The 144,179-nt window shown below is 31.7% G+C and overlaps 5 protein-coding genes and 1 long non-coding RNA gene across 10 annotated transcripts; 3 read left to right on the forward strand and 3 right to left on the reverse strand.

The window, feature by feature from the left end:
• Window positions 1-35,227: 35,227 nt before the first annotated feature.
• On the reverse strand, window positions 35,228-57,019 carry LOC132721935 (bone morphogenetic protein 2-like). The gene is made up of 2 exons (XM_060706319.1): window positions 55,889-57,019; window positions 35,228-36,697 (listed from the first exon to the last, which is right to left on the reverse strand). Exons 1-2 carry the CDS (start codon window positions 56,244-56,246, stop codon window positions 35,826-35,828), a joined length of 1,230 nt encoding a protein of 409 aa, XP_060562302.1. The 5' UTR covers window positions 56,247-57,019; the 3' UTR covers window positions 35,228-35,825.
• An 11,986-nt stretch (window positions 57,020-69,005) lies between these two features.
• Window positions 69,006-70,760, forward strand: LOC132721932 (uncharacterized). The gene is made up of 3 exons (XR_009624545.1): window positions 69,006-69,086; window positions 69,434-69,523; window positions 70,456-70,760. It is a non-coding gene; the product is annotated as an uncharacterized LOC132721932 (long non-coding RNA).
• Window positions 70,761-74,272: 3,512 nt separating this feature from the next.
• Window positions 74,273-108,456, forward strand: LOC132721936 (stromal membrane-associated protein 1-like). 4 transcript variants are annotated; one of them, XM_060706320.1, is made up of 13 exons: window positions 74,273-74,473; window positions 75,820-75,953; window positions 76,183-76,268; window positions 76,717-76,807; window positions 81,584-81,649; window positions 83,645-83,804; window positions 87,374-87,418; window positions 90,462-90,571; window positions 92,248-92,386; window positions 92,706-92,816; window positions 97,159-97,268; window positions 98,647-98,838; window positions 103,324-108,456. In XM_060706320.1, exons 1-13 carry the CDS (start codon window positions 74,356-74,358, stop codon window positions 103,429-103,431), a joined length of 1,470 nt encoding a protein of 489 aa, XP_060562303.1. In that variant the 5' UTR covers window positions 74,273-74,355; the 3' UTR covers window positions 103,432-108,456. The 4 variants fall into 4 exon arrangements, with proteins under 4 accessions (XP_060562303.1, XP_060562305.1, XP_060562306.1 ...); XM_060706322.1 differs by lacking the exon at window positions 92,706-92,816 and adding an exon at window positions 94,700-94,741; XM_060706323.1 differs by lacking the exon at window positions 92,706-92,816.
• Window positions 108,457-111,467: 3,011 nt separating this feature from the next.
• LOC132721937 (MRG/MORF4L-binding protein-like) lies at window positions 111,468-116,121 on the reverse strand. Of its 2 annotated transcripts, none has more exons than XM_060706325.1 (4): window positions 115,963-116,121; window positions 114,377-114,495; window positions 113,128-113,338; window positions 111,468-111,885 (listed from the first exon to the last, which is right to left on the reverse strand). In XM_060706325.1, exons 1-4 carry the CDS (start codon window positions 116,039-116,041, stop codon window positions 111,725-111,727), a joined length of 570 nt encoding a protein of 189 aa, XP_060562308.1. In that variant the 5' UTR covers window positions 116,042-116,121; the 3' UTR covers window positions 111,468-111,724. The 2 variants fall into 2 exon arrangements, with proteins under 2 accessions (XP_060562308.1, XP_060562307.1); XM_060706324.1 differs by having other exon boundaries at window positions 113,116-113,338.
• Window positions 116,122-126,158: 10,037 nt separating this feature from the next.
• On the forward strand, window positions 126,159-135,702 carry LOC132721933 (single-stranded DNA-binding protein 3-like; the record flags this gene model as incomplete). Its single annotated transcript, XM_060706316.1, is given in 2 exon segments — window positions 126,159-126,577; window positions 135,630-135,702. Coding segments are annotated over 2 exon segments (129 nt in total), but the record flags the coding sequence as incomplete, so codon positions are not given.
• Window positions 135,703-137,743: 2,041 nt separating this feature from the next.
• Window positions 137,744-142,172, reverse strand: LOC132721939 (zinc finger protein 862-like). Its single transcript, XM_060706326.1, has 7 exons — window positions 141,318-142,172; window positions 139,827-140,734; window positions 139,326-139,577; window positions 138,819-139,004; window positions 138,487-138,636; window positions 138,137-138,347; window positions 137,744-137,963 (listed from the first exon to the last, which is right to left on the reverse strand). Exons 1-4 carry the CDS (start codon window positions 141,538-141,540, stop codon window positions 138,840-138,842), a joined length of 1,548 nt encoding a protein of 515 aa, XP_060562309.1. The 5' UTR covers window positions 141,541-142,172; the 3' UTR covers window positions 137,744-137,963; window positions 138,137-138,347; window positions 138,487-138,636; window positions 138,819-138,839.
• Window positions 142,173-144,179: the final 2,007 nt, after the last annotated feature.

The raw sequence follows: 144,179 nt of genomic DNA on the forward strand, positions 1-144,179 counted from the left end.
ATCAATTTGGTTTTCGCCATCGATGTTGTTAAAGAATAAGGAACATTGTTTGAGAAAGGGGAAAAGGAGAATATCGCCTGTCACATTTCATAAAGTTCAAGACTTGAACCATGTTTATCGTACATTGTAAACATATTTCAGATTGTTTCTTAGAAACTGTTAAAATTATTTACTTTCGTAAAATATCGGCAAAGTAAAAAATATTGTAGTTTGATAATGCCTGTTCAAAGATGTTGATGCAACCCGTCCAAGCCCGCAGCACCAGTTTAAGCAGAGTATTTAACCTAAAAACTTAGAAACATTTACAGATAAGCTTTCATGTTGTAATTTACAAAAAATGTGTCTCATTTTATTAGTGACAATAGATTAAGCTTCATGTATCAACTTCGTACTCGTTACAATTGATTGTTTTTGGTTTTCGTGATAATATAAAGTCATTAAAGTACAATTTGGAATAGATTTCCTCAAGTTAACATTTACTGTCAAGGATCGGCAGCAAAGTTTTATATCATATCAATTTGCATGCATACAATTTATAGTCTTGTTCGCTATTTTAAAACCATAACTTTCTTATATAAACACCATATGGCATTCAGTATACTATTACGGTCGCAAATAAATAGTTAAATACCTTATATAACATTATGCTATTAAGAAAATGCCCTTCGCAATTTTAAACTGTAATGTTATTTTAATATTTTATAGCATCATTTGTCATTCATTTTATTATTTTATGGTCGCAATGAAAGATAAAATACCACTTTTTATATCTTAATATACTTACATGCTTTACGTTGTACGTGTGTGTTTTATTAACAGCGTGTTTCTACGTTAGAAATGACGTATGAACGTATACTTCCTATATTCGTCTCTGTCATTTGTTTATATAACATAAGACTATCACAAAATTGCTATGAATATACTTTTTAATTTGTGTAAGAACACATTACGTAAGGCCTATTATGTCTCGAAAATGCTTTTATTTTTATTTCCCAAAAGTTGTTTAAAATTGATGTACTTTTATAGTATCCAAAAACATACTCATTGGCCAGTCTCCTTAACCATCCTGTTCATATGTTGCTTTTTTTTGGCAATAAGGACAATTATTAGTATTTAAAAGTGAATTAGTAATTTGTACGAAAGTCAATATACTACTTTGTCTACATTTTACTACTTTTATGACAAATTATTTCACATCTATCGCTACTTTTTCAGGTGACAAGCATCTAACATTCTCCAAATGTATGGTTATTATAATTTAGCTATGAAACTGCGGGATTGCAGGATTGTTGATTTAATAAACCTTATATTGCTTTCGTGACATGCGTACATTTCATATAAATTTATATCTCAGTCACATCTTATCACACAATTATTTTTTGTATATATGTATATTGGTTGTTTTCATGTAATTTTAAATCAAGTCAAAGATTTTTTATATTTCTCATGTATGAAAATAATAATTAAAGAACAATTGGTTCATATAAGACAATAAATCATTAAAGAATAGACATTTTATAGCATGATAGAGTCTTTTAATATTACAAATCATAGCAAGAAGTCAACGTGTGTTTAAGAAGACAAATTTTTATTACAACCAGAAATAACAAAGTTTAAGACTCATAAAACGTTATAACAATAAAATAAAACAATAACAGCGTTCCTTTACAGATTAAATAAATGAAAGAAAAGATCAGGACGGTTATACATTACCCCGTTCTTCAGAAAAAAATCAAGTGAGCAAAACCTTCTAAAAGTTTAGATAAATAATATTTCAACCGTTTTAAAATCGTTTAACCTGAATTGTATCGTTTATCTTGGTAATAACATTTATCGCATAATAGATAGGTCATATATGATTTGCATTTTTTAATTTATCGAATATCTATTTACATGTTAAAAGAAAGTGTTTCAAAATAATTAAATAGCTTATGTTTCCGCATTATAATATCATACGTGATGGAAAAATAGTAAACAAAATGCTTAAAGGCCCGTAATGTCGCAGAAATGATTTTATTATTCTGTCTCAAAAACTCTTTATTTTTGTTGTCCTGTTAAAGTTTCTAAAACGTCACTCATTTGCATTATACGGGACCCGTTGCTTTTTGGCAATTAGTACCATGACAGTGATTAAGATAAAATTCTACTTTGTTTAAATTTTGCTACTTATATGACAAATAATTTCACATTCAGTGCTAATTTCTTCATGTTATAGACCTTTTTACAATACGATTCTTCCATAGCAACCAATAATGCATTTCGCGCATGCGCATTCTGTGTAGGACAAAAGCGCACAGTGAATGAGACACTTTAAGGCTTTAATAGTCGTGATTCCATGTTATATCAACCAGAAAACAGTAATTTTGGGATGACTTAAAGCGGTAAGTACTTAAAACGTCAATTGATATTTATAAGATTTTAAATATAATAAATATGCATGTATAAATATGCAGGACTAATAATCCAATGGTCAAAAGGCGCATACAAAAGACGTCTGTTTAAGGTATCATTAGACGACTTTTTCATCTGTTATTAAATTTTAAACAGCAGCGTGTTAAAGATTAAATTTTATTACCCCTGTATTAATAATATTACACAATGTGTATTGTACACTTCCTTTGGATTGGCCAGGCGGTAAGTGTCAAACGTTTTAGAACCATGACATAGGTAATCACGTACAATTATGAAAATCGTAATTTAAGTAACTTTAATATATACCGATCTCATCAATTTTTATTGATTTGTGAAGTGACAATTAGTGTGACAATTAGAGGAACCGGATAAAAATGAGAAAACTTAATGAATTCATTGTTTTTAATTTTTTTTAATGATATTGTCTAACAAAATTGTTTTTCTTGAAATAACAAATGAGTTTATAAAGTAATGACAATTTATTGACTTAAAATATGACTGAAGTATAAAGCAGTTTGAGAACTCTAACCTTATATCAAAAGGGAATTGTATGTAGCTTATAGTATTCATTTATAGAGAACAGGAAATAAATATCAACTACAACAGAGGCTTTTGTATACATACAGGTGTTAGCACATTATATTTGCAATTTTATTCAAAATATTATATTTAAGGAAGTAGGAAATTCGATAATGCTTTCGAAAATGATTTCATGTCAGTTTAATTTACGAATGTAATGTAGTCGTTACTATGGAATGTTCAATAAATCACGAAAATCGTTTTCCAATGCTGTAAATACGAATTCTTAAGCAATACATCAGATTAAAATTAAACTTGGAGGACAATGTGTATCTTATTTGCAAAGTAGTTGATGACTTCGGGGTCAATTTTTAGACTGTTCGACCATAAATAAATGTGTTAATTTGTTGGTCTTTTAAACACACTTTGATCAGTCAATGACGTCGGTCAAAGAATTAGCTACACCATTAATTTGACACATGGAGTAATTACGGTAGATAAAGTGCTCATATGTAAACCCTTTAATACGATAATGAAGTGGGTATCAAATACCAGACCTTTCAAATACTCTTATATTGTTATACACTTTGTCATTGTAATTGAATATTTACATTGTTCATTCCAACAAACTACACCTACCACACCTATTTAAACAAAAACTCTATGAGAAAAAAGTCAGGTCTTAGTTTGTTTGAAAACCTTTCCCTTTTTAGCTCTCACATAAATCATGGAAGAACGTCTTTTGTAACTCTCAAATCGTATTCAGAAATGTTAGAAATGTGCTATACATAAATAAAGGTAAATTTATTTACGCTTTAAACGTAGCGTAGATTAGCCTCTTGTTTAATTTCAATATTAAAATAGATTCCGACTTTACAATAGTGCTGTTGAATGCATAACATCAGGTAATTGTGACTTAAAGATCAGACTATGGACCGTTGAAATCACATGTTTGTAAATAAACTTTGGAAACGAAACAATGATCTTCTGCCATTTCCAAAGGATAAAATTTCTTAAGTTTAAACATATTTATTTAACAGCTCGATTGCGAAACAAGTTCTTGCAACTTATATAAATCACTTTCGAGTCCGCTTCCTGGAAACACCAGTACTGTTGTCATATAAAGAAAGATGGTCGTGACCCGAGTAAGGGTCGAATACACGATCCCTGGATTGAGAGGCAGACACCATAACCACGAGGCCACCGCTCCGATAAAATTTATCCTTCACTTTAAAAAGAAAAAGTCAATATATTTAAGCTATTTGGTGATATGTCATGGAAAATTGTTTTAAGTCTTATCTTGTTTGATTAAATGTTTAATTGGGTACAATTGTTTCTTATACAGCTAAATTTAAATATCCACGAATTCTTAAAGCTCAAAAATGATAATATATAATCAAATATTTGTTTGAAGATAGCGCTATAATCTTAAGTTGTACAATTAAACATGTTACCTACAGAAATGAATTGCATTGTTCTGCATTAATGAGGATGTACTATAGATAAGTTTGCATCATATAGAGAGACAGTTTTATTTAGCTGGTTTTAAGTTGAATCTGTGTAACGTATTCTAACCTTAATTTATTGAATGCATATGCATATAAGTGCAACATTTTTAGAATAAGAAATACTATGAGATAACAAATTACAACGTAGATCTACTCATAACATATTCATTTAAAGGTTTATTCTTTTTTAAAACAGAGAAAACAAAACACGATCAATGAAATAATTTACATTCCAATAACAAAGTAAGTAGCAGATCAAAGCGAAATATATACTCTTTTGTGTAAACGCTCCATTATTTGCTTATTAAAGGAAGTACAATTCATAAATATATTCATATATCAGTAGCATAAATTTTCATAAACTTCCAAAATTATTTACAGCTTGTTATATTTTGATCAAATTATGTATTTAAAAAAGAAGGTCATTCATGATGATTAAGATATATCACTTGATTACAAAAACGTCATACTTAATTATTTGATTAAATCAGTATCTTTGAGAAAATTGAGAAAGCATGAATTGGCATTGCATAAATAATGCATATAATTACCTGTAGAAAGTAAGAAACTTCCGGGAAGAATCAAAGGACATATGACTGATTTGCCAATAATCGTCACTGACATCTATTAGAGAAAAGAGTAATGAAAGTATCCTACAAATGATTAACAATCAATTCAAAGAATTGTTTTGCTGAATAATTCTTGGTGAGTAATAAAAAAGAATTCCGATTAATCATAACTTTGTGGATGGGATACGTTCGAATGAGCTGTTTTACTTTTATGAATGAGTATATTCTTGAATCACATATATCAAAGAAACCTTACATTCTTCACTACTTAGACTATGTTTCTATGATTGAACGGTTTTTCAAGAGGTGTCTTTAATGATAAACCCAAGAAGCAGAATTTCAGAATTATTTTACTGAGTAATTGAAAACTCCATTTAGTGTACACTTGTTTTGAATTATACTGCCTTGAAAACATACATACAAGTAAATCGATTGACTACCATTATTTGTACAATGTTTAACAAAAATGAAAAAATGTTGAACTTGACAAATAATCCTGGTCTTTCAAAATTGACTCTACATGATAAAGATATTAATCTTTACTATCAAACATAATTAAAGTCAACACCTTAGCAGACTTTAACATACTTCATATAAGCTCATGTAATCTAGCAGTATTATCCGGATAGATGAATATGTTCCTTATGATTGAAAACTTTGATCCACAGCAAATAATACGTACATCATATCTAAATATAGGCCTTGGATTTTAAACCAGATAAGTTAACATGTATATTAAAAATTTAAAATGATGCTCTTATAGTGTTATTTGAATGAAAAACAAGGATTTCATTATCAATTTCGTATATCCTACCATAAAATATTTCATCAGAAAAACAAAGATTTCATTATCAATCTATGTAGATACATTTCGCATATTGTACTATAAAATTCAAAGCATTTGTTTTATCACGTGGCTAAATTTTGTTGGGAATAATTCTCTACCTGGTTAATCTTTACTCTCATTGTTTCAAATTGAGCCTCATCAACCAGTTCATACCTACTTCAGTGCCAAATGTCTTTGAAATTTGACCAACCAATTCCAAGATATGAATCCGGACGGACAGATAACGCCCTTATCATCCACTTTCGGGAAATAAAATATATTGTTGGTACTAAATCTGCATTTACATGTACCTGTGTCTCATTTTTATTAGTGACAATAGATTAAGCTTCATGTATCAACTTCGTAGTCGTTACAATTGACTGTTTTGGTTTTCGTGATAATATAAAGTCATTAAAGTACAATTTGGAATAGATTTCCTCAAGTTAACATTTACTGTCAAGGATCGGTAGCAAAGTTTTATATCATATCAATTTGCATGCATACAATTTATAGTCTTGTTCGCTATTTTAAAACCATAACTTTCTTATATAAACACCATATGGCATTCAGTATACTATTACGGTCGCAAATAAATAGTTTAATACCTTATATAACATTATGCTATTAAGAAAATGCCCTTCGCAATTTTTAACTGTAAGTTATTTTAATATTTTATAGCATCATTTGTCATTCAATTTAACATTTTGTGGTCGCATTGGCAAAGATAAAATACCACTTGTTTATCTAAATATACTAACATGTTTTACGTTGTACGTGTGTGTTTTATTAACAGCGTGTTTCTACGTTAGAAATGACGTATGTTTGACGAAACGTATACTTCTTATATTCGTCTCTGTCATCTGTTTATATTGCATAAGACTATCACAAAATTGTTATGAATATATTGTGTAATTTGTGTAAGAAAACATCTCGAAAATGCTTTTATTTTTATTTCTCAAAAGTTGTTTAATATTGATGTACTTTTATAGTATCCAAAAACATACTCATTGGCCAATTACCCTAACCATCTTGTTCATATGTTGCTTTTTTGGCAATAAGGACAATTATTAGTATTTAGTGAATTTGTAATTTGTACGAAAGTCAAAATACTACTTTGTCTACATTTTGCTACTTTTTTGACAAATTATTTCACATCTATCGCTACTTTTTCAGGTGACAAGCATCTAACATTCTCTAAATGTATGGTTATAATTATTTAGCTATGAAACTGCGGGATTGCAGGATTGTTGATTTAATAAACCTTATATTGCTTTCGTGACATGCGTACATTTCATATAAATTTATATCTCAGTCACATCTTATCACACAAATATTTTTGGTATATATGTATATTGTTTGTTCTCGTGTAATTTTTAATCAAGTCAAAGATTTTTTTATATTTCTCATGTTTGAAAATAATAATTAAAGAACAAATGGTTCATAAAAGACAATAAATTATTAAAGAATAGACATTTTATAACATGATAGAATCTTTTACCAATCATAGCAATAAATCAACGTGTGTTTAAGAAGACAAATTTTTATTACAACCAGAAATAACAAAGTTTAAGACTTCTAAAAACGTTATAACATAAAAATAAAACAGTAACAGCGTTCCTTTACAGATTAAACAAATGAAAGAACAACATAACTAGTAAAGATCAGGACGGTAATATATTACCCAGTTCTTCAGAAAAAAATCAAGTGAGCAAAACCTTCTAAAAGTTTAGATAAATAATATTTCAACCGTTTTAAATTCGTTTAACCTGATTTGTATCGTCTGTCTTGGTAATAACATCTATCAGATTTCATAAAAGGTAGGTCATATATGATTTGTATTTTTTAATTTATCGAATATCTATTTACATGTTAAAAGAAAGTGTTTCAAAATAATTAAATAATTTCCGCATTATATTATCATACGTGATGAAAAAAAAGTAAACAAAATGCTTAAAGGCCCGTAATGTCGCAGAAATTATTTTATTTTTCTGTCTCAAAAACTCTTTATTTTTTGTTGTCCTGTTAAAGTTTCTAAAACGTCACTCATTTGCATTATACGGGACCCGTTGCTTTTTGGCAATTAGTACAATGAAAGTGATTAAGATAAAATACTACTTTGTTTAAATTTTGCTACTTTTATGACAAATAAGTTCACATTCAGTGCTAATTTCTTCATGTTATAAGCATTTAATATGCTCTCAAACATTTATATAAAGGTTATAAAACTATATTTTCCCATTTTAAAGAAGGAAAACTTTATTCGTTTCTAACGCATAATGTGTCTTTAATCTGATTTTAGTATAATTAGAACATAACAATTTAACTTACAATTCATATACCAAAGTGTAAATTGGAACGATGATGTACCTGTGTTTGGCAGGTAACATTGTTTTAAAGGAGCGTACAAATATTTATGTAAATATGTGTGTCAAAACATAGATGATTTATGGCGAAAATAAACGATCTGTTTGTATTGAATTTGCTTTCAGTCAGTCGTATTTTTGCTTTTGGATAAAAGAGCGAAAAGTTGAAAATATTTGTTTTGTTGTTGTTGTTGTTATATCTGTGTTGTTTTTTCGTATTTATGCTTCAATTTTTCTCCATGCTGAAACAAAATGTGACAGACTTATGGCAGGACTACAAGTTCTGTTTCGTGGTTTTGCCTTCTTTTGCCTTCTTTGAACATGAACTTCCGACAGACGGCGGCATTTTTATGCTTTTCCGATCTGTTGGAATCTTTATTTTAACTTTAACTGTTGCGTTATATAAATACTCTTTCAAATAGATATTGCATCATCCCAATAATGTTGGTCTAACATCGTAAGAGTACTTTGCTATGTTTATGAATCAAACATACTTATTCATGGCTAAACATATTATTGTTATTGGTGATCATTAGCAATTTGATGATTAATGGCTTAGATATCATTATGATTTAAACTCTCACTCAGAATAAAACAGCAAAAATATCTGAAGGATAGACACAATGCGGTTCTACCGTTCACCAGAAATTAATAATTTACATTTTTCTTTAACAGATGCATTGTTTTTAAGCAATTCATTTATTGAAATTTACATTTGTAAAGTAGTTACTGATATTTTGTACTGATGTTGTGGAAATATCAACTTTCATTATGAACCTGAAAAAATGTTTAAGTTCATATTCATATATCAACAAAATATATATTAGAACTTTCTGTTTAGTGTAATTTGTAAACTTATTGTCATGTGGTTGTTGTTGTTGTTGTTCATCTACCCTACCCTATAATGTAGCTAAATACGACAACCTATTGGAGACATTTCAGCTTCATGTTGTTATTAATACATTTTCACAAATTAACGGTTTCATCTTCGTAATACATTTCACGAATTCACTGTTTTAACTTTAAAAATTTGCTTCTTCAACATTATAATTCCAAAATATTTTATTCATATACTATTGGCATGGTCAAAATAAGGGTATGGCACAACTAAATTTATTTACCTAAGACGAAATGTTAACATATTTATGAAGAAAAAATACATATAAATAATTGCCAAAACATATTACATCATTGCACTTAATATGACACTATAAAACTACCTGAAAATCTTAAAAGATCTTACTTATGCAAGGAACGTAAATTATTTACAATTCTATTCATTCTTACAGGCAATGTGTTTCATTGTAAAACCTATTTATAACACATAGGTGAAGTATATGTTTGATTATATATAATAAACAAGTTGATTTAGAAATCCTTCATCGAGAATAGAGTAGCATGATATGTTGTATATGATGACATAATATCATTATTGTAATAGAATTGAACTTTCAATAAAGATTTTATTTGAAATAATGACACAACTTTGTGTATCCATTTTAAAATTCAACAAACAGAGGTTTCTTATACTCCTACTGTATGACTTATAGCAACAAGCATACCATTGGGACCGAGTATTCAACTGTAAAACATGTTACTTATTTTGACGTAAGAGAATCCGGTTTTTAATAAATTTTAATAAATGAACAGTCTTTAAAAATTGTAGAAACGGTATTTGTGATAAAAATGACAAAGTGCAAGTCTACATTTATTCGAAATGTCCGATATTTGATATCATTTTAATGATCGTATAAAGGTTTTAACATTTATTGGCACTTAACATAGCGTCAAGATACATCCATTACTTTTATCGTTGTCCGGACGTTTTGATTGATCAAAAATAGACTGTCTAGAGCAAAGAGGATCATGCTTAATCTATAGAGAATTACATTCCGCAAAAAATGTGTGTGCGTGCTTGCGTGCATATATGTGTACGTGCATATGCGCGTGCGTTAATCTACTTCTTATGTTCGTCTTCTCACATCCTTCTAAATATACATGTAAATCCTTCTTTCATAGACAATTGCGGAGTTTTTAACAAATCGTTACACTTCTTAAACTTCAATTATTTTAACAAAACGCATTTTATTATCTTCAATGTGTTCCTTATTATTATGACTACTCACTTAAGTAATGACATTTGCTTATCTCCTTATGTTCGTAAATGTGAATTGAAAAGATGTTATTTTGTTATTCACGGATTTCCGCGCGTTGCGTAAATCAATTACATACCAAAGATTTTTACACCACCGCATAACATGCGCTTTCGTTCAAATTATATTTCTGTGGTCGCAACACACAGTTACCACAATATATCATTAACTGTCATTTCAGACAAATATCATGGTTGACACATAAAGTGTACCTGACTTGCTGACTTAGCGAAAATATATTTGGTCTTCTAAATCAAATCATGTACAAAAGAAAGAGGAAGTTTCTACGAAGATTTAATACAACAATCTCTTGTATTTTACGACCAATTCCTTATTACAGTCAGTTTTGTATTAAAAGAAGTAGCGATTCATATAAATTATACAGACTTTGTGCAATCCTATATACTTGCACCCTGTAACTTAATTTACATACTCATTTGAAATAAACCATTGGAGCGTAAGATGCGTGTGTGTAAGCGAATGGGGCCATTAAGAAAATTTTTGGTTAAATTTATAGGCTTACTTACGATATGTAATTAAATATCACCTACTGTTTTATACATCTGATTTACAGTAGGTATTTTCCTTACTCGTTTTTTTTCTATGAGTCTGATAATTATATATCTACATCTTGGATAAACTAAACGCCCACCTCCCATCATTTGTTGTCCCCTTTTTATAGGCTCGAAAGAATTCCGTCTGTAAGCAATTTTGTTTCGGTCTGTACCTTTTGAACCGGACCTTCTTGGCAGAAACGTTTCCTATAATGAGATGAAGTGCAACGTGAAGGTTTGACTTTCCTCGGATCAAGCTCTTACAACATGTAGTCATTTTGTATGAATTTCAAAAATTTCGCTCTGTATCAAAAGAAATAAAAACATTTTGGCAGAAACATAACTGATAATGAGACAATGTGCAGAACATAAGTTTGGGCTTCCTGGGATCAAAGTTGTCCACGCCCCGGGGATCTAAAACATATTTCTTGGCTCAATATTGGCCCCACCAGGGGTCACTTGATTAATAAAGACTTATATAGGAAAAAACATTCTAAGACTTTTTATGTAAAGCTCAATGCTTAAACATTTGGCATGTTACCTTTGTGGACCACAACATAGCTGGTACTAATCATGCCTTTTGGGTCAATATTTGCCCCAACCGGGGGTCTGTTGGTTGATATAGTCTGTATAAGAAAACACATTTCAGTCTTTTTTGTGAACCTTCAATGCCTAGTGTTTAAATATTTGTCATATGGGCCTCAACAAAACTGATACTGATTTTTAATTATGTCCCTTGGTCAATATTGCGCGCCCTTGATGAAAACTAATTTATATAAACTTATATAGAAGTCTTAATGTGTTAAACTACAATAACAAGAGCTACACTATTTAGTATTAGCATCTCCTTGTATACCTCTACAAAATGATATTAATCATGCCCATGGGGTCAATATTGCCCGCTCCGGGGTCACTTGATTTATTGACTTATATACTAAAACACATTAAATGTTATTGTGTGAAACTACAAAGCCTTGGTCTTAGATATTGGACATATAACATCTATTTGTAGACAAAAGTTATATTAATCATGACCCACAGGTCAAGATTGGGCCTGCTTTAGAGTCACTTGCTATGTAGCTATGAACACTAAGGTGAATATATGAAAAATGAGAACAAAGATCAACAAGGCACCGGCAACGTTCACAGGACGCAGCCCCCGACACAATCCAGACCAACCACAACAGAAGGGCACCAATGAGGCATCCAACCAAAACCTGGAAAGGACAAAAGGGCGTGGAAAGGGGTGGAGGGACATGTAATAAATGAAATGATAAGAACAAAAAGGGGACCATACGGGAATTAAGTATAATAATAAATCTATTGACAGAGTAGAAAGGAAGTGAAAAGGAAAGAAATAGAATGTATGTTACGAACAGATTAATTATAACACCAGGTTATGAATTTAACCAAAATACATTTAAATGCAGACTTAGTACCAACAATATATTTTATTCTCCGAAAGTGGATGGTAAGGGTGTTATCTGTCCGTTCGGATCCATATCTTGAAATCGGTTGGTCCAATTTAAAAGACATTTTGTGCTTAAGTAGGTATGAATTGGTTGATAAGGCTCAATTTGAAACAGTGAGAGTAACGATTAACTAGGTAGAGCAATATTCCCAACAATATTTACTCACGTGATGGAATAAATGGTTTGAATTTTATAGTACAATATACGAAATGTAGCTACATAGATTGAAAATGAAATCTTTGTTTTTCTGATGAAATAAATGGTTTTATTTTTATGGTAGGATATACGAAATTGATAATGAAATCCTTGTTTTTCATTCAAATAACACTACAAGAGCATCATTTTAATAAACATATTAACTTTATCTAGTTTAAAATCCAAGGCCTATATTTAGATATGATGTACGTATTATTTGCTATGGATTAAAGATTTCAATCATAAGGAATATATCCATCTATCCGGATAATACCCTAGATTACATGAGCTTATATGAAGTATTTAAAGTCCTAAGGGTTGATTTTAAATTTGTTTTAGTAAAGTTTTAAATTTTTATCATCTAGAGAAAATTTGAAAGCCAGGTTTTTTTGTCAAGTTCAACTTTTTTTCATTTTTTTAAAACAGTACAATAATGGTAGTAAATCGATTAACTTTATTAGTTTAAAGGCAAGTAAAAATTAAAAAAAGTGTACACAAATGGATTTTCAATTACTCAGTTAAATAATTTGAAATTCTCTTTTTTGGTTTTACTTTAAAGACCCTCTTAAAACCCTTCAATCAAGAAACAGGTCTAAGTATGAAAAAGAATTTTTTGAAAATATTGTTTAAGAAATATCTCATTCATAAAGTAAACAGCCCATTCGAACGTACCATCCAAAAAATTTATGATTAAATGGAATTTTTTTTTTACCCCAAACCTTATTCAGAGCAAAAACAATTCTTTGAATTGATTGTTAATCATTTGTAGGATACTTTCATTACTGTTTTCTCTAATAGATGTCAGTGACAATTATTGGCAAAGCAGTCATCGGTCCTTTGATTCTCCACAGAAGCTTTTTTTTATAGGTAATTATATACATTATTTATGTGATGCCAATCCATGCTTTCTCAATTTTCTCTAAGATACTGATTTAATCAAATTATTAAGTATGAAGTTTCTGTAATAAAGTGATATATCTTACTCATCATCAATGACCTTGTTTTTTAAATACGTAACTTTGATCAAAATATAACAAGCTTTATATATTTTTGGAAGTTTATGAAAAATTATGTTACTAAAATATGAATATATTTATGAATTGTACTTCCTTTAATAAGCAAATAATGGAGCGTTTACACATAAGAGTATATAGTTCGCTTAGATCTGCTACTTACTTTGTTATTGGAATGTAAATTATTTCATTGATCGTGTTTTGGTTTTTCTCTGTTTTAAAAAAGAATAAACCTTTAAATGAATATGTTATGAGTAGATCTACGTTGTAATTTGTTATCTCATAGTATTTTCTTATTCTAAAAATGTTGCACTTATATGCATATGCATTCAATAAATTAAGGTTAGAAATACGTTACACAGATTCAACTAAAAACCAGCTAAATAAAACTGTCACTCTATATGATGCAAACTTATCTATAGTACATCCTCATTAATGCAGAACAATGCAATTCATTTCTGTAGGTTAAATGTTTAATTGTACAACTTCAAGATTATAGCGCTATCTTTCAAACAAATATTGATTACATATTATCATTTTTGAAGCTTTAAGAATTCGTGGATATTTAAATTTAGCTGTATAAGATAAACAATTGTACCCAAATTTACCCAATTAAACATTAATCAAGCAAGATAAGACTTAAAAACATCCATGACCTATCACCAAAATAGCTTATAATAAATATATTGACTTTTTCTTTTTAAAATGAAGAATTTTTTTTTTCGGAGCGGTGGCCTCGTGGTTATGCTGTCTGCCTCTTAATCCAGGGATTGTGTATTCGACCCTTACTCGGATCACGACCATCTTTCTTTATATGACAACAGTACTGGTGTTTCCAGGAAGCGGACTCGAAAAGGATTAATATAAGTTCAAGAACTGTTAAATAATCGAGCCTTTTTCTTTTTAAAATGAAGAATAATTTTTTTCGGAGCGGTGGCCTCGTGGTTATGCTGTCTGCCTCTCAATCCAGGGATCGTGTATTCGACCCTTACTCGTGTCACGACCATCTTTCTTTATATGACAGTACTGGTGTTTCCAGGAAGAGGACTCGAAAGTGATGTTTACTAATAAGTTGCAAACTTGTTTCGAGCTTGTTAAATAAATATGTTTTACTTTTAAAAATTTTTAACCTTTGGAATGGAAAGATATCCAATGTTTCTTTTCCCAAAGTTTTTTTAAACCAAAAATGTATTTAAACGTCATATTCTGATCTTTAAGTCCAATACCTGATTTATGCATTCAACAGCACATTGAAAAAAAATCGAATTTTTTTTAATATTTGAAATTTAAAAAACAAATCTACCTAGTTTAAAGCGTAAAAATTTTTACCTTTTTTTATGATAACTTTTTAAATTCAAAATACGATTTGAAAATTTAAAAAAGAGTTTTTCCATTTTTAGGGGAAGAAAAAAAGGAAAGGTTTTCAAAAAACTAAGCCCTGATTTTTTTTCCCCCAAGAGTTTTTGTTTAAATGGGTGGGGTAGGTGAGTTGTTGAAAAAAATGTAAATTTTAAATTTCAATGACAAATTTATAACAATAAAAGAGAAATTTAAAAGGTCTGGTATTTGACCCCATTCATTTGTATTAAGGGTTTACATATGGCTTTTTTCTACGTAATTTCTCCATTTAAATTTAAAGGTGTACTAATTTCTTTGCCGACGTCATTAAAATGATCAAAGGTTTAAAAGACCAAAAATTAACACATTTATTTATGGGCGAAAAGTTAAAAATTTTACCCAAGTCATCAACTATTTGCAAAAAAGATAACCGTCCTCCCAAGTTTTAATTTTTAAACTGATGTATTGCTTTTAAATTCTTTTTTACAGCATTGGAAAAAAGTTTTTTTGATTTTTTGAACATTCCCTGTAAGGGCACATTAATTCTAAAATTTAAAAACATGAAATGAGCCGCGTCACGACAAAAACCAAAATAGTGGGGGTTTCGACAAAATTTATTCAACAGCGCCATCCGCGCATCTGATAGGGGCATGCTGTTCTATCAGTTTTCTACTTTTAAAAGATTGTAAACGAACAGAGGATCCCATCAGACGCGGATGCCAGGCTGCTGGGCCAGCTGGTCGCAAACCAATTTGTTGGTTTTGTGGAAAGGGCTCAAAAATTTGAAAGATTAAACGAATTTTTTAAAATTTTAAAATATAATAATTTTAAAAATTGCTAACCGTATGTATAAAAACTCTGTTTTTATTATTCTCTTAAATAAACTATAAGCACATACAATTCCCCCTTTGAAAAAGGTTAGAGTTTCAAACTGCTTTAACCTAAATTTACAATATGCTTTTTCGGTTTACAGATAAAATTTTAAAGATGAGGATATTTTTTGGGAAAACAGGTAGTGATTTTTATTTCCGGTTTTTAAAGTATTTTTTAAAAAATGTTTTTTTTTTGGTAAGAACAGAAAACGGTATCTAGTCATAAAATTTTTTCAACTCTGCCACGAAGATATTTTATATGTTTTTAAATTGAATTTTACAGTTTAAAAAAGGATAAAGGCAACCATTTTCCCAATTTTAAAATGTTCATTAAAAAAAAACTCCAAAAAGTATCCTTTTTTTAAAACTTTTAAAAGAAAATGACCAATTGAAAATTTTTCCTAATGGTAAAAACGTTTGAAAAAATAAAAACCCCAATTTAAAAGGGAATAGAATGATTCTCATTAACGCTGGGCCTAACGATTTTTTCCCATTTACTCAGGTTTTGCCGATTTAAAACAGCTTTGACTTAATTTTTCTTTAAAAGGGAAATAAGTAATAGACTTTTAGATTCCCCTTTAATTTTTTGCATGGGCTTGCCCCCGGGAACATTTTTCCATTATATTTACTGATGAAATTTACATGACTTTCTAAAATTAATTTTCTCCAAAGGTTTCGTTAAACGGGATAGAAAATGTACTTTTTTAGTTTTAAAAAAGGTAAAATGTAGATTCAAGTTAATTTACGTTATGTCGTTAAATTGTGATTTTATCTTTTTTGCGTGACTCGCAATAAGGATTTTTTGAAAATTTTGCCCTCTTTTTTAAAATCAAAATTTACTAAACATGAAAAAACCAAAAAAGTGTAAAAAGTAACTCTTTTAAACAAAAAATAAAAATAAAAACTATTTTAAAAATAAAAATAAAACCCAAAAAAAGGGGATTTTTTTGCTACGGGGTAAAAGGAAAACTTTGAAAACGCAGACGTTGAAAGTGACTTTTACAATCTTATTTTCGATTTTGGATTTTGGTAATACGTTTTTATACGGAAACATATGTCAGGGTAAGAATATCCACACATTTTACTCTCAGACTTATACCTCCACGTAAAATTATGAAAAATGTTTTTTACTATAATTGCTGATTTCTTTAATTTAGGTCTGGGGTTTGTTTGTTCTGTCGGAATTTACGTCATTCCGATATTGGTAAGGTCAACGGGGACTTTCCAGCTATACAGGATTTCAATGACCATAATTTTTCTTTGAGAAAGTAAAACCTAATATATTAAGAGCTGTAATTTGTTAAGAAGATAGCATTTGATCATATGTACTGACAGAAATACTACGTTATCACAGGTGAACAGTTTTTGTGACTCATTTTATATTTTTGAGTCGTATCATGGGATGGACATTTTATAACTTAGATAATGAACCAATTTGTCCCTGAATAATGGGATTACCCGCCTAACATGTAGTAAAAAGTTTTTGGGAATCAAGTTTTAAACCACTTTCTTGCTCTTTGAAAAATTTTCATCATATTAAGAAGAAAATTAAACGGCTGAAGGGTCTCAGCAAACAATCATTTTAGGGATTGGGTACAATATCATATTCTTTTTATTTGATTCTAACTTTGGCGATTTTCAAGAACTTAATTTTTGAAGGGAAATAATTTTTTCAATTCTGCTAGGTCCACAATAGCAATTCATCTCCGATTTTTTTTTTCAATTTTAAGTGTCCAATTTTATTTATATAAGATTTCATTTTCTTATCTTCTATGTTTTTTATTAATGGAGCTCCTCTAATTATTACTTCGTTATATTATTTTCAAAACATCTATACGGGTCATTAATAAAGTATTGAAAACATCTATGAAATATTAAAAGTTCATAATGTTTTCTCATATGAAGTATGCAACGATGTCGATGGAAATATTTCATTTGATAGACACATGCAATTCAAATATACATATAAACGTATGTTCCGGAATATTAACTGTTGCAATTATTTACAACAACAAATAATTTTATTTACAACCAGGTAACATAGATGCAACAACATTATCAAAAAGGTTCTAATTGTGGGCGTTTCAATTATATTTTCATGCTATATCTAATTAAACAGAATGACTATAGCTATATGGCAGTTATATAAGTAACAGGTGTGGATATGCAACTAATTAACAAGATACAATGCATATAATTAGTTTTTTTTTCTCTTGATAAATTAAGTAACTTCGTATATCAAAACAAATTGAATAAGGTAATTTTAAATCTAACATAACAAAATGCAATCATTACACCGTTGAGAAGTAAATTCTACAACTTTTACTATAACACGGTATCTCATAGTAAGTTTTCGGGATAAATTTTATTCTCGCTTGCCTAAAAAGAGGGCATTTAAAGAAATAGTGAAATTCGTCGCCAATTTCGTTCCATGAGCACATCACTCATTTTCTATATTCATATTGAACGTGGGAGTGAGTTGTACCATCGCCCCGTTTTCAACTGATAGTTTATGATTATCTGTTCCGTCATAAAGGCATTCAAGCTTTTTATCATCTAAGTCCTTTTGTAGTTTTATTGAAAAGCTCATCACGTTAACATTTTGGTGTTTCACGAAACAAGTATATGGAACAATACAGACGGTTTGATAGAGGTGATATCGCCAATCTCATATTATCATCTGCTCTAACGTGCACTGCACGAAGACATATGTTACAAATGCTTTATTCTAACTCGTTATGACGTTTTTCTTGAATGGGCATATCTATTCTTTGTTTTATGTGTAATTGTAACTTACTTCAGGACACAATTTGTAATTAATGGGAGAATAAATTTGATGCTAAGATGACCATAAATCAACAAAGGAATCATTATCTCAAATACCCAATTGTGAATCAGAAACCTTTTGTATCTATATCTTGTACTTACCATATAATCTTATGAAATGCTACATTTATTGATATGTTTTTAAATCCATATAAAAGAATTGCTCAAACTTGTTGATGATAACGAAAATTAAAAAGTAAAGTAACTTCTTTTCTTCTTCATCTAACTTTTTGAACACATTTTATATCTTTAGATTTTGGGATTTTTCTAAATTTAATCATAATTAATAATACATTTATAAATTTTCAATGTCCTGGTTAAGCGATAACAATTACCTATAAAACACATGTACAAGCTTAATCAGTAAAGTTTTAGCACCTAAAAGTACATGTACATGCTTTGTTTATTAGGTTTTAGGCACAACGACACTCTTAAAGCCATGTGCGACTCTCCATCTTAAGCGTAGAGGAATACCTCAGGTGCACAAAGCCATATGCGACTCTCCATCTTGAGCGTAGAGGAATACCTCAGGTGCACATTCGTATATATTGCATGTACAGAATGGGGATCAACGAACTTCTGTAAGCTGGCTGGATAGCTTCCACTCATAAAAGAATTCAAAGTCTGTGATGGGAATCGAACCGAAGGCTGTGAGGGGTAAGTAAATCAAAGAGATCTTAAACACCCCGCAACGGAGGCACCTTAAAAACTTGCACTAGGTAAAATATGTTTATTACAAAAAATATGCAATCCAGTTATTGCTATTTTTAACTTAAAGCTATTCAAACATTTCATTTCATCGGTCTACATGCGTTGTCATTTAAATTGTATGTCTGTAGTTACAACATGCGTACTCATAACATAAGATCTCTTCATTAATTAAATTTTGAAGTTGAGTTTGTCTTTATGGTATAATTTTAGTTTACCTATTCACGTCTGTTTTTATCAAGAACAATTTTTAATTTCATACGACTTTAAAAAGACATAAATAGTCTTCATTTAATTTTCACAAATGCATTGGTTTATTCATAATTAAATTTCAGACAGTTGTCTGGACTTCAGTGCTCTTACTATTAAAGCAATAGATTGCACAAATGCGCTTTCATCCTTTTTAAAACTTGTATATCAATTAATAATTTGAATTTTCTTGTGTGTGTGCTAATGGGGGACAATAGCGAAAAAAGACCGTTTAATATTACCTATAGCTGAAAGTGCATTATGCAGGCGCATATCATTTAGCCTGTTTTTATTTCTGTTTAATTTGAATGGATTTTCAATGTACATTTTTCAAATCGAATTATTATCGCAGATAGACATTACATCTCGATTATATTAAAAATAAATAATTGTAATTCAGACGAAAACCGCAACCAATGACTTTAAGCTAAACTAGGTCAAATTCAATATATTACACGGGATATTAAAAACGCTGCAGTCTCAGTTTGTGGATGGCTGTTGAAAACGTCAAGACTTTTCAGCATGTAACAAACATATGAAACAAAAAAAGGTTAAAGAATAAAGACACCTACCGGTAGCTTCTTGTGAATTGTCTGCACCTTGTTGCGCTTAAATACCTGAAATAAAATAAATATATTCAGGTACCATGATAGTACTAATTGAAACTTTAATAGGATACACAAAGTGCAACTCCAACTTTTGTGCCAGTATTATTTGATCATTACTAAATATTGCATGATAGTTTTTACGAACCAAAAAGGTTTTAATCAAATAATGGCTTAAATTATGATTAAATTTAACTTGGATTACTTTTCAGTCGAAACCTTTCAACAATATGTAAACAAACGATACTCTAAAACATTTGTAGACAACGTTTTGATTGGTTGCTATAAGCTGCTACATTTAGGGTTACCTTTGTGTAGACTGGTGCTATCTAGGATGTCAGTAGTTCATTTAACCAAGAATTGTTGGAGAGCTCAAACATTTTGCCACGAATTTTTATAGTCCAAATAAAATCTAGGAATGGGGCTAACATAATTGGTCTAACTTGAACATTCAGTTTTTTCACCTTTATTTGCGTTCAAAAGTAGTAATATTTGCAATTTTCAAAACATCGGGGATTTCCCCATTTTTGAAAGTTCTGTTGAAAATTGTACAAAGTGGTATATTTAATTAATATGCACATTTTTTTAAAAATTCTGGGATAAACCAAGTCAGAACTCATAGATTTAGATAACACTGATTCAAATCAAGTTATTTTTGTTGTTGTTGTTTTTTTTATTATTATTATTATCTATTTATTCATTTATTTCATCTACGTCTAAAAAAATTATTACGCCGTCTCGAATTTAGTTGTCTGTGTATTTCTATTTATTAATGTAACATATATCACAAACTTGGTTTAAGGTTTCATCGTCTGATTTGACGAAATTGTTGAAGTTATGAGCTTGTTATGTACGTATTTTGAAATTTGACACGTTACTATTCATGTCGGTTCTTCCAATCATTGATTTAAATCCACCTAGCTGGTCATTACATGTTTTTATCAATACTGATTAAATGTTTTATTTTCCATTTTCAAAATAAAGATTTATTACATAGAGCTTGTTAAAACAAATTTTGGTTGAAAAATTATGTGTAAATATTATTAATTATTTTACGTTTATAGAACTGTCTTTTCTTAAAAAAATAGTTAGGTATTTTCTGAAATAATATCTAGGTATTTTAGATGCTTAAAAATAGTTCAATTATAATCAAATATAACAAAACGCAAATTTTAGTGGAAATATTAAGAATTTGCAGATTCTGGTTGAAATTTAAATAAATGTCCATGAAATGGTAGAAAGGAACATTTTGTATATGTACTAATAGTAAGGACTAAATTTAAAATGAAAGTGACGCTTAACAATTTTCAAGAACTGAAATGAATGTTTTTCCAGGAAAATAAAAAAAATATATCAAGATTATTGCATATGCATTATCAATGTCATATCCGTCAAAGTTAATTACTGATCTGCTTAGAAACAAAAAATATGTCCGTTTTTAATCTGCATTTGAAACCTTCTCTTTGCTTTAACACGATTTAAAGCCAGACAAAAATAAATAATACCTACAAAAATAACATAAGAGATATTTGTGTATCACTACAAGATCAAAAATTAAGAAGAGCAGCATTCAATGAACGCATCCCTCAACAAAAGCCAGCAACACGGGAACTCCAGGAAGGAGCCTGGAAGGGCACCAAACAAAAACAGGAGAGTGGACAAGGGAAAAGCACTGACGGGTCGTTATTATAAACAATTAAAAAGGAAACACCAGAAATCGCCAAAGACATTAAAAGGGCAATTAATGAAAAAGGCCAGTACAGGGTTTAGCGTGTAGTAGAAAAAAAAATCTGGAAGCAAAGTGATCCCTCGGAGGCATCAATCACAACAAAATTACAAGAGAACTGCAGACTCGGTTTGATTGAGTCTGTACATGAGGGATAATGTAAAATGCTACATCCCTCACGCCCCCTAGCACCTGCTTGAGCGTTACTCAATTCTCCACACTTAATAGTGCTGGCATCAATGATCCCGAAGGACCAGAAAAATATAACAACACTGAAGTGAAGTACGGGGCAAGTCATCAGAGGGCAGGAAAGAATTTGAAAAAAAAAACTAGAGGAAAGGGTATACTTACCCCGTTGACAAGAAAAAGGAGGGACACAAGTGTCATCACAATTAGCATATATTAATATATATGACATACATCTTAGGATTCTAGAGGGGCGCCGCATTGAATTGTTCAAAATTTAACCTCTACTGGGGAGTTAAACCGGTTAATAGTGCATCAAACCTCCTCATAGTCCTAATATGTTCCAACGACTCAGCGTAAATAAAATGAATCCCCGTCAAGTGAAATTCTATTGGTTAGGGTAACAAAAGGTGAAATAAGTAAAACATAGTAATGATCATTTAGTGGCGTATAAAAAGAAAACTCAATGACCCAAAAAATAGTACTCATTGCCTTAAAGGAAGACAGAGCAACTGGATTACCACTTGCAAGGGCCCGACGAAGCAAAGCAAGACGAAAAGTAAGACAATATAGGCCAAATGCTTTTAAAAACTGTCCATCATAGTGTTCCACTTGGTTTTTCCGATGTAATCAAAAAAGGTAAGTATTGCGTCCAAGTAGTGCCTCGAATAATACGGTCATAACCTGTTTAGGAAAAAAACGTCTGATAATTTTAGAAAAGAAAAGTGCTATGGCCCAAAACCTTAACAATTCGTGAACTGGAGACATAAAAAACTTTTTAAAACTGTCTGTAAAATTGCTGCAGGTTGCATTCCAAACAAATTAAATTCAGTCTAGGTAAATTTATAAGAACACACGAGACATTATTGATATATAAAAGAAATTACGTCAGAGAAAATATTCGTCTTATTTATGAAATTTGCATGACAAAAGGAAATAACAGAGATACAGTTATTTTGCAAAGGAATAAATACTAGATGTATACAATTACATTCAATATGTATAGATAAATAACTTTGTATCATATTACACTAGAAATGATGAAAATTGCTTAAATTAAGGTAAAATTACTATTCTGAAAAGGCAAGTGTGTACTTTGTGTCATTTGTTTTATTTGTTTTTTGTTCTCTACTGCGATGTTACCTGATTTATAAACTCATACCATTACAGACTGGGAAAGGGGTCATATTTAACTGTTACCAGTTTATTTGGCGAATGCAGAATAATTTTAATTGTGTGTTTTAAATTTATATTGTCGGGATTGTATACATTTGGAAAACGTTTTTATCTAGTTTTTTTCTATCTTTAAAAACGCTCAATATGTTCATAGTAATGTAAAAATTATTCAGCATGTCAAAATAATTTTACAAGGTGTTGAAACAGAGTAAAGGTTCCTTACTGGAGACTGCAGAACGGCAAATGATGTCTGGCTCAATGACAACTCTATAGCATAAATTGTATTTAAGTCTCGCTAAGGAGATAATAGCGATAATAGCAAATTTAAAAAAGAATAAACTGTATAAGGTATAAGTCCATTTCATTGACCCAAAGTTCTGCAATACCCATGGATCATGTTTACTACTTTGGTATACAAAGAACGTGACAAAACAGTCTGATTGGCAAGCAAACATTGCAGTAATAAGCTGTGAAATTATTTCATATTGACGTATCTTTGACATTTTTAATAGCTCTTAAACATATGTATAATAGAATATTGGTCAACAGTATTGCTTAAACAATCACTGCCAGGCTAATTCCGTTTCATCTTTGTAATTTGGCAAGCTTAGAAGTCGGTTTCTTACTTTAAGCGTTTTCTAATGATTTCATCTCTGCCAGAAACAACTGTAAATTCTGAATTTTCAAATTGTTACATTATCATTTCCACCATCTGGTTAATTAAACCCTGTTTTGATACTTATTAGATCTTTTATGCTCTTACATTTTTGATGTTACCAAGCAAGAACTAAAATGAAACTGTAGACATTAAAAAAAATCTTCAAATATTACTATCCTCTTATTATACATAAACTCTGATACGAGACCTTTCTCCATCTTCTTGAAAAAAGATAAACAAGAACTGATTATAATATATTTAACCGTAATAAATCATATCTACAATCTAGCTACACCTCGTTTAGTTTCTGTATTAAATGCACCCTCCCTCAACATTACACCCCGTTTTAATTCTTAGTTTTCTTCCGGTATACCGGTTTCAAGTTTAGAATATAGCCATAGGTCCCTATTATTTCAGCGGAAAATAGCATCTATCGTTTAAACTGATTGAATAAGACTGATATTGATAAAGCTGTACTAATTAAATTAAGCCGTAATTTAAAACCGATAATTATTGCATAAATAATGATTATAATAATACTAAGTAATGCCTAGTACAAATACAAACCCGGTTCCATTTAAAACACAAGCAATTTATGTAAAATCGAGAGAGAATTCGCATAGAATTTGAACAAAATTCTTTTGTTAGTGTTGAAAATAACGATGAATAGAATATTTAATCAGCATTTCGATTAACATATTAACCTATCGGATTTTAAACCAAGGTCTACATTAAGATACGATTTACGAATAATTTGGCGTAGATTAGGATTTCAGTATTATTGTATATTTTCAACAATTCAGTTTACACAATTGCATCATGTAAGCTTTGATGAATTATGTTAAGGTCTTGTTCGGGGCGTTTTCTTTAATAATATATAACAGTAATGTTTAATGTATTTTAACATGTTAATTTATTCTGAAAGAGTCGGATTACTTTTCAAGTTTAAGATTATTTTGCCATTTGTCTTTTTATATCTAAATGCATATGTACATTTTTGCTTTAAAAGAATATATTTTAAGCAAGGAGGCTTAGCCTAAAATGTAGCAGTTACAAGCACATTTTGTTCATTGTTCCATAGAAATACATTTTATGGATAATGCGGATACATCTATTCAGTATTTACTGTGCATTGCCATTAAAATTCTCTCATTTTTCGAATATATCTATTTTCAGTAGTTTAACTTGGTTTATGATGTTTCTAGAGTATCAATTTTCAGAAAAATGGTGGAACCATTATAATGATATAAAATATTAAATGAGTTATTTCTCACTGTGTTTTAGGAGCAGTTCAAGGTCATTGATAATTATTCTTATCTACAGATTATAGACAGTTTAGTTTTGTTTCCTGATATTTTACATCTAATGATTTAATTATATAATCATGATAATATACTAAAGAAAAGTAAATAAATGAATAAATGCTTCAGCAAATATCCAATGTTAATTGTTTGTATCCTATATTTAACGCTATGCCATAAACATTGTAACATAAATCTTCATAAAATGTCGTTGAAATAACTTTATTACGCATTTAAATTATTTTTGACAGTTTATGATTACAGACTCAATCAAAACGAGCCTGCAACATTTTCTATCTTAACGTTTTGGGTGATCTAACAGGTTACCATTTTGACTAGTTTAGACAAAGCTCGACAAAATTATAAATCTTCACGTTAAAAAAAATCATATCCGTATGTCCGGATGACTACTAGATTTTTTCGGGGGTGGGGGACAGCAAATGTATGACATTGTTAGCACATTTTGCATATTTATTTTTCATTTGTCTCACATTATGATTTCTTAAAAATTATCTTTTAGCATCAACAGTTGATTTGTCTTTCGTTCGTTGGTATATGCACAATACATTTCTACTTTGATAAATAAATGTCGAACTCCTCTACGAGACATGTTTCGCTGATCTCCCTTGTCACACGTTTTAAATCATCGCAGTGAGTTTGCTTTTTAATTTAAAAGGCATGAACGCTTAAAACAAGCAGGAACTTTCGTTACAGCATTTTTTATACAATGTTTAATTATTTAAGAACCTAACTAACCCCAGTAAACGATTTATTCTAAAAGACGTACATAAGTATGAATATGTCAATGGATACGGCGGTTTGTCTATATCTTACAACAAATGAATATTTAAAATGATATTTTACTTGCCAAGTAATCCGAGTCTTTAAGAATTGATTTACATGTTAGAATACATTAGCTTTATCGTAAAATGTATTTAATGGAAACGCCTTTGTCAAGACCTTCACATAATTCCTCCTAGCTAATATTCTTCCAAAGTATTTAACTGATTGATGAAAGCGTATCATTTGATTGAAACCATAATCTCTTGCTAATAATACCTAAATCGTGTTTTAATGTAGACCTTGGTTTACATACTGATATGTTAATATGTAATCAGAAAGCCTATTGATATATTCAATTCAAGATATTTTTAAGATCTACAAGTAAACATATATTTGATTTATTCAAATATTTACAATGTTGGAAATCGAACTTGATTCTATTGAAGACATCTGTCACTAGCTTAAAAATAGCGAATGAGATATTCGACTATAATATTATATAATGAGTCCAAACTTAATCAAATACTAATTAAATCAATTATATTTTAAATTCTTTTATTATAAAAAAATCTTCTGAAAATGTTTGAAATTGATATCAAAAATCAATAGTCATCCCAGATAAAATTTTCACATAAATGTAGTTGACAGGAAAATCACCGTAACGTATGTTTTAGTAGGCAATTATAGCAATAGATAAAATCTGAATTGCAGTACTTAGCAGATATTGATATGTGATATATATTTATGTCTATTTTGCAGAAACAGCATTTATCTCTAAACGATAATAAAAGTATGCTTGTGTCGTGTCATGTTGATGTACGTCTGTCCGTACACAATTCGTTTCCACATACTATAATATTGTCCGGTTCAGCGACGCTCTTTTTATAATCATAGAAAACGCACAATTGAACGAATATCAATTTGAGAACCAGCTATCAAAATGAAACAAAAGATTAGTTTTAATTTAATTTCATATTATTTTAAATAATTGGGGTATTGCTCTTCCTTGTAGTTCTGTTCTTCTTTACATGTATATGACAAGCTAGCATTTTTGTACATAAAACTTCACCTATGCATGTTTGTGTTTAAATGTTTTTCGCGGTGTGTATAAACTACTCTTGTACTTACTTCGATATAAGCATTTATTTATTTATACTTTGAGCATTTATTCAATTATTTATTTATTTATTTATTTATTTATTTATTCATTTAGTTATTTATTGCATCAATGTATGTCAAACATTACCATAAAGTGTACCATAATTGTTTAAATGAAGTAACCTAGACTTCATGACAATCACCTTTGCTATATCATCTCTCTATTTCACTAATACTATATCATCTCTCTATTTCACTAATACTATATCATCTCTCTATTTCACTAATACTATATCATCTCTCTATTTCACTAATACTATATCATCTCTCTATTTCACTAATTAAAAAAACAATGTGGTATGACTTATACCGTATCTCACTGTTTTTACATATGCATCTCATCAAATGCATAAGATACATCATTAAATTGTGTTTAAATAAGCAGACCCTTTATTGGTTTTCAAAAGACTTTTTGTCATACCTAGCAGAGGTAAAATATCAATATGATGTTTAAATTTGTATTTCTTCTGGAATACGCGATAAAAGCAAAATGCAAATTATGATAAGAATATCCGGAAATAAAAGAAAAAAATGTAGAAAAACAAATTTGAAAATAGACTTTCTGAAAATAGGATACTGTGTCTAGAGAATCTTTTGAAATCAAAATAGAGTAAAACAGAATCCCTAAATAAAGCCCAACACGACAATATTGAAAATGTTGCAGGCTCGGTAGTAGAATATAATTGTGCATGTTTAAATAATATCTTGATCAATGGTCATTCTGAGAACACTTTAAGGCGATAACCATCATACCATTAATTATTATTTTTTATTTTATTTTCATCCACGTCAGAAAGTTAGTATTCATTATATAATCTTGAACAATGGGTATAAATATGATATGCGCCAAATTGATAAATACTGAAAAGCATGACACTATTGATGTGGCGCTTACAAGATTCTGTATGATCATCAATTAGAAGAAAATGGTTGGACTGAAATGAAACTTTGAGAGTTGAACAGAGGCTATGGAGCCTTCAAAACACGTAGGTCAGATAAAGTCTAAACCTACCACCTTCTCTTTTCCTGTGGCAAATATTTACATTTCGCTTTTAGGCACTGAAACTCCTTATTTCTGACAAAAATTGTACTTTAAAAACCAATTTGCGAAATTGCCATGTATAGATTAAAGAGTTTTTATACAAATAAACATTGGTTAACTAGGTATTAGCTATTTTATAGCTTACATTTGTTTTGTCAAGTTCATAGGGTGTATGTTTTTCTTTAACTAAGGACATTTTATTACACATCAATAAGTTGTAAGTACTTCTATTAACAGTGTTAATAAGCTGTGAAAAATTTATACATTTAATGTTCTCCTTAACAACTTTGTGGTTTTATTTAGCCCAGATTGGATTTTCTTTTTCAAATGGAAATCTAGTAAGCGTGCCAATTCTGTTTTGTATATGGTTGCAAAATAGTTTACTTTATAAATTACTTTATTTAGGTACGAATTAGGAATTAGAACTCTTTCACCTATTCAATATACTGGTAGTCAATTAGGACACAATTTGCGTTTAAATCTTTTTCAATGCCTAAAATATGTCGAAATTGAAAATAAAATCTAGATTTATTAAAAAAAATATTCAACAGCTTTCTAGCATATGTAAAGGTTATGAAAACACTTCCTAAATGATAAAACACTTATTCAAGTGCATCATTGAACATATATAAAAAGATCAAATAGGGAAAGAAAGTGACGCTAATGAAACTAACATCCAACCCCCTCTTCCCCTCCCCCTAATTGACTGGAAAACATCAATAGAAAGTCGGAAAGTAACCGTAGGGCTCTGAACATACCCTGTCTTTTATTATCTCTTATCTCTGTGAAGTAAAGGATGTTTATCTTGCATTTAAAAAAGGAGACTGTATAGCAATTCAATATCAGTATTTTCTATAGTATCAAATTTGAATATAATATATCTTTAATGGTATTGCGTTAAATGATATTTGATTTTAAACAAAGCTTCCAAAGGTCATGTCAAAGTATTTTAATAATGTCATATACGTGATATTTCACACGAGTTAAATTGTTATTTAATGGTAAGAAAATTATCTTAATATCTACATCGTGATAACTTTCTTATCAATTAAAGATACATATTGTGAATTCACGAATTGTGCTTTGAATAAAGGTTAACCAATAAATCATTGATAAACTATATTGCAACAGAAGCCTTTTGGGAATTGTGATAATGATATAAACTCGTTACAATGCTGTAGATAAACAATAACATTTTTTTGATATCAGAAATTCTTTCATTTAATGGTATATAATTGACTTATAATAGTTGTATCACTCTTTCATTAGTCATTAGTCTAAATCAATCGAGATTTTGTTATTCTGAACAGATAGATAAGTATGCTCCTATTTGCAATTTTTGCACAAAAGTTAAACAAAATCAAAAAAATATATAATATATGCCAATTTTTAGTTATTTTAAAAGGTATTGACAAGGAAGGGCTTCGCAAGAGTTACCCTTGTTTGCTTCGTTAGCCTTTGTTTCATGTTTTTCTTATCATATGCTATAATAACTGTAGGATATTGTCACAAGAAAAGACATCATTGTGTAACTCAAGCAATTTAAATTGACTGATAATTAGGCAAATTAAAGATTTAATTTTTTGTTACTCTTTTAAACAGGAACTACACATTCCAGTATAACACAGTGACCCCCTTACTCCACTTTCTGCCCCTCTGTTCTGATAACTTTTTTTTCGTTTATTTGTCTCCTTTTTCCCCATGTCGGCGAAATATTTATATTTGACCTAGTATTGTGTCTAACACATTTTGCTATGCTCTGCTCCTCTTTATGATCCTTTAAAAGTTGTATCATAGTTTGGAGACCTTTCTGTTGAAAATGTGTCAGGGTTAAATCGTATACATATACATGCACAGTGCGTTAACTGGAGTGCGGGTATTAGTTACCCGCACTCCAGAGCATGCCCAGTGATTGGCTCATTTTTGCTGGGGTTTACATATTGTGACGGCAAAGAAAGGGAAAGCGACAGAAATGTCATATTCAGATGTTCGTTCATTGGTTCATTTTTGCCGGGGTTTCATATTGTGACAACAGGGAACGTGCTTTTATGTTTGACTATAGAGAAAGAACATCAAATCACTCGGCAATCTGATTAATACTCGGGGGCTACTCCCCCTCGTACAAATCAGATAGCCTCGTGTTTCGGTGCTCTTTCTATTACTTATTTCTTATGTAGTAGTTATATATTATCTTCTTGTAAATATATGTAAGGAACTAAATGCAGTACAATGAACTGTAATTACAAAAGCTATATTATGTTGTTACTAAAATAAATTGTTGAAATGTTTTTACAGGAGAGAGTTTTATATCAGCTTTAAGCTTTTGTTATGTATTGGAATTTTGTTATAAAATATGGAAAAAGATACAAATATTGTTTAAACCAAGCAAAATCAAATGATGATTGAAACCCTAAACCTACTGGATTTGAAAGTGAATTACTATTACAACCAGTATAGACCAAGGGAAGTCTTCCTAACAACCTGATCAGGCCCTATTATGTCGGCAGCTCATTTTTGTTTGTATTTTTAGTAATAATATCCCAAAAACTTCGAATGAACTGTTTCAAATTTAAATCATTATAAATTCATCATACAATTGCAGCGGGTTAAGGATTAAAAGTGTAGTATCAAAAGCTATGAGACCATATTACAATTAAAGGATCAACTAATGGATGGGAGCTTGATGTAACAAATACTTCATACAGCATATTGGTAAAAAATCTGATCATGTATTTATATCATGGGTAAGTATATTTCTAGCTTAGATTATGTCGTGACTCTCATGTATACGGTAGATCAGGTTGTTTACCTATGGTATATGGTGTTAATGAAGAAATGGATCCCATATAATTATGACTCCCCCTCGGTCTGGTTAATATCTTTAAAGAATATTGACTACCCGGTCATATTATATTGACCTACCGGTCAAAGTATTATGACCTCAAACACGAAGAAAAAATACTATTGCAAAGACTTGTGACCCCTTGAATAATGCCCCCAATCATTTGTTGTCATCTTGTAAGATTAGGTGACCTGTTTCATAATAATATGACCCCTCTACAAGAAAGCATCGACGATTTAGATGATGAATATTGGTAAATAAGAACCTGATTCATGGCAACTGCAGTGTGTTTGTTTGTTTCTGTGTTTGTTTGTTTGTTTGTTTGTTTGTTTGTTTGTATGTATTAAAATTTTAGTACAATTGTGGTAGATAATTTCTGTGAAGTATTGCAAAAATAAAATCTGCAACTTATGACGATTTTAAATATATTTCAAGCACTTTTATGCAAAGGAAAATAAAGAAAACGAACCACCAACCTTCTATGATGCTTTCTTGAAAAATATAACAAAGGGATTAGGATATTTGGTTAGAAAAACGGCTGCACAATACTAACATTAATGTCATATGCAAGTTAGCATCGTTTAGTTTGGTAACAGCTTAAAATAATTTAGTTTGGCATACAAACTGTTTTCAATTTGAAAACCGCGTATGGTGCCTCCCTTAACCGTATTCCTATTGTTCGATGCTCTACTGGGTTCTTTTTAAAGTTGTTCTTTGTGGCTTGAGAGGTTCATATTCTCTCTCTTCTCGGGAAGTAAAGTGTCCTCAAAATTTGAGATTTGATATGTTTTGGGGTGAAGTGTCTTGACGTGTCTGATCCCCTTTCAAAATTCCATTTTATTTAGTTCCGCTCATTGTTTTCTCGTTTAGGGCACACGCATTCTTTTACTTGGGGACCAAACGCCGCTCTTCATGGAATGACATGAAAGTATCATATTGAAGGTTCCATGATAACCACCGTATGAATACATCTGCGGATGTTTCTTAATTCAAAATTTCACCATTACCATGATTACATGTTGAATTCTGCTTAAGCTGGTGCTAGGGGCGTAGACGGTAAATTGCACTTTCCATTACCGACCATGAACAGGCTCAATCAAACCGAGTCTGTACAATTTTCAATTTTGTCTTGTTGGGCTTTCTTTAGTGATTTTTCTCTCTATTTGCTCCATCGCCGATATACCTGGTCCGAAAGTTGCGATCTATGAAGCACTTTGCATGCATAAGTAAAAATAATTGAACAATTACACAGTTTTAACAAAGTTAACCTTGGTATTACTAAACGTACTAAATCAATGTTTAATATATGAAGAGAATGACATTTCTACCAGTTTATTTCTAATTTTGCTGAATAAATAAAGAATAAATAAGATTTTTAGATGTTTGGTTATTTCCCTCAAATCATCTCTGGCTTCTTCTTAGGAATTATAAAATATGTAAACTACTATGGAACACTATAAGTAAGCACCAGGACGCTCCTGTACAATTGTCTCTCAATTGGCATAAATTCGGTGAACCTAATTTTACCGAGCGATTAAATTTGTCTTTAATTTTAAGGTTAAAGTTGCAAATAATAAGTTGTTTAGCCCGTAGTTGCACGGAAGTGATATTATTTTAATGATTAGATAAGGTATAACTATTACAATATTGTTCGTGATCCAGTTGTTAAGACCTTTAGAGTCATCACTTTGATATTATAGTGAATGTCACTGGATACCACTGAAACGTTGAAAAAAAAAGAACAAAATGTATGGAATAGAGAAAATAAGAATCCCTAAAGAAAGCCCAACACGGCAAAATTGAAAATGTTGCAGGCTTGGTTTGATTGATCCTGTTTATGGACAGTACTGTCAAGTGAAAACTATCGCTAACGCCCCCTAGCACCGGCTTAAGCTAAATTCAACATGAACTGGTACAATTTTGAATTTTGAAACATCCACAGATGTATTCATATGGCGGTTATCATGGAGCCTTCAATGATTCCATGAAAAGCGCCATATTGTCCCCAAGTAAAAGAATGCGTGTGTCCTAAACAACGAGAAAACAATGGGCGGAACTGAATAAAATGGAATTTTGAAAGGGGATCAGAGGTTATGAAGCCTGCATATCACAGTACTGAATAAAATGGAATTTTGAAAGGGGATCAGACGTTATGAAAATCCGGAAAAAGGTGATCCTTCGGAAGCATTAATCACAACAAAATTACATAAGAATTGCATAAAAATACCACTAAAAATACCACAAGCACAACAATAATGTCGTGCTGAGTTCTTTAAGGATCGAAAATTTAACATCTCTAACTGAATGTACGGGACGACTTTTTACAGCCTCAACACGGCACAAACAACGCTGATGTGGCGATAAAATAGAGCAAATTAGAATCCCTAAAGAAAGCCCACATAAACACCGCAAAATGATTGAGAGGTTTACCGGGTGTCGGGATTCTGTTTTGATGCATCGTACACTATTTCGGACTGAAGAAATAAGACAAAAAAAAATTACGAGCGTAATAATTAAATGTTGCATAAGTTCAATTATGTTAAAGTCAACTTTATAATGTGTATTTGAGTCATTGATTCTAGCACTTTTAAGTGTTGAAAATTGAGTACCGGCGCTAGAGGCCGTGAGGGAATATGCACTTCTTCACTATCCCTCACGTACAGATTCAATCAAATTGACTCTGCAATTTTCATGTAATTTTGTTGTGATTCATGCTCCGATGAATCACCTTCTTCTAGACTTTTAGTGGTTAAGGTGTCTGCCCATCAAACCGGGATAATTGATTCAGCAGCTTAGTCCGGAAGGCCTACATCATGGTAGAACTAGCATAAATATGTTATATCTAAATCAGTAGTTTCAGTAAGTTTATGAGGCTGGGTATTTATTTCAACAGAAGTCAGTATTTCGATAAAAGGGGTCATATTTTCTATAGACACCGAGTGTCAGTGTTTTATTTTGTTACAATGTACACCATTTCGGATTGAAAGAAATGACAGAAAAATATATACGTTTAGCAAACGTTTGGAGCGTATAGCTAACTGTTTTTACACTTATACTATTTTACAACAAAATGGCGCAGTGTACTCATAATTTAACATAATTTGTTACCGTAACATGAACTATGTATATTGTTGGCTAACCTAAACTTTAAAACTTCCAAAGACAGAATTGTGTTTTGGATTTCAAAAACTCAAAAAACGTTTTAAAAAGAGGATTGCGGATTACTGTTACTTGTTTTTTATCACTAGAATATTGAATATCATTGGACAAATGACAGTGTATGAATAATGCATAGTGACATTTGTTTAAGGTTGCTCTGTACTTCATCGATGTGTTGATATATTTTTAGTCCTTCGGAATCATTAATTCCAATAATTTTACCGGTTTAAGATTGAATATCGTTCAAGCTGGTGCTAGAGTGGCGTAGGAGATGTTTTGCTTTTTTATTATCTCTCAAGAACAGAATCAAACAATAAAAACAGCAGAAAAGGAATATATATGTTAGTATGCTTATTTAAATCAAAGTATGCCTATGAACTTGAAAAAGGAGTTGAATGTCACTCAAAAGTTAAGGACTTCTTATATTGTGAGAACAACGACAGCTTCCAGTAGAGAAAAAATAGTTTGAGATCGATTTTATGGGGGTAAATATTCTACAGACTTCTGAGGGGGTTTTGACTTTCAGGGGGTATCTGTATTTAATTGAAAAGGTGAAACAAGCAATATCGCCTTTTAATGCCTATAGTTATATTTCACACTTATATTATAAAAAAATAAGGATGCTATGAAAGTTCCATGATAACCGCAGTATGAACACATCTGCGGATGTTTCGTAATTCAAAATTTTGCCATTCATGTTCTGCTTGAGCCGGTGCTAGGGGGCATAGACGGTAGTTTGCACTTGACAGTACCGTTCATGAACAGCTCAATCAAACCGAACCTGCAACATTTTCGACTTTGCCGTTTTGGACTTTCTTTGGGAATTCTCATTTTCTCTATTTCACGATGATAAATCAATATTTTATATATTTTATATTCCAAAAACAGATATATCGGTCTGGTAGGCAGAAAAATGTTTAGCAAAGGGGTTAATTTACATCGTCATAATCAAGTGTCGTTAACTACTTGAATATTACTTATACCATAGGGGGCGAAAAATACAACAGTTCAGTCTTTGACATGACATGTTTATTGCACAATTTTTTCAATCGTTAGTTATGTAACAACAACAAATAAAACAATAATAAATATGATAATAAATAATGATATACATATAAATTAACAAAATGATTCCCTATTTCTCATGAACACATTCTTTGCATTACAATTATAAGTTATTTTAGTGTTCCTTTTGAGGTGTCTTATTGTTTGGACATCGTCAACTTAAAACATTGTACATGTTTAACGAAACAAAGTTAGTTTTATCTAAACAACAGAGCAATACGTGGGAGTTTTAAATTTGTTATAAAACAATATTTACTTTGCTAAATACAATAAAGAAGTATTTGTCATAAATACGGTATGATACCCGATACAATAGAAATATTTACCTATGTTTGTTTATTGTAGCAGTGGACTTGTGCTTAACTTTGGAAGAACACTCTGACTTATTGAAATGTATCACTAACAACTTCGAACAAAGATCACATCACAAATAAAGTATCATTTCCATCTTAAATCACATACAATATATAAGACATTTTAATGACATAATTCATATTGCACGTTCACCTCAGATGTCATCATCCGCTCCAATTGTACCTTTTATGCATTAACCACATTCACACTTTTCCACTATCAAATCTTTATATTCACTAAACTGATATTTACCATCGTAATCATAATGCAAGATAGTAAAGGGACTCAATGCTGTTGCTACACAACAAGGTGATGGCACCTTGTTTGGGTGTTTCAAATGTAATAATGCCTTAATTCCAGCAAATGTATTGGCCGGTTTATGTCTGTAAGGACAATTACCCGCACAATAATACCCTCTGTATTCATGTGGTGCAATGACCCAGTCATCCCAACCAAGGTCAGCAAATGAAATTTTTATTGGGTAACGGCAACATTTTGTTTCGCCGTCATCCCGTCGACAATCACTTCGTCGCCGGGAACGTCTTTTTACCCGCTTCAGTATGTCTTTCTCCTGTGCGTAAATATCAACGCTTGGAGAAACGTCTGTGGAATTTGTTCCAAATGATATAGTTTCGTCGTGTTCAATCACAGTTTTGTCTATATCTACTACGTCGTTAATATCCTGTACATCCGATGCAAGTTCAATGCCAAGATTTTGAGACTGACTGTTTATCCAGCTTTGAACAGCTTTCCCAATCTCAAAATTTCCTACAGACGGTTGTTCAATATCCACCAGTTTTGAGTCGAGTAAAGTCCGTTTATAGTCACTCGAACCTTTTATTGAAAGAATTTGATAAACATTTACCCGTATCACTTTATCAACTGATAACTTATCTTTTAAGTTTTCAGGTCTCACATTTAAAAAATTAACTTTTAATTTAGCAGAGTGAACAAGAAGCTCCCTTGTGTGGTCGTCCTTTGGGTGACTAAGGTCTGACTTGAAGTAAAGTCTTATTACTTTCTCTGCAAGCCAATCTTTCTCTGATACAGCTTCTGGATACTCACCTGAAATATATATAATATAATCTTTAAATTTCCGTACCACAAAAATGCTATATTAGTTAACTTATATTTCTAATGTACGTTGTAGAAATATAAAGTTGATTAAAATAGTGTATTGAAAGGAGTAAAGAGGGTCAACAAAGAGCATTTTTTAATGTGTTAAATCTTGCGACGGTTCTAAAATACTGATATAACAATATAATAAATTAAACTGATCATCGCTTTTTATCTTATTTATTTATTTATTTATTTATTTATCTATTTATTTATCTATCTATGATAACTTTTGTACTTTATTATGGCACCGGGTTAAATAAATACTTTATTGATTAAACGATGATTTAAACCTCCTATAGCTTGTATCTTGATATCTAAGTACTTCACAAGTTGCTTTTTAAATTGGACGTTTAAATAAAATAGCTTCTATTTCAGTTATTATATTTTACATTATAACAAAAAAAAAGAGATAATTGAAAAATTGCAGGCTTTTTAGCGACCTTGGCTAGAGAATTGTTGTTAGTTAACAAAGCAAACAGATGTAAGGTATTTATCAAAGGTGTGGTAAATTGAACATCATCTTGTGTCTAAATAAACAAATTGCTATTTATGGCTCCAATATACTCTTAGTGCACTCTGAATGGAACGTTACAAGAGAGAAATATTTCTGGTATTCGGGATCAGCGTTTGATTATCACAATAAAACACTAAAGAAAGACTCATCTTTGCATTCCATTTTGTAGATAATATATCAGAGGAATTAAAGTTCGATTAAAGGACAAAAGAAGGTGATTTGAAGTTGACTTCGATCTTTAGATGTTTCAATTAATTATCGGATTTTATTTTTTATATTTTTCAACATTTACGTATCTGTTAAACTATAAGTGAGTAATTTAATGAATCACGTATCATAAAGTATTAATCTTTCATAGTTTTTGTCATATTAAAAGTTGTTTTATTTCCTTTTTGAGAAGTTTGCCGCTTAAATAATAATCAACAAACTTATTCTTGGCCATAAAATCTGCATGTTTGTTACGGTGACAGACGCTTACGACTTTGTGGAATTAAAAAGAATTCCGTCTAAACAATGTGAACATTTAGCACAAGACCAAAAAGATCATACATCAATATATGGTTTTCCATTAATCTTTTTTTTTTCTTTTTTGTATTTCAAGACAGTACTATTTAAAAAAAAATGAGAACGGGGTGATTATGAACCTATATTACCTGATACTTATTTTGTGATGTCCCTTACAATAAACATAAAATATTCTGTTGAACAATGTAATATGTATGTCAATGTGTGAGAAAGGAGAGAAAGGAAGTGTGAATGTATTTAACCCTAAAACTGCTGCAACCGAAATAAATTGGCATTTGCCACCAGTTAAGACACAGGCCTGACAGCCGTCAATGCCTTTTGACGAGGTGCAATACTGTCGGTAGCTTAATGTTTGTATTTTGAAAATGAAATTCCTTAAACTTCAAATGAACTGTTCTAAATTCAGAGCAGGGCAAATCCATTTCATAAATCCAGTAGGTTAAGGGTTAAGCCTGTGTAGTAAAGACCTTATTTTGATAATTTACATAATTTCAAAAGAAATTGTAAATCCGATACGAAAAATCTACATTTCATTGACATATAAAACTAAATTACTTAAATGGTTTATATTGGTACTAAATAAGTACTTATAAATCATAGAAGTGGCATCAGAATTAGCAAATAAGATATTAAATTATTGAAATATTATCTGAATAAAATAAGAGAGCCATAAAAGTATTTCGATTATAGCATGTTTTGTAAAATGAGACTTTTATCTACAGACGTCCATTTTTCTGAATTCCTACACGCTAATGTTGTCTGGGTGATGTGCAAAGCATAATGTTAAATGAGATCGGCAAAGAAGAAGCACATTCATGACAGAGAAAATATGATTTCTTTATGATTGGGCAGTTTATAACATGTAAGATATATGTCTTAAAATATCATATATAAGTATGTTTATTTAAGAATTCCTAAGGACGGCGCATGCGTGGAAAAACGCAAAACCTACTAAATTTTGTTTTTGAACGTTTTATTGTGTTTTCTTTTAAAATTTATATGATAACAGGCCCTCTTTTTATCAAACATCTTTCCAAATATGACCAGGGGAGTATGAAGAATGTGAATGTATAAATTTAAAATATTTACAATGTGATGTATATTCGCCACTTAAAGATTAACAAACTTTAATTAAAAATATTTTAGTTTATCAATGAACATTCTAGGAATTACTTTATGAATGAAAAGAGAAACTGATTTATTACTTTACATATAATCAGTATAAGTTTTTGCCAAGACTGAGCATTTTAGTACTATAACTAAAGGATGTTGAAACAGTATCAAGAAACTATATACTTACAACGTGGATATAGATATTTACATATTATGTTATGAGATGTCTTATAAATTTGATTAATGAATCATAAAGTGATGTTAGAACAATGAAAGATATATAAAGGATTAGAAAAATAGGGTTATTTTAATGAAACTATTTATGAAATGTCGAGTATTTTGTTTGATTTTCAACGTTTCTATTGTATAGCAAATCGTATATAAACTTGATACAAGCGGTGAAAACCCTAGTGAGCTAAGCCATTTAAAGTTGCTTAAAACACATTAAAGAAGGGTTAAGTGCTAAACCAACAATGCAAATAATGTGTCAGCAAGAAGAATGTTAATTTTATGACTAATTCTCTTGCCAGCATTATAGAACATAAAAGAGAGTTCAAATTAGATTAGGTTAACTTCATTTCTCTCAAATTTCATTTTTATTACAGAAGGTTCCGATTTACATATTTAGATTTTTTGTCATTCTGTGAGAACTTTTACATCAAGAAGGGTTTACTGCAATGAGATTCGTTTTAAACCAGCTTATGTCTTAATACTGGACATTTAAGACTATAATAAGCAGCTCATTGATTTGATATCACTACTGTTCACTGTCTCTCTCGACAACAAATCTGCCACAAACGTCGCGCGAAATATATTTTTAGACTTGTGCAGCCTTAACTACTATAAATAAACTCAAATGATCCTAATTATAGATTAAGTGTATCCATTAGATTTATTTTTAGACAGACATCTTTGCATTTGTCAGGAAATGACTTTGTTTAATGCATATAAAGAGGAAGACTATCATTAAATTCCTGGAAACAAAATGAACATTATGGTTATGGTTTTTTTTTTTTTTTCTAAAATATTATTAACATTTTCTGGACACGTGAATGGTTTGTAGAAAGGAGAAGAAAAAATGACGTGTAACCGTATAGTTATGTTAGATGTACACAACAAACCAGTTCAGTTGACATGTTTGGAAAAACAATTTTCGCAAAATATTACATTTATATACATTCGTATTTTGATTTCCCATTGCATTCTACTTGTAAACAGACATCATAGTTTTGACAACATATTATAACTCTATTTTTAGAAAACAAAACACATCACGTTTTTGCTTTTAAATATGTGATTTAAGATAACCATATGTGGCATGAGTTGTTTTTTTCGATTCAGAAACACAAACATATCAAAATATACGGTAAAGATTTCGAATCAATAATAGAAAAAAATTTTGACACGATCATAAATAATAAATATCTAAATAAATAAATAATAAACATAGATAATGTTTGATACTTTCTCTAAAGTAAAAATTCATTCTTCAGAATAACTTCTTAAAATATATATATATATATAAGATCATGAGATTGGAACAAATACATATATCAAACGCACCAGACCATATTTCTCAAGAATTGTCAGATTTTGATGTTCATTTGGCAACGGTTAATAGTCACAGAATCATTATCAAAACATGTATAAGTAGACAAATATATTGATCGGAACTGCCGCCTTTTTTTGTAAAGATTAATACCACCAAAAGAAAAGTTATCCTCACATTTACCTATTTCGTTCAGCACAAAGACAAAACATTGTCACTTTGTAGCATCGCTTTAAGCTATGATCTGTAAAATGCAAAAATACCTTAAATGGCATTGCAATTCAAGAAATAATGTTTTCAATGTTACATACATGAAGTTTCTCAAAAGCAGATTTAATAATACCGAGTCTGCGACTATAAACCATTTGCCTTTTTGTTCTCACTGCTTTATAAGATTCTGCCTTGATAGATTTTTTTCTCCCATGCAGCAATTTCATTCTACCCTGCTATTATAACAGTGCGACCTAAAAAAGCCATAAAGTTAAGCATTGTTTTTCATCATTTACTTCATTTATTATTATTGTAGAATTATTGCGTCTCGTGTAGCAACATTGTTTAACGATTTAAGTATACATTTACTAATGATAGAGAATATATTTAACCTCTCTTTTTTATCAAATCGATTTTCAATGAAGCACCAAACATGAAGGTCATGCTACGACGTTGTCATATGAAACGAATTTTGTTGAAACTTTAAATAAACATTTACATACGTGAGATAAACCATAGCTTACAGAAACAATTCTATTTGTCATATTTTTCATATCATTTTGAGATATGATAAATGATTTACACCTACAAAGCACAGTTTTAGCCTTGATATATAGCAACAAAAGTATCCAAACTAAACATCATAATTAAAAATACTTTTTATTTGTATTATTTTGCAATACAATATGTATTTGGTATTTGTTCATTCCCTCTTATGTCCAAGCTACTGTACATCGTGCTAACAAGCTGAAATATTGAATTTAATAACCTACTTAAAGTTATTTACTACAACAATTAATCATAATTTCACTCTTTAAATGGAAAGTTTAAGCTCTAAGATTGGTTCTATCAACCAAACATTCGCTTCACTTCTAACACATTTCTCACTTTAGAACATTCCGATTCAATGCCTTTCGTGCGAAGTATATTTTAATATCGGTAGATACGTCAAAATAAATAAATAAATTGTCTATTTTACATAAACTAAGTTAAACGTACTTTATGCCCCTGTATCGACTGTTTAGTTATCATTAAAATGCTTGAGAAGCAATGTTAAAGAGGGTAATGTTTTTATTACATTTAAATCATGTGTGTAAACAAATATTTTCAAATGTTATTGCTTTTTCTAGCATAAAAGTTTGAATATTTTATATTAGTTATTATGTTATATGCTTTCTTTTAGAAACAGACTAAAGAAAATTGCATTTGTGTTATATTGCTGTTTAAACCTTATGATAGATAAATTTGATTGTTAATACGATGTTAATATAGACATTTTTGAGAAAAATATTTTAAAGTGTTTGTGTATATTTACATTGTCTCCCATGAACGGGCTCAATCAAACGGAGTCTGCAATTTTCATGTAGTTGTGTTATTTCACCCCCGTTTCCAGATGTTTACACGTATGCATTTTTCAACAATTTGTTCGCAAATGATATAACTTAATTTATTGATGGATTTATATTAAGTTAGTTTCGATTTAAGTCAATATCTATGTTTATATATCTATTTTTGTATTGTAGAAATAAATTTATCTAGATGAACTATTTAAACTTATGACTAATTTGAAAAGTATGCAGTTGTATGATGATGAAATATGTAGCTTATCAATTTTTATAATTATTATCAGAACATTCACATGAACGGGTTCACATGAATTTCATATATATTATATTTGTGTTGTAGTATTATGTTTACAAATTGCATGTACAATATATATAGTATACATTTTTGACCTGTTATTAAATGCTTACTTTATATTTGAATATCAATATCATTAACACTATTATTATTGTTGTTGTTAGTGGTGGTTGTGGTGTTTTTATGGTGTTATTATTATTATTATTATTATTATTATTATTATTATTATTATTATAATTATTGTTATTATTATCGGTTGCAGGCAGGTTGAGATTTGAATGACTCTATGTATCCTAAAACACTTAAAATGCTAGTTAAACACAATACCTTTTAACAGATGTGCGCATTAACATATAAAAGTACATATTACGGACAGTCTAACTTATACAGTAACGATGATATCTAAGAGTATGTTGATACAAAAATATGTTAATTGCTGATTATAGCGAAAAAGTTGGCTATATGAATATATCAAACTTATATTGATAATATATCGTTATTTTGCAGTGATACATACATGTTTTATATTTATGGATAAGGAGCATGCTACCTTTACAACATTTAAAGAAGATATCATTTATAACAGTACTAGATTCTATTATTTTGGCAGTTTGGAAGTTACTTTAAATTAAAACATCGAAAACAGTAAAGATGAAAACATTTTTCTAGAATTGCCAATATTTTCAAGAATATGTTTCATCAATTCTATAGGAAAATCATCAATGCAATCGAGAGATCAATAATATCGTTACAATTATCTAGAAATCAAGAATCCTTGCAATAAGCCGTTTGATATTAAAAATGTAACGACATCTAAAATCTTCCTTGGTTCCACCAGGAGGACGCAGATGTTTCGTCTGCAAGACAGTGGTATTAAATGACGGAACACAACCTGTGGTTCACGAATGTCACATTCCTCCAACTAAAATGTCTCCGGTTGCCAATATTCAAGAAATTTTATCTTAGAAATTCTACCATTAATAATTTTCTCTCTTATAAGGAGCACCATAAAACATTTAACAAAATATTGAATGTTACAAACGATATATATACTTTATATTGTGTTTAATTAAGTAAAGTTCACGGATTACATGTCTCATATAAAATCAAATATATATTAACGTACAAATGTAGTTTAATGCATTCTTTTAAATGGGGACCAATAACGCTTTTCATGAAATGGCACTAAAGGGTCACATAGAGGGTGTCGCGATCATTGCCGTAAAAATACAACTTCGAATGTTGGAAATTTCATAAACGTTCTGTTTATTGTAACAATTTATTACTTAATGTGTGTGTGACGTAGTGTAGCTTGCATTGGTCAACTGTCCAATGTATTACGTTAACAGGCCCTGCAACAATTTTTGCCAGTTGTAGCGACCTTTACCTTCACTTGAACTTTTTAATAAGGTTGTAACAATTGATATCATTATGGTTAAATAATATAGAGAACGAATATAAAGAAAATGTAAAACTCTCAATGTTATAGAAAATTGCTATGTTAAATAACTACACTAGATTACAATATTGAATGATTCTGGTGACATTACTGTAACTTTTTATAACGAAGTAAACCACCATAAAGTCAGGAATGTACACTAAAATCTTATTGTTATAAACATATTTTGAACACTTAACACTTCATTTACACTAAAACTGTATGACTTACAATCCAAGGACGAATTTCACGGTTAAAGAAAAACAAACTGTATTTTCATCTTAACATTTAGGCTAGATTTAAATCTAGAATCAAGAAAAGGAAAGAAATTTAATTATCCTCGAACATAAGTTATGTTAAATTATGTGCAACGAGTTCACTTTACCGTAACATTAAAACGAGTGTGTTTTACTTTTAATAGAAATAAATGCAAACTCACTCACAATGACTTTAAAAAAAGATTATAAACCCAACCATTCGAGACGGATCGTTCGCGTGCCAAGTTATTAAAGATACGTAGGTGGGTAATAAATGGGTAATTCATCGCCCAGTTCGCTTTGATATGGATTTTTGAATCTTTTATGTGCAAACAGAGTTGATTTGCATTTAACATACTTGAACAAACATTTTTGGAGTAGTTGATGTATGCACATTCTACACCGTCTAAATCAGTATAAATGAATTAAAGTAACTCTGACTGCAAGAAAGTTTGCATAATAAGAGTTAAATTTCATAAGTTAAGATTCTTGTGTGTGTTTTTATAATCATGGAACATAAGCCTTGTATTATTTTTAAACTGTTGACAAAAGAAACAAGAGTCAGTTTTGCCTTTTGTTTAGTTTTCTTAAAAGTTCTGTTTTCACTAACGTTTGCATTACAACTTTTTTAAATGCTTTCAAGGAAGCGTAAATAAACAACACGTTTCAGATGTAACAATTATGTGTATCAAAGAGCATCGATTTACGCATTAGCAGATTTCATCACATTCGCAACTGACCCGAATGACATACTGCATAGTCAGGTATACTCAAGGGCGGTATCTTGACACCTCTATTGTTATTGCTATTTATAACGGAGTCTTATGCGAAAGCTATATGGGTGCAAAAATGTATCTTTTTTCTTATTTGATTTTCAAAATGATAAAATTACACATAAAAACGTTTTCTTCTGTAAACGGAATGTTAAGGAATGCAACATAAGTTAAGAAACTGATTCAGAGTACGATAAGAGCAATATGATAACGTGCAATTTATATGGTTTTGAAGATCAAAGAATGAAATACAATTTCATTACCTAATCGCAAACAATGCATTTAACGCATGTTTACGGTGTCTTTTAATGAGTATGTAAAGTGATTTCTTTTTAACTAGAACGATATGACAAAAAATCAACCTTTATTTGTACTTCGTAATAAATCACACAAAAAACGCCCATATAAATGCTCGATAAACCTAATATTAAATAAACAAATCCGAATTTAAAAGGAATGTGTGAAATTAGAAATTTATTTTTAATCATTTCAGTTTACTTTTGGTTCAAAAATAGATAAATAAGTTGATGTGTTAGTGTGCCTATATTGCCTATATTGACTTTGCCTTGAATATAACAATAATAACATTTGTATATGAAAATCCTTGAGGTTTTTGTCATTGATAATTACTATAGTGTATGCAAATAATGTGATTCATTCTTTTAAAAGAAAATTATACATCACAAAATGGTTCGCCTTGTTTTATGTCCAATGAGTTACTTTTTCAAAAATTGTAACGGGACAGCAAAGATGTTTTTGAGAAATGAAAATAATAACATTTTAATGGGGGGCATTAAACGTTTTGACAGCACGTCGAATTTCAATTTTAAGTATATATACAAAATTACAGTAGTTGAAAAATTATACACTCATCTTACAAACCCACTGAAACACCTTACTCAGAAGATTTTCAGTATAATAGTAAGGAAGAAACTAGGTCGCACAATTCTTCAAGCACTGAAAGGAAACTGCAAAGTTCTGGTTTATTACATTAACACATCATTTATAACATACAAAAATGCAACTTTCTGTTTGCGAGAAAAGGGAGAATGTTCATACTCCTTTTGAAAGGTAATCAGTGATTTTCCCATGAAAATGTGTTACAGTTCAGATGTTTTGTTTATTTTAACATTGTAGTTATTTTTATGTTTAAATGTTCTGCTAATTGGCGGAAGATAAAATTAATATTTAGTGACGTTAGCTGGTTTTTTATATATTAAAATATTGTGAAAGAAAATAAAATGAATCAAAATGAGCTGTTTTGAATTTAAGTAATATCTTAATAATACAATAAGTTAGATACTTTTTAAAGTAGCATGTCTTCGATCAAGGAATAGAATCGATAAAAGATGAATTATGGTATCTATGAAATATCTCAATTGTGATATACATATTTTAGTATTTGTTATACTTGTCAACATATGAGCCGTGTCACGACAAAACCAACATAATGCGTTTGCGACCAGCATGGATCCAGACCAGCCTGCGCATCCGCGCAGTCTGATCAGGATCCATGCTGTTCGCTATCAGTTTCTCAACTTGTTATAGGGTTTGTAAGCGAACAGCATGGATCCTGATCAGACTGCGCGGATGCGCAGGCTGGTCTGGAGCCATGCTGGTCGCAAACGCATTATGTTGGTTTTGTCGTGACACGGCTCATATTTATTTATCTAGCTATTGATTTTTGTACAGTTATGGGTCATTATCGGGATATTTTTCTTCATCCCAAATATCCTAGATTATAACATCAGCAATTAAAATTTCATCTTTAATACATACTGACATTGCATGCAAAAACGGTCTTTTGACTATGATGTTATTATTGATCATTGTTATTAATAGGACAAGAAAAATGAACTCGTTGTTAAACTTTGTTATTTATGTTATAAACTATGGCATTTACTTATGTTATTCTCAAATTTAGACAAGTAGATTGAAGGCGCGGCATTTTCGAAACACTCTTTTCAATTGGCTATATTTATTTCTTGTCGGTACAAACCATCCTAATTGCGCTCTAAACATATCCATTGTTACTCAATAGCAAAAAATGATTTCATTCCCATAACATAGTTTTCATTTAACAAATTGATTAATAAATTAAACAAGATCATCTGACTTTTATGGTAAAAGCCTTACTATCTATTAGCATCTTTTTATGTTCATAACTTCTTATGTATAAAATGGTTAACGTGTTGGTTCAGCTTTTTTATATAATAATAATCAGATTTCATTATACTTCTAACAAAAGTAACAAGCCAAGCAGGGACAGCTGACATTTGTGAGGAATCCCATCCTTTGAGATGTAGTGCACAAATATACTATTGACAATCCTTTATAAAACAGTGAATGTCGCCCAGGTACAGTATAGTACAAGCCTATATTATAGAGATAGATGTTACACTGTATTATTTGCCATCTAAATGCAAATATAGATAGTCTGGTATACCTACAACTACTCAAAATATAAAAAATGTATCTCGTTGTCACTTGAATGTTTAATGATTTCGTATTTTTGCCTTTCATACATTAAATCATTGTTTATTTTAAATGAACAGTACCATTATCGATTGAAACCCCATTTGTTTACCATACCTTCATTTTCTAACTTTCTAATGAAATATGCGTTAACTATCGTAATGCATGTGAAAATAAGGTTTTTTCGCATGATTTCACGGGAGGGTTTTTTTTTTTGTTATTTTAGATTGTAGTTTTAGTGTGTGTTTTCTATAGTAAAAAATGAAAATACAGCATCAGTTATCAGCCATTGGTCGATTATTTCCTTTGTTAAGCTGGCAAGACACTAACTAGTTAACAGATTTATTTGTTCTAAATGATTATAATATATTAACTTCGCACGGTAATGGCAAGTGCCCAACATTAAGTGCATTGTGATTAACCAAGTTCAATAATGTTGTCTTCTCATGTATTGTGTTCATCTCATTGGAGAAACTCAAAGCTTTACCCTAAAATTTTATCACAACAATGGCATGCTTTGAATTTAGTGATGTTCAATATTAATATGATGGATATAGTGATACAAAAATTGCTACAACTATGCAACAAGTAGTGTACTTTACAGATAAGTTGGTACTCAAAGCCAATGTTACTTGCTGATCACTTTCATAACTTTAAGTTAAAGGTAGCATCATTGAAATAAAGGTTCTTAAACACGGAATTGCAACGTAAATTATGACTCTGTGAAGCTGAGCAAATTTAAGACGCATATGCTTGTTTTCTATTTTTATGACGATGAAGATATGTATCATAACAGTGCAAAGAGTTTGTCAAATCCAGATGGTTTAAATATCAAGAAATTATATTTACCAGGAGCATAAAAATTTAATCGAATGCTTATCTACATGTAGTTCCGAGGAAGAAAGAAATGTGGTAAATGTTTAATAACAACATGGTTTACGAAAAATGAACTTTCAATTTTAAATACAGCTACGTGTGAAAGAAAACAATTCATTTGAAAAATCTGTTAAAAAATATTCAATCCAAGCAAAATTCGTTCTTAATATATAGCCATTCTTAAAAGTTACATATGACATCTAACGAATGATAAATGTATAATGTGTAAGATCCTCATCTAATTCTTAATACGCTTTAAAATATTTATCATTTATTACTTTATTCTATTGGTAGAAATGACGTAATCTAAACAACCTGGTGTTTTAAATTCTAGACATTTGTTCTCCGATTTAATTGTTTAATGCTTTCTCTACATAATAAACCCGAGATCCATCAACATGATTGTCCGAGACACATCAACACGATTGTCCGAGACCCATCAACATGATCTATTCGAGACCCATCAACATAATGTACCCAATACCCATCAACATGATATTTCAGTGGCTCATCAACATGATATACCCGAAAGTTATCACGATGTATACCCATTGCCAATCAAGTTGATATACCAGACCAATCGTCAAGAAATACCCGTGACCCAACATGATTTACCCATAAAATACCCATGGCCCATCAACATGATTTACCTGTAGCCTATTAGCATATAATACCCGTGGCCCATCAACATGATATATCCTTGACCCATCAACTTTACATACTGTCACTATGGTGAATAAATTTAGCCAAGTGAGCAGCTTTTGAGCAATGCTAATGATGCATTGTATACCATCTTCCGTAAACAGACGCATGACTTCGAAAAGTACGCCTTTAATTATACAACAATAGCTCAAAGAAAATATTTGGATTCTCACCAAACGAGCTCGGTGGCATTATCAACTGGTATCACATTGCATATCATTTAATCGTATGTTAAACAGGTAGCTAAACATGTGCCGTGTCGTGCACCATTTGCAAAGATCATCTAATATCAACATCAGAAAACCCATTACTTAGATATGTTGATAGGTTTTTGTTTCATTTTGATGTGATTAATTCAATTTGTTTAAGTCTTATCTTGCGCTATCAGATGATCGCGTGTCTGAGGCCTTACCGTTGTTAATCTCATGTCTACCAGGAGCATGTATTAAATGATAAAGCGTCTAGAAGAGTGAGACGTGGATTTTTGTGAAATGAGAACTTTCAACGAAAATTAAAATTCTTTATTTTAGTCGTCACTGAATTATGTACGTTATGTTGTATCTTATAAACACGCGTTGGCTTAAGATATCAATATCATCATAAACATTCAGCAATAACTCTATACTCTTTTTAATTAATACAATAAAAAAGTAAATTTAATACTTAGTATGTGTAGAAAAAGAATATCCTACAAAATGAATTAAAAACAATGTACTTGCTCTTAAGACACATGACGGCCGTGCCGTTAGTTGTACGTCATATACCGTTTAAACATTTTGTTTTTATCTTTTTGAAAATAAACAACAGCCTGATAAAGACCAGTGTATCAATTAACATCTTTAAAATAACCGTGTGGTTATTGTATAACTAAGCGATTGTTCGTGAAAGTTATTCCCTTTAAGTATAGTTGACTTTCAATTGAAATCACACTGAGGTGTCAAATCTGAGGAACTAATCTTTTTGCATTGACAAAAAATTTCAAGCATAAAATAATTATAACTCTTTTATAGAAAAACTGTATACTTAAGACTAAAATTAGCAAAATTCTTTCACTTTTGATAATTTGTAATATACAATGGTTTGGGAGACCTATTAGAAACTTGTACAAAAGGCGCAGTACTGGAGGTCTACTCGAGGCTAAATTTACCCGTAATACTTAAACTTGAATTTGCGTAGATGTAAGAATATGATTATTTCTTTAGGTTAATTGTTCATGCCCATCTATAAAGATATCATCTTACAAATGTTTAAATTATTTTATTACTACATTCAATAAAATATATTATCTTCATTCAATGAAATATATCATCTTAGATGATAAAATGTATTTGGAGGCAGGTAAGACAGTTCATTGTACTTGCTTTCATTACAATTTGTTTCAGAAAGGTAGAATCGGATTCCATAAAATATACTGTATTATCTTTATGGCAATGTAATGATTATATCAACAGAGCATTTTGTTAATATCTATCTTAGATATAATCAATTAATATTCAACGTTTAATTATATTTCAAAAGTGTTATTTTACTCCGACCGAAACACACATTTTTCTCTATAATTATCGATTTTACCGTCATTAATTGCATTTGTTCAGTAGATTTTTTTTTTAAGTATCTCATGACGAAGACGCCAAAAATCAAAAAAGATATTTAATGTCCTACGACAAATAGTTTTCATATTTAAGAGCTTACCGCCTATCGTGGTCATAAACAGACTAGGGGGGGAAACAGGAAATGTGTATACTTTTACGAAAATGCCCTTTACCATAAATTACAATGATTCAGCAAAACCTAACAGAGTGACTTAATCGCAGATAATACCTTGCTTGTCTGTAAGAATTTTCATGATAATGTGATTAAAAAATCATGACAATCTATTAACATGATTACAAAGTAGCATCACTTTTCTAAACTATCAATCTAGGACTTAATTCAAGTAAAAATGATATTCAATATGCCAAGTTATATTCATGGTTACGATAAATCAGCTCAAAATGGTTCAATTAAACGCGAAAATAATTAATAGATCTGAGATATACATGCCTTAAGCTCTATGAAATTACTCATGAATTTTGTTCAAAGCATTTGATATGAAATTTATTGCTATAAATTGTTATAAATATCTTCTTCTCTTCACCATGAAATCATTCGTAAAATCATTCTGAGCTCGTTTCCCAGAAAAAAAACTAAGTTACGTGACAGAGCGTTCGTTTTAAACAGAGTATGTAGTAAACGCTAAAAAATACAAAGAAATTCCGTTGTAGAAGAATTAAACCAAAAAAATCCCTGACTATGCCAAAATGATTACTTGAAACTGTTACACTTAGTTGCTGTAAAGAAGATGTTTATTGGCTTAACCTACAGAGAATTAGATCAAAGAAAACAAAAAACATTTATATTTATGCATTTTAACTTATGTGTCTCCTTCTTTCGTATATTTCAGTATAATATTACATAGTGTCAACATTTTTTTTGTCATAAGAGTTTTCTGGCTAATAAAATGATTTAATGTTTTCTCCCAAGCACTCAACATTTATTATTTTAAAGTCTTCAATTTATACAATGGGTCAAAGTTCCTATATATACTCAATAATCAAAATAACAATCAAATATAAACAATAAGAGACAAAGTAAAATGAGCTGTAATTACTTCCATGCATGATGTCTTTGTCACTTTTAATGTTAAATGCCTTCCAACTGACACCTTGACAGCTTTAAAAGAGTTCATGCGTTATGTGCCCTTTCCTCCCAAAATGACACTTAATCTCGGTGATGCTTTTTATACAGAGCAAATGATTCATTATAAAAAGTATACCTCAAACGAAGTTAAATACAGCGGAGTACGGTGTACATGAACGTTCATTCTGATTGTCAGATGAAATAAAATGACATTTCTGGCTTTATAACAAAAATCTACTGTATCTTCAGCACTAGTATCAGTTCACTTTTCACGTGTTGGACTTCTTTTATGGACGTGTACAGCTATCATTGTTAGAACTTTTCATTTTTTTCAATTTTTGGGATATGAATATGAAAAAATAAAGTCAGTAAGCCTAGTCAGACTAGACGGTAGGGCAGGCTTGCCTGCCATTAAACCGATGACAAATTATAATCACTTTTGATCATCTCAACAGAAAACCTAGCAGGGTATTGGTAAACTGGAAAAGGTCTTCAAAGATTTTATGCAAACATCTTTGCTGTTTACCAAAGTTTTCTTTCTAAGAACAAGTTTTCACTTTTGATAATAACAATAGAAAACCCAGCAGGGTAAAGGTAAACTTGAAAAGGTTTTCGAAGATATTGTGAAAAGAACTTATTGTTTAACAACAGTTGTCTTTGTAAGTACAGGTTTTCACATTTACCTTTTATCTTTGTGAAAATAAAATAAGACAAAATATTGACATAATGTTCTAGGCATTTCATTCATAAATGTTACAAACCTATCCTATGCCAAATCATTGTTTCCACATTCATACGGTTATCTAGAACTGCTGATTTATTCGTAATGAAATAGTGTATATATCAGCACAAAGGAATTTATCGTAAAAAGGATATAATACTCACATTAATATCAATCTAGGAATAAAGTTAATTTCTTTATTAAATCGTATTGCTATGTTTATTGCATTTCGATCCCCGCAGATATCACATTTAACAGCTGCTTACAATATTTCATTATGAACAATGCCTGTGGTCGTACAATAAGCCAGTTATCGATTACGTTTTGAAATCATACCTATTTTTCATATCAAATTTGGCATTAACAATATGAACATTAAGAAAACATAACGATGCGTATGTGAGAAGTAGCTATATTGAAATTAAGATCCCTTCGTTACAACGGTAACGGTTATTTTGAGCAATTGTTTAAAATAATTGATTTTAGAGAGAAAATAAAACAGGGGTTGACAGAAGCAACATTAACACAAAATAGTATTAATATTGTCATTATCAGATCTGTATGTGTGATTTGATTTATAAAAGTCAAGTTGGCTATTTATAGAACTGAGATTACAATAAAACAATCTTGTCTTACATCAAGGCCACATTTGGTGAGTTAAAGTAGGTTTTTCATGTTTTTTGGCTATATTTATCATTAATAAAACCCTTGTAACAAATATCTTTAAAAAGTTAACAGCGAAGGAAATAAATCATTTTTTCGACGTAGAATCACCTATACCAAACGTATACGAGCGATGCAGCACAATAAATTACTAATTAAGCTAACATAATAATGGACTGAAATCATGTTAATCCTATTTGAGGGACGTGTATTTGTGACAATATACGTTAAATTAATTGAAATGTACAGTAGTTTTGAAGTGCAACAATAAGAACAGATTCTCGTATAGACTTGTATAATAACCATCAAAGAAGCTAATTTAAGAAATGACAAGTAAAACTTAAACATAAATATAAGACAAATTAATTGAAAAAAAAAATATCACAGACGAAAAAAAAAGTTTTATTTATGTCAAAAACACATTATAGGTATACTCCAATCTTTAATATAAACTGTATTAAACTTATTTTAAAAGTCACGATGATTAGAAAAACTCGTAAAATGTTGACATTAATCATTCAAATTGCGAATTCATGCAATAATGAGAGAAATACAATTATCTTTATATTGTAAACTTCTAAAAACATAATGTAGACAGTGTAAATATTTAAAAAATATAAGATATCTTGAGACGTAATTGAAGGATCGCTAATTCAAAAACCACCACCTGTATGTAAATTTATTGAACGTATGAATGGAATTATCAAGCACAAGAAAGTAAGCCCTTCAACTTTGTTTACACATTTCACACAAATGAACTAACCATGCATTTCAGAAGCCAGATTGTAACTATTGTTACTTTTGTAATATCGACAACAAACCGCAAAAATAACATAGCGTGGTGCAGAATCTCACAAAAAGTTTTATAAGATGTGAACCATATTTCCGACAAATTTGTCGGAATGTTGTTGCTGAAGGCGTTCTGAATTACATATGCCACACGACCTAATGGTTTAAATAGTGGAGACAGCTAGCTGTTTTTTAGGGTTTCTTTTTCCCCCTTTCTTTACTATAAAATTTTGTCGGTCCCTGTGATGATTTACAAAACATTAAGCAAAGGTATTTAATTTAAAGTGATAGCTTCCATATGAAAACAAACCAGTTATTGATAATTCACACAATGCTTTGATGAACAGGGAACAAAACCTACATTGACACTTGTCAGACCGCCATCATATGATAGCTTTAACTAATTAGATGATGGAACGATGCAAATTGTGGTTTAAAAAAAATTGATGCAAATATGTTAAACAAAAATTGTTTGAATGCGTTTAATGTGAACATTTGGATGAAAATGTGAAACATGTGTAGATATAGGCAACATATATGTTTATCAAACCGCCAATGATAAGAAAACTTTTTATTCTGGGAACTTGTAGCATGCATAATGAATTAATTTCATGTATAGCTGTGGTATTTTATATAATTAAAGCGGTCTGCTCATAGCACATAAAGTAATTTGTCTTTTCTCTCATTTACATGTAAAACATTCCTTAAAGTTTTCAGTTATCAGTACATACTTAGCTGATATGTTTTTGAAAGGTATATTCCAACTAAGTGGCTTTAAGAACAACGTTATGTGGTAATTCTAAGTTGTTTTACTTTAAAGGTGACATGACTTTCGAATAAAAAGAGCACTTCTTTTGTGCTTTAAATTAATATGCGTCAAAATAAGTAGACATCATAGCACAAAGCAGTATAATAATTTTTCCCAAATTGCTATTTTACTATTGGATAGTTTTATCAGTAACGCTACGTCTGACGTAGGCCATGTTTAATTAACGCGTGTGACGCGATTTTTAATGATCTAATTAATTGCGTGGGACATTTCTTAAGTACGTGACGTATAATGATTTCTTATGAAATATGAACGTTATGTTCAAGTAGCATACATGATATATGTGCTATTATTAAAAAGTATACGTGGGAGTTAACTTTTCAACGTTCAAATGCGTAATGGGCATATTTCATCGGTCAAGTTGATTAACACAATTTATTTTGAGGTTATTTTGCAATATACTTTACATAAAGATTAACAGTGCATATAATTTTAGCATTGCCTTTTTTTTTAAGTTTAAAAACCACAATTATTTTTAGAATAAGAAAAGAGATGTGAAGCACTTTTGAAAGAAACCACTTCGGAGTGGAGTATTCTTTGATTTTTCTTTGACTTAACACATTATTCCATTATGAGGTACATATAAAGCACAACTGATGTAACTTCTATCTTCTTGCATGTACTCCAGGCTATATAAGAAACACGTCTACTTCTAACTTTCTTTTGAGCGAAACATTAAACAACTGATGTGGTTAAGGGGTTGGGGCAGTCGTAAATTAAACCTATATATTTATACGTTTAAAGCTCTAGAAATGAAAGTAATTCTTAACTATAAAAATTATCTGTTTTTTTATTTTATTGGATTTATTAAAACAAACAGTTCACTCATGAAGTGGAAGAGTTGTTAGCTTTAGAAAAAATGCTTTGTGTCTTACATTACTGGCACTGTACACGAAGTTGCAATGGTTTTTTATCATATATAAGTATTTTGTTGATTAAATATCTTACATGCATCTAAGCATTCAAGCAAAGTTTATAATTGTAATTAGACATTCTGAAGGCAGTCTGTAGTTCCTTTATAAAGACAGAAGTTGGCTTACAGCCATTACTTATCATAAAAACTTCACACAATTGTTCGATTTCAATTATCAACATTAAGTTTTAAGTTGCATTACTTTTTCAATTTCAGGGAATTAACATACCTTATATTTCTAATGACTCTTAAAAGTAGTTAAAGTTAATTAATGCATTGAATAAGTCAAGGTAAAGTATAATTTACATTATAAAAGAAATAAAAGTTGCCCGAAGCGGAACCACAACGATGAGAAGAAACATTACCATTATATCAAGCAATTATTATAAAGTTATACATTATTATGATGATATACAATACGGTTTAAACACACATTACAGACATGCAACCCACACTACCTATTTATCTACCTTTATATTCCAACGAGTAGTAAGTCTTTGAGAGAACTCTCGAGTCATCATCGTCTTCATCCCCGTGTTCTTTTTTATATAACGCTTCTTTCTCTTCCATATATTTCCTGTACTGTTTAATCATTTTTCTTTTCTCTTCAATACTGTGTGTGACATTTGACACGTCCGGCGGTCGCTCGTACCCTAGCCGGCTTAATATGTCCATCTTAAAAGTTTCAATTTTATCCTTTAAAAGTTCAGAGACTTCTTTGTCTTCATCACTTGCAGGCATTGTGGAGACGATCTCCCAATTATCACAAATTACTAAAAGTATAACAACGCACTGTGCTAATGTTTTCAAACTATGTTCTTTTCTCATATCTTGCTATATAAATAAATATTTCACAGTTAAATAGTTTAACAGTATTCAGATCTGGTATAGATAGAACGATATGATGACTTGAATTAACATCAGGCATATTTATACAATTAATCCACTGTGTAACAACGCATATATGTCCAGAATAAACCCATCCGTTAAAGCACCGAATTATAACAGTAAAAGGCTGGTTTTAAAGAGGTGTGTCCTTAACCTTGATGTAATTATTGGACAAAGATTCTTGATACAGAGTGAACTTAGCGAACAACTTATGAACATGTCTTAACTACTAGTATTTCGAACGTTTGCTCATCGCCTTTCTGAAATCCTAGATGTATCTATCTTTTATGCTCCTCCCACCTGTCAATAAATTTGATATCGAAATTTCATTGGCGATACAATGCGTTACGTCACTTCATTGATAAAAAAAATCCGCGCTGTCCCTATGCATTTCCACAAGTGTATCTTTCTCCGATAACAGATAAATTCCAACACTTGCCTCTCCGCGTTTAAACAGTTCATTTATACTCTCGTTTAAACCAGCTTCTTCAAAAAGTCATTACAAAATCGAAGGTTATATATTCACTTTTTTAAAAAAAAACATACATTTAACTCATTTACCTAAACGCTAGTGCGGTTATAACGAAATAGCGTATGTTTAAATTTTGTCTAATATGTACGTATTTATTTACAATTGATTTCGACCTATCATGCTATTTTTGGCTGCAGGTGAATCGGTAAATGTGATAAAACGAAAAGCGTTTTCTTCAATGACTGTAAATATTTTGACTTTGATATATCAGTGACTACCGTTTTTGTGTATCAAACAGGCCAGGTATTTCATTTATCTTCTGTAAACGTTAAATTATAAAATTACACCTATCATGTCCCGTCAATGAAACGAATTAAACCGTTATCGGCAAAAATACCCTTAACAAACACGGGTTTAAATCTAATTCTTATTGATAGTTGGAGTTATTAATTTGATGGTAAATAAAAAAAATTCATTACATTTTGAACGGGCTAAAGTTTGAGAAGCAGTTTTTGCTTATTCACGGTGTTTTGAGATAGACATAGAAAAATATTTGTTAAACTGACACAAGTTATTTTGAAGATATGATGATGCAAGGGATTTTATTTGTCCCCAATAGCAACAAGTAATCTAATAGACTCCAAATATACAAATGGTTTAAGTGGTTTAAAATAGACACGCCCATATTATCCTTCAGTATTTTATTGATACGTGTTGTCGTATAGTATAAAACAGGGTGAAGTTATATGTGTATTTGTATGAAAATAATTATTTAAGGTATGCGTGAATATGAGTCCTTATGTACCGTAATGTTAAGTTTTGTATATATGGAAAACTACCAAGGGGAATCTCGTTGAATAGAAATGTTTTAAGTATATGATTACAAGATAAGACTTTTTTTTATTCTTCAGTTCAGGAAATTATCGAGTTCATGTCTGTTTTATTGTTTCTTTCTTTCTTTCTTTCTTCTTTTTTCTTTCTTTCTTTTTTCTTTTTTTAAGCTAACCTAATGATCAATTATAAGGGATATGGCTTTTAGATATGTACAACACGAAATACATATACAGAATGCTGGCGAGTCATTTAAATCAGTGAAATAAAAGCAATGTAACTTACCTTCGATATCCGTGAGGTACCTATAGACACATGCTCGAATCCTTGGTTGGGATGCTGAAGCCGTTTCAAATGTGGCCATCATGATAATATATACACTACCAAGCTCCCTAATCTTAATTTAATGTTCGAACCTTCTACCTCTGTGCTGAGAGGCTCAAAACTTAAATTTAACAATCGCTCATATTACTGTTTTATAAATACATGTATATTGGTCTTTATATCTTACCAAGGGAAGTAATCAAAGTTAACCTTCCATACTTAAACGTTACAGAGTTACAAAACGTTGTGAAAAAAGTATCTCGGTATCTTTTTATCCAAGCTAATAACAAGTTAAATGGCACAGTGGGAAAGCTGCTTTGAAATATTTGTAGACAGGTACACGGTTCACCTACATGGTCAGGCACCAGAGGCTCGCATAATATGATTTTATTCAACTCGTTCAATAAATTTAGTATTGAACTCATTCAATATCCACCTATATATGGAAGCTCAAAAATCTTTACATGATTCGTTTCAGCAGAACTATAGTTTATTTGTCATAATCGTTTGAAATATCAACCATGTGCACGCATGTTTGTATATCATATACTAAATTATATACTAAACGTCTGATATCAATGGTAACTTTTTGCACAATTCGCCCGTGTACTATCTAGATAAATGTAAAATTTGTAATAAAAGGTGTCAATCACTTGAATAAAGTGTATGAGTTAACTTTTGTATCTTTTTTCTTATAATGATAACAATAATAACAAACGATGAGCAGCGTTTACAAAATTGCCCTTACAGTAAAGGATGTCCCTTTAAAATGTAATGACATCAAAATAATATCACAACGTGGGTGATACGAGATAACGAATTACTAATGTCAGATGAAAAATGAAAGATTTAATTACTTCTCATAATAGATCTATATATGTAATACAATTTTAGGGTTAGGATGGTACGTATTTTGTGCTCACATTCGCTGAATCCAGCTCAACCGTGAATAAATTTAATTTAAATATTAAGTCTGCTCTGTTTTGTTGTTGTCTTTTCTTTTTTTCTTTTCTTTTTTTGTCAATGCCAATTGTCAGTTACAAATGTATGTATAAGAAAAGTTAAATTAATAAACATAACTCAAAATTTAGCATGCCGATTATTTATTTCTCTATTTCATTTCAAATTACTTTTTGTTATTCTCTTATGCAAATCTATTGAACATACAATTTCCTATGATTCAATGGGTAAACCTACTACATGATATAATTGGAAGAAAAGGTTTAATGATCCATACTTAACTACTCTTACAGACTTTTCTGCCAAGTTTCAAGACAATTGGACATATAAATCCGGACGTACGGACGGACGGCCTGACGAGCGGTCATTTCTATACTCGTCGTCCGACAAAACAGCGCGATGGGCTAATTCTATCACGCTAAACTTTCAAGATTAATATATCATCAATACGAAAAATAGGTTAAATAAAATAATTCATAAAGTGATAGGTTTATTGGTGTAAGAAACTAGAAGGTAGAATGGTAACACTTATCGTATGTATTATATCAAGAGCTTGCAGACTTCCTAATAAAATCGTCCCGCCGTCTAGTCAAAAACTTGATTTACTTGACGCCAATGAAACAATTAAAACTGAACCTGAAAATATAGACTACAAACTATCGATAATGTAGATGTAAAAGAGTAAAACTGACAGGAAATTTCTGATTTTGACAAAACAAAACTCAGAAATGAATGATTGTTTCACACTTGTTACAACACAGTTATAATTGCAATATCTGGCAGGTAAAAATCAGTAACAGCAATTAGCAATTCCTGAGGTGAACATTTTGTTTATACATGCATGTATAATGATTTGAATGAAATGAGCAACATTTATTTATTAGTAAAACTAATTGAGCATGTCAACGTTCTGAAACAGAAAGAAGTCCTAGTTCTTAAGTGTACATGTATTATGTTGTAGAATACTGTATGAAAGTTACATTATGGATCTGCAATCATCCTTACGTAAACTTGTAATATATTTACGAGCCATAAGTAACTGTAATGAAAATGCAACAGAATTTCAGAATAAAACACATCTATCCCAAAAAGTCAAAGGAAATATATTATAAATGTAAATTAATACCTGCATGAAAGTCTTGAACAAATTTTATACAAACATTGAGTAAATAATTCAGTAATCCTTGTTTCCAAGTCTTTCAATGGTTATAAAAAGTTAAAAGTACAGATTTCCAACTTGTCATAACAATACTCATACACGGATTGAGATCATTCTAAAAGTTTTAAATATATAAGCCGCGTCACGACAAAACCAACATAATGGGTTTGCGACCAGCATGGATCCAGACCAGCCTGCGCATCCGCGCAGTCTGATCAGGATCCATGCTGTTCGCTTACCAACCCTATTACAAGTAGAGAAACTGATAGCGAACAGCATGGATCCTGATCAGACTGCGCGGATGCGCAGGCTGGTCTGGATCCATGCTGGTCGCAAACGCACTATGTTGGTTTTGTCGTGACGCGGCTCATATTATCATCCAGTATAACATGTCTGGTATGCCACCATTAAATAACTTAACCATATTGTAACAGATAAAATTGGGAGAAAAAAAAAGTGAGCTGGCAAAGAATACTTATTATATTCTTTTGGTAATACGAAGCAATCTGTATCAATCGAGATACATGTAACTGACAAAAACTTGTCTTGAGTTTTAAGTGGTCAACTTTGAATGTAAAGGATTAAAATTTCAAAATATTGATAATGGTCAAATAGCACTATAGTATACTAAAACATACCAACTTTACCTCTGTCCTTTGTGTGTGGAATAATAATAACTTTTCATTATATGCTATCTTTTTTAAATAATATTCTATTTTAAAATCTTTAGAAAAAACAGCAATTTCCTGTAATGTTTATGGAATCAGAGCATGGTTGAACGGTCATAAAAGTAGTAACTGTACACTGTGGTCACCAGTAAAAGAGGGAGCCAACGTGAATCAGGACCCACATTGAATAATATGAAAAGAAAGCACTTTACGTGAAATAATTCCAGGCTATTCTCATAACAAACCTGTTATATAATGTGTGCATGTTGAATACTTATGTAAGGAGTTGACCATAACAGTTCACATGATTCCCAAATAATTGAAACCCAGGAAAATATATATATGAATGAGTAATTATATTTCGATATTATATACGGAAAGCATTACTGAAGCATTACATATATTGATGACCAATTTTATAACGGCACAATAAAAGTTACATGGAACATAAAAATATTGATTAAATTGTATGTTTGAATAGTTTACCTCCCAACAAACTCTAAGATTTCTGGTCGCGCTCTTACATAAACATTTAAGTTCAGATGTAATACGTAACAGCCATTCCTTACTTGCACTGTAGAGGCAATTGGTTCCTAAATATCAATATATAATATATCAATATAATATAGTATATCCCCCTCAACGACGGGTGTTAATTGATTAAATAAATGTATATTGTGGGATAGGTTGAAATTCTGCAGATGGGTAGCAGAAATATAATATTATATGAATAATAAATGTCATCTTCACAATTCATGATATCTAACAGTATGTTTAAATGTTTGTATTCAAATATCTTTTTAGCATTTCATATTGTATAATTAGACTTTTGAAAACCAGTATAATGCGCTGAATTTGTTTGGGTCTCAGAATGTCAGAAAGGTCAAGGTTGTGAGATTATAAACCAACTTGTTTTTGTATAGTGCCATCAATGCTGTTTCCAGTGTTATAACTGTAGTAAATTGGCTAAAAGACTAATTGCAACACTGATATTCAATTCAATGTCTATTTGGCTTACACGATTAAAAAAATGAGTTGCCTTAACTTGGATATGAACTCCAGACCTGTCGCTTCCTAAGCGAGCGTATAAACCCCTCGATCACAGGAAAGTTAGATGATAACAGCCTGAAGAAAACCACATTATTCTAAATTAGGGTTTGTAACCTTTATTTGTTCACGTTTAACACTGATGTAAATAATCATAGAGCTTAATATAAGCATGCATATCTTTAAAGAATAACACAATATTAGAAATCTTCGACCAATTGGGATTTTTTTCCCGAGAAGGCGTGAAAATTAATACGCCTGCCATTTGACAATCTTTACGCAGTGATCTCCCCTAAATTTTTCGGTGTTAGTGTACATATAAAGGGAAGTAACCGCTTCGAGGAGTTTGGACTACTTTAGGTTTTTGCAAATAAGCCCATCAGGGTCTGAAATTTTGCTACCATTATTTGTTTGGCCTGACGACCCAAACAAATAAAAACTACTCTCGTTATGTTGAATAGGCCTATACTTCTTTTTATCAGCACAGCTTCAATAATCTTTGATTAAAATGACGCTAAGTAAATGTTAAGTTTGATTGTTGTCCCTTTTGTTTTAAGATGACTTCCCATTGTTAAGTTTTCTTTATTTTTCTAGATATTAATTCTGAAAAGCGCAATCGGTAATAAGCCATATAGTTCCATTTTCAATTTATACGTTTTGCATAAGAAAAAAAAGTAAGTTCCACGAAATAATTCAAAGAAGAAATATTTTCAACAATAATGAAAACTGTTTGAGAAGAAAGAATGCCATTTTAATACATATTCATATAATGAATGAAATACAGTTATATTATGCATTATAGTTATGCAAATACATTTCTCGAATTCTGCTCGGTTTATACAATCGATTCCGCATTAATGCTACGTTCATAACTTTCTTGAGCTATAAAATGTTTTTTCACATTGAACCTGTCGGTTTTTTCCTAAGGCGTTAACCAAATTGGCTTTCCTACAATTTGTCTAGTTGAAAATTTTTCAAGTACAGGGTACAAAATTTGATGTCATTAAAATGGGTAATGATTTATGCGTTTTTCTAATTTTTCATAGAACAGTAAATGAAAGTAGATACATGTACAGACAAAACTGTATATTAAAGAAGCACACAAATTTCACTAATTCCAAGTTATATAAATCATCCAGTTGCAGTCAAAACTCAAAAGCATTGACTTACTTACTTATCAAATATCGACTGATACATTTATGCGATAATATCAACTATCTTATTCCGGACACTCGCAATTCATAATTACAATGTACTTATGAAATGCAAATTCTTAAATATACATTTGTAAAGTACATGTGGATGCCAATATACGTCCCAATACAACTTTGCGCGTGTATGGTAACGGTACAATTTAGAATTGGACCTTTTTTATTTACATATACATTATTTGGTATTGTATGTATCAAAAACATTAACCGGTGTGAAAGATATTTTGTTTATTTTGTTGTGAACTAACCAGTCCAAATTACGAAATGATGAAATATAGGAATTACATAAACTCGAGTTTGTCTATGTTAAATAAAACATGGCCTTTTGAAGAAAAATTGTTGTTTTGCGGCATTTTTTTTTTTCGTTAAATTAATTAACTGATCTAACAGCGGAACTTTTCGGCCAACCTGGTGCGTAAAAGCCAAACTGGAATCAAATAACAAATGAACATCGCTCGGTTTGCTTTAAGCTAATTTTAATTTCCTGAAAGTTTAAAGGAAGTTTATAAATCCGTATGTTTCTTGTCAACGCCATTCACGCCATCAACGCCATCTTTGTGTCATCGTTCTCTCGCAAACTTCGCTGCAGGGGATTGTCCGAAAGCGGGTTGTGTTAATAAAGTGAAAATATATAAACATGTTTGTAAGTAAAAAAAGCAGTTATAATAATATTAGGATAGGTTTTGTTATTGAACTTTATGAAAAAGTATGATTAAGAAGTGCTCGCCCTATAGCATGATGGAAAGTTCTTGGTCTATAGTATGATGGAAAAGTACTTGATCTATTGTATGATGGTAGAGTACTCGACCGATTGTTATGGTTGAAAAGAACTTGGTCTTTTGCATGGTGGAAATGTACTTTGTCTTTTGCATGGTGGAAATGTACTTGGCATATAATATGACGGAAAGAAGTAGATTTATAGTATAATACAATCATTATCATAAAAAGTCAATGATATAAGCAGAGATTTGTACGCAGTGTCTCATACGCGATTATTGAACAAATTCCCTGTTAACCTTCAAACATCATCCTTCGTTTTAAAAAAAGATCCAGTATTACTTTCATAATGGACAACCTATATTTCGCCTTTTGCGTACTTACGTGCGTGCGAGCGTGTATAATAAAAATGAATGTGATCTTTGTTTATATTGTTCTCCAAAATAAGTGTTTTTATTATTATTATTGACAGATAGGCAACAAAGGCAACAGGCAACAAATCCGCCGACTTTTTTATGTGGTGAGGTACAGGCCAGTTAATATTGAAATAACTGAGAATTATCATTTAACATTTCTTCAGTATGCCTATTTGAATAAACACCATAGAGTATTAACGAGTTATCTTTCTGTTATTGAAGAAATGGTTAAAGTTGAATATGGTTGATACAATTGAATATTCAATATCCTTTCGTCGGTTATTATCGGACTTATATACGGTGAAGCCTAAAACTAATAGTGTGACACTCACCATGCTAGCTGTTACGATGAGGGTTGTAGGTTCGAATCATGATGGAACTTTTCTTTCCATTTAGCATATTACCACTTTTTGTGTTACTTGAAACTTTTTTTTTGGTTACATGCCAATCACAGTGTAGTTTAATTTAACCATATTTATTTTAATTTATACAACATCAATATATACAGTAAGCATATTCAATCACACTGATAGATTTCGTGAATTGGAAAACAAGTTAAATGTGACTTATGTAAATTCTTTTCCACACATATGGTACTTGCAATAAAATGATATGTACATATTTGGTTAGAATAATACAGAAAAAGCAAATCAGATAAATAATTAAATTGAATGAAGAACACCATTGTCTAGAGTAGTAGAATAAGAAAAATTACAGTTTCATTGTATGACTTAACATATTGAAATTATTGACAGATTATATATTTATCAAGGATATGAACTTTAGAAAATTATATATGCTAGAAATTTAAAAATGATTTATCTACTAAACATGCTGCATATAATTTAAAAAAAAGAAAAGAAATACTTTGCTAATGAAATTTTGAAAAGTGTTATTTAGGGATTCGAACTCTGTTGCACTAACCACTAAGCCATTGGGTCGTAAATATGGATTTCAGTTTCAAGAACTATACTATCATTTCAATCCAATGTTTAAATTATAACTTTATACGGAAAGTAACGAAAACTCTACCCAAAATAAATCAGTCGTCAAACAATAAATAAGGTACAGTAATTGAAAATAGAAGGTGTTTCTTATGGCAAGACATTGAGCACATTTATTTCTATTGGCTCGCAAGACATAATACAATGATTTCGTTTATCGACTGTGGACACTTCTTGCAAAAAAAAAAAACATGGTATAAGATACTTTGATTGCCAATGATAATTATCATGTAAAGAACATTAACCAGACGTTTTAGAATTTGACATTTGAATTGCCATGTTTTGCAAGAGAAAACATTTATCAAGTTTTGAAAGAAAGAAAAACAACAAATAAACATTTTGCAGTGTTGGTGCCGACCTCCTCAAACAGTCTGAACCGATCCCAGCGGAACTTCACGACTACCGCGCTACTGAATATCTGGAATATAGCCTACGTATTAAATCTGATAGCGGGTTCTTGAAAACTAACAACAAGTCATTTGTATAAAAATGCATGTTTTTTACATGTTCAGCCTAGCAGCCTGAAGTTGGCAGCCTGGTAGCCTAACAGCCTAAAGAAAACTAAGGATAGTACAAACATGAAAACCGTCGGTAATACATCAATAGCACTTCCTTAGATTATTCTACGACTTTTTTAAATATCGTGACCTTTATTTTTTAAGATGTTGAACTTTATCTTAACATGTTTTTTCATTCTGACGCTTCAAAATTTGTGACAGTAACAGCCTTGCAGCCTAAAGAAAACTTAGTATAGTACAAACATGAAAACCGTCGGAAATGAATCGGTAGCACATATTTAGACCATTCCACGTCTTATTTCAATATCGCAATCTTTATTTAAAAAAAGAACTTTTTTTTCATTCTGGCGCTTCGAAATTTGTGAAGTTAGCAGCCTAGCAGCCTGGCAGCCTAGCAGCCCCAAGAAAACTAAGGATAGTACAAACATGAAAACCGTTGGAAATGAATCGGTAGCACATACTAAAATTAGACAATTCCACGTCTTATTTCAGTATCGCGATTTTTATTTTATAAAGTATTGAACTTCATTTTTTTTTTCATTTTACAAACTTATATATAATTATCCATAACTCTCTTTTTGTATTTTCTGATCGCAGATCAGTAAATACAATGCTGACATTCAATCTCTGGCACAGAGATTTCACGACAAACCTTACAACAAGAAGTTCTCAAAACAGCTTAAAGCTAGCGATTTAAAAGAAAGAAATATTTTTATTTTCTTAGAAGTATCCAACAAATTACAACGCGTTCAAAGTTAAAACGTAGCGTTGGCTTATAGAATTGTCGATAAATGCACAATCACAAATTATGCGGATGAATATCATTTAAATCAATGAAAATGCTATTTTTAGCGATGTCGATTATCGAATACTTTAGAGCGTAGTACACAAGTAAATCTGACTGTCGAGTAGTGGAATATATAGATGTCGGATTGTTTTGGCAAGAAGATTTTCGCTAAATCATTAACATCAGTGTTAAACAACAGGTTTATCGTGAACAAAATACCTCGAAATTAATAAGGATTACAAACCCAAAATGGAAATTCTAAATTTAGAATTATCTGATTTTATTCAAGCTCTCTTCATATAACTTCCCCTGGTACAGGGGTTACGCGCTCGATTAGGGTGTGAGAGGTCTGGAGTTCATTTCCCAGTTGAGGCAACTATCTTTTAAGTGTCTTTTTAAGGAAGTAGCCACGAAATGCAAGGATAAAGTGTGGCTGTCATAAGAAAATGAACATAAATGATTTTTTGATGCAACACTAGTCATGCAAAAATTCCGCATGTATCAAACTCAAATTGTTATAGTAAAAAATCTAAATGGAGTCGCTGCATCTCGGTTCCCTGTAAGATGAATTATAGTATATGAAAATAAACTTATACAGGAAAATACATACGATATACAGTACGATTTAGATTGCAAAGGTCAGAAAATACGACAGAGCTTGCAGTCCTTTGATTTTCTACTGATCTTTACCCCTCATTATATTCTTAATGTTGATTAAAAAAAATAAGTGCACATAGAGCTCGAAAGACATTTCGCCATCAAAGTATGATTTCGATATGGACGAAAACGAAGGCATTACATCAGATAAAGTTTAAACCCCTTCATAACAGATGCATTAAAATTTTAAATATAAGAATCACAAACGTACATTTCATCGTCAGTAATCCTGTAAAGTCTTTCTATTGTAAAACATTTCCAAACATTTCACTATTTTTATATTCTTCATCTTCTAAATGATGATAGGCTGCTAAGCTTGATATTATTAAAAGGTTTGTAATGGTCTAAATAGGTGTCACTGTCTCACTGGTGCATGTCCAAACGTTTTCATGTCTGTAGTATTCTTAGTTTGCTTTACGCTGCTAGGCTGCTAACTTCCACAAATTTCGAAGCGCCAAAATGAAAAAAAAATCAATATTTTAAAAAAATAAAGATCGCGATACTGAAATTTGACGTGGAATGGTCTAAGTATGTACTACCGATTCATTTCCGGCGGTTTTCAAGTTTGTATTTTCCTTAGTTATCTTAAAGCTGTTAGGCTGCTAGACTGTGAAGTATGTGCTACCGATTCATTTCCGGCGGTTTTCATGTTTGTACTGTCCTTAATTTTCTTTAGGCTGTTAGGCTGCCAGGCTGTTAGGCGACTAACTTCACAAATTCTAAAGCGTCAGAATAAACAAAATATGTTAAAATAAAGTTTAACATCTTAAAAAATAAAGATCACAATATTGAAAAAAGGCTAAGAATAATCTAAGGAAGTGCTACTGATGTATTTCCGACCGTTTTCATGTTTGCACTATCCTTAGTTTCTTTAGGCTGCTAGGCTGCCAACTTCAGGTTGCTAGGCTGCCAGGCTGCTAGGCTGCCAGACTGCTAGGCTGCTAACTTCACAAATTTCGAAGCGTCAAAATGAAAAAAAAAATAAAGTTCAATATTTTAAAAAATAAAGATCGGGATACTGAAATAAGACGTGGAATGCTCTAAGTATTTGCTCACGATTCATTTCCGACGGTTTTCAAGTTTGTACTATCCTTAGTTTTCTTTAGGCTGCTCGGATACCAGGCTGCTAGACTGCTAACTTCACAAATTTCGAAGCGCCAGAGTTCTTTTTTTTTAAAAAAAAGATCGCGACATTGAAATAAGACATGGAATGGTCTAAGTATGTGTTACCGATTCATTTCATTTGTACTATCCTTAGTTTTCTTTAGGCTGCTAGGCTGCCAACTTCAGGCTGTTAGGCTGCCAACTTCAGGCTGTTAGGCTGCCAACTTCAGGCTGTTAGGCTGCCAACTTCACGAACATGTTTTTACCAGGGAACTACATAAGTCAACGTCAAGATACTATTAAAGTCCTTACAACGGTGTTCCCAAATGATTGACATTACTTACTCTGGGATTTTTGTAAGTAGATAAAAAAAAATAGACAAAGCGCAATGACCATATTTGCGTAATTGTTTAAAAAATCAAAATAAGTTGATTTGACTTGTGAAACAACCTCTGTGTGTATATTTTTCAGTGCAAGACATCATGATATTGAAAGATTAAAATTGATATTTCTTTATCAATACAACTGGTTTGTGTTTTGTTTGTTTTTTATTTGTTGTTGTTTTTTGTGTTTGTTTGTTGTTGTTATTGTTAAATATTTTGTTGTCGTCGATGTTTATTTTTCTCAATACAGAAACATAAAATGCAATATTTTACATAATCAGACTGTACAGGTATTTTATCTTAGATGTCATTGCGATTGCTTTAGCATAATTTACCTACAGTTCAACTAATGTTGTTAAATATATATAAAAAAACACTGTAATTAAATATCTCAAGGCAAATAACACATAATAGTATACAGAAAATGACAAGCAATGTCAACTTCCGTGTTTTATGTATGTCCAGTTGAGGTCATGTGCTTTCGTTGAATCGGACGGGTCATAATACATCAAAATAAAATTTGTAAGTAAATCTTAATATAAATTCAAATTTGAATTGATTTCATTTTTTGATTTTTTTAAAGTTTTCACAAAGCACTGTCTAGATAAATGTTTCACATTGTGTCGGTTAATAAATCATAAAATAGTAGGATTAAATATCTTCAACATGCCTAAGGATAAAATATTAATATTTAATACTTTCGAATCTGATATATTAAATTCATTGATCATATACCGCACTAATCATAATTCGCCAGATATTATACATGTATTTCTATATATTTTTTTAAATTTTAAATTAGCAATACAATTAAAGAAATGTAGTATCATTCTTAATGAATATTCCATGGTATATATATATTGTTTCAGAGGAAAAAATGAATACCGGATTAAGGACGGTGATGATGGCTTTTCTTGTGATATCTCTACTGACCAGCCAGGTCCATAGCAGAAAGCTAGGTATGTTATCTTTTACTGTACTAGCACTGAAGAAGGGATCACAAAACGAAACTAAAAATGATAAATGGCATTATGGTGGAGCAGCATCAACCTAAAAAGCGAATGGTGGATAAATGTCTGAACATTCGGCTGAAAGTAGTAACAGCCTAGAATAAATGTTGGATAGATAGCTAAACATTGGCCTTCATTCGACAGTGAGCAGTATCGGTCTAGAATGAATGTTTAATGAAGAACTAGATATTGGCCTTCATTCGACAGACAAAATTATCAGCCTGGTATGAATATTTGTTAGATACCTAAATAAAGGCCTTCATTCGACATATAACAGAATCAGATTAGAATGAATGTTGGATAGATAGCTAAACATTGACCTTCATTCGACAGTGAGCAATATCGGTCTAGAATGAATGTTTGAAAGATAACTAATTATTTGTCTTCATTCTACAGACAACAGTTTTAGCCTAGAATGAAAGTTGGATAGATAACTAAATATTGGCCTTCATTCGACAAGGAGCAGTATCAACCTAGAAGAAATGCTTGATAGATAGCTAAGCTAGATCCGCCTAGAATGATACATTTACGTTAATAGTGGACTTTATTCGTCTGAGAGCAATATAAGCCAAGGATGAATGCTGGATTAATAGCTAATTATTGTAAATGTGCAATCAGAGTAAAGAGCAAAATTGCCGACTTCATCATTTATCCTTTATTGCATATAGGGCTTAACTGATATTAATGTTTGTAATACTCATTATAACGAATAGTCTCAATACCATTTGTTTTAAAATCTCGTTTTAACTTACGAGAAAATGGTTCGACTGAATTTTAAGTGAAAAATTTTTTTTTTCGTAATGAATACTTATTTTTTAATATACCAGAATTTACATTTCATTTAGTTTTAATAAAATCTATTTATCTAATTATATTTTCAGCTCTTCCACTAGGGTCCGGTTTCATTATTTCAAAGCTGATTCAAAGTACACCGGAATTCCGTCGTGGTACAGAGGCCGGCGAGACCTTCAATGTCCTGAAGTGGTGTTGGTTTGGCTACAGAGCGGCAAAATTTCTCTCATAACAGCCATGGTTGTCGGTACCGGTTCCGAGGTCCGAATAATCGCAGTCGACTATTTATCACTCACAGACTTCTGTGATTATTTGTGTTACTGTGCTGCCATGTTATTAGCCTGTTAGTCCGTGTTAGTCCATTACAACAAAATAAACGTTACCTCATAAAGAACTATTTGTTATCTATTCTCAATCAAATATTGCTATTAAGAATTCTAACTGATATACGGTCTCGTTTTTCATCAGGGTTTTTTTTCCCGATGTACTATTTTAATATTATTCAAATAATTTAAACGAAGCACCCATCCCCGTACCCTATAAAAAGGTCATCGGGAGATTTGAAAAGCTCGATTGACAGAATGAGATTTGTATACATTTACATTTACACATAGATAGAGTAGACCCTGTCAAACTATCATCTTCACAGCGAGACAGTTAAGCCTATCTTTTATTCCGGCGAACCAGCTGTAGACGTCCTGACTGTAACCGAGGTTTGTAGCCCTAAAAAGTTAGTAGGGCACGGGGAATGGTACTAGAGTGCTTGAGCGCCTAGTACGCGGTGACGTCTAGGAAGGCCGGCGCTTTGCTTCTTATTATTGTTATGTGTTACAATATGTTAACATGGTGAGGTGCCTGTGGATTGCTATACATTGATCTACTTCCGGTTCAAAATTTATATCTTTGGCCAGGGTCTTTCAAATACTAGGGAGATTGCAAGGAGGTAATTATCACCAATTTGTGCTTCGAAATTTAGCCTGTGTTGAGTATAAAGCTAAATCTAATGAGATATCTTAACCCTTTCCCCCATGAGCATATTGTGAAAAATGGCCATTTTCACTGAAAAGCCTCCTCTAACAAGTTCAAACTGCTATGAAACTATGAAAAATGCTTCAATACTAATCAAACTTGGCACAAATGTTGACTGGACCATTGCCTTTGTAACGACATGCTCAGTCTTAAATTTCCTGTTACCATGGCAACGAGGGGACATCTCAAAATTGCCAAAAATCACTTTTTTGCCTCGATTTTTTCCATCAAAATTTACTTCAAAGTGCTGCAACTTCTCAAGGGATTGAGATAGAGTCAAAGGCTTTTCAGCGTTGGTTACACGTTACCTTATGATCAACCTGGGGTCATTTTAAGCCTGTCACAAGTCCAAAATTTTCTTGGCGATGAGGGGGACTCCGCCCCCTTCAAACCCCCCAAACAGAAGGGGGCACATCCCCCTTCTGGCAACCCCCTGATGTATTATTTGGATGGGGGACGGCGCCGAAAAAATGGTCACTTTTTTTTTACAACATTTCTCAAACGAAAAACAGTGTTTGGGGTCTAAATAGGACATTTTTTCACTGTTTGAGACCTCAAAAAGGGGGGGGGGGTCAAAAAGCCGTCGAAACACGCTTATATAAGGGAAAAGGTTAAATAATTTATAAACGTAAAATCATTTGGTTTCCATTATCATGTGGTCGATTCTCAAAAGAGTTGCCACGTAGAATATCTCTGTTATGAAGCACAAATGAGTAACGTGCGTAAAAAGTGTAAAATATTCCGGAAAAAAATATTATGCTGCTTTTTAAGTAGGGGTTTCACCGTTTAGCAATGATTTCGTGCATGTACCATTCGCTCTTCAGGAAATATACAAACATTATTCTTTCATGTAGATATTTTAGAATTATTCTTGTTCAAAAGTCGAACAATAACTTAGTAAACTAATGCATCAGATATATAGCTTATTTACTGAAAGAATATAACTGTTGACATGTGTCTGGGGTTCGCATTCGATAGCGAAAGCTACTTTTTGTGCCATAGCGGCAGATGGACCCTGATTAAACATGAATTACCTAAATCCGGTTATGATCAATTAATAAAAAAATGGAAAGAATTCTATTGGAATCTTTATATTTTTCATTATAAATTATTTTATTAAGCCATTTTTAAAATATATATATAGCTATTTCAGCTCAACTTGACAGCGGAACTTGACAGCGGAAAAAATGAGCATAATGTTAAAATGGTATTATGCGTGGAAAAAAGCATTATAATATTTCTTATATTCAAATACTCAGTTGCAAAGGAAAATGTTGGACATTCTACAAACTTACTTGAGCAAAATATTAGCCAATTTGGTATCAAAAAATTGACCACACAATGATTAATATTTTGTATGGTCAGAATTGCACGGCTACGTGTTAATAGCGGATTGTTGATAAGTAAAAGTTGCAGAATTATGGATTTTTAACGTTTTTATTTGTGTAATTTCGTGACAGTAAATTACTAGCTGTTGCGTCCATCACGTCAATAAAAATGCTCAGGGAGCGATGGCCTAGTATTTAAGGTGTCTGCCTCTCAACCCAGGAATCATGGGTTCGAGCCCAACTCGGGTCACGACCATGTTTCCTCATATGGCATCAGTAATTCGAAAGTAATTATATTAGATGCAATTAAGAACTTGTTTCGCAATGTACATTGCAGCTAAAATTAATTTAAGTTTAAACTAACGACAATGTTCGACACTGCATGGCGTAACATCACGTGGATTAGGGTTTGAGTGAAATTCCATTAAAGATTTCAAGTATTCAAAGGCAAACACACATTTACAAAAAGCACAATTCTGCAAATTGTATGTTTCACCTCTCAGCGGTTTACACATAATCAAAGTTCTGAAAATAATCAGATCTCAATTAAATGTAAATCAGATCAGTACATTTCTGCAAATTTTGATACCAAAAATACCTGTATTTTGCTGAACAAGTACTATCAAGACTGTGTTGAGAATTGAGTACCGCTCAAGTCGGATCTAGGGGGTCACGAGGAATGTTGCACTTATTCATTATCCCTCATGTACAGACTCAATCAAACCCAGTCTGCAATTTTCATGTAATTTTGTTGTGATTAATGCTTCCGAGGGATCCCTTTATTTCCAGATTTTTTAGTATATTTATCTGAGAAATATTTTTAGGCAATTCTTCTTACATCCCCTTAAATTATGTACCAATGTCACAGGGCGAGAAAAACGTGCAGCCTGACCGGGACTCGAACCCGGGACCCTCGGAATACCGTTCCGCGGCTCTACCGACTGAGCTATCCGGCCGCTTACACATCTTCTCCCCTAATTTATGAACAGTTCTGAACCGTGACATACTCCCCTGCTGTATTGAAATTCGTCCTCGAATTTCACAGAGTTACAGAGCAATGTAAATTAAACTCTGAGCTTTATCAGCCACGGTCCCCCGTTGGGGGCCAAATGTCGCAGGGTGAGAAAAATGTGCAGCCTGACCGGGACTCGAACCCTGGACCCTCGGAATACCGTACCGCGGCTCTACCGACTGAGCTATCCGGCCGCTTACACATCTTCTCCCCTATATAGTGAACAGTTCTGAACCATGACACCAATAACCGCACTAAACGTGTGTGGGGTTGTATCGGGAGAATGTTTTATATATTACGGAACTTTAACGGCTTTTTAAGGTATTATGACGGGACTGAATAGCTTTTATTAAAACCCTCATTATGTGATAAGGCAATAAATAGTTTCCAGAAAGTAGATAAACAATATCCTTTAATTCAAAATTTGTAGCTTTATATTTTCCATGTCTTGTATATTTATTATTTATCTCAAAAGTATGATACATATTTACGGTTGTCATCTTCAATTAGTGTTGTGAAACTTTTGCTCGGAGTGATTTTTTGCACTTCCGCCAGTGATTCGGTTACCTGTCATCAAGAAAAAGAGGAGTGACAAATCTAAACAAAACAATCGAGTAGAAATGAGTACTAGGTCTGAAAAAGAAAAGCAAAAAGTTCAGCAAGAAAAATTCCAGGCTATTTTGTCTAATCTTCTGAAAGATGATGACAACAAATACTGTGTAGACTGTGATGCGAAAGGTTATTTTCCTTTTGAAAAATTTCAGTTTTGACTTTTGAAGTCTCGAGACATTTTCTTTTCCTATCTTAAGAAACTTAACATAAACTTTTCTGTATTTGGAATTCATAGTAGGACACACTTAAATACCACAATGTTAAAATATTTTATTATTCACAGAAGTATGTTTTTTGATCTTGTAGATCAACACTTCAAACTGTCAGTCAGCCCAAGTTCTGCTTATAATTATAAGACCTAATAAGAAAGTAGGCAAAACCTATGAATAGGGAAGTCAGATAAAAAAAATATTCATTGTTTATTTTCCATTTAAAGTATCATTTGGAAATTTTGGTATTTCATGCACCATTTCTGCATTCCATTGGAACACCTTGATGTTTATTCTTAAGCTGAAAGGTTGTTGCTGGTCTGTTATCAGAATTCCCTGCCTTTAATCCTTAAGTGACATTAAAAATGGTGGCACCCATCAAAAAATGAAAATAAAAAATTCACCAATGAATTGGTATAGAATTCAATACATTTCGAAGTGATTTTCATTTGAAATTTAATATACACATCTAGTCTATTGCCAAAATATATATCCAGTCTACAGCTGGGCAAGACAAAGCCTGGGCCACCTTTGCGAACACAGCCTTTGACTTTCCTGTATAAGTAACATACTTCATGTTCATCCTTCATTTTATAGAGTATTTTATATTTTTCATTTTCCTTGTTATGTTGGGTCGACTGCAAAATATATAGCAAAGTTTGCAAACAAATTGAATTTAGATGTCCATATAGATCTGATGCATTTAATGTTTTAACGAATAAAAGCCTTAAACAGTAAATATTTGAAGGTTATTAATAAATATCAAATATATATGAAACTTTAAAATGAAACAGAAAGTAGGCAAAACTTATGGAACAGGGAAGTCAGGTGAACTGAGTATCAATGGCTGGGGAAATGGATCTAGAGTCTTGTTAACTCGTTAACCATTTCCTCGAAGTACCATAGAATTTAATGGTGTCTCAAATTAAATCATAGATCTTGTTTTACAAACAGTTGCTTTTTACATACCGAATCAACAGGAGAAATAAATATTAATAAGGTTGTTTGTTTTATGTTAGCTGCAGTAACAGTGAGTTCCAGATAAAAGTGTTGCTTGGAAGAAGGAGACTTATAATAATTACATGGGGCATTAATTTGTCTGTTAGGAAGGGAATGCATGTATCGAGTGAGTTGAATATATGATGGTATTTGTACTGCAACTGGTCCTCGGACAATATCATACGACATTAGAAGCCTTGCTTCTTCTCAATTATTATAATCAATGAAATGATTGTAAAATATCATGCTAATGATTCATTTCAGGTCCAAGATGGGCATCATGGAATTTAGGCATATTTCTATGTATAAGATGTGCTGGTATACATCGAAATCTTGGTGTTCACATCTCCAAAGTAAAATCAGTCAATTTAGACACCTGGTCCCCAGAACAAATAGCTGTAAGTAGACAACTCTAATTGTTTTTTATTTGCAGTGAATTGGTACCATTTTCATTATGAAACTTTGATTTAATTACAAGTATTTATCTTTATAATTTAATACAAAAGTATCAATTTGAAAATAAACCTTTCGATGCCAGAACTTAAATCATACAATGTATGTATTGAGATATTTCTTAGTTTGTTTAATGAAATGATTTTAATTAGGTAAATGTGTTCTATGTTTAAGATGATGATGGAAATTGGGAACAGTCGTGCCCGTGCTGCATATGAAGCCAATCTTCCTGACAATTATAGGCGACCACAAGCAAATGGGTAAATGTTTGTACTCTTATAGAAAATCTGCAGTCCTGGAGATAACCCAAGCTTTTAATATTTCATCACATTTCATATGTTTACCACCAAAAAAATAGCTTAGACCAGTAATGCAATTTGAATAAAACTTAACAGGATTAAAAGATAGCTCAAGTACTTGCAGATTATTAAAAAAATTTCTGTTTAAATGATTTTGGGCTGAGTAATGGCCTAAAAATGATTTTAGTCGGTTTATGATTTTTGTGTTGCCTGCTACACAGTAACTACAACATGCTACAAAGAAGCTGTAACATGCAGGTAACAAACAAGTCAGTCTTCCCTCAATACAAATACTTAATTGGCTAACATCAAGCAATACATGTTATCACTGAGTGATTGTGCTTGTTTATACTACATTTAAATTAATAATATGAGGTATTACATACAAATGTTTTCTCCTTTATTTTAGGGCACTGGAGAGTTTTATACGAGCAAAATATGAAAGTAAAAAGTACATGGCAAAGGAATGGGTTCCACCAAAACCTTCAGTACCAAAAGAAGTAAGAATTTTTTTGCTTTAAAGCAAATTTGGTTTTTTGTCATCTGAAGTATAGTGTCACTATGTTACAATGTTATGTCCAATGATTTAGTTTGTTGTTAAAACATTTTATTTACTGACATTGATGTGAAGATTTATTTCAAATTTATACTTTTGCTTATTAATGAATTACTACAACATGAAAATTTTGAAAATGAATACAGAAATGTGTTGATAACCAACTTATAAATAAAAATAAAAACAAGACACTTTGTAAGAAATATATAATTTGCAACTCGATTATTTATATAATTGCCCTATATTATAACAATAAAGCAAAATTAGTATTTATATTAAAATATAATTTATGCTTATTAATAATCCATCAAGTTTCAGTCTATGTTGGAAGCATTTTTATGCCCCCGCCATAAAATGGGGTTGGGGGTGGATAAAGTGTTGCCTTTGAGTGTCATAAAAAAAGGGTATAACTATTAATGTTTGGTTCATAACTTCTGCATCCATGTTGTGTTTTCAAAATAAACTCACCGATGCAATTGTCACCATAAGTAGACAATGTTTCCTGTGCAAGACCAAAGGTTCCTAGCTAACATGTCAAGATCTCATCAGGTGATTGGTGTATTTTTTATATAATCCAAAAGAAGTTGAAGTTTTTGTCCGGAATATAACTGTTTCATGCATGCTGGAATTTAATTAAATTGATACAAAGACCACCATAATTAGACAATGTGTCTTCTGCAAGACAGAGGTCAAGGATAAAGGTCACAGCAAGGGCTTGAAATTAACGTTTTGTCATGTAGTATTAAATTCATATGAATTTATGTCTGGTCTTTAACAGCTGCCTTTATGATGGGATTTTAATAAAACAAAACTGGTATGCATGATCATCATAATAAGATGATGAATTGCATGCAAGTTCACAGTTTTAAGGTCAAGGTAATATTAGGAGGTCAGAGGTTAATTCTTGTATGTCATATACCTTTGTCATTACTTGATGGATTGTAGAAATATTTGGCATAGGTTAGAGGTGTAATATGCAAGACTCATGGCTGTACTTGGAGGTCGAAGGTCAAGTTGTTTTTGACCACTTTCCTTTGGCTGATAATGATGTATTCACCAGGATCAGAGGGTGTGTTAACTGCATTACCCATATTAACATTGTGCTTTGGGATATAAATATAATATGGCGGGGGCATGCTTGTCCTATTGGCACATTTCTAGTTTTAGATTTGAACATCAGTTATTTATATATTAGGTATAGCTTTTACTCTTGAATGTAAAGTTATCCTGCATAGACAATGCTTAGCCAGAAGTTACAAAGATAAAATGTGATTGAATTAGGTTCCCCCTGGCTTGAAGTTAAGTTTAACTATGTTCATATGTTAGATGTATGTGTTTAGCATAGTGTATACATCAGCTTTATCCTTACAGCTGCAATTTCAGGTGAGACCCTATGAATGACCCATCTGTCTGTTTAATGGCTGTAGTTCTATGTTAGGTCATCCTTATATACAGTCAAACCTGTGTGAAAGATCACATGTTATAATGACAGGTCTTACAACACAGGGTGGCCTGTATTTTTATGTATCAGTTTTAGTCATACTAACATTTAGATTTCTCATTTATTTATGAAATGAAGATGAACAATGTTTAATTAATTAAGCAAGTTTATCTTCACTTTGAGGGAGAGCTCTGTTTTTCATGGTTCCGTTTTATCATACATTATATACATTGTAAACATTATAATGTACTATTTAATACAATGATTTTATTATGCATTATAAATGCGGAAAGATCATTGCAAAATAAGCATATAGATATAGAAATTATTACAATAACAGAAAATATTCAGTAATACATGTAGTAATTTATGTGTGAATATAGAATGTCTAACTGATTAAAGGATGACCTTGAAATATATAGTCTTGTTTTTCTTGTAGCTAGTGTTAAGGCAAGGAGGTTCTTTATGTGCATTATTTTTTATTACACATTTGATTATCAAGTGCATGAGCCCCAATTTAGGTTATTTATATTATATGATTAATTCACTTGATCAGAATAAGGCATGGAATTATTTTGTTTATTAGCTTACATAAATGGTAATCGGTTTTCTAGCACTATTTTGGTTGTTTCAACCTGTAAATTTCAGGAAACAAATTTTCAAAAAGGTTTTAGGCAGGGCTGGGAGACGTGTTAAATGGCAACTATGGTTTAAATAATTTTAAATCCAACAGGGTTCTATAGTTGGTAGCTTTTTTGTATAAAAATTTTGATAATGCAATCTTATGATTTTTTAATGGACTATTCAAGCTTTAAAGGAAGGCAAAACCATCTCACATAAAAAATTTCCTTCTGATATATTTTAGATTTTTTCTATTATATGATGCTGCTGTGTATATAAATTAAAAGCTGGTGGAGGTTTATAGTTCTTGATTAAGAATATAATTCACACATTATGATATAACCAACTCTTTATTTGTTGTATAAGAAATATTATTGGTCTCAGCTGAGTTTATTGGCTATTTAACACAGATTTGAAGTTTTGATGAGTATAGGAATAGACAACAAAGGCTTCATATGCCTGAGCAGTTATTTTTTTGAATCAAAATAAATTGGTTATTTAGGTTGTGATTTTTAACCAGGTTTTCCGAAGGAAAAAACTGGTTATTAGATTGAGGTATGTCGGCGGGCGGATGGGCGGGCGGGCGTAACAAATTTCTTCTGTGCGCAACTCCTCCTACATTTCTCAACAGATTTTGACCAAACTTTCACAGAACCTTTGTCATTAAGTGCCCTGGCGCATATTGTCGGAGTTTTGTGATTAGATAATATTTGACCTAATTATGGCCCTTTGTTTTTTTTCCTTATACAGAATATATAGTTAAAAATTTCTTCTGTATGCAACTCCTCCTACATTTCTCAACGTATTTTGACCAAACTTTCACAGAACCTTTGTCATCAAGTGCCCTGGCGCATATTGTCGGAGTTTTGTGATTAGATAATATTTGACCTAATTATGGCCCTTTGTTTTTTTTCCTTATACAGAATATATAGTTAACAATTTCTTCTGTATGCAACTCCTCCTACATTTCTCAACGTATTTTGACCAAACTTTCACAGAACCTTTGTCATCAAGTGCCCTGGCCCATATTGTCGGGGTTTTCTGATTGGTTAATGTTTGACCTAATTATGGCCCTTTGTTTTTTTTCCTTTTAAAAAATATATATAGTGAACAATTTCTTCTGTGCGCAACTCCTACATTTCTTAACGGATTTTTACCAAACTTTCACAAAAGCTTTGTCATCAAGTGCCCTGGGGCATATTGTCAGCGTTTTGTGATTGTATAATATTTGACCTAATTATGGCCCTTTGTTTTTATTTCCTTATACAGAATATATAGTGAACAATTTCATCTGTGCGCAACTCCTCCTACAATTCTCAACGGATTTTGTTCAAACTTTCACAGAAGCCTTGTCATCAAGTGCCCTGGTGCATATTGTCGGGGTTTTGTGATTGGATAGTTTTTGACCTAATTATGGCCCTTTGTTTTTTTTCCTTTTAAAGAATATATATAGTGAATTTTTCTTCTGTGTGCAATTCCTCCTACATTATTCATGATTTACATTGCACATAGTTACAATTTGTTGCTTGTATTTGTATTTCAACTACAACATATTTATCTACAATGGTGAAATAATTGAAAACCTGGTTTCATGGCATTGCCATGTTTCTTGTTAAACTTTAATTTTAATTCCGTCATTTTGGAAGCTTACTTAATATCTGCTTTTAATCTAATGCTTGTCTACTGAACTAAAATAAAAATAATCTTTTGTTCTGCAGAGCTTTAAGGGTAAAGGTTATATGCACATTGCTTGATTTTTGTAATGGTTATTTTGACAATAATAATGTATAAAGAAAGTTATACTATAATTATATATGCTTGTGTGAGCCTTGTTCTGATACAGATGCTTGTAACATTTGTGTGACTGTTATGGCACAGGTAACACTGAATATATTGTAGAAATGGTGATGTACATGTATGTTCATTTCTCTGGTTATCTCAGAAATCACAAACCAGTAAATCACCCTGAGTTGATCTGTTTTGTATGGATTTAACTGATTCACACAAATGAGCTGCGTCACGACAAAACCAACATAGTGGGTTTGCAAAGACCAGTCTGCCCCTCCTTGCAGTCTGATCAGGATCCATGCTGTTCGCTATCAGTTTCTCTACTTGTTTAAGGGTCTGTCAGCGAACAGCATGGATCCTGATCAGACTGCGTGGAGGCGCAGGCTGGTCTGGATCCATGCTGGTCGCAAACCCATTATGTTGGTTTTGTCATGACGCGGCTCAAATTTACTGACAAATTAATACAAATTTACAGTATAATAAGAACATAATCTTCTAACATTGCAGAAGTACTCTTATCTTAATCATTACTAATATAATTATTGTCATATTTTTAACAAAATCAATTACATGCTTTCCTATACTAACTTTAGCTATTTCTAACTATAATGAGTTTTGTTGACAGTGTTTAACTTTGTTACTAACACATATTCTATATTATATGTATATATTGTATATCACTTATTAGACCAGAAGAAGCTGGATACCAGTTTCATTCATGGGAGTTTAGAGGCCTGTCTTGATAGAAAATACATGTATATGTTAGGAACCAAACAGTATTCATTAACAGTTGGAAGAAATGCCATTGTACCAGCATATTGGTACTGTTAAGTGTATAACAAACTGACAAAGTTTTTGTTTTCATTCTAGTTATTGGAAGATGACAAAGACAAAAAGAAGGCCAAGCCAAAATCAGGACATATAACCTTGAGTTCTGTAAGTTTGCCGGGCTGATAGGGTTTGTTTAATAGTTAAAATTAAAATATCTTATTGTTGGTTTAAATTGAAATCACAGTCATGGTGTTAAAGGAAATTGAATATTATGATAATATAGCCCCTCACCTGTGATATTATTATATTATGCACTGTTCTGGGTATTTTTGTGTTGTTTATTTCCATGGAAATTACACTCTGACTCGGCATAGGTCCATGATCATAATACATTTGAGGATCTGAACTTCAGGGATACGGAACGTTATGATGTACCTAAGATAATTGACAGGGGCATCTGAGTGCTCCCTTTGCCAGAAAAGCTTTAATCACAATGAAATATCAGTATTTCTAAAAGCCTAAACAAATAATTATACATGAATCAGTGTTCAATCTAGAACAAATTTCCAGGGGGCCCTTCGGGCCCATAAACTTTTTAAAAGGGGGTCATTTGAAAAAAAGGGGGCCAACACTTAAAATGAACATCAAATTCAAATAAGGTATTGTATCTTTTTAAGTTACTTGTTCACGCACCAAATATAGACGGTTGCAAAATTCCATAACAATCCACTCAACTTAAAAAATGACATTCTTTGGACCTTTTTCGAGAGTTCTGTTAGCGTTGATGCAGACTCAATTTTAAGAAATTATTGGTAAAGAAACAATGACATAATGTTCAAAGAAACATAATTATGAATCTTATTTAAATGTTACCAGGGATTTTTGATAACAGTGTTCAGTTTTTTAATCAGCGCCCGATATATAAAGGACAATCATAGTTTGCAATTAGCTTATAAACTTACAATAGTCGCTAAAAACATTTACCCTTCTCTGTATATCCAAGCTAAAAACAAAGTGTCAACAGTTGCTAAGACAATGTATATTGACATATATACCGGTACCTTTGATCTTTTGTCAGGGCAGCAGTTCTAACGTCACGCTTAAGATGTCTGTATTGATTAATGATATGCACAATGTTTTAGCGCCGACCAGCCAAAGACCAATCAAAGTTTATTTACTCAATTGTCAGACACTCCCTAGCCAATCGTGTTTGATTAGCTCCATCTTTAAGACTTTTTTAATTGGTTGAAGGCGTGTTCGTAATAATTTATGCACACATCTATAATTAACTCGCACTTTTCCACAAATATAAAGTTTTTTTTTCCTCGGGAAAGTTATTGCATATTAATTTGTTTTGACCGTTAAAAAACTATAACTACACGCACGTATTGGATTATCTGTGACGATTTGTTTTGTTTATAAAAGTAAGTAATAGTTACGGTACGAAGAACGGTCTGCATAGTATTTACAGAGCCGGACCGAGAGAGCGTAGCGATCAAGGTTTTAAAATCTTACCAACATGCTCTTGTTTTTCTATACAAACTTCAGTTTTGAATTCAGTATTTATTAATATTATTCACAAGAAACTTTTTATGTACTTAATCAGGTTTAAGATCATTAATGGCATTTAATCAGGTTTAAGATCATTAATGGCATTTTCTACTAGTGCGCCCGTTGGGCCCACAGTTGAATTTGTTTTGCGCCGGCGGTCTTTTCAGGGGGTCAATGGCGCGCTCTAGATTGAACACTGCATGAATTATAAAATACTGATCTAATCTAATAAATATTGAAATTGAAAATTACTGATGTAACATTACAAGTTTTGATGTTATGAAAGAAACTTCAAAATGATTTTATGTAGATATGATAATGTTTGCATTCAAATGCCAATTAGCTGTGAGCAGAGTATTTGAGCCGCGTCACAACAAAACCAACATAATGTGTTTGCGACCAGCATGGATCCAGACCAGCCTGCTCATCCGCGCAGTCTGATCAGGATCCATGCTGTTTGCTTACAAACCCTATATCAAGTAGAGGAACTGATAGCGAACAGCATGGATCCTGATCAGATTGCGCGGATGCGAAGGCTGGTCTGGATCCATGCTGGTCGCAAACCCACTATGTTGGTTTTGTCATGACACGGCTCATTTATTAACACAGGTACCAAGAGTAAATTCTGAACCACAAATGGCAACACATTCTAGTAAACCAGCTAATCCTAAACCAGTACAGAACAACTCGAAACAAGCCAGTACACCACAGCAATCTGCTCCTCCTCCACCTCCAAAGAGTTCAACCACAGGAGATTTAATAGGCTTAGGTAATGTTTCCTTAAAATTCCTCGCCAAGGGGTTTTTGTTATGCTTTTATTGTTACGTAATGATTACATCATTTCCGACTTAGTTATTAGTATAAAACTTAACATGTTCACTGGGTTTCTTGTTCTTTTAGTTCATAGTAAATCTGGACAAAGTGGTCACTCAAAGCATTGTCCTTTTGATTTTTATGCCCCCACAATGTGGGAGCATATAGCGTTGCACTTGTCCGTCCGTCAATCCGTCAGTCAGTCCGTCCGTCCGTCCGTCCGTACGTCCCGAAATCTTGTGAACGCAACTCCTCTTAAACCGGATGGCAGATTTTGCTTAAACTTACAGGGATGAACAACCTTAATGTGTAGATGGTAGTAAAGGAAGGAATTTTCGCTGCCAGGGCCTTTTTACCCTCTATTACAGGGGCCGGTATAGGGCTGCTTCCCCAAAGAAAATTTCTTTAAAATCATGCAGTTTTCCCCAAATATTGAATTTACATCAAGTTTTTTCTTCCCCTTTTGCAAATATACCATGTAATTTTTCCCCAAAATTAAGGGCTGGGCTGCTTCCCAAACTTGTGAAAAAAAGCCCTGGCTGCGACCAAATTTAACAGAATTATGGCCCTTTGTTGATTTTTTCACTATATACTATGTAGAAATTTTGTGAACGCAACTCCTCTTAAACCAGTTGGCAGATTTTGCTTAAACTTACAGGGATGAACAACCTTAATGTGTAGATGGTAGTAAAGGAAGGAATTTTTGCTGCGACCAAATTTAACAGAATTATGGCCCTTTGTTGATTTTTTCATTATATACTATGTAGAAATTTTGTGAACGCAACTCCTCTTAAACCGGATGGCAGATTTTGCTTAAACTTCCAGGGATTAACAACCTTAATGTGTAGATGGTAGTAAAGGAAGGAATTTTTGCTTCGACCAAATTTAACAGAATTATGGCCCTTTGTCAATTTTTAGTTTTCAACTTGTGGCACATGTAGTCCAAAAAATATTTGACCTAGAGTCATAAGATTGACAGAACAGTGGAGTGTGGGGGCATCCGTGTCCTATGGACACATTTCTAGTTTTAAACCGGATGGCAGATTTTGCTTAAACTTCAAGGGATGAACAACCTTAATGTGTAGATGGCAGTAAAGGAAGGAATTTTTGCTGCAACCAAATTTAACAGAATTATGGCCCTTTGTTGATTTTTTCATTATATACTTTGTAGAAATTTTGTGAACGTAATTCCTCTTAAACCGGATGGCAGATTTTGCTTAAACTTCCAGGGATTTACAACCTTAATGTGTAGATGTTAGTAAAGGAAAGAATTTTTGCTGCGACCAAATTTAACAGAATTATGGCCCTTTGTTGATTTTTTGTCCAAAAAATATTTTACCTAGAGTCATAAGATTGATAGAACAGTGGCGTGTGGGGGCATCCGTGTCCTATGGACACATTTCTAGTTTTTTTTATAGTTAGTGTAAATCTATTGTGTTTAGAATATCTTTAGACTCCTGTTAAGCATTTCTTTATGTAGTGAAAATTCATATTAGTTTGAAATTATAAAAGCTCTATCTATACTCTTTTTTTTTTGTAAAGGACGCACTGTTTTATAAGTTGAATGATAAAATTTGTCAATTACTTGATTCCTTGTAGACTGCATGAACTTTTGTTAAAAAAAATAATACATATGAGATATTTGTATGACGTATTCAAGTGAGGAAATTACTATTCTTCCTGTTAATTTTTAGAAAACTGTTATTTAAATTGAATATTGCACTATATAGAAAAAAAAGCATTATGTAATATCCAGATAGTATTAAACATTAGCAACTTTTTTATTTCCCTGTAATTTAGATTTTTGTTTGATCCGTTTCCATCACGGAAAGAAAAAAAAGATTTTTGTTTACAGTAGAACTTCCGTAAGTCACAGCTGAAGGGACCTGCGTAAAAACTTTGACGCATCAGGACTTTGTCTCATTAATCGGTCAAATTGGTCTCAATGAAATAACAAAAATTTGAGCTGTAAACATTAATAAGTGAGTTACAAAAGGCATAACAAAATGAAAGGCCAATAACTATACCAATGTAAATTTAATTATCATGCCACACTGGGTCTTGGAAGATCTCGAACAAAAATAATTTGTACTGTTTGTATTCAAATAAAACTATGGCAATTAGAATAATAGCAATTAAAGCATATTCTTACACAAAGGAACACATACAAAGGCTGTGTAGTACACACAACTGTTATAAAAGCTGATTGGCAATCATTTTCACAGATAGAAAAAGTATGAAAAAAACATCTTCATATTGAAGGTGTCCTTTTAATTGATGGACTTTGATGGCTTACTGGTATTTATGGTAAAATCTTCGCGAATTAATCTTTACTGACATCGTAAACACTTTTAACAGATTCGACATATTTGACTCTTATACAGGTTTTTTCAATTTCATAAAGAGAATTTATCATTGAAAAAAAATCAGGACTTTCATTTTACTTTGGCTCATTATGAAAATCTACTAATCGAAGTTCGACACATAGAAGTTCTACTGTATTTTAGTGTAAAGTTTATTCCATGTAGTGTTTAGAATTGAGATTTTCTGTTTTAGTGTTAGAATTTTTATTCTTTATTATTTTACAGTGAATATTATCAGTTTGTTGCATTTATTTTTCATAAAAGAGATGTATAAGGCAGAAACCAAAATAGTAAACTTAATTTTGCTAAATAACATGATTTTTTTTTAAATTTGCGTGATTTTAAAATGCAGCATTTAAACCCTATTATGTTGAAAATCACTGATTGAATTGCGGAGAGTTGGGAGATTACTAGATGACAGATATTTGTTTGTTAAGTCATGTCATGTTATACTGCGTAGATTTAACACAAAAGGCAGGTAATCAGACATTTCAGATTCTTCAAGTAAGCTAAGAGTAGAAATAGACAATTACTTGTTGACAAAAATATTTGTTAGTGTTGGTACAGAATGTCAGAAGCATTTAACAAGGTAAATACTCAGTCAAATTATACCTGATGTAACTATAATAAGCTTCTGATACAGATGAAATAATGATAAATACAGTTATCACATAAACCGCGGCGCAGGAGTGTAATAAAGCCATTTAATAAAAACGATATTACACTAGTGTAATAACACTTTGACGTGACGTCATTTGCGCTATATATAAACATAGCGTTAAAGCGCGCTAATGTTAGCGTTACACTATAGACGCGTCGTTGAAAAATTACTCATTTTAACAGTTTACTGTTCTTATTTTATAAATGTGATAAAAAGAATATTATATTCGTGTAGATTCAATACTAAATTTATTGAACTCGTTGAATAAAACAATATTATGCTCGCCAGAGGCTCGCATAATATGATTTTATTCAACTCGTTCAATAAATTTAGTATTAAACTACACTCATTCAATATCATCTATATGTTACATCATAGAAGTGGGGTTGTTCTCTTCAGTCTAAAATATGTGTACTTATAAATATAAATTTTCAAAAGATTCGATCATGTTAAAATGTTATTTATGAATCGAGTCACTAAATAGAAAAAAATATTATTTAGTGTTTGGTCAGCCAGCCACAGTTGATACAACAACTACTATATTAGGTAAGTTATAAATCTCTAAAACCCTTGTGCTGGTGTTGGTGAATGTTTTAAAAGCATGATGGGAAATAACTGTTTTAATATATATATAAAAAGGCTTAAGTTAAAAATTAATCTATTAACATCGTTAAGAATATTTTGTTCTGGAACATTTTATTCTGTTTGCATTCATGTATATATGTATTAAATTACATAGATGTTCTATGAAACATATCTTTCAAGAAATGACCAGTAATGACATTAACAAGTAAACAAAAGGGCATGTAGGTAAATAAGGAACTGAATCAACAATATTTACTGTTGTTATTTATTTCAAAATAGAAAGTGTATGTGCCATTCAGACGGGATGACATTTGAATAAAAAATAAAGCACTATTTGACAGGAATAGATTTTGTCTGGTAAACTGTTTTTCTGGTAAATTTGAAGGATCTCAGTAGATATAAACTCAAAGAGCTATCCTAGTCATGTATCATGGCATTGTAAAGTTCATAACATTTAAGTTTTGACGTAAACAAATTAGCAGTTCTCAGCAGGAAAAGTTACATAACTGTAATTTAAAGCATACAGTACATCACCCTTACTTGAGTTTACATTATGAATATTAAAGTTTAAATTCAACATTCTTATACAGTCGAGACTGCCTAAGCGACCCCCTGATTTAAACGACTCCCTGTCTTATCCGACCTTGTTTCAGTACTCCCAACGTATTTTCCTATATAAATGGTCTGAATTAAATGACACCCTGTCATATGTGACAAGCGACCCTAATTGTCTGGTCCCAATCCAATGTTTGGTCTGATTTAAACGACTTTCACACCTTTTAATTGTACTTAGTGCTTGGAATTAATTTAAAACAAATGTATTCAGTTGGGGTCCATCACAAAAACCCAAGAGAATGTTATCTGATCACTACAAATTTAATATATCGCCAATATCATTAAAATCGGATCATCGTTTTCACTCTGTTACTCTTAGTTGAGTGACAGGATATAAGTTTAATGAGATTGAGATAGCACAGTCTTAATGTTGATATGGGCCGCGTCATGACAAAACCAACATAATTGGTTTGCGACCAGCATGGATCGAGACCAGTCTGATCAGGATCCATGCTGTTCGCTATAAGTTTGTCAACTTGTAAGTGTTGGTACGCGAACAGCATGAAGCCTGATCAGACTGTGCAGATGCTCTGGCTGGTCTGGATCCATGCTGGTCGCAGACGCACTATGTTGGTTTTGCCTAATGCGGCTCATATATACAGTTGATAACCACACAATAAATATCTCTGGCCTTTTCTCAAACTTAAATTCAATACAAATATGTACATGTTACGATTTTTCTTTGTAATCAAGGCCTTATTAATTTAGATCTTTTCTGAGCATGTGCTAGAGTTTGCAGGGACTTGTAAACAATACAAGAAGGACAGAATGTTTTGCCAAATGAAAATATTGTAATAAATTGTTTATAAGGAAGAAAGTTAACTTAAAGTTGATATTATTTTGTACATTTCACATGCAATTAATAGTCAGGATTTATGATGATATTTCTTAATTGACATAGAGCTATAAACTTAATAAATAGTTTACAAAGGCAGATTTCTTTTATTTAAGAGCATGTTATTTGTGTAGTTTTGTTTATGTTTTCAATTTGTTTGGTTGCATGAATAGTTTGGGTTAATTTGTGGTGTGAATGGTTTTACTGAGAAGATATGTACATGTTTATATGTTTTTGTTAATAATTTTCAATTATATCATTTTTATGCTGCCAATTGGTTGCATTTTGTGTTTGCATTATTTGTTTGTGAATGCAGCTTGGCCTCATTTTCTTCATGACAGCATTACAATATTTGTGTAAAATATATTGACCCTGTACATGTATGTAGCAGGCTACAGGGGCATATAGTTTTGGTACCTTCAAGGTTTAAGTGTTGATAATTAAGTACTGCTCAAGCCAGTGCTAGGGGGCGTGAGAGATGTTGCACTTTTTAGTTTCCCTCATGTACAGACTCGATCAGACTGAGTCTACAATTTTCTTAGTTATCATCCTTTTTCCAGATTTTTGTTTATTTTTGATGAGTCATGGACCTTTTATATACTTTAATGAATTCACAGATTTAAAGGATGTCAGTTCATACATTCCTCCATCAGTATACCGGTATCACAATTGGACTAGGGCATAAACTTTAACTATTTTAACTTAACTTTCATGTGTGGTTAAAAAGTGCACTGCAAAAGAAACTTAACCCTTTTCAAATAATTCTTTTGGAATATTTGTTGAGCTATTGCCCTTTGTATTTTTTTTGCTTAATTTTGTATTGGGCAAAATTGAAATGAGTACCCATGATGGCAGATTTTCTTCATGCAACCATATCAGGCTGAGTTTGTGATTTAACACTTAATCTTATAATATTAAGTTATTTTAGTTTCATAACAAAATAGTAATCATGTATTTGTTTTAGTATAGTTCCACACTAACTTGAATGACTTAAACAACAGCTCAGGAGTATTGACATAGGAGCAACAGTAGCTGTTTAAGGCTTATTTATCTTGACTATTTGAAAAATCTGAAACTCTTCAAAACTACTGAAAGTGTTCACTTGAAATTTAATACTTTGGGATCATAACTAAATGTCCTTATCCAAGACTTTTGATTCTGACATGAATTTCGACTGACATACGACCCTTTTTGAACTTTGTAAAGTCTTGTTTTCTTTTTCAACTACATTATATGTATTTTGTATGTGAATTCTTCATCTTTGATAATTCTTACATAACACAGGCTTTTAGTTTATTATCCACCAGATATCACCTGTTGCTGTATATCAAATCAATTCATGTTACCCATGGCTTGATTACATGTTTATCAACCTTGGGTTTCCGATGATGGAAAAAGTAGGTCTTTGACTGATGCTACATACACATTTGCAAAGCTGTTTTTAACACAAACAAACAAATCAAAAACAACCTTTTCTTATACTGTAATTTAAAAGGCAGTTTGATCATTTACCTTGTAAAACTAAACAACTGAATTCTTTTTATTTGTTTATAGATGCCCCAACAGCAAGTGAAAATACTTCTAGCAGTTTACTTGACGACTTTATGGGTAGTTCTACCCCATCTTCATCTAGTCAGCCAGCAACACAAACCAATACAGCACAGGTAAACTTTCTCTAGATTAAACTCTTACTACCATAAATAATATAAGTGGTTTTGTCCATCTGTTTATCTGGGCAAAATCATCAAGTGTATAAATGTATTGACTGAATAGCAAACAGTGCAAATCATGACCAGAGTAGGCTTGGTTTGCACTGACCACATGGGAAGATTTTGTTATTGTCAGCAGTTAAAAAGAGTCCAGTCAGTCCCAATGTATTTTGAAGGTAGTAACATATTTCCAGTGCACTAAGGTGAATGTACATGTATATTCAAATGTCAAACATTACGTGACTTTTTTATTTTTCATTGTTGTTTTCAAAACAGGTTGATAATGATGGTGCAAGATCCTTATTACTGTAGGAAGTCATTGGCCTATCCTTGTTTCATTTTATACGTAAGCTGTGTAACAAATAGATATTTTAAATTCTGTAATGATACCAAGGGTTTATGAATTTTAAGGCTGATCAAATTCTTCTGTTTAATTATTTGTGATGAATGTTTCTAGATGAAAACAGAATGAGAGACAAATACATCACTGTAGATTTGAACCGCGTCACAACAAAACCAACATAATGCGTTTGCGACCAGCATGTCTGCATCCGCGCAGTCTGATCAGGATCCATGCTGTTCGTTTACCAACCCTATTACAAGTAGAGAAACTGATAGCAAACAGGATGGATTCTGATCAGACTGCGCGGATCTGGTCTGGTCTGGATCCATGCTGGTCGCAAACTCACGATGTTGGTTTTGTCGTGACAAGGATCAAATGATAAAAAAGATTAATTCATAGGTTACAGTTGTAAACATGTCATATTTCAGAGAAAAAAAATAATGCCATCTTAGCAGTTTAGAAATACATGTAATAGTTGTTGCTCAGTTTAGTGTTTACTCTTGACTGGATGTTCTGTGCAAAATTGTTTGATATAACTCTGGAGTAATTTCTTCTTTACATTCATTAAACCTTTGAGTACCAGTTGTGACAAAATAATTCCATAATTTTGACCTATTTGTTTGTTTTATCTTTATCATTATTTACTTGTCTTTATGATTATTTATAAATCAGATTCTTGAAAAAAACTCAATTGTCAAAGTTGTCCTTACACAGACTGTCGGACAATGACAATACAGACAATTGATTTTGCTGCCCCTGCTAAATAGTGCTAAATGTATATCAAAATATATAACTATATTACTGGTACTATAAAAAAGTATAATATAGGAAGGGCGAAGTCACATCATATTTAGTTAAACCCTTGAAGTTTCACTGGGAGCAGTGAGTCAGTCCAGTCATTAAATTTAAGATTTTGAATTTACTGGCCCGAATCCCAGTTTTAAATTTATTCTACTATATATTTAACTACATTTTCTTAAAATTTACACTGGCCCGAACTAATTTTCACTGGCTGTGGGCCACAAGGCCAGTGCTAAATTCGATGACTGCCAGTCTCTTTTGTGAAGAAAGATCAGTCAAATCTTGTTTAACCATTGAGAATGGTTTTGATTTATTTATTTATCTAGACAGGACCTAATGATAGTTGTAATTATAGCAAGTTTACATTTTTGTTAGGTTACCTGTGAACTGGTAATGATTTTCACAGATTTGCAGGTGCTTTGCTGACATAAATCCTTAACCTTTTATAATAAGCTATACAAAAAATGAAGATTTAACTTGTTTTAAGGTATCAAACGGCAGTCTGGAAGCAAATTTATTCGGTGAAACTCCTAGTACAGAGAAAACCTCGAATGTATCAACAAAAGATTCAATCATGGCGTTATTCGGCGGTAGTCAACAAACACAACAACAATTTGGTGTTCCAGGTTGGTGACCCTTATAATTATTTATATAATTAGTTATCCCCAGTTAATCATTCCGAACCTTTGTTCTATAATTGTTTGCTTGATAATGTGATACTAATTTGTGTAGTAGTAAATAGGAAATAGATTTATTCTGAAATGTACTGTCCATCAATAGAGTATGTTACAATTTTACCAAGTTAAATATTTTCATTTTGTTAAACTATCTTTGTATTCTAGATATGCTTATAACATACTAACAATAATAGAAGATTATTAAATATGTACTGGAGAAAATCGTACAAGTAATTACTAACCTTAATCAACGTCTTCTTTAATGCAGCCAATACGTGTAGCTATACTTCACTTTACGAGGAAGTGGGTGGGGTAATGTCCTCTACTTACAACACTAACCCTTTTCAGACATCAATGATGTTTGCTTATGCTGAACCAGGTACTTGTTTAAGGTGATGGGTTACAAACACATCCAGGGATATTTTAGTTTAATCCTTTCTTTTTTCAGTTTATAGGGAATGTGTTGCTTAGGGGAAAGCTGTGATATTTTTATTTTTTATTCTTTTGTTTTTAGCTCCAACTTTTCGATGAATAGTCAATAATTTATAGGGAGTGCTAATGTATTTATCCCGCCATTGCTGTCATCGTCAAATTTTGGTTAAGTTTTTGGGTGCAAGTTGGTATTTCTTAACTTCTGAAGGGAATGGGTTGGAACTTAACATGCTTGTTCTCTGTGATTATTTTATATGATGCGCATAGGTCCCATAATTCTGAGTTATAGTTTTAGAAAGTTATGCCCCTTTGCTTACAGTCAAGCACTAAAAATAGTCGAGCTGGCTGTCTTACAGAGACATGCTCTTGTTTATTTTCTTCTGTATGTGCTTAGTGTAATGTGATATGAGTGCTATTTATTTAGATAAATTTATGTGTAAATAGCTTTAGTGGGTAACAGTACTGTTAATTTATTTTATTTTATTTAAAGCTACTCATCCACACATGGCTGCTAGTGATTTCAAGAATATAAACTTTTCAAATATTCACCCATATTTCACAATTGACTGATGTAATTTTTATCTGAAAAACTATTAAAATGTAACTTTAAATCAGAAATGAACAAACCACCAGGTGTGGGTGGGTAGCTTTAAAGTGATATTATACTCATTTTGTCAAATTGCTGAATTACCTATATACTGTCCTCCTCTTAGTTCACGGTACTTCACGCTTTGAAACAAGAAAGAAAACAACACATAAAACTTATGGTACAAATATTGTCTTAAGCTGTAACATACAGGTTTTTTCTGCTGTATGACACAAGGAATCAACAATATATTTAGTCAAAATAAGTTCAAATGAGCCAAGCGTAGACCATATGCCAGCCATTTTGAAAACATTATGTCATCATTTAAAATCGCGGTAATGGTGTTTTATTTCAGTTTTTTCTTGCTTCAGTTAAAATTTCTACATGTTTGGCATAATTTTAAATATTAAAAGTATCTTTGCATTGTAACACAAAATTTACTTTTTCAACAAACAAGAACATTTAGAAAATTATGATTGTTTCAGACGTATGCACAAATTTAACGGACTATTTATGCTTTTTGCAGAAGTTTGTAAAATGTTCTGTTTTACGTAAAAATCTATAGATTTAAAATATTTTGCACAAAAACTTTGTTGTTTAGGTGTTTGAATAAAATATGTCAATTTTGACCAATTTTAACACTGGTAATATGAAAATATGCGATTACCGTGAGTTAAGTGATGACTCGGAATTAATGATGTTGAGTATATATTTCAATGATTGACTCATGTAATGGTGATTGACCAATGACAACATATAAAAACTGTCTTGAATATAATACACTGCCCTACTAATTTAAAGAAATTGTGTACAGGCATTTCTTTGAGACATATGGGTTAGGATTATCCATACAAAATTGATTATATATACAGTTTCTAGAAATATTAAGAGAAAAACATTTTTAAGTTGAAGCACTTCCCAATGTTTGAAGAGCCAAGTTTGCTTGTTAATCCTTATCCCACTAAAAATTCGAAATCGACTTGTCCATCTTTCAATCAATTCTAAACCATTCATCATTTTTAGGAAAAATTTTAAAGTAAAAAGAAATTATTTGGTTATGACAGTGCATACAATGGTAACAGACATGTTGCATTCTTATAATATAAAATGATTGAATAAAATACAAGCACAAGTTTTAACCATGTCATGCATTGCAGTACCAAGCATGTAGAATAACATGAAAAAATATGTTGGTCTGCACCAGTAGCTGCTGCTGTCAGACTGAAAATTTAATGTTTTATTAGGCTTTGGCTTAAGTACCTATGCAAGACTGCCCGATACACATGGTAAGATTGTCTTATAGCATGGCTTCTGTGCACAAAGTTGAACATTCAGCTTTTTTTATAAATCATAAATTCATTTAGCTTTGATGTTGTAGCATGTATCTGAAATCTAAATTTTTTATAGAAAACTTCAATCATTGGTTTGCAAAAGTTGGTTTTAAAACTTTCTTTTTTGTACTATTTTGTTCTTATTTATTATTGCTATACATGAATATGATCCAAAGTACAGTCTAACCTGTTTGTAGTAGTCCGTCAAATTTAATGGACTAAGCTAAAATGGCCTTTATATACAGGTGACCATCAATACTATATGCATTAAAAAAACATGACCATGCTGGTATTATCATAATGGGGTTTTCTTGTAAAATGTTCACTTCAATTGACATTTATAGTATACTGTACATGATGCAATAGTAAATAGTTGAGATAATTATTCAGTTAGTAAATGAGTACATAAAAATCTGTTTATTTGTATTAGAACTGCTGCATCTAATTGACCAAAATTTTATTTAATCTATCATGCATTCAAGAGGATTTGTAACACGAACATGTTCTGTTATAATTTGCCAACAGACTGACCAACAAAAAAGTGCACAAAAAAACTCCTCTTGTCAGATTAACTTTATTCGAAGTCACAGAAGGAAATAAATAACATAATATTATCTTTTGTTAAAAAAACAAAATTACCCAGCTCAAGGTAACTGTTAAATGCAAAGAAGTTCAAATTAAACTCTTATTAGAATGCTTATTAGAACAAGGCCATCAACATTTAAATTTTCAGTCAGCATTCTAATGTCTTGCTTTTTGTAAAAAAAACAGCATAATGAGTACAAAAGTTCTTAAATATGAAAGTTATACACTTCTCTATAAACCTTTCCATGTTTAAATTATGTTACATACTTTATAATATGTCAGAATTCAATATCTCAATATCAAAATCATCCATTGGTGTAGAGTCCATTTATGACTGAATTAGATAGGAGCCAATCTGCCTCTTTAATGGTATAGAGTCGTGTAAGACTGCATAGATGAGCCGGCCCTCCTGGGTCCATACTGGTGGTATAGGCAAGTTTGTATCACAGCTAACATTCAAAAGTTTTAATAGCGGCCAATGACATACATGATGGATGGCTCTTGTAAGAAACATGGTGACCTCAATTGTTTATTCTTTGTCATAGTGAAATAATTAAAGAAGTATGTGGAAGAAAAACAATCTTACATTATGGTGTTCACTATGCTCATCATGATATAAATGTTTTTAAACTTCATTCTGATGTTGGGTTTTTCTGAATATATTCTGATATAAAAAAAACATTATTGTTTCATTTTGAACTGCTAATTGACTTGTGCTCAACCTGTAATGTTGTTGGTTCAAATCTTGCATGAAACATTCAAGTCCTCTGATCTGAGTAGCTATTAACTTCCTTTTCTTGAAAAAATACAAAGACACACTAAGTCTTGAGGTCCTCCTCCTGGAGTAATTTGGAAAGTGTGCATGTCACCTTTGACTTAAAGCCTTACCGAAAAGAATTTTTTGTTTTTATTTACCGGTATGTCTGAACTTGATTAGAATGAGAGTATTATCAGAGTAATAAGGTTTACTGATTGATTAGTTTTAGTGAACAGCTAAGCCTTTGTAATACAACTTGCAACCAAGCCAATTTGTTTTCAACTTATCGTTTTGCTCAATTGTTATGATACAATTTTTTTTTAAAGAATACATTTATTTACAAATGGGTTAAATTACAATGAAATTTGAAAGGAAGTCAGAGTATCTTTTTTGTGATTTTTATGGATAGATAAATTTGAATTGTTATGAATGACTTGAAATCATTCCTGTTTGTTTTAACTTGTTTGGAAATAAACCTCAATCCATCAATTCTTGGTGTGAAAGGTGATTTTTAAAAATCTCTACAAGTATAATACATTTATCAGAAAGATGATATTTTCTTTAAAGTGTAATGGTAAATGTTACAGAGAATATTCAAGTTTTTTCTATAAATACAGCATTTTACATTCATCAAGTGGAATGAAAATGAATGTTTCATAAGTGGCAGTAGCTGTGAGTAAAATATGATAATTTTCATACGACAAGATGAAAGTAAATCCTGTATTAATGAGAAAAAAAACTTGAATTTTCCGTTTATTATATACTTTTATCTTTATTAGTCTTATTATTTGATAGAATTGCCTTTAAATTTTCTGTTTTGACCGGATTTAGAAAAAAGTAGTCTGGCAAGACACCATTGAAAATACTGAAAATATGTTTCACTGCAATGAAAAATTAATTTTTACAGATACTGAAATACTGAAAATGAAAATATGCATTTTATTTCATCTACATTTCTCAATATTTCATTTATAAGTAAATAATAAATTGTATTATATTTGATATTAAAGCAGAAAGGTGTATATTTCAGGTGGGGTATACATGCCACAACAACAACAGATGGGTCCTGGAATGTATAATATGCAGCAGCCCCAACAACAACAACAACAACAAACAATGCCACAGATGAATGTGCAACAGGTAAGATTATAACCCTTTGGTTATTCATGCTACATTACAAGTTGTAAAATAAATTTCTCAGTGGGGTCATTTGGATAAAAAGGTTGTATATGCTGACTAGTGACATGTATAATTGTTTTTGTTTGTTTGTTTATTTAGGGCTCAGCTGAGTAACCCTATTTAATCACACTGTTATAGTTATAAGAGGGTATTGGCCATCCCCCTCATACTTTACATTATATATTAGTATTTATAGTATGTACATCAAGGGCCAAAAAACCCTTCTTTGTAGAGGCCGAATATAGGCTACTTCCCCAACCAAACTAGCCTCTTTTTTTCCCCAGTTTGGTCCTCAAAATCCCCCAGTCTTTTGAAATTTCCCATAGAATTTAGAATAAAGTTAAATGATGGTGTTGAATTAAGGTCTTTTACTGCCTTATTTGTATTTCCCAGTGCTTTTTGCTTTTCTATTTTGAAGACCTTGTTAAAAATTTGTGTTAAATTTGAGACCTTTTTTCCCAAAGTATGCCAAAATCACGCATATTTTCACCAAGAAAAAGGCTGAGGCCCCTTCCCCAAAAATGGTGTTTTGGCCCTGACATCATATAGTCATAAATCAAATTTAAATATAATACATTATAGTACATAACATTCATGTATAATTGTTAACTTTTACTTGCTTCTTTCACATTATCATTGTAAATGGTTATTGGATATTCAAATTAATAGTATCAGTTTTCCTTCCTTACTTAGATGATCCCTCTTGTATCTTCTAATTACATATAACACTATAAATGAAATGATATAAACATTTCTTGTACTGAAGGATTAAAGGGACTCCACTGAGGTTTAAAATCCTTAAAACATAACATTTGAATTTCTAACATAAATGAGCTGGGGAACTTTAAACAGAAATATATGCAAAGATAATAAAGAAATTTACTTTGAAATAAATTGAAAATCGTATTTTTATGGTTTTCTTAACCCGATTTAAGTGAAAAGCGTTCAAATGCTCTTCATTTTGGGTCATTTTTTTACAATTTGAATAATTATTCTGGAAAAACAAAATGCTCAAATGATCTAAAATTGTGCACAAAGATTAGTAGTCTAAACCTACATCAAATGGTACATTAATCTGGAAAAAGTATTTTCAGTTCCATCATGTCAAAAAACCTCAGTGGAGTCCCTTTAAGAGCTCCTATTTGAGCAGTAAAATTTCTTGCTTTTTTAGGACCAAATGTAAAAAAAAAAAAAACCCTTTTTTGCTTGAAAAAATCCTAAATTTTTGTGGAAAGGTTGTTATGATAAAACACAATAATAACTACAATGTAACTATTTCATTTGATTATTTATAGTAAGAAATTACCAGTCTGAAATTTAACAAAGTATTCTATCACAGGGCATGTATGGTAACCAGATGGGGATGATGGGTATGCCACAAGGTCAGATTGGTATGAGCTCTATGGGTGCGATGCCTCAGGGACAGATGGGAATGCAGCAAGGCATGATTGGAATGCCAGGTGCCCAGATGGGAATGTACGGACAACAACAACAACAACAGCCTCAGATGCAGCAAATGCAGTTTCAACAGGTGAGTAAGCCATCGACTTATCTTATTAAAATCTTGACAAAAAATATAGATTTTATTTTACAGAGTTGTCTGATCGGGAACACATTTATGACTATAATTTGCCATGGTAATAGTGGCATTGCCTTCTTTAAGGTTTTTCGTGCAAGGACATAATATGGAATGATGATGGCAGAAAAACAGGAAACAAGTTCTTGACTTTTTGTGAAAACAAATAAGTTTGTTAATTAACATTATTGTTAAAGATATTAACACAATTTTTGTTTATCTTTGTGGTTGGTCTGTTTGTTAGTGTACAGTACATGAAGAGTTTTGACCGGATAATGGAAGAATGTTTGTCAGGTTTTCTTGGGTTGATTGACTTTTGTCATTTCATACTTCAAAAAGGGTAATCAGTCCAGAGAGGAAGGTCTTCTGTTGTTTAGTTAAGGTTTAGTACTCACGAACTCACTTACATATCGGCAAGATATGAAAGACAACTCCTACGAATTCTATTTAAAATTCCACCAAGTTACTTCTTTTTGGAAGAATGGATTTTTTTAATCTTTGTTTTTTGTTTAAAAAAAAACAAACAAAAAAAACCCCAGACAATTTTGTCACAAAATTTATGTAAATTGTAATTTTCTTGCTAATAATATACAGGTAACATGGTAAACCTTCAGGATAAAAATCTTATTCTGACACTTCAGTTTCAAGTTTTGTTTTTGAAATTTTAACTGTAGAGGTTTTGCTAAGAGATTTATATGACAAGAAATTTCTATGTATACTGTACTAAATCTTAACTAAATTAACATAAAGTATGTATTGGTAAAGTTGGCCAGTTTTGGGCTACTACATAACAACTACATTGAGATGAAATAGGGCATGGCAAAGTGCATACTATGGAAAGCCTTGACTGTCTTATAATTATAAACCTAAACGTTGTTATGTCCATATAGCATTATATTGAGTCAACCCTTCCTTATACAATGTGCACTCATTATACCCCCAAAAACGAAGTTTGGGGGGGTATATAGGAGTCACCCGGTGGTCGGTCGGTTGGTCGGTCGGGCGGTCGGTCGGGCGGTCGGTCGGTCGGTCCAGACGTCCGTTGCATTTTCCTTGTCCGGAGCATAACTTGAAAACTAATGGTTGGAATTCAATATAACTACATACAATGGTCAAGCACATTGAGAGGAAGTGCAGTGCACAAGAACCATAACTCTATCTTGACTAATTACAGAGTTATTGCCCTTTGTTACTTTTCCTTGTCCGGGGCATAACTTGAAAACTACTGGTTGGAATTCAAAACAACTTCATAGAATTGTCAAACACAATAAGGGGAAGTGCAGTGCACAAGAACCATAACTCTATCTAAAGTAATTACAGAGTTATTGCCCTTTGTTGCTTTTCCATTGCTTTTTTTTTGTCCGTTGCATTTTCCTTGTCCGGAGCATAACTTGAAGACTAATGATTGGAATTCAATATAACTACATACAATGGTCAAGCACATTGAGAGGGAGTGCAGTGCGTAAGAAACATAACTCTATCTTGACTAATTACAGAGTTATTGCCCTTTGTTACTTTTCCTTGTCCGTGGCTTAACTTGAAAACTACTGGTTGGAATTCAAAACAACTTCATACAATTGTCAAACACAATAAGGGGAAGTGCAGTGCACAAGAACCATAACTCTATCTAAAGTAATTACAGAGTTATTGCCCTTTGTTGCTTTTCAATTGCCTTCTTTTTTTTTGTCCGGAGCATAACTTGAAGACTAATGGTTGGAATTCAATATAACTTCATACAATGGTCAAGCACATTGAGAGGAAGTGCAGTGCATAAGAACCATAACTCTATCTAAAGTAATTACAGAGTTATTGCCCTTTATTACTTTTCCATTGCTTTCTTTTGTCCGGACCATAACTTGAAGACTAATTGTTGGAATTCATTATAACTTCATACAACTCGATTTTGACTTATTACAGAGTTACTGCCCTTTGTTTCTTTTCCTTGTCCAGAGCATGACTTTAAAACTACTGGTTGGAATTCAAAACAACTTCATACAATGGTCAAGCACAATAAGGGGAAGTGCAGTGCACAAGAACCATAACTCCATCTTGACTAATTACAGAGTTATTGCCCTTTGTTACTTTTCCATTGCTTTCTTTTGTCCGGACCATAACTTGAAGACTTATTGTTGGAATTCATTATAACTTCATACAATGGTCAAGCACATTGAGAGGAAGTGCAGTGCATAAGAACCATAAATCCATCTTGACTTATTACAGAGTTACTGCCCTTTGTTACTTTTCCTTGTCCAGAGCATGACTTGAAAACTACTGGTTGGAATTCAAAACAACTTCATACAATGGTCAAGCACAATAAGGGGAAGTGCAGTGCACAAGAACCATAACTCCATCTTGACTAATTACAGAGTTATTGCCCTTTGTTACTTTTCCTTGTCCAGAGCATAACTTGTAAACTACTGTTTGGAATTCAGTACAACTTCATACAGTTGTCAAGGACATTCAAAGGAAGTGCAGTGCACAAGAGCCATAACTCCATTTTGACAAAATACAGAGTTACTGCCCTTTGATACTTTTGCTTGTCCGGAGCATAACTTAAAACGTACTGGTTGGAATTCAAAACAACTTCATACAATGGTCAAGCACAATAAGAGGAAGTGCAGTGCACAAGAACTATAACTCTATCTTCAGTATTTATAGAGTGTTTGCCCTTTGTTCTTTTTCTTTGTCTTTCTTTGACTTATTACAGAGTAATTCAATTAAACTTCATCAATGGCCAACCACATTGAAAGGAAATGCAACATACATGAACCACAATTATCTTTTATTGCCCACAACCATAACTCTATGTTTCAATTCTTTTACAAGGTATTCTGTTACTAGTAACATCCTCATTTCCGAAGCAGTCTTGTGGGGGTATTAATCACATTTAGTGATAGTTCTAGTTAATATATTATGTGGATCCATCTTTATATGTAATCAACTGAACAATATATGATGTCAATCTATCATTATACGTTGTGCATTTTTGAATATATTATGTGGAGCCATCCTTATATAAGGTCAAAACAACAATATATGATGTCAATCTGTCCTTATATGATGTCAGTCTGTCATTATATGATGTGAAGTTATGAATATATTATGTGGAATAATTCTTATATAGAGTCAACATTATATGATGTGAACTTAACAATATATGATGTCAACACGTCCTTATATGATGTCAATCTTTCATTATACGATGTACATTTTTCAATATATTATGTTAAACCATCCTTATATAGAGTCAACTTAACAATATATGATGTGAATATGTCTTTATATGATGTCAGTCTTTCATTATATGATGTGCAACTACGAATATATTATGTGGAACCATTCTTATATAGAGTAAAAACAACATTATATTATGTAGAACCGTCTTTATATAGAGTCAACTTAACAATATATGATGTCAACACGTCCTTATATGATGCCAATCTTTCATTATACGTCGTGCATTAATAAATATATTATGTGAAACCATCTTTATATAGAGTCAACTTAACATTATATGATGTCAACACGTCCTTATATGATGTCAGTCTTTCATTATATGATGTGCAACTACGAATATATTATGTGAAACTATTCTTATATAGAGTCAAAACAACACTATAGTATGTAGAATTGTCTTTATATAGAGTCAGCTTAACACTTTATGATTTAATTTACTTTAATTTTTCTGCTGTTGCCACGAACGGTGCATAGTGAGATATAACCCGGTTAATTTAACCCCATCAGTATAATGACAGAAGCACACCATATAATGATGTTTGCACTTCATATAAAGCAGGGGTCATATAACAATAGATGCACGTATAATGAAAGATTGACATTATATATTGATAAGTTGACTGTATATAATGATGCAACCACATAATATATTCATAAATGCACATCGTATAATAATAGATGCACATCGTATAATGAAAGATTGACATTATATATTGATAAGTTGACTGTATATAATGATGCAACCACATAATATATTCATAAATGCACATCGTATAATAATAGATGCACATCGTATAATGAAAGATTGACATTATATATTGATAAGTTGACTGTTTATAATGATTCTACCACATCATATATTCATAAATGCACATCGTATAATGATTGGTCGACATCATATAAAGACAAATTGACATCGTTGAATTCTTATAAGGATGCATCTACATAATATATTCATGAGTACACATAGTATAAAGAAAGAGTGACACAACAACGTTCATTTTTACAATCATTAGACAGTCAAGGCTTTCCATAGCATACACTTGCACTGACTCCTGCTGTATTTAACTAATGCAAAATTATGTGTAAAGTGAAAGTCTGTAAGTGTTGAAGCTTCATGGCTCTATGACTTAAGCACAAATATATCCAGAAATATCTGACCCTTGAACTTAATCTTATTGTTTATTGTTATGCTATTTATAGATGCAACAGCAGATGGGCAATATGAATTTAGGCCAACCACAGATGGGAATGGGATGGAGTGGCCCTCAGTCATCGGGACATACCCTGTCTACAAACTTGTGGCAATGATAGGAGTAGAGGAGCTTAGGGACAACATTCCATCATCCTCTCATACATATATAGTACTCTCCATCAAACTAGTGATGAATATAAAGGACATTGTTTGTAAGGGTATCCACAAACATTGAGTTTGTTCACAGCACTAAACCATTGGGGTTTTATTTACAGATAGGGATTGTAATATTTGTTTATCAGAAAGTTAAATGTGATAGTATTTGTTTTTTAATATGTATAATATACTAGGTTTTGTAAAGAGATGTTTTAATACAATTGTATGAAAAATACATATGATTTATTTTACATTTAATCTTAAATCTTGTGTTTGCCATAAATTAATAGTTTATTATTTTATGTGCTGAAGACATTAAAAAAATAACTAGAGTACAGTATAAATTTATATATCCCTACTTTGATCTTTTATTTGAATAACAATATATTTGACCACAAATATTGACATGTGCTTTTTTGTTAACAAAAATATGTTGTGGTGAAATTCATATTATAATCCACTAATCTGATAATTAGAATTAGACAGATTAGGGAACTATGCATGTTTTCATTCACATAAATTCCTGTATCAGATCATTTCATCTAATTGGGTTTGTTCGACTGAGCAGTTATAGGCATGTTTGTTATATCTTTAAGCTACCCTTAGGTTAACACATAAGTAACCCATTAGTAATCAAAGAAATAAAAGCTAAAAATAAAATAAATATTGTTATTAAACTGACTGTAAGTCACAACATTCAAGTGTGTCTTGCCTATGTAAAAATAGACTGCAGTTTCAACTTTGTTTTTTAAATCTTGAGCAACATTATAAATGAACATTTATTTAAAGTCTGACCACTTGCCCCTAACTGCTGTGGGTTCAAACTCCACCAGGGACTGGATTTTTTTATGTGAGGAAGCTATCAAGCTGGTTTAGGGAACAAGGATTGTTCTTCAATAATGCACAAAGTGGCACCTTAGGTACTCCTCCAACAATAAAGCTGGAAAGTCACTGAACTGTGTTTGTACATAAAACCCACCAAAAATATATATATAGAATCTGATTTATGATATAAACACACAAAAATATACTGATTGATATTGATGGTATAAAATACAAGTAAGAAAAGAAAAAAATGTGTGTGCATATTCTTTGTATTTTTGAGTTAGTAAATTGACTTGTTCTTTATTGATATTTCTATTTATCTCAAAATAGTGTTAATATTTGGTTGTCATGACATGTTTTGTGGTGTGTTGTTTTTTTTTCCTTCAAAGAACACCAAATTTCATGATTACAAAGTTGTCAACAGGGTGTATGTGGGCCCATTTCCAAAAAGAGAGTGGAAAAAACAAACCCATAGAATAATTAGATGTAATGTTTACACTGGTAATGTAATGAGTTTAACAATATGACGATTTATATAACATGTTTTCTTATTTGAGAAAGTTTATTTCTTTATCAATCATTAACATCATTTCAAATGATAAGAAAAATTGAAATAGAAGTTTTAATTAAGTCATTATGATGTCTTTATATTACAAAAATGTGGTTCCACTGTGTATGAAAGAAACCATATGGACTTTTAGGCAATATGGTGCGGGAGGTGTAAAAATTTGATTCACATTTTAACACCCATTGCTATTAAAACTTTTAAATGAAAAACTTTCAAATAAATGAGCCGCGTCACAACAAAACCAACATAGTGCGTTTGCGACCAGCATGGATCCAGATCAGCCTGCGCATCCGCGCAGTCTGATCAGGATCCATGCTGTTCGCTTCAAGTAGAGAAACTGATAGCGAACAGCATGGATCCTGACCAGACTGCGCGGATGCGCAGGCTGGTCTGGATCCATGCTGGTCGCAAACCCATTATGTTGGTTTTGTCATGACGCGGCTCAAATGTTAAATCTCTATCCATTAACTGATTATCATTCCGTACATGATTCTAAGATTTCATGACTAATTCATGTGCCAAGCATATTTATTTAGTTTCATTATCTATAAACATTTATTGATTTTAATTGAAATTTGCATTCTTAGGTCTTATAGAAAACATGGCAGGTTCTAAAAATATATTATCCATAAATTTTTTGTTGATTTAAAATTGAAGATGATTTATGAATTGGACTGGGGATGTGCAATGTTTTAATTTAACTGATGTTGCAAATAATATCAAAATGACCAAGTTCAGTTGATTTAGGAGAATATAAATAATATTAAAGAATCTTGAACCACTATATTGTAGAACATTAGGCCATACTATTTCTTATCATTTGTTTGTTGTATCTTTTTCTGCATGTAAACTTAAGATTGTGATATACATGTGAATATTTTGTAAATATGTTTTGCTCTTCAATATTGGAGGAATAAAAAGTATCTATCTAACTGTTTCCAATTGTATGAGTGTGAGAAACTAGAAAACTTAATTATTAATTGTTCAATTATATATGTTCATTAATAGTTAGAAAAAAAAAGAGAAGTTTTTTAAATTATTAAGGTACAAGTATTACCTGAAGATGTGACAGTCTGTAGAACTTTAGTCTCATATTTTGTTTGCAATAAGAGATGAAATTTTGTAGGACCCACAAAATCAAAATCATTCAGCTGTCAAGATTTTGTAAATGCTGTCTTACACTCTTAGGCCATAGTAAGATGAAAACATTTTGAAAATTTTAATGTATTGTAAGTTCTGAATAAAGCTTCATGCATTAGTTCTTTTTGCATTTGTTGTGTTCAAATTTTGAAAAAGAAAAATTTCAAATTATTTGTATGAAACAAATATGCTTGCATTTTTTTAAGGAGCAAATAGCATGTTCAGGAAATCATTGTCTCAAACGGTTTAAGCACTGCATATAATATCAGCGTAGTGTTTTGTTCTGGAACATTTTATTCTGTTTATGCACAGTATACATGTGACAAGTTTTCAAGAATCTAAGATTAACCTTAAGATTTAGGAAACAACAAAGTTGTACCATTTATAGAAATATTTCATTAGATTATAGCTTTATTCTCTTTAAAACATTGGTATCAGGTATTGTGTTTAAACTTCTAAAATGTTCATGTGCTGGTTTTGAAATCCTTCATGTTATTGTGTAAAATCTGCTTTTTTGTGAAGTAATAATTTCTGTAGATTAAGTGTACCGGTATGTATTATTGTTAGAAACCCAATACAGAAATAAATTTAGTTCAGTTTCGCGTGACTTGTTTTGAATGGAAGCTGTAGAACATTTAGGTGTAATTGTTAGTGAATGTCACTAAAACTAGCATAAAAATAATTTAGATAGGTTTTGTATAACTTGTATTGAATGTTGTGAAAATTATTTGATTTACTACACACAGAAAGATGCTGGGTTTGGCACATATCTTTTTGAAAAAAGAGATACAATTATGTTAAAAAAATTTGTAATAAATTTACCAAAAATTAATACTTCATAAATATTCATTATTTTACAAGAGTAGCTTCTATTTTATGTTCATAAATATTCATTATTTTACGAGAGTAGTTTATATTTTATGTTTAATTTTATATTTGTCAGGGTGATTTGAAATATAAATATACTATTTCATTTTCTCCATGTTCTCCATTTTTTTGAGGAAAAAGAACAACAACAAAAAAATGTCTGAAGTCATTTGAAAATGTTTGATAGAAATAAAACACATTGCTTTTAAATAGCTAGAGACTTTACCTCAAATGATACAAGCAGTTCAGCATTTTCAGTATTAATCCTCAACCATTCTGCTCACATGCAATTTTGATCGCTATTTTTCAAAGCCATATTGTTAAATATAACTGTAATTTCACTATACTTGATGAAATATGGAGCATATATTTATTCATTACCAATAATCCAGTGATAACCGTGTCTGGATGTAGCTTACATCTGAAATCTTACAGTGAAATAAACGTACAATCTATATTTATATTTTAGGCTAAATCTGATTGGTCTTTCAAAAGCAAAATGATAATTCAGGAATAAGATTAAAAATTAGTAACTCCCATGTCAATCAGTCCAAAAGAAGTTAAATCTACCCCATGTTAAATGATCTACACAACAAATCACTTTCAATTCACATTTCCCAGAGTGCAATTTTATGTTAAAATGTAGACTGGGTACCAATCTGTCCTTGGGTGAATTTGAATTTAGACTGATTTGCCTTACATTCTTAATCTGAGTCGATATAGAATAGCCATGTTGGTGAAGTTTGGTATCATAGATACCTGGTATTATATATAGTACTTTGTTATATTGTTTTATGTAGTTAACAGAAGCCAAATGTGAATACCAGTACAAAAGTATGTATAGATATGCTCTCATTTTGAAATCGACAAAGCACCATGTCTCAATGTTTGACGATTTTGTCTATATCATGTAAGATATGTAACAAATTTAATTTTTGTAGATTTGAGATTAAATTTTGTTTATATATGTGTATTTTGTACAATGTATGAACACTTAACACTTTTCTGTAATAAGTTACTGCTGAAAAATAACAAACACTATCCTGTTACCTAAATTTTAACCAGTGAAAACAAAGGACATTTTGCATTTAGTTTGGCAATACACTGTAAGAAATTTCTTATTTAAAAAACAGTTTGGTGAAGAAAAGAATTGAGAAATAAGAAAAAGAGGTTTCAGTATGTAGATATGTTTTCATATTATTATACAAAGCAAAGATACTGACAAAAAGAGGGGCTGATCAAAAAGCTGATTATGAAATCCTGTCTTTTTTGTTTTATTTTTTTAAAGAATAAATATGTATGAAATTCAATGTCACCTTTTTAGTCAGCCTTTTTTTCTTTCTTAAACTATAAAAGAATTATAATTTACTGCTTGAAATTATTGTTGATGCATAAACATGTAGGAAATGTTGTTAAATTTGTGTCATCGATCATTTTAAACAAGTGGTTTTCAGTTTTTCTTTTTTTATATATTATATTGAAGTGTTTCACAACATGTATGTATGTATTTGTACTTTGTTGACTCATTATTTAGTGAATTGTAAATATTATCATTGTGAATATTAAAGATGATAAGATGTCATTATATTGTGTTCATTTATCATGTATACCATAAAATTTCCAGCTTAAACTCTTTAGAAGCAAAAATAAACTTGTGGCTTTCTGGGAGCGACTCAATTTAGGCCAATTTTTTTTTATATTTTGGTTTACTGATTTTTTCCAAAAAAAGGTAGGGTCGGCGGCGGGAAAAAAAAAAAAAAAAAAGTTTTCATAACTATAAATGTGGTGCATACATATACATAGTACTTACTAGAGCAATGAAATTAAATACATTGCCGATTGTCTATTCCAAAGATTGTTTAAATACACAAAAAAAAAACTTTTGCTCATATTGCCATTGTTTAAAAACACACATGAAATCTACACACAATGACTTATGACAAGTGGCAAGCGAGCTCTCCAAAAGAATCTGTCATTCTTTGATGTTTACACACTGCTGTGTAATCTGAATCATCAAAGGTGCCGAAAATCAGCTGACTTGCACTCATTTCTTTATAGATCAGTTGTTAAAAAAAACTGTCAAGAAAAGATTACACAAAGTTATGTTCAATTTTGCCCATTGTGAAAATATTTTTATCGGATAATTAGCGGGTCAATTTTTGACATAAAAATCTATTAAAAGTAAGTGCGGGCATTTTTTTTTATTTTGTTTGTTTGAAACCTGTATTCAACCTGCTTTTAAAGACTATTTTTTTTTGTAAAATCTGAAAATACTGATCTTGTCAATTGCAGCAGATTTCTCTCGCTCTGTCCTTGAATGTAATTGCTTACGTAATTTGGGGTGTTTCTTTTTTTTGTTTGGTTGTTTTACATTTTTACGCATTTCGACCTTCAATGCATTGATGAAATATGATCAAAGCCTAATTATAATTCTGTGAGAATGACATGCCCCCTTTTAACAGACATTCTTTCATAATACACCAATAAACACTTTGCCCAACTAGCAGACGACAGGCTATTCTCGAGTAAAGATAACCGGTTGCGTATCTCACTGTATAAATCGTAGGTAAAATAGTCTGGCATGTGGTAGGTTTAACAGTTAATTAAAATACTTACCGGCGACATTTCTTTGACAAGTCGTATTATTAGCAGCGTATTTCAAGACAACACAGAATTTTTTTGGGGGCAGATTTTTTTCTTTTTTTTTTTTCATTTTCCCAAAATACAGAGTCGGCGGGTCTGTAAACCGAAATATCAAAAAATAATGGCCTTACCCATGCAATCAGTGTACACTAAAAACAAGCCAGCACATCTGTGCTGTCTGATCATAGTCTGCACTGTTTCCTATTAAGTCATTACATAACTTTTCCCTTAACCTTTTACCCCATGAGCATATTGCGAAAAATGGCTGTTTTCATTGAAAGCATCCTCATTCCTTTAACAAGTTCAAACTGCTATGAAACTATGAAAAATGCTTCAATACTGATGAAACTTGGCACAAATGTTGACTAGACCATAGCCTCTGAAACGGCAAGCTCAATCGTAAATTTCCTGTTACCATGGCGACGGGGGAACGTCTCAAAATTGCCAAAAATCACTATTTTGCATTGTTTTTTTTCCATCAAAACTGATTTCAAAGTGCTGCAATTTCTCAATGAATTGTGATAGAGTGAAAGGCTTTTCAGCGTCAGTTACTAGTTACCCTAAGATTGACTCGAGGCCATTTTTAGCCTGTCACATGTCTAAAAATTTCTTGGCGATGAGGGTGGACTACTGCCCCCTTCAAACCCCCCAAACAGAAGGGGGCACATCCCCCTTCTGGCAACTCCCTGATGTAACATTTTGATGGGGGGCAGCGCCGAAAAAGTGGTCACTTTTTTTAACAACATTTCTCAAACGAAAAAAAAACGGTGTTTGGGGCCAAAATAGGTCATTTTTTCACTGTTTGAGGCCTGAAAGGGGGGGGGGGGGCAAAAAGCAGTCAAAACACGCTTATATGAGGGAAAAGGTTAAATGAAAAATGGGTATGTCCACATTAAAAGATGGACAAGTCCATTTATGTTTAGTGTGGTAAAGGGTTAATATTGGCTTACTTATACCACTACTTGTGACAAGTATTGTCTATTGAATAATACTATTGACAAAAACTTCAATGCCTAGAGCATTTGGCGTTGCCTAGTAGAACTCAACAGAGGGTATGTGAATCATGGCTACATTGTAAACAAAGGACACTTACGTCCACACTTTATTTCCCTGTCACAGTGGCATATTTACATATCTAGATATCTCATAAAGGCCATGGTTTATGTAATAATTTATATATAAAGTGACTAATGTTTCTCATTTAAATATATTGCTAACCAGTTTCTATAAATCATAAATGCAATTTAACAATATCATTGTTACAATGTTGATTGACATTCTTTGTGTACATATGTGTGTATAAGTTAATTCGAAATCCCCTGATGGCTGAAAAAGTTAAGGACAGGACACAAAATATACCCTCCATCAGCCCTTTCATCTTCAGGTGTTACCTTGACTTCTGGGTGTTGTTCATGACACATTGTCTCATTTTGATGAACATATGTCCCAAGTTATTTCAAAATTCCATTGATGAATGACTGAGTTATGGACCAGACACAGTGTGCTTGAGGATGGACAGACAGACAGATGGAGCTCATTTATACATGTACCTTCAAAAAAGTGTGTGGAACAATAACTTAAAATTCTGACATCAGATTTTTTGATAAAAACAAAAAAATGAACTGAACATTTTTTCCCAAGGTTTTTATTTCATAAAAATATGACAGTCTAGCCCAAGAAAACCGTTTCAAAAACATATCAAATCCCCCATTATGATGCAAAAGTTTGATGATTAGCAAACTCTTCATGAGTTTCCCTACTTCAATGGAATTCAAGATGGCAGTGTAATTCTTGTATTGTCACCAAAATGATCATACAAACCTAAATTATTGCACAAACAACTACCATCTTTATAATTCCAGAGAATGGCAAGCCAATCAAAAAAGCCTTTGACCTGTGAACATTATTTCCTTATGACACATTGTCTTACAACTCATAGTCATGATTCCAGTATGTCTTTATAATTCACATTTTTTTATTACATGTACATGTATATAAGTCTGATCTGTATCACTGGACTTTAAGTTTAAAATTGTAAATGTGCAGTCAAAAAATCTTCATACAATTTTTTTTTACATCTCAAAGGCACTTTACCACCCTAATGATATTGATTGAACACTTCTGTCTGTAAGACTGTTTCATGCCAATATGACATGAAAAATATAAAATATATCCTCCATAATTATGTCCGATTAAAGTTTTATTCTGTTTTATCTTCTTCGTTTTGAAGGCGGGGCATCTGGTGTAGCAGGACTTGCTGTGGATGATGGAGTGTTGCGGGTTCGTTTACGTTTAGGTGAGTTATCTGGTGTGTTTAACACTGGTGTACCAGCAGAATGACGACTATCTGACTTGGAAGACTTTGATGATCCTACAATAAACAATAAAATAGTCAAGTAACAGAAAATATTTCAAAATGTTTACTTGTCAGGGCTTTAAATTCATGAATAAGAAAACAATGTTCAAATTCCCCCTCCTACAGAGACATGTACTATTCCCCCCAGAAACAATTTAACAGAGAGCCCAGGTTGTTGAAAAATAAACCTGTAGTGTTTATACAGGGTTCATACAGACATCCAATGCCAAAATTCAAGGACTTTTTAAGCACTATTTAAGCATGTAATTCCATTTTTAAGCGCATTGTTTGCACATATATCAACACAATATTCAACCTTAGAAGGAGTTTATTCACCATTTTTTCTTGTATTATACACATTTTCTTGCCAAATTTTAAGCTTTAATAAAATAACAAAGGGTGCATCAAATACAAATTAGTTCAAAAACAACTGCAATTTGTCCACTTACTTACTCTATTTATTTTGATACTTCATTGGATCATTTTTACTGTTAATTTTTATCGACGTTATGTCATTCAATCATTTTCAAGCATAATTTCAGCAAATTTCAGCACTTTTTAAGCACTTTTCAAGACAGTAATCAAATTCAAGGACTTTAAGCACTTTTTTACATTTTTAAGCACTTTTTAAGAAAGGGACTCAAAATCAAGCACTTTTTAAGACTGTACGAACCCGGTTATACTAATTAAACTTAAACCTGCTGAATTTCTGCAAAAGATCAGCCCATCTTCCATTTTTTCAACTGCCTTGCTTGGCTCTATATTGGTGTCAAAGGCTAACATTTGGTCCCAGTAACATAAGGGTTAATTCAATCTGTTATTATCATTATAAGTAATCGGGCATCATATTGTAACAATATGCGTTTTATGACCAGTCATACTAACAAAACAAAGATGATAAGACATTTTCAGTTGCACTGGTGGAGCAAGACTACAGGTGCCCTTCTGTGTATTGTTTAAGTCCCAAGAAAGAACATGGGTATGACCTTAAACAAGCCTTGAGTCTCTTAAGGCATAGCTCTCTCTTTCTTCTCTCTCTTGTTTTTCAGATTTTTTTTTTTTTTTTTTTTTTTTTTTTTTTTTTTTTGCTACTTTTATAAACTTGTTTTTAGTTACAGCAGGTATCAACCAGATAACGCACACTACTGGAATATAGTTTGAACAGTTTCAACAAACTAAAATCTAACAAGCAATAAAATGGTTAAGGTCTCTCTTCGAGTATATAGACCCACATTCAGACCTTACCTGAGTCACTACCTTTATCAGGTTTGTCCTGTTTATCAGCCTTTTCACTTTTATCCTGTTTTTCTGGTTTATCAGTTTTTTCAGGTTTAACATCAAGTTTATCAGTATCTTGTTTTGGATGTATTAAACGAGGAAATGATGTTTCTTTGACATCTGAAAAGTCTTTTTCTGGTAAACTGAAGTCTAATTCTTTGTTTGGAAATGGCAATATCTCGGACTCATTCTGAAAAACACAGAGGAAAATGAAATTATATAGTCAGGTAAAAATTACTTGAAATATATATTATACACATATGTATTACTGCATTCTATCCATTGATAATTCTTGTAAATTAAGTGAACTTTACTATTGTTTTAAACTAATATTAATTTGGTAAGTTACAAGTTCTTCTGTTTATAATTGATCATACATGTATAGATATTAATTTCATCTCTCTTAGACAGAAGAAGTGGTTTTGAAATACACGAAACTTAAGAGCATAAGGTAAATATATCTCTATAGATAATGAAAGAAATGTACACATTTTTCTTCAATGACTGAACCAGAATCATTTATTCAAATATATTTCAATAGTTTTTTCTCAATTAACTTTGCATATTACCAAGTTTAAGTGTTGGTTCTGATAAAGTTGAATAAGAAAATAGAAATTGTGAATGCTGTAAAAATAAGGGTATGTTTTTCTTTATGTATCTAAGTCAAAAGACCTTAAGTATGATGCCTGTAGTTTGAATATTCTCAAAATACCTATATTAAAAATATGTTTGTATACTTTTTTAGAGCAAATGGTGCATGCCCTTTAAAGTAAAAATCATAACTAAAATAGAAGATAAATATTTTGTTTCTGATTATTTTATTCTGTTTAAGTGTGATATTCATGTGTGTTAAATAACAGACACATTTTATCTTACAACTCTTTCAAAAATCTATCATGGGATATTGAAAAAAAAAACAACATTATTTTACTAATTAAAAATCTTATAAAATATTCTATAAGATATAGCTTTTTACACTTTAAGTGTACATATGCTATGCATCTGCAATAGTTGTATTCTACAAATATTGTTAGTAATCTAAATGAGTGAATCATCATAACCTGACTATTTTAAGTTTTCATATTAAATTATGACCAATAAACAAATTTAAACCAGATACAGTTGCAAACTTACAAAGGGTGATAACAAAAACATATATTCATATCAAGTAATAATTATATTATTGTAAAAGAAAATATTTATGTCTTACATGATTGCTTGTTCTTACCAAGGCATTTAAGTCGTATAATTCACCGAGATAATCCCATATTTGCCTAGCTGTAATCTTCTTGTTTGTACTTGAAAGTTTTTCATGAATGCTGACCATGTGGAAATGTCTGTTGACTCCTGAAATTAAAACATTACTTTATAAATTGGCAATGAAAGCTGAAGATTGTTTTGAGAGAAAAAAACTGCTAAACTAACTCATTCTGTATCTACAACTCATTATTTTATTAGTTGAAGGGAGATAACTCAAAAAATTAAGCAAGGTAGAATAATGGCTTTTTATACACTGCACTTTCTCATGCTAATCTATATTACTGTTAAGATAATTGAAGCAAAGTAGAATTATGGTCCTTTAACACTGCACATCCTCCTAGTTGGATTACACATTCTCCCATTTACCTCAAATGTGTAATGTTTGAATGAGAAATCATTGCTGCTTTGGAAGTTATAGTCCTGACAAGTATTTTTTTTAGGTATCATTAAGGGAGATAATGAAAAAAATTAAGCAACTTACAGTTATATATTGTTCCTCTAGCCACTTGAGTATTTAAATGTAAGCTAGATGAACAATAGGTAACTGTACTTTCTCTTTCATGTCATTCATTCTGTAAGGCTTTTATGAGGCTATTTTCATAAATGTGGCTAAAAAGAACAATAGAGAGAACAATAGAGTAGCTATGTACTGTCTTGTTAGAAAAGATGGACAAGGCAGTGACTACATGTATATGCTCTCCCTTTGAAGAGCATAAAAAATTTAAAATACATGTACACTAGTGGTTGCTGTATTCAGAATATCACATATTTTTTTGCATAAAGTATAACGGGTTGTACAGTTTGGTCGAACAAATTCAATACAGAATGCCAATTTACACATGACAGTGAGTAATTCAAGCACAAAATTCAACATGCATGCAAAAAAAATGAAGGCAAGGGGTAAATGTATGCATGCAAGCAAATTTAATTTGTCAGAATCACTGAATTTTAAATGAATGTTTGGGATAGTCTAAACTGCATATCTTATTACCTAAAAGCTGTTGCCGTCTACCTATCTACCTATTGTTAGAGTGATTGTTTAGTCCTAAGCTATTGTTATGTCAGCTACATTGCTAGATTACAGCAACAAGTGATAAGTCTGTGCCTGTGTTAGTGGGTAGTAATCTAAGTGAAACAGCTGTCAGTTCATTACGTGTAATATCATGAGTTTTTTTTTAATTTGTTCTTCTACTCTTTGAATAAATTAGTATACAAAACATGTTCCAACTACATTATATGTTCCAACTACAGTACAGTGTTTTCACCAGTTAAAATTGAGTAGACAGGCTGCATTAGGATTCAGCTTATTGAAAGCTTTCTTGACTAAATATAAGGGGACGAGATGACCATGGGACGAGTTGGCCAATAGACGAGATTTGTTTTGTCATCTGTGTTGCGACGATCCAGATATAAGCCAAATTGTATGTACAATTTATTGTTACGAAACGTATTGGTTACGAACTAGCGATAAACAAGCTTCTCGTAACTAGGAAGAAATTTAAACCATTCCTACTGAATTGATTTTTTTCTTATGTTTTGTTTCATTTCACATACCAACTGGTTTATGACCCCGGAGTGCATGAAATAAGTTCACTTCCATTTCACAATTCCAATTGAAGTTTTCTTCCGACATTTTCAAGCTTCTTTTGATATTAGTTTTTGAGCAGTTGATTTATATAAATCCAACGTGTAATATCTAGAGAAAAGTGGAAGTTTGAATAAAATGACAGGGCTATATTTTGATTGTTTCCCTGACAAAGTTAATAATTGAAATAGAACTACACAAATCTGCTGTAGAGTCGTATGTTATATGGGTGAAATATCAGCAAATGCGCTTTCATCTAGATAAATCTAATATATTACTAATTTGTTATGTCCTTAAATGCAATCAAAGCATAGAACATAATTGATGGAAATTTTATTAACATACTGTGTAACTGGTACGAGAAAATGTGAATAATTAATTTTGTATTCATGAAAAATATATTGTTCATGCTCTCTGTATAGGTCTGAGAACAAAACATCTGCTTTCCTAAGATAATTTAAAGCAGCGTTTTGGAGCGTCCCAAAATCTGGTGCGAAATGTCCCATGCATATCTGGTCCGAATTGTTGCAAAATTCCAGGTCCTTGAGATGAGTGCATGCATGCAATTGTTAAAAGGGTATGGTAGATTTTGTCGAATATGGTCAATACGGCATCCATGCTTCTCAACAATCACTATTTATATGTGCTGTAACAAATGAGTTTTGGAGGCCTAGCTGTGGAAAAAATGTACGTACAGACCCTTAGAATTAGGGATAAAATAATAAAAATATATGTATCGATACAATGAAAAAGACAATGTAATTAATGATTTTATAAATGGAAAGCTATATAACAGCCAACACGAAGGATTTTTTATAACCTTGTTATAAAATCCTGTATTATACATGAAAATATACATTCTCTACAATCCAACTGCCTGTTCTTCATGACTGCATTTGGTAATGGCTCTCATAGCTGCCACTGCCATGAAGACAACTTTTAAAATGATTGTCTTCGCTTTTTTGCTATTTAATATATTATTCTTTTGGTAGTAAACATTTTATTACTATTTCAGGGTTTTGAAATATCAAACAAGTGTCACATATCTGATTTCAACAGCGTAAACTCTTTGCAATGCGGTTGACATGTATGTGTATGTATTCCAGCTAGGCTTAATGAGTTTCCATCCGCCCTTTCAGGCGCTGAGAGTGTTACCGCGTGCTTTGTTCAATGATATAAAAAAAACGGACCTGGACATGTCACCGTTCATGTCCTTAAATGTTATTAGCAACCAAAAGGTGACCTGTAAATTTTGAATTCAGTAATTCGCTAAATGATACTAAATAATCATGTGTGCAAGTCGATTTTTATAATGATAATATTTTGATGCACGGGAGGCCAATGAGACCATCATATGCATCATGAAGAAAAATATGGTGTTGCTGCCAAAATACTAGTACATGGTCATATCTTGTAATGCGGTTGACTTGTAAACAAGAGCATTTAATTTTTTTTTAAATAAACAAAAAGAGAAAGCAACTGACCATATCTATAGGCGAGCCGATTTGGAACCCATGACGTTTATTGAAACACACTGTTTAGAGAACCACATGTCATGCAATCTTTATAGCCATGTGATTAACTGTCAACTAGATTTTACAACTTTTATTAAACTGGCGACGTCGTTTTCATACTCATTATTTATTACCAGGACTTTGTAGAGGACCACTAAATGGTGGTACTTGTCAAATATCAAAACAATAGGTCTTACACTTTTTGAGATATCACAAAAGGGCATAGTTCGCATAGATCTATTTCTACCATTTTAGAAGTCGCAACTTTGTAATGCATGATGGAATCAGGCCTCGTAACAAAAATAAACCAAGGCCTACTGATTAGATAAGTTCTGTGCAAATAAAGTGCATATCAGATATATTAACATTATCACGAAAAAGGCAGCAAGTACATATATACACTTGGTTTTCTAAAGAGGAACTTAAGATACTGTCCTCCCAAAGTGAAAGAAAAAGCTTTACATTAATTTGGTCAGACCTAAACTGGAATACGCTTCTCCAATATGGAATCCTTTACAAAAGACTCAAGTTAAACAGATAGAACAAATCCAAAGAAAAGCAGCGAGATGGGTATTGAATAGACCGTATAACCCACACAATCCTAATAGTGTAACTGAACTGATAAATAAATTACAATGGCCCAGTCTTCAACAACGTAGAGTATGGGCAGATGTGACTCTCATGTACAAAGTAGTAAACTTTTTAATAGCCGTGCCAGTGATTTACCATCCCACTATTGCCACCGTTCGTTCAACCCGGGGAAGTCACCGTATGAAATTCATTCCAATTCAATCTAGAATCAACGTTTATCAACACTCATTTTTTCCAAGGACTGTTAATACCTGGAATATTATACCGGATTCTTGTGTTACTACTGAGAGCCTGGAGGCGTTTTAATCTTCCATCCAGCTCGTTCAAGTCGTACCATCATATGTATTAATGGACACCATGCACCTTGTAAAGTATAAATACATGTTGGCCACCAGACCTTTTAGGGTGTAGTGTGGAACATCAGTTTGTCATGGGACAGTTGTGATACAATTGTGTAATATAGTTTTAAAAATTTATGTCGGAACACGCCACTCTACACCGATGTACAGTTTTCATACCCCTCGACGTCGATGTCTCCCTGGTGGATTTTATTGAGTAACCCCGTTGAGATAAAGAATAACCAAAGATGTATATTTGATCCTTAAGGAGCCAGGTAATTACAACTCCGTAATGCATAAATGGATCAGGTCACTTGGAAAAAAAACTAACGAAGATCTACTTGTGGTATATAGTCTGTCCAAGTTTAATTCGGATTAAATGAAAATAAAAACTACTTTCATGCAGGCAAGGCAAAGTTATTACTAAGCCCTACATTGACCAGCATGACATTATATTTCCAGGCATATATGTTTACCTTAAGAGATCATCGGTGAGATTGACGACCTGGCTTACGGCCGTTTTGAAGGCGACTTTTGTGTTTAATAGTTAATCAAAACAATAACGCAGATAAAACTTTATTCATTTGTTAACCGCCATACCTTAAGACATTTGCCAAACTAGCTACTATCTCATATACATTTGCATGCATTTGTTTATCTGTGTTACATTCATGTAAAAGGAGTGTGTACATGTTTAACCATTAATGGCATACGTTTGTAGATGGTTAAAAACTGAGGATGATGATGATGATGATGAATCAGACTGGTTTATTTATACTTAAATTAGTTTATTTTACAAAGAAAGGACTAATTTATTTGGATAAAAACTGGACCCTCCATTCAGCAGCCACCTGTCTTAAGCAGCCAAAATGACTGCATCCCTTGGCTGGCTGCTTAAGACAGTTTTGACTGTAATTGAAAAAAGAAGCAAATAAAATATGATACAGATTTTTATGAGAAAAACCATGCAGTGTTTCCTCAGTGCAGCATTCACAAAACCGGCATTTTATCCTCTGATTTCAGTGTAACATGACACGAGTAGTTAAGCAAATGTCTCAAGTATGCCAAATAGCAAAAACAATGCTGCCTGTAATATATGCATTTTTGTATTAAAATTTAATATATCGACACAACTCAAAAAGGCCTCTATCCAGATCGTCATGCTTACAACCAAACATTTTAGATGAGAATATAATGACGAAGCAACCGTATCATTGCATTTGATTTACAGCCATTAACTAACCGTGGTGCACGTTTGGCTAGAATTGCACAATTTTGCGTTACTTTTGCACAACTCCTGCGTTATCTTCAAATCTTTGCGTTAATGGGTGCTAGTTAGTGTTAAATGTAATTTTAATAGACCAAGATGATGCATAATAATGGTCTCATATCAAAATGGTATCATCACAAAAGTCTACTAGCATACATATATATGCAGGCCTCGACATTAGCGGTGGTCCGTTGGTCCGAGACCACTTGGTTTTGGCAAGGACCACCTAATTTTAAAACCCACTGGTCCGTCGGACCACTTGAATTTTCTGGTTGATACAAGGCTTATTTGGGAGAATGGCGATTTGGTCAAAAACATGTTATATACTTTTGTTTAAAATCATTAATCTATGTCCGATGTACATGTATATGGTTCATTAATCTCTGATTAGTTACAGAAGTTCTTAAGTCATCAATAACTTTCATTTTAAGTCGCTAAAATTTTGTTTATGCAAGTTAAAAGAGTTAAGAATTTGTGATATAAATTTAGGTACAAAATTCATTCAAATGGTGCTAGTAATTATGCATTGTCTGATTACCTCGGCGGAACCATTAACATTTTATGTTATGTTACATATTAATCAACCGGGAGTATCCGATGATGGTGATTATATGATATTGGATAAACTTAAGTTTCAGATATTTGAATAACGGCAGCAAACGAAAGGAACTGGAAAAAATACATCTAGTAATTCTATGCTATTTATCTTTATTTTAACTGTTTAACGATAAGAGATCTGTTTCTTCTAGAGTTAAAATTATTTTAAAAGGTTAAAAATACCTAATGTCAAAAATGAATATCAAATAACAAGCAACAGGGAGGTAAAATTATGTATTATAAATATGTGAGAAAATATAAATATGTAAGAAAAATAAGATAAGTTATAGTAAATAATAACGTTGTCATTATTTTAATAATTTATATATTTCCTTGTTTTCAAAGACAAGAATAAGATAATTTATTAGTTCCATTAAAAATGTTAATCTATAAAAGATGCTATGTTATTTATAATCATGATTATAAGACATACCACGTATCAGCAATGGATATTTGAATAACAGTAAGAAAATAACAGACACAAATGGCTTCACTATATATTCCCTAACTTGAGTTGAGGGAGAAATCACATTGATATAAAAGATAACATAAATAAGAGCTCTGCTGTGTATTTTTGACTCAGATAAAAACAAACAAGAAACATGGCAATGCCATGAAACCAGGTTTTCAATTATCACCATTGTAGATAAATATGTTGTATTTGAAATACAAATACAAGCAACAAACAATGTAACTGTGTGCAATGTAAAACATGAATAATGTAGGAGGAATTGCCACTGAAGAAGTGTTCACTATAATATTATGTATAAGGAAAAAAACAAAGGGCCATAATTAGGTCAAAAACTATCCAATCACAAAACCCCGACAATATGTGCCAGGGTGCTTGATGACAAAGCTTCTGTGAAAGTTTGAACAAAATCCGTTGAGAAATGTAGGACGAGTTCAGCACAGAAGAATTTGTTCACTATAATTATATTGATAATTCTGTATAATGAAAAACAAGTTACAAAGTAGACATGAAATAATATATCATATCTTTTTTAAATTACCTCCAAAGATGATATGACCTTTGACTGCCAAATCAAGTTAAAATCATGTAAACAGGATTTTCAATGTTAATGTCACTGTGACCTTGACCTTGGAGCCAGCCATGCGGAACATGCGTTCTGCACGTCATCTTGATGTGGTAAACATTTGTCTGAAGTTTCATCAAAATTCTTCAAAGGGTTGAAGAGTTACAGAGCGGACAGTATTTTCAATGTTAATGTCACTGTGACCTTGACCTTGGAGCCAGCCATGCGGAACATGCGTTCTGCACGTCATCTTGATGTGGTAAACATTTGTCTGAAGTTTCATCAAAATTCTTCAAAGGGTTGAAGAGTTACAGAGCGGACACAATTTCGTTTGACGCCCGCCCGCCCATCCGCCCAGCCGCCCATCCGCCCATCCGCCCGCCATACCCCAATCTAATAACCAGGATTTTCAAAATTGAAAACCTGGTTAATAAACAAATAACTCTACGATAAAATACCTACTGACTTGCTCTCCCTTTTCTGATTAGATGAAAATTATATATCTAAAAATATCTGCTCTCTTTAAAGGTTAATAATACATCTTTGTCATAAAGTTTAAACATTTTTTTTGTACATTTGCAGTAAAATGATATAATAATGATAACTGACCACCTGACTTCTGGAAGGACCACCTAACTTTCAAATCTAGTGGTCCGGCATACCACCTGCTAAAAAAGTTAGTGTCGAGGCCTGTATATGTATTTAATATCATTCAGTGAATAACTGAATTCAAATTATTTTGGTAGATAATAACCTTTAAAGATCCTGTATGTTGAAATTAAGAATGTAACAATGTTTGTGTGTTGTGGGTTTGTTTACCCTCGCCACGTACCACACTGAATTATGTCAAATTTTATATATGTATAATATTATTCTTCTAAAACAATTTTCAAACATCCAAGAATATGTTAAATAAGAACTGTAAATGTTTCATCACATTATATGTAATCATTAAAATGTATGCATTCATTTCTTATTGAAAAACTTGGCTTAGATTTTATAGAAAATAATATAGGAAATAAATTTCTAATTACCTGAAATTACATGAAATGTAAATTCAGTAATATCTTTACAAATAATGCCTTTTGGAATTTACAATGTTGATAAATCTTCATTTGAGCATCATATTTATAACAAAAAAGAAAACATAAAAAAGAGTTACAGGATCTTTAAGGACATGAATGATGACATGTCGTGGTCCGTATATGTGGAGGTGTGGAGGAGAAGACAGTTTGTCATTTATCTAGAAAGAAATTGAATTTAAAGAAATGGAAAACCGTAACTTCTAAATCAAGGGGCAGGACGTGAAGTGGTTACACAACAATATATTTTTGTGTATTGAATGTTATCTTCGGACTTGCGAACTAAACCATTTGTACAGCATTGACAGAAACATATTTTGTTATTGTTAAATGCAGTTCAAAACTTACAAATTCGAATAAATTAGGAGAAAAACCGACCAGAACAGTCACATGTCAAATTTCAAAATATCTACATGATCAGTTTATATCTTCAATAACTTCGTCAATACAGAATCTAGGATGCTGAAACCTTTAACCGAGTGTGGCATATATATTGCATTATGGAATAGACATACTAATGAACTTCAAAATAACAAAGAAACCTACTTGCCTGGCAAAAATTCGTTAACCCGTTTCAAAAAATCACGCCGTGTTTGCCATTTTGTCAAGTTTGCAACCAATTCGCTCGCTTGGACCAAGTGTGCAACCACTTCACGTACTGCCCCTTGAAATATAAGCTGTGGGTTCGAATCTCGCAACATGTGCGAGACGTTGAAACCAACATAATTATATTAGAAGATCAAAATGGTTGGAAAAGAAATTTTATATTACTGAAACCCGAAACATTAATTTTATAAAGTAGAAAGTCAGTTAAATATACAACGAACAATATGGAAAATCATTAAAAGTAAAAAAAATGTGCTGGGGTAAAAAGGATTTTGGAATTATATTGTTTGACTAGGCCGCAGAAAAATGCGGAAATGTCCACTAAAATATCGTAATTCAAGGAATGTACAGATTTTTTTCTTTCTTTTTTTTTCATCATCAAAACGGACATTTCTTCAGCCTGGACCTAAGTTTGAAACGGTACGTACAGGACATTTTAGGGAAAATGAACAAAAATTGTCCCATATATACATAGAAGAACGAATAAACTATTTTATTATATGTATACAGTAAGCCAATGTGTTTCAAATGGATATCGACATTGTTTAAATATTTGCATGAATATTCAGAATTTTTAAAGCAAAAGTATTCGCCAATATTTTTATTACTGTTTGGGATACGCGTGCTAGCTAGTATTCGAACTCGCTATACCCATTGATTCGCACGTAGGCCCTACGTATACGTGTACAAAGATTTTCATGTATATGTTAAACATTGGCTAAATAAAAACAATATCGTTCTAGTCCTGATCCTCAACATTTTATGTGCACATTTATGAATGAACACGTATTTTATATTACAGCTTCTACCTAAATTTTACACTTAACAAACCTTTTTTCTACACCCCCGTTCATAACAAAAACAGTTAAACAATAAATTTCACACAAGTCCATAAATCACACTTAAGAATTTAGATTTACTTCGTATTTCAAGCCTGATTGAAAAATAGCCTGTTTTTAAGTTTGCCAAATTTTAAGTGCCTTCGATGAACATCAGAAAAAACATGTTTATTTTGAAAGTTTATATAGAATGTATAGACCTACATGAACAATTCTAAATTATAAGAATGGCATAAATGATGAAAGGTAACAGAATCTAAGTTAAATTTGTTTTATTTAAACAATTCTATCTTAAACACGGTCATTTATTCAGTCTTGCACATGATTTTACATGTAATGTACAGGAATTTGATTAAAATTGTTAAACGATGTCAGGGCAAATTTGCGACTTCATGTATATCATTTCTGTGTTTCGGATAATTCCGTAAGTGCATTCCGAAAGTTAACGAAAATGCTGAAAATAACGCAAAGGGGTCCTTATTTCTTATTTTCATTAGAAAACTGAACATTAATGTCATTAAAGTACATAAAAAGAAATCGTCTTATCAAGAAAATGCAATTTGTGTGAAAATGAATAAAAATAATGTTTAAAAAAGCTTTAATTTGTGAAATTATAGCTCGAACTGCCTACATTGTTTACTTTTTCCAATATCTACTTTCCCCGTTCGTAAATAGAATCATCCATCTGATCAGTGTCTAGATCCCCAATCTATTGAGTTTACCAGCTAATACAGCCCAATGATACACACTCTTAGGCGACAGGGCAGCAAATGAGGGCATCGGATTCTAGATCTTAAAGTCATGGCCCATTGTCACCAACTGTAGCAAAATTGAAAAATCAATAATAATATACCTTAGAAAAGTAAAAACAGACAGTATAAATGTCTGTTGTTGAACGCAGAGCTGTTATTGGTAATTCGGTCAGAATTAAACGCTCGCTGTTCAAATAAATCTGCCAACTATTGTTATACGTTGCGATTGCCGACTAAAAAAAATAAAAAACTATCAAATATTTGAATGTATTGCGACTTCTTTTTCTCCAAATTCTGACAAAACGCCCGTGCGAAGAAACATGCACGTGATCACGAGCGGGTTGGTTCGGTACTATAGAATGAAGCTCGTGCGAATACTTATTTTCTGATCGAACTATTTGATAGTTTAAAAACTTTAAACATTTCGGAAAGAGTTACTAGAATCTAAGTTCTATGCTATAGTATACAATACATATAATGTTTATATGATTTCCGAATGCCGTACACGATTATATATAAATGTACCAGAATGTTTCAGGTGTGTACATAAACGGGTAGCGCTAATCATACATGTATGCGATCGGGATAACGTACGTGGTCAAAACGGTCAAAGTTGTGTATGAAAATAAGGTATAGCTTTAAAAGCAGCAGATACTTGAAAAAGAAAATCGACTTGCATACATATTAAGTATCATTCAGTGAATTACTAAACTCAAAATTTATAGGTAGAATATTATTTAAGGACGTGAATGGCCACATGACATAGACATACATGTAGTTTTATTTCAATCATATAAGGCTTATAAGCCCACGATGACATGATAATAGCAAAATACAAGACAACGAACAGTGCACATATACATACTCTCAGTGTCAGAAAGGGCGGATGGACCCTATTATATACATAATTACTTGAAAATTTAACTTAAATTTCTTGTAGAAAGTAAATCATTTTGATTAGAAGCTTAGAGTTAAAAAGTACTTTGAACAGATCTGTTAATTAACTTTATAAATATATATAGTATCTAAATGAAACTTCAGATTCACAGCTCAGTTAATCACACGACTTTGATTAAATATATATATATCTAATTCAATATAAAGTACTATATTTAAATTAAACAGAACCCGCGTACATTTTGGTAAAGGATGGACAATGAGCCGCTGGAGGACATTGGTCCACTACTCAAAAGTACTTTAGATACACACATCTTCAAATACACCTGAAAAATGATACTCAGTAATTGAATATCGTTATAAATGCATTTTAGTCATAAAAATGAATTTACATGAAATCAGAACAATAATAAAATAAAAAAAAAACAACAACAAGCAACCCCCCCCCCCCCACAAAAAAAAAAGAACAACAAAACAAAAAAAACATTGATTTCTATTAATTAATAGAGATATTAAACATATAGATTTACAGCCTTTGTGCAATATTATTTTCATGCTTTCGGTTGCTATTTGTAAAAAAAAATCAATGAATAACGATATATTATACCTTATATAAGACTTTTAAATTCTAGATAAACTTTTTTTTCAAATGCTGCACATACAGTACTGAACAGAGATAACATATTAGAAAGTAAATAAAATAGAATCTAAGCTTTTTAAATTCGACACATTAATTCAACAATTCAATTTTAAATGATAAGTTCAGCTAACACTTGTGGCAACCCTATCATCTACGTTCCTGTAGTGTAGCGAGCCGTAACCTCGGATTTCCCACTTTTCAGAGTAGATTTTTTGTGTACAAATCCGTTTCACATAACCCAAGACCGAGTTAATTATAGGAGCCAATGAAAACGGTTTTTAAAATGCAGCCGCAATAAAGTTGCCATGACAATAGGGTCAGTGTCATCTTCAATGGTTTGACAGGTGCTTGACAAAGCATCTTAAAGCATGTATGCGAAAGGAAAGGGATCTTCGGTCCCTTCAGATGCACAAGCAAGAGAAAAGTAAGTGCTGATTTGTTTCTTTGTTTTCTCGCCACCATTGTATTTCGGTACGCAAGATATTATACTCGTATGCAAATAATAGCAATCTTTTTTCAGCCAATGGTTTTCCACCTGCGGATGATTTCATTTTTGTCGTGTTATCGGACTTGTTTTGAATCTTAAATGATAATTTTCATACGGATTTATTCGCATACTTTTATTGTTTTGTAATACACTTTTGAATGGGTGGGTTTTGTTTGCTGTAATGGTGAACGTGGTCAATGTTGTCATGTATCGTGAATGAAGAAATTTTGTTAAATGTTTTGATGATTACCTCCCTTTACCAATGTTATGAACGCATGGACAGAACAACATTTTCACAAGTATCTTAATCTACGTGTAGGATACAGCTTTGTTTTTTCAAATGTTGAAACATTTTAACCAGTAGATCTATAATTCTATTGTTAATTTGTTTCTTCAATACATGTATTTATGTTTCTTTACAAAATCACTCAGATTATAGCTTCTACAGTCAGCAGTTTTCTGTTAGAAAGTTATGAATTAGGGTTAGGTTTTTAAAACAGATTTTGCTGGGGATTGCGATTTATCATTAGAAATGATTAGATGACTATAAATTGTCAACACCCATTACTGTGTATGTCGGAAAGTTAGGTAGGAAAGATAACAGTTGGGTAGTTTTAAAAATCAAAGTTAATTTAATGTATCTTCCAAATTTCTCCAGCATAGAATGCTTAATTATTATATAAGTAATGCAGAGATCTGCCAAGAGTTTGAAAGTACTGGGCCCTGGGCCCACGTGGTCTGAAAATGATGGGCCATTTTTACCAAAGTATGGGCCTTGGGAAAATAAGTAAACATTGACCAAAATAACTGTTAAAAAGTTTGTAGATAATTGAATTTCCCCGGTAATAAAACTTAAATCATATTTTATGACAAGTGGTTCACTTATAATTCAGTACTTTACCAATAATTAAAAATTATGCCTACATGGTAACTTTCTAACTAATATTGATTGCAGGCAAAAATGAAAATATTTTTTAAATGGCTGCTCAAAAATTTGATATGCAAATTTATTCACATAATTGCTGGGTCTTACTTGTAATGTCTTATATTGTGCATTATCCATTTAATTGTTCCTACTTTGCACCAAATGTCCCTTACCACTGTATATTGACGAATTTTATTGCCCCTTGTATGCCTCTGTGTAGACAGCATACATCAAAGACATTTGCCGACAGACCTTTTGATCATGAAAAAAGTCATGCACAATGTTTCTCTGATTGGTTAATCACCCTGTCAAACATTCTGATGACGAAATATACATCTTTTTTACACTTCATCAGCCAAAACTTGCGTGAACTTGAGTGACCTTAAATTAGGGTTGATCAAGTTGAACACCTGTCAGATTATACTGTAACTTACAGCATTTCTTAAAATAGCAACACTTTTTTTCAGTTACTGATAATCATTTTAAATACTAAGTAGTTGTATAATTTGTTTGTTTGTTTTATTGGATTAAATTTACGGTAGTAGAAATGAGTATCTGTGTGGGAAAGGGACTATGAGAAGAAATGCGGTAAGTAGATAACATGGACAAAAGCTATAGGGGAATGGATAAACTCAAGAATATGCGTAATTACAGGAGCATGGGTAACATGTTGCTGTTGGTACCAGTTTTGACTGGATGACTAAATAACCCAGCAGACAGTTTTGTTTTCTTATAAGTCTGGCACAGATTTGAGATGCGCCCATGGCCCTTTGCTGCCGATTTTCCTGCGCCATTCTCATTTTTTTAGCGCCAATGGCGCAAAATCGCGTCCTCGGCAGATCTCTGGTAATGTGTATCAAACTACCACTGACAAATGCTTAGGGTAATAATGAGTCATGGCCACTCCTGGATAAATCGTTTAACCATCCTGCAGTCCTCACACTGTCGGGAAGAAATCTGGAATCCAAATGATGTTCTCACACGTTATACAGGCAAAGCTTTGGATTCACTGCTAAAGACATATATCCATGACATGATGCTGCCATGTTTCAGAAGCAGTGTTGCAAAGAGTTACAATCCATCTGATTCTATGTTACTGGACAATGAATTTAATACACAATGAATTTAAAAATGGGTTGTGTCCCATATCTGCTCATTTTGATCTTTGAAGGGGATTTTTTATTGGCAAAAGTGAGGAATGCATTATTTTACGGGGGAATATTGGCCCCATATGCCCTGAACCACTTTCTTGCTTATGGGAAAGGACAGTAAAATAGTCTGTGAAATAAGGAACCTGCCAGAAGCAAGAGCTATGTAAAATCCATTTCAAACCTGCAAAATTTCAAAGATAGTAGACTCGTGGTGGGATTTTCAGAATGTATGTTTTCATACAATGCCAGTTTCTGTTTCAATTCTTCAGAAATTGTGTAATACGTAATCACTTTATGTACATCCGATTTGAGTTATATGTCATGCAATTATGCATTAACTATATCATCTGAGCCAGAATAAGTTAGTGTAAATATATGGACAATACTCGAGTATAATTGTAAATGTTCTTGGGTTAAGTAAAGAGTTATATTATCATGATGTTATCCATACAAATCAAAGTATTCCATTACAATGTAGTTCTGTGCATGAATGAAACATTATAATTTGTTTTTGGTCTGTGAATGTTTGTCGCGGCCTATACGGTAACTTCGCCCACAAATGGCCTGTGATCTAGAAAAATTATTTTGCAGACCGGACTAAAAAATAAGCCAAGATTTTTCTTTCCATCTGTTTTGTTTTGGCAATATACATGTATATTGGCCAAGAATATGTCCAACTTCCTTGGTATTAAGCAGGGATTTTACCATCTGGCAGTGCAGGGTAATTACCAATGGTTATGTCAATGTAAAAGTTACTGCTATTCTATGGCACGGGTATTGGGGGATGAGAGAGCAGTGGTTACAATGTGAGCAGTGGTTACAATGTATCAGATAGTCCCCATCAGCAGGTGAGGATTTCTCAAGGGATTTACTTGATCAGAGCCATGGTCCTTCATATTCCAAGGGGTTCAGAAATATGCAAATATGAGCCGCGCCATGACAAAACCAGCATAATGGGTTTGCGACCAGCATGGATCCAGACCAGCCTGCGCATCCATGCAGTTTGATCAGGATCCATGCTATTCACTATCAGTTTCTCTACTTGTTATAGGGTTTGTAAGCAAACAGCATGGATCCTGATCAGACTGCATGGATTCGCAGGCTGGTCTGGATCCATGCTGGTCGCAAACGTATTATGTTGGTTTTGTCATGGTGCGGCTCATATGTCCAACCATTGCAGTCTGTGCGAAAGTCTGTCGGTCCTCGGACCTCGCCAACTAAAAATCAGGAGGGCCGAGATAAATTTCGATACAGTCAGTCCTCATGTCCGAATAAAATTTCAGCCAGTTTGAAACAATTTTTGGCCTTCTGAAATATGCAAAACTTCCAAGATCGATCTTTTTTTTTTTCATTTTTGCTTGTATTCACAGACCCAGATAACCAAAATCACTGCAAGATACAACCAGTTTTTGCTAAGTAATGTAAGCCACCATCTTGTCTTGGATAATTTCCTTACCAAAACATATTTTTTCTCCAACCTTTGAAAAATATATCGTTTTCTTGTGACTTAAACAAAATTTTTATTTATTATGTTTTTGTATATTTTTTTCATAGTATCTGATAGTTCAGTCTGATAATTCATATTTTCTAAATATTTTTGTTTATAATTATGGCAATATCCCTCCACCACCCCTACAAAAAAATACCTTTCAGAGTCCGGGCCGGGAAAAATCATCAGGACCGGAAATAAATCTAAGGATCCCAGTCCTTGTGGCCGGAAAAAATTTTTGACTTTCGCATTGACTGCCATTGGGAAGACGCAATAAGATTCAGATAGTTAACTTCCTACTAAATGCCCTATTTGAGATGGTATTATTCTCGATGGTATTATTCTCCGCTACTTTGGCGCAAAGTCCATGACAAAAGCATCTGATTGTCCCATAAAGTGCCTGGGTAATGGCCATTTCCCAAGCACTGCCCAGGAGTGGGGATTCCATGGTTACAGTTGACTGGCATGACTGAGTGCTCTGAAGTTAGACCTTTAAAATATTAGAATCAACTGCTTTTTCTGAAACTTTTATTAATTTGATGTCTAAATATATATTGACATATATTGTAATTTATGATTGTTAAAAATTCCTCTTTATTAAGACTTTTAAAGTATAATGTAAATTTCTTAAGGCTTTATATGGAAGGATGAAAGTTGTTGTAGACATTTTTGGGCATGTTTTAGGCCTCCCAAAAAATCAGTTTAAGGCTGTTCTTTCTGTGAGATGAAGGTAGTCAGATGCTGTTGGATAATGTTGAAATCAATACTGTCCTCACATAACTTGGATTAAGATTGCTGATAGGCTGATATAGTTTATTATGTCATTGTTAAAAAATCATGAAAGAGACTGTGCTTGTAAACAACTTTATGCAAGGAACTGAAACATTTATTTTGTGTGTTTTTGACTTGGTGATTAACATAAACAATTAATAGTGTCACACTAAGTAGTATGCACAGTTACAGATAGTTCTAGTAGTTTGAACATTTTGCAATTTTTCTTAAACTTTTATATTTTTTGTTCACACAAAATACTGAATATTCTTGTTAGGAAACTGGAAACACTCAAGTGCTATTGTTGGTAAAACAAGAAGGTTGTCGCTTTTACATATCTGTATATAAGGCAAGGACTTTTTATTCTTTTGCCCTCCATGCTGTCTTACCATGGTCTGCACTGTACATTATTCAGTCAGTATTTCTTTCTCGAAATTTTCTTTATTAAGGATGGTTATTCCAAATTGACAGATGGACCAGTCAATTAACGATATGAAGCGTTGTAAGAGTTAACAAAGAAATACCTTTTGTCCTTTCTGTTAATTTTTGTCATGATGACCATGTAGAGTTGAGTATTGTTTTTAACAGTTTACCAGCAGTTATTTATATAAACATCAAAGAGTGTAACATTGTAATGTTATATCTTTGATGGTATTATACATTGTAAATTTCTAAACCAAGTAATTATGAAACATTTATTAAGTCTGTTGTCAATCAACATATTAAATAATTATTACCTATCTACTGAGCAAAATAAAAATTATAACTCATAGGTCAAGGTTGCTATGTCATACAGGTTTTAAAAAATATAGGGGAACTATAAGGCATGGTACGCTAGTGGTGGGTGGCTGAATCTCAATGAGGAATCTGTAATGATACTCATTTTTGTTTTTCAGTTACTTCAAAATTTTCCTTTTAATCCCACAATGTATTGTCAGTGGAACTTGGTTAAAGCATACACTCGGATATAAGGAACACTCTTGCAAGGTTCCGATTTTCCACGTTCTTGGTCTTATATTAAAATCTTTGCACATAGCATACTTGCTTATAGCATTAACTTTATAGTTACAAAAAGGAAACAATGCAGTCCCAGGCAAGGTTTCTGTTATTAGAAATTTGGGAGTCATTTACTCCTTGTTTCAAAATGTTATGCTTTTCGTTCTTGACCTATATAATGTGATTCTGGTGTCAGACATTTTGCAGACTTTGACTCCCAAACTATGGAACTTAGTCTCAAACAACCATTTACCATTAGGTTGTTGATTTTATTACTTCCTAGACAGGCATTCACACCTTGGCACGCTTGACACATGGACAAGCACAGATACAACTCAAAGTGTTCTTGGTGCAAAATATTTAGCTTTCTCTCACCTGCTTTGTGCTTTAATTAATTTTGATGTGATTAATTATTTTTAGTCTATGTAAATGTTAATTTTTTCATAGGGAAAACTTTTAAGACCAGCTACACTGAAATTCACCCAACAGGCAACTTAATGTCCCAAGACCATCAACAATTTAGTGTTTACATAATATGCTAATCTAAAGGAAGAGCATTTCTTGAAAATAGTTTCAAGGATTCCTATAGGTGACACACAAAGTTGTACACAAAGAAACAAACATTTTAGAATCAACATAATGTACAATATAACATGTGTGAAGCACCTTGTGACCTTTTTTCCTACAATAGCAAGCATAATCATACACTGAAATTTATGATATGTCATCTTTATTGACCTGGTAGCAGAAAAAAGTCTGTTACTTAACTTGTTTACTGTAAAAGTCTAAAGAACTTCTTAATAATGCTGGTCACAGGTGCCTCAGCAAATACTTTCGCTAAATTTCAGATATTGGGACCTGCGACTAAGTTGCATTAAAACGTTTTCAGTCACATATATAGTCTGGCAGATAAGTCATTAGGTGGCAATCTAATACTTTTCCTTATTTACCATATAATGTGACTTCCAATGTCAGAGATTTTTCAGTCTCTGACTTCCAAATTTTGAAACTTAATGAAAGCCTTGTTCTTCGGCTAAAACCTTATCCTGTGTTGAATAAGAAACAGGCACTTTTTTAATGCATCCAGAAAAATACAAATTATAATTATTACATTAAAGAAAATCAATGGAATATCGTGATTAATACCGTGGTTTTTAGTTGAAAAACATGGTATACCGTGATATATTTTTTCTTGTGGTACCAAACTCTAATTTAATATATAAAAACAAAGAATAACATGAGATCTTTTCTTCTTTTTTTTGGTCGTACTACTAAATGAAGTAAATACATGCTACAGAAATTTTGATATCCCAGTCTTTTCTCTTTGATTAAATATATCGCTGATAATTTTCTGTGGAATGCAGCTTCTCTCCTAGACACTCCTGTATGAAGAGTTGTTATATATAAATCTTTCTCTTACACAGAGAGAGACCAGTCTCCGAGCAGCTCTTTAAAGGTCAAGGTCAAATTTATTGGTGAAATAAATGTACAAATGTAGGAGTGACTTATTTTTTGCCCTTTACTGAATGGCATTGCAAAAAATCCTAGTTTTCAGCACTTAGTTGCTAAATATGAATAAATATTGATTTATTGATTGGTGTAGGCCCAAGAGAGTTATTTCTCCATCTCTCTGCAGAGAACATGTACACAAATATCACCATTTTCTGAGGAAACTCTCATGGTAAAGCTCTAGCGGTCTTTTAATGAGCAAATAATTATTGATACACATTTCAGTGCCTTACTTAGTTAGTTTTTTTGTATCCCCCTATATTATCTGTTGCTGTCCAAAAGGGGTAAACAATATATCTTGATTTTTTGCTTCATATAAGTTTTTGAAATGTCAGAAGTTGTAGGCACAAAATTGAATATGTATGAAAGATCAATCATGTTATAAATTGTGTAAATCTGCTGCATGTTTTGACGTTATAATTGTTTTAATTTTGAAAAAGAATAATTCCAAAATACTGGTATGAATGAAATTTGTTAGGATATTTCCGTAAGAGCAAATGGCGTACAATGTATGCATAAAATCATTCCTCTACTGTTAAAGCTCTACGTAAAATAGCAGCATAATATTTTGTTCTAAAATATTTTATTCTCTTAACCTGCAATGATCATGATTGTGTGTTAGATGAAATAGACATTTTTGTTACAAATCTTTCAAGAGTCGAACATAAGGTGATGGAAACAACATAATTTTATCGTTGTTATATTTTGAAAGAATATTTCATAACAAGGTATCAACTTTCTCTGAAATATAAAAAAGTTTTTTTGTTTTTTTTTAAATAAGTTTTTGTTGCTACGTGTCATCAATAAAAATAGCCATAATGGGATGAAGTCAGTCTCTTCTGTCATTTCTAGTTGAAATAACATCACATCATTCTGATGTAGCAAAGATCTAATGAGTAAGAAGAATCATTAAAATCTGGTGTAACTTTAACATCTGCTACAATTATTAAATAAATCTATATCATACCTTAGGCAGCTTTATATGAAGGTGAAGAAGAAAAGGACTAGGGGTATATACATACATGTACATACCATGTCCAAGGATAAGTTCATGCATATAAGCATGCTTGTAAAAATGATGACTGAAACTTGTCTACTATGTAGAAGATTTAAATATTTCTATTACATGTATTTTGTTCCTTGTAAAGTTATGTCACAATCAGTCATGTCTGCTGAAGATTTTATCAAGAATATAAAAAGCTGTGAGTCGATTGCTTCAGTGTAACAGATTGTTCTTATAAATGTTATATATTTATAAATGTTACAATATACAGTGTATCTTAAACAGATGTAAAATAAGTTGACAGATTCTAAGAAATGATACAATGTGGCAAGTCCTATATATGATAAACTTATCTGTACTAGTTTCATGATGAATTGATTAATATGCAGTTTTTTCTCATGAAACTGTGTAAAATGTTAAAAAAAAGTAAATGTAAATTTATTTCACGACTAAATTATAAACTGATGCTTATATTCTGCCTGAGCTATCACTGTATTTTGCTGGTGTAAGTCTTGGCAATGCATTTTATTGAAATGGCCTGTAAAACAATATACAATGTACAATGAAATGAATAATGCTGTCAGTCTGTCAATCATATTGTAAAATTAGTGTATTGATCTGGTTTGCATTTTTAGCTGAATGATTATACTATTTGTTAAATAAGGCCTCTAAATGTTGCTGAAGTTGAGTCATGGCTTTGTGTCGTATACTTAGAAAAAATTTAGGTATCAAGTTCTCATTTGTTCTTATAGGTTCTCAGTAAGTTATAGGTGTTCTCAATAAGTTACAGGCCATAGCTTAGCCAAATTACTTAAAATCGTACTTGAAGTTGATGACTAAATTATGTGGCACATTCAATTGTTACTACCTAAATTATAAGCATGTTTCAACATTACTACTCATCTATTTGAAATCATTCATTCTTCTGACATATTTAAAAATACAAAAAATCAGATACCCAACAGTTTAGTGTCAAAAGCTTATCTGGAGGTTAAGAATAAATTAAGAGTTACTGGAAAGTTTTTTTGCCCACGGATTCGGGCATGACACGCAAATATTTGCAAAATGCATGTTTAAAGATTTCCCTGAATAATATTTGATGTACAAAGCATATCTCTATTTGTTCCTTTCTTTTCTATTTTCAGATTAGCGTTATATGTTTATGAATATTTATTACACGTAGGAGCTCAAAAAAGTGCACAGACTTTCCTGTCAGAGGTGAGGAAACTTTTTTCTTAGATTTAATAAGTCTAGTTTATATGTGGTAAAGGTAACATTTACAATAATTAGTAAGAGATGTGATTTTTGGCATGTTCTTACTTTTTACCTTGATATATATAGATTATCAAGCAGAACACACATGTACATATTTTTTCACTCTCTCTCCCTCTCTCTTGATAGAGCACTCTTCACTTCCTGGTTGTTGCATATACAGTAATTGAAATAAAGAAAAAAAATATACAAGATAGATTTTGAAGTGCAATAAACCTCGTACTGATTGTTTTCAAGTCTCTACCTGAATAAACGAAAAATTAAAGATTTGTTTTCCCCCTTTATTAATACAGACAAGTCGATGTTTTGTACATCTTGATTGAAGGCATACTACAACTTTCATGATTGGACTATTTTTCACCCATGAGTAAATCATAAATGGGACCGAAGTTTATATAAAAAGTTAAGAATGTATTTTTCCATTGTTGTGAATCTCGGTGGTGTGCGCTAGCTGGAGGCTATGTTTACTGTAGTCATTCCTTTTGTTTACTCTGGATAGATTATTGACCTTTCGTCAGCCAGTAACTATGTAACAGTGGTGAAAAAATCCCTGTATTGAACATGCTAGGCTTGTATTTTTTTTTTTTTTTTTTTTTTTTTTTTTTTTTTTTTTTTTTTTTTTTTTTTTTTTTCAGGCCCCGAAGGTGACCCCATTTATTGCCTCCGTCGCATGACTATTTAAGGGTCGGAGGTCCATCCTTAACCAGTCTTACAATAATGTGTTAAACATGAAAAGTTAACATAGTATTTGCATAAAGTAATTTAACGGCAAAAATTTTTTTTTTTTTGAAAAATTGAATATATAAAGGAGGTAATAAGTTCAAGACATAGAAAAATATTACTACATCTACATTATAAATGCTTTAAACAAAACATAATTACTTTTATCTATATTTATGAGTAATACACAAACTAATGATACTAATGGGGTTAGCTAGGAGACTTGACGATAGAATAAAAAGACACACAAAAAAGGGTGATGATTTACAAAAGAAAAAAAACAATATTTTACAAACAAAAAAACATCAAAGACAAAAACTTTGCGGGCCAGGGCACGTTCAAAAATACTACAAACATGAATTTATTCTTCCATGTATGCTCAAACAAAGCTAGGTATGAAAACTGAAAAGACAAAGGTCGCTCCTAACATCAACATACGAAACAGTATTTCGATGATTTTTCACATTATTCATTATCAGATTGGAACAAAAAATTTGGATAGGTCTCTATTATACAGGGTTCTAGCCAGGATTTTCTGAAGGCATGTTGGAAATTTTTATCCGGGCTAATAACACTGTATATCTATGTCTCATATAGGGAAACTGAGAAAGTGAATGTTTCTTTCTGAAACTGTGATACTTGGGACATTTATGACATAATATGGTGCAAACCTTAGGATTTTAAAAAAATAACAAAAAAAAGTTATTTAAACATTTTTATTTTTCTACCATTCATTAAAACATATCATAAATAATAATATAAGCCAGAAGTATCAACAGTTACACACTCATGGACAAAAACAAAGTACAAGTCAGCAGCTGGTACTTACAAACAAATACAATGTATGCAACACACAAACTCTATTACAAACACTCAAGACTTAGTATAGTAATTAACTCCTTGTTATCATTTTATATTTATTTAACACATAGGAGAGCTGATATTTATAGACTTAAGGAAATTCTTAAAAATATTTACAATCACAAAGAAAACAGTCATGTTTTTAAAAATTCACTGAAAATAATTATTTACAAGCACTCTTAACACAAAAGTTTATATACACACCTTAAATAAATATAACACATATTTACTAACACACTTAAGTCACATACAAAAACTAAGAGCTCAATCAATGGCAACATAATTTATTAACAACAAACTCACTGAAAACAAATATTTACTAAACACACAGAACACAGAACACAATTATTTACAAACACAATAATAACAAATATTTACAAACACACATGACACAGTCACTGATTAATTGTTTTGTTGTTGTTGTTTTTTTTTCAATTCCTCTGCTTAGACTTTCAGTCTTCTACATTTAGTTTTGGCCCATGAGTCAATTGCTTTTTCAAAGGGGAATTTCATAACATTGGGTCCCTCCACACTGATCATCATAAGTGCATTTAATGTCTCTGATTTCAGTCTGTTTCTCTGGTCAGTTTTAATTCTCTTTAAGGAAGAGAAACCTCTTTCACAATCTGAAATAAAAGAAAAAAACATTTGGTTTAAAGTAAGTAATGTTAACATAATTATAGAACTACTGTTCTTTTTTTCATTTATGTTACAATTTTACTTTTTGTTTTGCAGTTGAACAAAAACAATATTAAGTATGATAAAGTATCATTTTTCATAGTATCATATCTGTACTAACCAGCAGTGGAAGCTGGGATGAGAAGTCCAACAGAAGCTATCTTGGCCAGGTTAGGGAATGTTTCAGACAAGGATCCAGCTAACTTTTCCATAATAGTGTTGGCTGGGGCATGTTGAAGCTGTTGATCACTGTTAACTGTATGCTTCAGGACCTTAAATTCTGTCAGTGCATCAGCAGGGGAAAGGGATGACTTGAAACGTTCAGCAAGCATCTGAAAGAAGCAGTTACACATGATTGACAGAAGTCAAGAAATGCAATTTATATAACAGAATCCATTCCAGTAATAGAACTGTATCAGATTTAATATGGTTTTATTTGATTTGCCGGGAATCATGTAACACTTATATTACCTTGACTTCATCTGTGCCATACAGATCAAACTCCTCTCTGTCTTCTGGCCATAGGGAAGGGCTAAAGACTGTGAATGCTTCCAACTCAGAGATATTTGGAAATCTTTTCTCCAGGTTGTCTACCACAGCTTCACAAAAGGGATTGTATACCTTAAAATAAATGAAAAAAAAATAAAGGAAAAGATAAAATGAATAACTACACAACTATGTGCATTGAAATAGCATTTTTTTACTGTGAGAGAAAAAAATATGCTCAATATGATTTAATAATAATAAGTAAACTAATATTAATTAAAATGCAGATTATAAACTCATTAATTGGTTCAACTTACATGTTGCATGAAATGTTCAGTCTACTTCACTGTGGGGCTATGGAATTTGAAGGGCTGTTCTGCAAGGTCAGACATGACCTTGGGAAGGGTTTGGAAGTGTTCTCCGGGGTTCTCTTTCAAAGCCTTTACTGTTGAAATGGTTCCAGAAACAAGACTACCGACCATAGTGTATGCTCCATCTCTGGTCTAAAAAAAGAATTTATGAATATATATCTCAGACATTAAATTAACATGAATCAGTGAACTATTTGAATGAAACACCTTTACATAAATCATACTTGTTAACTATAGCATAGACTGTTAAATGTTGAATTCTGCTTAAGCCGGTGCTAGTTGGCGTGGATGGTTACTTGCACTTTCCAGTACAGTCCATGAACAGGCTCAATCAAACCGAGCCTGCAACATTTTCAATTTTGTTGTTTTGAACTTTCTATAGGGATTCCGTTTTTCTCTATTTTAACTGAAAATAATGTCAAAATGATATTAATCTAATATACACAGTTATACCTGGAAAGCACGTGATAAAGCTGAGAGGACTGGCAAAACATCAGACATCAGGTGTAAGGAGGCTACAAAGTCATAGTTTTGAATGAAACATGACAGTCCCTGGGCTTGAGCATCCCCTTTAGTTGCTTCATACTCTAGACTAGTGACAAGAGCTGGAAGACACCGTCTGACAGCACGCACTGCTTTGTCATGTGACAACCATCTGACATCTTTGGCCTCGGTGATCTTCACTGCTGGCTCATTTAAGACCATCTAAAAAAAGATTATTTTATTAAAACTCAATAGATCATGAATATTGCATATACAAAGTTATCTTCAGTATTGTGGATATGCCGCATTATATTTCAGGTAAATGCATTTATCTTAAATGGTACAATTGAATTGTTGGTCACTTGTATAAACTTGCAACAAACGATACCGTGATCAAAGTTTAAAGATGCTTGTGCTCACTAATATTTTGGTAATAAACAATATCAATGAACAATAATAATAAATGTGTACCTGGATTTCCTTTAGAGATGCTGTTCGTACAGCACTGTAGTTGTAAAATCTGAACAGCTGCTCAATTATCTTCTTAAATTTGTCCAGATACCTTATACCAGAAGCAGCCTGTGCAGCAGCTAGGGCCAAGCGATGGGCTACACAGTGGTTGGAAATAAGATGTGGGACTAAATTTGTAAGTTGGGTGCTGACTCCATTTTTTCTGCCAACCATGACTGCAGCACCATCACTCCCAAATGCACAAAGTTTGTGAAGGGGGAATTGGTTTTTATGTAGGAAGGTGAGAATAGCATCCTTGATTGTGTCAGCTTTTCCATTTGGAATACTGATTGTCTCTGCAAACACAGTTTTACTTTTCCCATCCTTGATGTATCTTACATAGAGAATTAGTTGACATGTTACACTTACATCTGTTGATTCATCTATCATGATGCTGAAGTACACAGAATTTTGAATTTCTAGTCTTATTGACTCCCATATTGTCTCCCCAAATAATTTAACTAACTCCTGCTTGTGCTCATCTGAATTGTACTTCGCATTGTTACCTTTCTCCAAACTGTTCAGGGCATCCACTCCTAAAGACTTAGCAACATCAATTAATGGCTGGTGTTTGGTGGTATGGGGAATTTCCTCCTTACATAGAAAATATAATAATGTCATGGAGGCTTTAAGGGCACTCCGATTCACATCTTCTTCCCTCACAAAACCGGCCTCAATACCGCCACCTGTTACAGCTTCAGCAGCATCAAACAACAAAGCCTCTTTATGTGAATCTGATTCCTTATGCAGACTGAGAGATGCCTTTCTTATGGAAGAACAGGGAATATCAATCCATACTGCTCGCCCAGGTATACACTTTTTAGGTCTTCTTTGATGTTTCTTACAGATTGAACATAACAAACCTTGACCTAATTTAAAAGAAAAACAATTTCATTTTATTCAAACTTGAAAAAAATGCCAAACGAAACTAAGATTTAAATAAAGGCACATTAATACTCATAAATGTTTAAATAATGTTTTTAGAGCATGTCAGGTGTCTGTTACCTTAAACGTAACGTTAAATTTTAAATAATTTTTTTAATAAAAGTAGCAAAGAAGTATTTTAAAAAATAAAAGCATTTAAAACCGGGGTATAATAGGCCTTTAAAAAAAACTGGGGTATAATGGGCCTTTAAAAAAAACTAATGCATGTCTTGTCGTTTTATTTGCTTATCAAAATAGTCAAAAGTCAGGAACAAATACACAATGAAAGTTTCTGTGTCTATTAACTAGACATGAATGATAGACCATCTCAATGAAAATTTCCATACTTAGAACGGAATTATAACGAAACGTAAATGACGGTAATTATTATTAACGATTGCTTTTTTAAGCAAGTGAGAGCAACCCTTTCAATTTTATTTCAAGTCAGATGTCTTTCTTACAAAAATACAATATCACAATAACAAACTGTTACATGATAAAAATTACGATAAAATTTTCATAAATTACCGTCTTCTGTTACGATCATCCATGGAAATGATTCTTTCCATTTTGGGTCAATGCCTGATTTTCTTTGATGTTTTGACGAGGGTTTGTCAGTTACTGTGACTGTGTCTTCACGACTTTCACAAGATAAGGATTCAGATACAATCGTTTCTTCGGAATTTTCTTTCCTTACTCTCTTAAAAAAACTCAGTAATGAGCCATTATTATCCGACTTCCTCTTACTCATGATTGATTCATTTATTTAATATTTAGGTGACGTTACCAGAAACACATTAAAGTTTATACTTGAAATGGTGAAAATTATTTCTTATGTACATTTTTATTGCCGTCATTGCTTTTGAAATATCCATTCGCGAAAACATTTATTAAGCGTGCTAAAACAAATCGGTGATAATTACATTTAGTCGTATACAATACTGTCAATAATCTTTATTAATTGGTCACTAATTTGTCATTCCTGGGTAGCGATAATTGTTTTCTTTGTCGCTTCAATGTTACAGATTTTTTAACCTGTGAAAAACTTTTAAGGTCATTTATATGTTTCACGTGTCATGAAGTACTTCAATCAACATCAAAGACGGTGACCGACGCAAAAGCAATGGGCGGGGCTAAAGAGCTCCACGCTACACGCGTTAAAAAATCGGACGTTGCCATTGGTTGAGCGCATACAGTCGCTGACACCGATTGACAGGTAGAGCGAGACAGCACGTGCCTTGTCTTCTACGAATAATATTGATCTGTTTATTCGACTGTTTCTTTGGGAATTAAGGGATGTCGGGGTAATTAACGCATGGCGCAATTATACCTCAATGCCGGAAGGCATGTCGTACGCGACATGCGATAATAGCCTGGCTAGAACCCTGGGTCTCTATTATATTATGATGATTGATGACATATATTTAAAATTGTATGCCAGTCTTTTTTAAATTGATCAATATTTCCACATTGGATAGCTTTTTCTTCATTTACCTTTAAAACATATGAAATATACTTTATAGCACCAGCAAAAGAGAGCATTGTTTTATTAGTTTTACATTTAAAAATATACATTTTGACATATAAAAGAACTAAATTGTTTACAATATCTATTGTATTGTTTCCTTTAGTGTAACCAAAAAGCATAGTTTCTTTATTCAAGTTTGGCATGTTTAGTTTATCTATACAAATTTCGTGTATTAATTTATTGCTGTGAATGCATTCCCAAAAGATATGTTCTATAGTTTCATCATGAAGATTACAAAGGCTACATAAGGGACTGTTAATATATTTCATTTTGAACAAAAGATTATTTGTACCTAAAATCCTATGGATAAGTCTTACTTGGAACCATTGTAAATAAGTATCTTTTGTCAATTTGAATGGTAAATTATATATATTCTTCCAGTATTCATCATTATTTGGGAGGCATAGTTTTTGTGACCATTTGACCTGACAAACGGGCTTGTATTGGTTATGGGTTATCAGGGGTCGTTTTTACCATAAAAATGGGGAAATGCAGAAGGCATTATAGGAAAATACTGGTTAATGATTTTTTTTTCTGGAAGTGGGTAACATGAAAATGAGTGGTGAAATTCTGCATTGTAAAGGTTACACAAATGAAAAGAACCAAACAAATATGATAGAATATGTGTGAAAAGCAGTAAAAATTTAAGGGTTTCCCCATTATTTCAGGAAGGTTTTGTTTTGTTTACATTTTCAGCACCAATATAGTTGGGTGCATCTGTGTTTCCTTATGGAATTTATGTATTGTGATATTTAAATCCATGCATATCTTGTAATGGACAAGTTCAAATTAGACCATTGCATTGATAATGATGTAGTTATGATTTTGGAGGGCACCCTATAAAAATGCCTACATCTGTATAATGGACAAAAAGGCTGTTTGATTAAAGGGAATATGTGTAACATTGGCAAATTGTGTTTCATTATTCCATAGTATCATGATGCAGCTAAAATGATATATTGTGTATCTAAATGTCAGTTGACTACATTTTGCATAATATTAACTTAAATATGTAGGTCAGTCAGTAGACAATAATCATGATGTGACTTTAAAAGCAATTTTAAAGGTCTCGATCACAGTTCATGTATATTATCTTAACTAACTTTATTCAAACGAGATGATATTTGTATAATCATAGTTAATGCTTTCAATATTATACTATTTTAATTTAATACATATAATCATATATGTTATGTATAACAGGGATATGGTAAAATCCTTTGTTAAGTGTTGACTATATTTATCACTGACCTGTTTATACTATCTTGGATTATAATGCAGGGAACCAGTTATTATAGATCAGGTTATAGACCTCAGTATTCGGTGCTTGCTGGTATCTGACACAGCACAGAACAACTTAAAATTTAGTCAGATTGAGTCTTAGCTTAGTTGATATTATTGTAAAACATACATATCCTACACATTGCTACAATGTATGTTTTCACTGGATTTAACCAGAGTTTTACAGTTTTAACTTTAGTGATATCTAGGGCAGGGAAATATGTTAATGATGTAAACTTCAGTATAGATTTTTGTGATAAGTGCAAAACATTTAATTGTTGGGGGGGGGTTAATTTGAAAATCAACATAAAGTCAAGTGTTCACTGGCCAATAGACTTTGATAACTTATGCTCTAAATATAAAAATATTGTAAAACAACGTGTTGTGGTTATATCAAGAAAAAGCCTTACAGTTTTACTGTGTATGACCCACACTTAATCTACACATAAAATTAAGTCCTTTAAAATATAAACATAATTTCCACACCCACTTCTGTTGTGTGGATGTGTAACACTGCTTGGACTGTAATGTAGACAAACTTTTGAGGGGACAATAGAAATCAAAAATGTTATCCACTGTTA

This window comes from Ruditapes philippinarum, unplaced genomic scaffold, assembly GCF_026571515.1.
Source record: "Ruditapes philippinarum isolate M1 unplaced genomic scaffold, ASM2657151v2 ctg48_1_1_1_1, whole genome shotgun sequence".
NCBI classification, from domain to species: domain Eukaryota; kingdom Metazoa; phylum Mollusca; class Bivalvia; order Venerida; family Veneridae; genus Ruditapes; species Ruditapes philippinarum.

Bases quoted from the DNA above. Each gene is read 5' to 3' on its own strand.
- LOC132721935 (XM_060706319.1), bottom strand. From the start codon at position 56,246: ATGAGAAAAGAACATAGTTTGAAAACATTAGCACAGTGCGTTGTTATA. The intron at 36,698-55,888 runs GTAGATAAATAG...TATATATTTCAG, and splicing joins CTACTCGTTGGAATATAAAG to GTGAGTATCCAGAAGCTGTA.
- LOC132721936 (XM_060706320.1), top strand. From the start codon at position 74,356: ATGAGTACTAGGTCTGAAAAAGAAAAGCAAAAAGTTCAGCAAGAAAAA. The intron at 75,954-76,182 runs GTAAGTAGACAA...TCTATGTTTAAG, and splicing joins GGTCCCCAGAACAAATAGCT to ATGATGATGGAAATTGGGAA. The intron at 81,650-83,644 runs GTAAGTTTGCCG...TTATTAACACAG, and splicing joins GACATATAACCTTGAGTTCT to GTACCAAGAGTAAATTCTGA.
- LOC132721937 (XM_060706324.1), bottom strand. From the start codon at position 116,041: ATGTCGGAAGAAAACTTCAATTGGAATTGTGAAATGGAAGTGAACTTA. The intron at 114,496-115,962 runs GTATGTGAAATG...TTTTAATTTCAG, and splicing joins CCGGGGTCATAAACCAGTTG to GAGTCAACAGACATTTCCAC. The intron at 113,339-114,376 runs GTAAGAACAAGC...TGTGTTTTTCAG, and splicing joins TATACGACTTAAATGCCTTG to AATGAGTCCGAGATATTGCC.
- LOC132721939 (XM_060706326.1), bottom strand. From the start codon at position 141,540: ATGAGTAAGAGGAAGTCGGATAATAATGGCTCATTACTGAGTTTTTTT. The intron at 140,735-141,317 runs GTAATTTATGAA...CTTTTAAATTAG, and splicing joins GATGATCGTAACAGAAGACG to GTCAAGGTTTGTTATGTTCA. The intron at 139,578-139,826 runs GTACACATTTAT...ATCTTTTTTTAG, and splicing joins CATCTCTAAAGGAAATCCAG to ATGGTCTTAAATGAGCCAGC.